The sequence below is a fragment of the Saccopteryx bilineata genome, chromosome 6, assembly GCF_036850765.1.
Source record: "Saccopteryx bilineata isolate mSacBil1 chromosome 6, mSacBil1_pri_phased_curated, whole genome shotgun sequence".
Classification (NCBI taxonomy): domain Eukaryota; kingdom Metazoa; phylum Chordata; class Mammalia; order Chiroptera; family Emballonuridae; genus Saccopteryx; species Saccopteryx bilineata.
In genome coordinates this window covers 138,117,365-138,244,704 of record NC_089495.1, presented here as the reverse complement: position 1 = coordinate 138,244,704, position 127,340 = coordinate 138,117,365, and the positions used below count along the sequence as shown (strand labels likewise).

Here is a 127,340-nt window from a genome sequence, read left to right as displayed (position 1 = left end):
CTCTTTGTCTCTGTCACCTGTCTGTGACTGCCACTCTGAACCATAGGGGCACTAATATAAAGCAGTGAGAATGGAAGTGAAAATAGTTCAGGTGAGACAGGAAAGACCCTTCTACACACAGAGAAAATGTGTGATGTCATCCCTGCCTGCCTTCATACGCTGTCTTGATCTCTGCCTTGGCGTGGCTGGACGTTGCCACCCAAACCGAGGGCCCAATGCCAGCGGCCCATAGTGACAGGACTTCTTTGCCTTTCCGGGGTGAGAATAGAACATGGTGTTTGTTCTCTACTTTTTGTTTCTGTGATTCCAGACTATTTTTTTAAAGAAGTGTTATTTTTCAACAGATTCATAAATAGTTGTTGTTTGGTAAATTGAATTGAAACGGCCACTGCGTCTGATCCACCATAGCGTGGTGATCCCACAGTCACTCGTTTCTGGTCTGTATCCTCGGTGCTCTACTAGTGGCTTGTTGCTGGGTTTCAATGATGTTTTTAATTTACATGTGAATGTGGTTTTTTTTTTTCTTCTCCTAATGTGTATGTTTTTAAAACCCATTAAACCAGCGGTTCTCAACCTGTGGGTCGCGACCCCAGCGGGGGTCCAACGACCAAAACACAGGGGTCGCCTAAAGCCATTGGAAACACATATTTTATTTAAAAATGTATTATATAATAAATATGTATTTTCCGATGGCCTTAGGTGACCCCTGTGTTTTGGTCATTCGACCCCGCTGGGGTCGCGACCCACAGGTTGAGAACCGCTGCATTCAATAGTTTAAAAATGTGTGTGCCTGTGTTTGCTGATTTCAGAGGATTTAAATTCCATGCGTAAACCCGAGTACCAGGCCTGGCATGAGAAGCAGTGATCTTTCTGCAGGATTCTTCAGTCTGATGATAGGATTCTAAGGATTCATTGACTCTTGTAACTGCTTAAAAATTATTTAAAAGAAACTTATAACAGTACTAGTACTTTAGAAGGCAATTAAAACAACCTTAAATTAGTAAATAGTACTTCCCTCCGCTAAAAAGGAAAAGAGCTGACTTCCCAAGCCTGTCGGCCCTTCTGCCGCACTGACCTGTGTGTCCGGTGTTTGGTTTTGAGAAGCAGAGCGCTGGAAGTCCTGCTAGGGTTCTGTACAATGGTCACAACCCTCGGGGAGCTTTGGCGTGTCCTTCTAGACAACGTTGTGAACGGTCGCAGGGAGAACATCTTGTATGAAGTTGTACAGGGATGCTAGGTGTAAAACAGGTGACTCCGGTCGTGACACTTTCTCTCTGGAAGGCCTTAGACTATGATAACAGATTTAAATGACCCCCACCTGGAGATTCAGGGCTGTGCCACAACTGGGCCATGACCTAGAGGGGTGTGGACACAGTCCCCAGAGCTGCCTGCCCGCGTGGCCCATGTGTGTGTCTGCCCTGAGGAGCGTGACAGCTCAGGTGAGCACGACTTCCTTCGCAGGAAGAGGAGCCCTGGGACACAGGGTGATAGGAAGCCTCCTATGTTATATAAATGAGTGTTGGACTGTATTCTGTTTTTTTTTCTTTCTTTTGACTATTCATTCCACAATTGCCTAATGAGTTCCTACCCATGTGCTCGGTAATTGAAGAATAGATCACGGCCCACGCCTTCAAGGAGCTAACACATGATCACCAGATTACCCAGTAAGTGCTTTATGGGAGGCAGGCACAAAGGACCTTTGGATTGGGGGGGGCAGGTAGCCGGGCAGGAGCTGGACTGTGCCACGAGGCACTGGCACTGGGCCTGGTCAGGAACTGTGTACTGGGCAGAGAAAGACGTGCGAGGGGTTCATTAGAGGAAGAAAGGAAAACCTGCTGAGGGCTTTATAGTGCTACACACAAACAATAAAAGTAACTGGAGGTATGCAAGCTGAGATCTATATGCCAACTTGTCTATTTAACAATAACGTCTTCCCCCCATTAGAAAAAGGAATAATAGGAAGAAATTGAGTTTAGCCAATTAAAAAGGACTGAAATATTTCAAGCAGACCGTTCAGTACATAGCAGTGTAACACGCTCATGCCCAGCGTTCAGACTGAGCAGATGTTTTTTCCTTTACACATTAAATGCAAATTTTGCCTTTTTTTTAAAATAAAAAGAACATTGCACATCGGCTGGCATACGTGTCCTAGCCTTTAGTTTCCCCCTCCCTTCTTGGAAGTAATAACTGCCAATCTGCCTGTTTTGGTAAGCTCTTCATAAGGTTGGTTTTTCTATCTTGTAAGCTTACCTCTGTGGTTGTAATAATAATTTTGTGTTTTATTTCCTATTGCTTTTTTTTTGTAGCAAGATGGGAGTTGTTGTTGACTCATTCTGCTTGTTGCTGGAGCCAGGTGTCAGCTCAAATTTAGTGTTCACTGAAATATTGCGTGTATCTTTCCTGGTAAGATCTTTCCTATATTGTCTTACTGTATCTCTGACTTCTCCAGGAGGCTTTGTTTCGTCTTTGAGTCCTTTATTTTGTCACATCTGATGGCGTTCATTAGCACAGCCAGCGGAGGGCAGAGCAGATTGCAGTCTACCCAGTGCGGGGCCGGGGTTGCTGGTAGCCATCCCTTTCTGCAGGGTGAGCATGAGAACAGCTATAAAAAACCAGGCCCATGGCCCAAGCTTAGATGCTAGCTGTTTCTAGCCGTCATGGGGAAGTCAGTTGCCCTGTACTTGGAGACCGAGGGCCTATGGGAAGGTGACCCCTCCTAGTGGCCAAGGGGGCCACTAGTCCTTCAGAAAGTTGATTTCCTGCTTATCGCTGCACATATTTTTCATGCATGAGTTATTAGCCTCAAGAAGAGTGTTAAGGCAAATTCTACCAAACATTCAAAGAAGAACTAACGCCTATCCTTCTCAAGCTATTTCAAAAAATTCAAGAAGAGGGAAAACTTACAAGCGCCTTTTATGAGGCGAGCATAATTCTGATTTCAAAACCAGGCAAAGATAACACAAAGAAAGAGAACTATAGGCCAATATCCCTGATGAATTTAGATGCTAAAATCCTCAACAAAATATTAGCAAACTGGATCCAACAATACATGAAAAAAATCATACATCATGATCAAGTGGGATTTACTCTGGGGAGGCAAGGCTGGTACAATATTTGCAAATCAATGTGATTCCTCACATAATAAAGGACAAAAACCACATGATAATATCAATAGATGCAGAAAAAGCATTCAATAAAATTCAACGCCCATTTATGATCAAAACTCAGCAAAGTAGGAATACAGGGAACATAGCTCAACATGATAAAGGCCATCTATAACAGGCCCACAGCCAACATCATACTCAATGGGCAAAAGTTAAAAGCAATCCCCTTAAGATCAGGAACAAGGCAGGGGTGCCCCCTTTCACCGCTCTTATTCAACATAGTCCTGGAAGTCCTAGCCACAGCAATCAGACAAGAAAAAGAAATAAAAGGCATCCAAATTGGAAAAGAAGAAGTAAAACTATCATTATTTGCTGATGATATGATACTGTACATAGAAAAGCCTAAAGTTTTAGTCAGAAAACTACTAGACCTGATAAATGAATTCAGCAAGGTGGTAGGATATAAAATTAATACTCAGAAATCAGAGGCATTTTTTACACCAACAATGATCTGTCTGAAAGAGAAATTAAGAAAACAACCCCCTTCACTATTGCAAGAAAAAAAAATAAAGTACCTAGGAGTAAATTTAACCAAGGAGGTTAAAGATTTGTACTTGGAAAACTATAAAACATTGATAAAAGAAATCAAGGAAGATACAAACAAGTGGAAGCATATACCGTGTTCATGGTTAGGAAGAATAAACATCATTAAAATGTCCATATTACCCAAAGCAATTATAAATTCAATGCAATTCCTATTAAAATACTATGACATACTTCAAAGATCTAGAACAAATATTCCAAAAACTCCTATGGAAACAAAAAAGAACACGAATAGCCTCAGCAATCTTGAAAAAGAAGAATAAAATGGGTAGTATCACACTTCTGGATGTCAAGTTATACTACAAGGCCATTATACTCAAAACAGCTTGGTAATGGCATAAGAACAGGCATATAGATCAATGGAACGGAACAGAGAACCCAGAAATAAACGCGCACCTTTATGGACAATTGATATTTGACAAGGGTGGTAATAGCAGACAATGGAGTAATGACAGTCTGTTTAACAAATAATGTTGGGAAAATTGGACAGCTACCTGCAAAAAAATAAAACTAAACCACCAACTTAAACCATTCACAAAAATAAACTCAAAATGAATAAAAGACGTAAATGTAAGTCGTGAAAACATAAGCATCCTAGAGGAAAACATAGGCAATAAGCTCTCCAACATCACTTGCAGCAATAAATTTGTTGATTTAACTCCACGCGCAAGGGAAATAAAGGAAAGAATAAACAATTGGGACTATATCAAACTGAAAAGCTTTTGCACAGCTAAAGACAATATGGACAAAATAAAAAGGCAAACCACACAATGGGAAAACATATTCAACAATATGTCTGATAAGTAGTTAATAACCAAAATTGATAAAGAACTTGTAAAACAACACCAGGAAGATAATGCAATAAAAAGTGAGCAAAAGAAATGAATAGACACCTCCAAAGAGGACATACAGATGGCCAATAGGCAGATGAAAAAATGTTCAACATCACTAATGATTAGAGAAATGCAAGTTAAAACCACAATGAGATACAATGGTACTTTGAGATACGAGTTTAATTTGTTCTGTAACCAAGCTTGTAAGTCAGTCAACTCATATATCAAACAAATTTCTTCCATTTAAAATAACTGAAATAGATTTAATCCATTCCAGCCGTGTGAAACATCCCCAAACCATCCTAGATTATGAAAAAAGACATGTTTTTAAGTAAGAAACAAACATGTATACTTTACCAATGCAAAAAATAATATATGCAAGGAAAGAAAAGAGTGTTATTTAGTACTGTATTCTTACCTTGGAGACAGATGAGTGCAGCTAACAGAGGTGAATGGTGGATGAGGAGGGAGGGAGGAAGGGATGCAGGCACTGTGGACACGTAAATTAAAACTGCACTTTCTTAACACTAAATGTACACTAAAACTGCATTTTTTTTACTTTAAACAAAACTAAAACTGCACTTTCTTTACTTAAAATAAAACCACAAAAACTTAATTGTAAAAAAAATGCATTTTTTTTTTTTTTTTTACAGAGACAGAGAGAGAGAGAGAGAGGTATAGATAGGAACAGACAGGAACGGAGAGAGATGAGAAGCATCAATCATCAGTTTTTCATTGGGACACCTTAGTTGTTCATTGATTGCTTTCTCATATGTGCCTTAACTGGGGGGCTACAGCAGACCGAGTAACCCCTTGCTCGAGCCAGCGACCTTGGGTCCAAGCTGGTGAGCTTTTGCTCAAACCAGATGAGCTCACGCTCAAGCTGGTGACCTCAGGGTCTCGAACCTGGGTCCTCGGCATCTCAGCCCAACGCTCTGTCCACTGCGCCACTGCCCAATCAGGCAAAAAAATGCACTTTCTTAACTTTAAACTTAACCTAAGCTTAACATTATGTATTTTTCATTTAATCATCACCTGTTTTTGCCTTTTTGGGTGCACTTTTGGCACTTTCACTTGCAGGACTTTTGAATAAAAATCTGTCCAAACAGGTTTGCTTTTGTCTGCCTTTTAAAATGTTATGAAAATCTGACAAAAAAAGTGTCATTAAAAAGTGCTGAATCATGACCAGTTGAAACTTTTCTCGTAACTCGGAATTTTGCTCGGATCTTGAACAAAAATATGGACCGAGTTGCAGCTCGTATCTTAAAAAAAATAAAAATAAAAATAAAAATTCGAGATCCGAGCAAAATTCCGAGATATGAGTTGTGATTCAGGAAGCTGAACCACAACGCTAGTAGGCACATTGGCGCACAGGTCCAGTATCGGCAGCACAACACCAGCATCTTGTTCTTACTCATGTGTTACCCGCAGAATCAAGTCGAATCTCGTGCGCTGTACTTGTTCTTGCATCATTTTTGCATTTTTCACTAACTTTTTTTGTGTGCTATCATGGGGCCGAAGAAAGTGAGTGTAAAGGACAGTGGTGAGAAGAAGAGGAGAATGATGTTGATAGAAGTAAAGCAAGAAATAACAGAAAAACGTAAGCGTGGTGTATGAGTGATTGAACTGGCAAGGCTATACGACTTTAATACATCTACAATTTGTACCATCCTTAAACAAAAGGATGTCATCAAAAGCGCAAATCCAGCCTGACCAGGTGGTGGCGCAGTGGATGGAGCGTCGGACTGGGATGCAGAAGGACCCAGGTTCGAGACCCCGAGGTCACCAGCTTGAGCGCAGACTCATCTGGTTTGAGCAAACAGCTCACCAGCTTGGACCCAAGGATGCTGGCTCCAGTTGCTGGCTCCAGCAGGGGGTTGCTCGGTCTGCTGAAGGCCCACGGTCAAGGCACATGTGAGAGAGCAATCAATGAACAACTAAGAAGTCGCAACGCACAACGAGAAACTGATGATTGATGCTTCTCATCTCTCTCCGTTCCTGTCTGTCTGTCCCTGTCTATCTCTGCCTCTGAAAAAATAAATAAATAAAAAGATTTCCTTCTTTAAAGAACACCTCATTTCCTCAACAACAAAATAAAAAATATAGTTTAAAAAGCGCAAATCCAGCAAAAGCAACTACAATTCTGTCCCAATTAAGGACAAATATCCATGAAGAAATGGAGAAGTGTCTGCTGGTGTGGGTGAGAGAAAGAGCTGGCAGGAGATACTGTAATGGAGACTGTAATATGTGAAAAGGCATGTGTTATTTACGATGACTTGAAGAAGAAAGAACCATCAACTTCAAAAGAGGCAACAGAAGATAACTTTTAAGACAAATCACGGTTGGTTTGAAAATTTCAAGAAGAGATCTGGCATCCACTCGGTGGTGAGGCATGGTGAAGCTGCAAGTGTTGACGTTAACGCAGCTGAGGAGTACATCACATGTTTTGCTGCGTTTATCACAAAGGAAGGCTACGTCCCCCAACAAGTGTTTAACTGTGACGAAACAGGATTGTTTTGGGAAAAAAATGCCCCAGAGGGCTTTCATCACCGCAGAGGAGAAGAATCTGCCAGGCCATAAACCCATGAAGGACCGTCTGACCCTTGAAGTGTATGCAAATGCTAGCCGTGACTGTAAAGTAAAGCCACTGCTAGTGTATCATTCCAAAAATCCTCGAGTCTTTAAGACTCACAAGATTCTTAAAGAAAAACTGCAGGTTATGTGGTGCACCAATGCTAGGGCATGGTTTATGTGGCAGTTTTTTATTGAATGGGTAAATCTTGTCTTTGGTCCTGCAGTGAAGAAATATCTTCAAGAAAATAAACTCCCAATGTAAGTATTACTAATCCTTGATAATGCTCCAGCCCACCCACCTGGTCTTGAAGATGACATACTCAATGAGTTCAAATTCATGAAAGTCCTCTATCTCCCTCCCAACACGACTTCAATCTTGCAACCTATGGATCAGCAGGTCATTTCCAATTTTTTTAAATGCAATATTCTTTTATTTTATTCATTTCAGAGAGGAGAGACAGAGAGAGAGAGAGAGAGAGAGAGAGAGAGAGAGAAGGTGGGGAGGAGCAGGAAGCATCAACTCCCATATGTGCCTTGACCAGGCAAGCCTGGGGTTTCAAACCAGCGACCTCAGCATTCCAGGTCTACTCTTTATCCCACTGTGCCATCACAGGTCAGGCAGGTCATTTCCAATTTTAAAAAGCTTTACACAAAGCACTTGTTCCACTGCTGCTTCGAGGTGACTGAGAATACAATTCTAACCCTTCGGGAGTTTTGGAAAGATCACTACAACATTGTGATATGTTTACGCATTATTGACTTGGCATGGCAAGAGGTTACGAGAACAACCTTGAACTCAGCATGGAAAAAGTTATGGCCTGATATTGTTGCAGACAGGAATTTCGAAGGATTCGAACCAGAGACCAAGACTGAAGTGGAAGTGTTGGAGGAGATTGTGTCCCTTGGAAAGTCGATGGGTCTGGAGATAGACGAGGGTGACATAAACGAGCTCGTTGAGGAACATGAGGAGGAACTCTCAACTGAGGAGTTGAAGGAGCTACAGATGATGCAACATTAGGGAGCTTCTGCAAGAGATTAGTAGTGAGGAGGAGGTAGAGTGGCAGGAAGTGTTTTCTACAAGTGAAATTAAAGACATGCTGGCAATGTGAGAGAAGCTTTCAAGTTTCATTGAAAAGAAATACTCAGAAAAAGTTTCAACTGGTCGTGCTTCAGCACTTTTTAATGACACTTGTTTGTCACATTTCCATAACATTTTAAAAGGTAGGCAAAAGCAAACCTGTTTGGATAGATTTTTATTCAAAGTCCTGCAAGTGAAAGTGTCGAAAGTGCAGCGAAAAAGGCAAAAACAGGTGATGATTAAATGAAAAATACATAATGTTAAGCTTAAGTTAAGTTTAAAGTTAAGAAAGTGCATTTTTTTACAATTAAGTTTTTGTGGTTTCATTTTAAGTAAAGAAAGTGCAGTTTTAGTTTTGTTTAAAGTAAAGAAAATGCAGTTTTAGTGTACATTTAGTGTTAAGAAAGTGCAGTTTTAGTTTACATGTCCACAGTGCCTGCATCCCTTCCTCCCTCCCTCCTCCTCCACCATTCACCTCCGTTAGCCGCACTCGTCTGTCTCCAAGGTAAGAATACAGTACTAAATAACACTCTTTTCTTTTATTTCATATATTTTGTTATGCATTGGTAAAGTATACATGTGTGTTTTTTTAAATAAAAACATGTCTTTTTTCATAATCTAGGATGGTTTGGGGATGTTTTACAGGGCTGGAATGGATTAAATCTATTTCAGTTATTTTAAATGGAAGAAATTTGTTTGATATACGAGTTGACTGACTTACAAGCTTGGTTACAGAACGAATTAAACTTGTATTTTAAGGTACCACTGTATTATGTTAAGTGAAATAAGCCAGGCAGAAAAAGAAAAATCATATGACCTCACTCATTTGAGGAATCCAATTAACAATGTGAAATGAGGAATGCAATAGAGACGGGAAGGATCAAAGGGACCAGAGGAAAAGAGGACAGAGGGAAAGGGGATGATAGGATGATAGGATGGAATGAGACCAGAAAAGCAAATCCTGGAGGGAAGGGGGAAGGGTGTTACGGAGAGGGGACAAGAGGGATATACTGGGGAACACGGGAGAGGGGACTATGTATTCGGGGGGGGGGGACACTAGGATCTATGTAAACACAATAAAATAAATTTCATGTTAAAACAAAAGAATAAACTTCATTTTGCATTCTCAAAAAAAAAAGTGTTAGATATACAGTGCCTTAGGATCGGATATTCTCCCATTAAAGAAAGAAAAAAAAAAAGAAAAGAAAGCAAGACTGACTAGTGGAAACCCATCCTAACCAACCCTCAGCATTTACCATTCAGCTTCTTAAATGTGTGGTCAATACAGTTTCTCTGCTTCCTTGTTTGTCCCTAGCTCTACGGAGCCACTTCTGCCTGGTCATTTTTGGCCTGTGTTGCAAATGTGATAGTTTCCAGTTTGTTTGTTTTTTAAGTGAGAGGAGAGGAGATAGACTTCTGCATGTGCCCCGACTGGGATCCATAGGCAGTCCCCTTCTGGAGCCGATGCTTGAATCAACTGAGCAATCCTCAGAGTCCAGGGCCGACGCTTGGACCAGCAGAGCCGTGGCTGCAAGAGGGGAAGAGAAGCAGTTTGCTGCAGACCAGCAGAGCTAGTAATTGTCCAGGTCCGGAGTGAGACCAGTGCAGAATGAAGAAATAATCTCAGAGAGAAAAAGGATGGGATCAGGAGGTCTGTGCACAGCCCATAGCTTGCAAGAGTGAGTTTCTACCCCCAAACAGCTTTATTTATAGGGCAGAGCAAAGTCATTTGCAAATCAAAGATATCTCTGATACATAGTCACATTTCCAAGGTAACCCAAGAATTCTCCCCAGTACAGAAAACCCTCCACCCTGCATAACATCTTAACTTCATAAAACAAAAGATAAAAAGAAAACTGCTTCCAGTCTCTCTGAGGGACAGGGAAGATAGGACAAGTATTGATAGAAGCAATCCAGCATCACAGCTAACATGGAGGTGTGGGGAAAAACTTAACCTTCAGCAACTTAACCAAGCCAAGTGAGGTGAGGGGTTGGGCAGACTGTCAGCTTGCTGCCAGTCCTCCACACTTCTATTCCCCCAAAATCTAAACCACAAGGACCCTGTCAGCTTGCATTCTCCAACAGCAGATGGTCGCTTCTCGTGTGCCCTGACCGGGGATAAAACCCAGGACGTTTGCACACCAGGCTGATGCTCTATCCATTGACCTAGCCAGCCAGGGCCCTCCCAGTTTTCTATCGCAAGATCTGTGCGACATTCGACAGTGTTGACCAGTTGAGGTTCTTGCCTCGGCTTCTGTGAAACTCCTCTCCTGCCTCTCCCTTTGTAGTGATGCACAGTATTTCCCCAAATATAATTTTCCTTCAGGGGGACAGGTAGGCCATAAAGAGATAAAATTAAAACTTTTCTTAACAGTCACCGAGAATAACAGAAAAGTAGACAACAGGATGATCAGAGATACAGTCAGTATAGAGACAGCCCAGATGACTAGCATCTGACTTTCTGAATCACGTTGCTCAGGGAGAAACTAAGAATGAAGAACTGGGGACTCTTATACCAATTATCATGTGCTCCTGATGCCCTACTCCGTGAGGAATGTTGGCCCGTAAACCACAATGTCAGTGGGTATTTTTAGTACACAGTGATGCTGCTCTTGGGTGGAAAGTCATGTGTGAATGGCTAAGCAATCCAGGCTTCCTGCTGCCCCAGCAATTGCTTGGGAGTCCCTTTCCAGTTTCAGTATATTTGTATCAATATATTGAGAATGGAAACCTGGCTGTCCCATGCAGCTCTGTGCAGCCCGCCTTCCCGCCCGGCTCCCCAAACCCGTGCGCTCTCCTGAGGATTCATGGTGCATTGTGGGAAAATGCCCCCTTGTTCCTTCAAAGGCTGTCCTTCACTTCAGGTCTCTCCTGAGGGCTAAGTTTTCTTGCGGACCTCTCACTTCACTGGCCCTGCAGAAGTAGTAGGTGCCCTCTTTCCTTCTCGTCACATGCAGACAGTTGACCCTGCCCCCTTCCCTAAAACGCCAGGTTTAGAAGCCCATGCCAGTCCTGCTTGTTCTTACCCTCTCCAGCACATGGTTGGTCCTTGATGATTTCAGTGTCCCTGTAGAAGCGGCTGACCACTCTGTGGCCTCCCAGTTCCCTGGCCTGCTGTCCTCCGTCTTCCTCAGGCCACCTGCGTAGATATGCATTAGACTTGTCATCACCCGTGGTCTCATGTCAACACTCCACTCAGTCTCTGCCCAGCTTGACTGGGCGATGGATCCCATCAAGTCTTTGACTCCATCCGGACTTTGGGGTGCTGGGGTCACCAAAGTTTTCTATTGGCTATACATTGCCTCAGGCTTTGTTTTCAGATCTCTTTATACACTGCTATTTGACTAGTATCATCTACTTTTCTGTCACACCCTTCTCCCATCCATTATTTTGGTTATACAATTGTATTTGTCATTTTTTTGAGGGGGGTGGGGACTATATGTCACTCAGATCTCTGCTTAAGTAAAACGCTGCCCACTGAAGTTCTAGAGAATCTGTAAGGAAGAACCGGCTCAAGTCCTATCATGACTGAGAAGTCTTCCCAGCTTTGTTCGAATGTCATTAATCTCTTCCTCTTCAAATCATGTCAGAATCTCCAGAGCAAAGCATGAAGAGAATGTAAAGGAGAGGGACTACGAAGAAGAGAGGGAGAGACACAGAGGACATGGTTAAAAGGTCTAGCATATGAGTGCCCCCCCCAGAGGGGGGAAGAGGGAATGGCAGAGAAATTTTGACCCTGAGGAAAGGCATCAGTTACTGTGAACTTCAAGAAGGACGAGCAGTAGAAATTTAAAGGGCCAAGAAGGATAGTCATGGAGAACTTATTCTAGAAAATATTACCACTGATGATGAGGTGATAGTCATTTAACATGTTGTATTGGTTCCAGGCTATCCAAATGCCTAAGTAAATTAGGTAGAAGTCAGTTTAACTCAAGGAAGAACCACTCAGTAGGCAATCTGGAAGTAGAGGAGGAAGGGTTTAATATTTCATAAGAAACAGATGGAAAAGCAGCTATCTTGAGGTTTAAATGCTGCTTTTAGAGAAAGGAAAAAATTACAGAGATAAAGTAGAATCATTAATAATAAAAGTAGTTGAATCTAATGCCACGTTAAATGATGTGCTAGCCTAAATTTTTAATACCTCTTCAGGGAGGAAAAACTGCTTGATAATTTAAAATGAATCAGTATGGTTACAGAGCAACTGCGCTTCCTCAAGACTGCTCCCGCCAAAGATCTGTCTCTTCCTGCTTCCCACCCCTGGATGAGATTTTGAGTCAGTCTCATAATTTTCATAATGCTTTTTATGACACTTTGATCAGAAAAATTACCGAGTCACATTAGGTCATTAAAAAGTCTCATTTTAGTAATTAAATGCCTGGCCCGGTATAATCATGAAAACCCTGGGCTTAAGGTCCCTTAAAAATGCATTTCCGCTCTGACACTTCTCCTTGCTCCCACCCTTGCAACCTGACCCTCCTCTTCTCCATGAAAATTGCGGACTATAAGGGAAGACCTGTTTTGGGTAGCTTCTTTCCAAGCTGTTATCCGGACTGCTATAAAAGTACTTCTAAATGGACAAGTGGTATATTGAGCATCTTCAGGGGTTTTTATTCAGGGAACAAGGCAGGGAGGAGGCTAAGCTGGTACAGGTCATTTCCTTTCCAGGTTCAGGGACTGAATGTGTTCCCCTTCCGGACCAGGGCTGGCTAGGCTCTTGCCTGAGAACCCTGCCCTGCTGTGCTGGGACCACCTGAGCTGGAGAACCACCGTTTCCTGTCTCCCTTTCCCCTTGCTTTCTCTTGTATTTCAGTGTTCACCAAGGAGAGGAGTTCTGCTTATGCTGGGTCATTGCACCTCAGTATGGCTCACACCTGGTGGGCAGGTTCAGCCTGGGCTTGCCTGAACGCAGCATCCTGGGCTTGTGTGGCAGGGCCGTTTCACTAACCAGGCAATTCTGCTGGGGTTACAGAAATGATGGGGTAAGAGGACTGGGCCAAGGCCGGTGGTAGTGAGGTGTGTTAGAAAGGTGGGGATTATCATGGGGTCAGCTCTCCACAAAATGTTGTTTACACAGGGAAGGCACTTGTGGATTTAAGAGCCTGTCTCCCTGAGTTATCATTTCGCTCACCAACACACTTCGGTGAGATCCTGCAGTCTTTTGACCCAACCTCTGATACATAACCCGCACTTTCCCTTTGTGTCTGCAGACTCACAAAGAAAACCTGTCAAATGCCTTGCAGACTATTCTGATATAGCAGTCCTCCCTTATCCACGGGAACACATTCCAAGACCTTCACTGGATGCCTGAAACCTCAGATAGAAACAAACCCTACTCATACACTTTTTTTTTTTCTGCACAGACCTATGATAAAGTTTAATTTATAAAATAGGCACAGTAAGATACTAATACTAATTAATAATAGAATAATTATAACAATACATGTTAATAAAAGTTATGTGAGTGGCTGTAGGGCTGTTATTAAGTAAAATAAGGGTCACTTGCACACAAGGGATGCCATATCATACAAGTCAATCAACCCAGAGAACTACTAAGTGACTGATGGGCAGGGAGTGCCTACAGTGTGGGCATGCTGGACAAAGGGAAGATTCACATCCTGGGTGGGGTGGAGGGGATGGTTCGAGGTTTCATCATGCTACTCAGAATGGTACACAATGTAATGTTTATGAATTGCTTATGGAATTTTCCATTTCATATTTTTGGGCCAAGGTTGATCACAGGTAACTGAAACCCAGAAAAGCAAAAGTATGGATAAGGTGGGATTGCTGCAGTTTGCTTTATTTAGAGCAAAAGTTCCCATTCTGGGCTGTAGATCGCTATGGAACTACAAATTCCAATTCCCTCGGTGCTCTCAGAATCAGCAGTTACTAAAAGGCCACCTGCTATCCTGTGTAGGTCCTTAAAAAAACAGTTTGACATTAAAAAGGGATGTTCCTATTTGAAATGACTGATTTGGACACAATGGGACCAAAACACAAGTCTGAGAACAACGTTTCACTGGAATCAGCAGGAGGCATATTTTAAGATCCCCACCATGTAAGTTTCAAGACTTGATTTTTACAGAGGTCCACAGGTCATCCTGAGGTGCCAAGGCTGGGAACTGTGGAAAAGCACCTACCAATGGATCAACTGGCACTCATGGAAGAAATCAGCCAAGAGTGTGGCTTCATCAGATATCCTTGTAACACACATAGGATAATGAGAGAGTACCACAAAGCTATGACAGAGTGGCAGATGGTGTACTCTCTTCCCTAAAGGCTCGCAAAGACCAGACACTGTCCTAAACAGGATGCGGGGAATTGGTGTGGAGTAAGGATGGACTGAGCCTTGTAGTGGGGGAAAAGTGAGTAGACAGGTTACGCTTTAAAACACACTCCTGGGGACCCACCGTGTCCTCAGCAACAAGGGGTAAATAACAGGTGAGCACAGAAGATAGAATGACAGATCTGCTTGAGGTCATCCGGAAAGCTACAGGACAGAGGGGACTGCTTAAACTTCATCTTCAAGGGCAAAGAACACATCTGTGGGTAGCAGGTGGACACAGGCAGGAAAGAATGTCCCGGTGAGGGAACAACACCTTGGAGAAGAACGTGGAGGAGGACGAAGAGCCTGGGCCAGTGGTCCAGGAACGGTAAATACCCCGGGCCTGTGGGTGGGGCAGGTCAGAGACCCCCCCCCCCACTCTACGGAGATGGGGTGGAAGCCAGACTGCGGGGGAGGGGGGCTTGCGGAGGGGGGAGTGAGGGAGCGGGGCAGCCGACTGGCCCTCAGGACTAAGAGTGGAGATTCCACCCGCGTTCAGAGAGGGCAGAGACCTCGCTTCTGGGTTCCCGGGAAAGGGATCTGAGTTGGCCCTTATTTGCAGCGTCTTCCTAAAGTTATAATTGCGGTTTAGGTCTGTGCATAGTAAGCTTTGATTACGACGGTGAAGAGGGATTATAAATGATCCGTAACAAGAAGAGTGACACCGACAAGGAAGAGACAGCCTGCGGCACTTGTCAAAATCGTACCTATCTGGAGGCTAGAGGGGAGGGCGAGCAGAGGTGGTAGGATCCGGGGACTCCGGACCGCTGCGCCTCGCTCGCGGCCCCGCCCACCGATCCCCGCCCTCTGGGGCGTGGCCACAGCAGAAAAACCCCGCCCTGAGCCTCGTGATCTGTCAGTTTCGGGAGACGGCGGAAAATGGCTGCCAGGCGTGGGGAGCGCGACTCGCTGGAAGCCGTGGACTCTCCGTTTCCCGTCTTGTAACAGCAGCCGCGGCCAGAGCCCGCGAGACGGTCAGTGTGGTGGTCGGCCTCGCGGGACGGGGTCCGGAGGGGTGTCCCGCGCGGACTCAGGTTCTGGCTCTCCGGGGCCCCCGCGCGATCGGAGCCCCGCTGGACCGGGGCGGTAGTGACTCGCAGGTTCCCCGCGCTGGGCGGCCGCGGGGACCCCGCCCCGTGCCCGAGTTCCCCGGGCTTCTGGAGCTCCACTCCCGGCGCGGCGCGCCGGGCTCCGTCGATCGGGGTCGGCCTTGCAGGAGCGCGTTCCACGGACACGCGTCCCGCACCCGCAAGCATCGCCGGGGGCTTTTCCGTGCGGGGCGCGCGGACACAGAGGCGCGGCTGTGCCCACGGAAGAGCCTTTCCAAAGGCGGTTTGGTTGTGGGGCGCTGCGGCCGGCCGCTGGGGGCGCTGCTCCGTGGCGCGGCTCGGGTTCCCGGGGGCTCGGGTGTGGCCCGGCACCCCCCCCCGCGGACCCCAGTGGGGGTTCGGGTGCATTGGGGCCGTGCCCACGCGCGTCCTCACGTAGGCTCAGACGCCTGCGGTTTTCCTTTTTGTTTTTTCAGCCCCGTAGGGCACCCGGGGCCGAGCCGAGGTTGAGCAAGGCCGCGGGCAGGTGTGTCCTTTGTTCTCCGGCGTTCCCAGCGTGGACACTCTCATCAGACGGGGGTCTTGGTATGAAACAAAAGGCACCATTCCTTTCTCGTATGAAATGCCTATCCCAGTGAGGGGAGACGATGATCAAACAGGCTGATGTGTACATTGCAAGTGTAGACAAGTGCTGAGAAAGGAGGACATTTATAAAAAGGACCCCACGATGGAAGCCATATCCTATGATAGCAGAGTGACCCAGGTTATGGGAGGCCACTGAGAAAGGGTAGTGAGGAAATGTTAAAATTCTGTTGTCTTGTGCAGTAACTACTCGTTCTTTAGTTTGTCTGTCTATATTAGGTGCTATTTTCATCCATTTTCACCTAGCTGTGCCATTGCTTAAAGGTGGTGAACCTTAGATACTGGGGGGTCAAGAAATCAGTCCAAGGTGATCCAATAAGTAAGTACACAAGTCAGGAGTCAGAGCAAGGCCATCTGCTTCTAGGCCCCCCACCCCCTTTTTAGCATTATACTAAGCTGCACTTTTAGAAGAGGGCGGTTTCAAAGAGAGAAAGAACATTGAAATGAAGGTTGGACAATGCTCATATTTTTGTCTGTGTTCAGGTATGATTACCAAGTGGTTTTGTTTTTGTCTTGATTCCACCACTGTCAGCGTGACCTTCTCTGATGTTGTGTTCTGTGAGGTTGTTTCTGTTCACCTGGGAAAAACCACTGTCTGACAGTGCATGCCACGCCCGGCTGCTTTGGACATCATGCTAAATGTCGGTTGGGCCCTGCCTCAGGAAGTTACAGTCGGGGAGATGTGGATGAGGGGAGTAGGGTGGAAAGCTGAGTGTAGTGGGAGCAATCCGAGTTAAGGTGTCCTCAGGGCGTGGAGGTGTCCCCGAGGAGGGGCACTGGTCCCGCTTGGAGCGAGCAGCCCTGGGTGCCAGCTTCCGGAGAAGATGGTGTTAGAGCTGCCCTTGGGATCAGTGCTGTGCAGGGGTACATGTGGAGGATGGCCTTCCTGACCTGAATGCACGGGGCAGTAGGGCAAAGGCCTGGAAACAGGGAACTGTGGCGCTGCCAGGAGACTAGTCTGGCTGCAGCTGGACTTGCGGATGGAGTGGGGAGGTGGGTGCCGGTGGGGGGCTGGGGCCGGGGAGGGGAGAAACAGATGAGGCTGGAGTGGGAAAACGGGCGGGGTTGTGGAGGATCTGCGTGCCCTCCCCATCAGAACCAAGAACTGGGTTCATTCACAAGTCCTCACTGCATTACCAAAGAGCAACGATTTTCTTAGGAATTAATGGAATTGAATCTTTACAATGGCTTTAACAGGCGTGTAAGGGTTCAGTTCCTTGAATAACTTGTGAGTAATAAAGCCATAGGCTTCTGTTCTTCCAGTATGAATTTATGGGGAAGTAACTGAAGGATTTGAAGAGAATTATGCTTCTGATTCCTCTTGCTTCATTGTGGCAACTGGACCAGAGGGGGCAAAGACAGGAGGGAGGAAACACAAGTTGGAAAACTGTCATTTTGATCCAGTTGAGAGATGTTGCCAGAGACATTTTTTTAGGACAGGTACCTAGGCCACAACAGTTTCCTCCTTTCTGGAAACAGTGCCAATACTATGTGACCTTGTAATGTGACTATAGTTTATTGGTTCCGGATTGACACCTGACACAACCTGGGTAGTCAAAGCCCTTTTCTGGGACTTTTGGATTTGGGAACAAATCCAAACTTTCTCTAGTTTTAGAAACAATTTGATTTGGGGCTGGATAGTGGTAGGCACCATATTTCCATTTGTGTAGAAGTTTGTCTATAATGAAAGTCGAGTGGGCCAATAGAGAGTGAGAATTCTGCTGGCATTTGAGGTCCAATGGCACCCACCTTTCCCACAGTGTGGTTATGGGAAATCAGTATCCTTACATTTTCTGTTTTGCTTGAGGTAGTATAAGTTTGTTGCTTGCACTCTTAGTCTTACTATATGGTATAGATGGTGAAGACCCAAAACTTAGGCACTGATAGTGGCGTTGGCTGATCTTGGGCATTGGGAAATGGATGGGACAGAGTGTGGTAACTATTGTACTCCGCGGAGAGAATAGACTCTTTGGTGGAGTGGATATGTACGGTGTTCAGGGTGGAGGGGTGAATTGAGCCAGGGTGGGTGTGTGGAGTGGCCGGCGGGCAGGGGCAGCTTTGAGTGCCTCAGCTAGGCGGGGGCGCTAGGATGAGCCCGGGCTGGTCCGGGGGAGTGGTATAGAGCCTACCTGGGTGCCTTACTGCAGTGTCAGACTCGGTCCTGTAAGAAAGGGCAATAAGGGAGAGTGTTGGATGTTGGTGATGACTGTTAATGCAAACTTCTTACTGGTTTTCAATGATAAAAGTACCACATTCTAGGAAATTAGAAAATAAAGGTTCCAAAGAAAACAAAAATGACATTTATGCCATTTCAGTATTTAAAAATGCGTTTATTTTAAATAGTTGAGAGACTGTATATATAGATTTTTTTAAGTTATTTTTTTCTCTCAGTTAATATATCACACTCATTTTTCAGTCAGTGCGTATTTTGGAAACATTTTGATAATTCTGTGTATATTTTCTATTTTCTACTGTGTGAATGTTACCATAATTTATGTAATCCCCTATAACTAAGGTTCTTGTATTTATTGTGTTGTATTTAAAATCTTTTTCCATGTTTTTTTGTTTTTAGAATTGATTCTTAGCATGAAGTTACTGAATCAAATAAAATATTTTGATGATTATTCTATATTGAGGTATAATTTACATATAAAATAAGCGACTCTTTTTAGTGTTCAGCTTTGAATTTTGACAAAGCCATATAATTGTATAATTACTGCCACAGTCAGGATATACAGCAATCTGTGGACTCCCCAAAGTCTCTCACCCTCACCTTTAACCCTGACAACTTCTGCTCTGTTATTGTCTGTCTAGTTTTCTTTTTGAGAATGTCATGTAAATGGATTTATGCAGTGCAGCTTTATGTCTCTGGCCCTCAAAGATAGACTTCTACCCCACATGCAAAGCAGGTTCACTCTGGCCCCCGAAGATAGACTTCCACCCCACATGCAAAGCATGTTCACTCTGGCCCCCGAAGGTAGACTTCTACCCTGCACACAAACCATGTTCACTTTTGGCCCCCAAAGATAGACTTCCACCCCACACGCAAACCATGTTCACCCCATTTCCAGGCCTTCCAAAGTCTCAGCTTATAATAGGATTGACTCAACATCCAAAAATTTATTTGAATTTTGTTCACTTAAAACTTCTAATTTGCCATAATCTAAATCAGCTATAAGTGACGCTTTGGGTACATAGTCCATCCTAAAGGAATAGGAATGATTCCTGTTCATCTGTGAACCTATGAACCTCAAGAAAAAAAGTTATGTACTATAAAGTACAGTGAGGGGACAGGCATGGGATGTGCCTTCTTGTTCCAGAGCTGGGAAATGGAAAGAAGAAAGGAGTCACCAGTCCCAAGCAACATTACTGTCTGAACAGAGCAAAAGTGTTTAATTTTGCTGAACTCTGGTTTATCTTTTTTTTGTAAAAACCGTGCTTCTAGTGTTTTATCAAAAAAATCTTTGCTTAATCCAAAGTAGTCTATGTTTACTTCTGGAGGTTTTGTGCTTTTTGATATGACATTTAGGTCCATTTTGTGTTAGTATGTGTATTTGGTGCACGATATGAGTTGAGGTTGGTTTGTTTGCATTTGGATGTCCAATAGAACAGAAGCCCCTACTCTTCAGGAGCTCATATCACGTTGTGGTCGATGGGCGGTAAGCACACACACACACACACGCTGTATTTCTGGTAGTGGGAAGTGCCATGGAGAACATAAAGTAGGGCGGGCTGGAGGGAGCATGGGGACCACTGTGGAGAACTTGTCGAGTTGGTACTATGCATAACATGGGCTGACTTTCCTGATAAACTAACCCAAAGGCGTGATGGAGGGGCTGTGTGCGTGTCTGCTGGAGGATGAGTTAGGCAGATGGGGCAGTGGGTGCAGAGAGCCCAGGTGGCACAGTGCTGGGTATGCTCAAGCAGAGAGATGGGTGAGGAGGGGTGAGGGAGAGGAGGAAAGAGGTTTAGCACCCTGACACCCAGACCGAGGTAAAACATTTGGTTTTACCCAGAGTGCTTTGAGAAGACACTGGAGCGCCTGAACGAGGAAGGATGTAGTCTGACTGTGCCAGTCCAGGGCCAGCTTGCCAGTCCTCGGCTGCCTGCCAGCGTGTCCGAAACGCAGGCCCAGAGGCCGCACCAAACCCGCTGTCAGACTGTCTGAGGCCAGGGCTGGGCGTCCGTGTTCTGCAGGGTCTCCAGGTGACCCTGATGCGTGTGACGGTTTTGGGCTAGCGTGTGTCTTCACCAGATGACCATGGTTACCTTGTGGTGGATAGGCTATGGTGAGCAGACAGTGGAAGTAAGCAGAGCAGTTGGGGTCTGGGGAAGGGCCTGGTGGCTTGGACCAGGGTGGTTGTGATGGAGGTGGTGAGTAGGAATCACATATGAGGTATATTTTATAGTAAAGCCAAAAGGGTTTGCTAAAAGATTGGATGTCGAGTGTAAGAGGACGAGGAAGGTCGGAGACTGGTTGGCCTGAGAGGAAGGCGGCTGGAGCTGCGGTTTACTGAGGCCGGGAGGACAGTAGGGGGAGCAGTGGAGCATTGCTTTCTTCAGGGAAGCCGTAGGTGCCAGATCTGGAGTTGTAGGTGGGACGAGTTAGATTGAGATGAGTCTGAGTCTCGGGAAGAGGAGTGGGCATTCTGACAGCGGAGCGAGGGCAGTTGATTTTCAGTCCTGCCAGGGGAGGGGTAGTAGTACAAGGTAAGGTTAGTTGTTTTTTTTCCTTCTGGTCACAAATGTGTGTATTTTATCTAATCTGCTTTTAACAGGTATTGGGGTAAAGGTAACCACAGCTTTCTGTGAAAATGTCAGTTCTGATATCACAGAGTGTAATAAATTACGTAGAAGAAGAAAACATCCCTGCCCTGAAGGCTCTTCTGGAGAAATGCAAGGATGTCGATGAGAGAAATGAGGTAAGACCAGGCTTCTAACATCCAGTTCTTTATGTAAATATTTGTTGACTACTGATTGTGTATAAGGCAGTGTGCTGAGGATAAAAGTGAGTTAGTAAGAAATACGTAGTCCCACTCTTGGTAATACTGACATAAAATGATGACATCATTTTTTTTTTTTTTTCTGAAGTGAGAAGCAGGGGGGAGGCAGGCAGACAGACAGACTCCGGCATGTGCCCAACTGGGATCCACCCAGCATGCCCACCAGGGGGTGATGCTCTGCCCATCTGGGGCGTTGCTCTGTTGCAACCAGAGCCATTCTAGTACCTGAGGTGGAGGCCATGGAGCCATCCTCAGTGCCTGGGCCAACTTTGCTCCAATGGAGCCTTGGCTGCGGGAGGGGAAGAGAGAGATAGAGAGAAAGGAGAGGGGGAGGGGTGGAGAAGCAGATGGGTGCTTCTCCTGTGTGCCCTGGCCAGAAATCGAACCCAGGACTTTCACATGCCAGGCCAACACTCTACCTGAGCCAACTGGCCAGGGCAACATAATTTCTTATAGTTAAAAATACTTCAAGTTCCATAGCTTTGGAATTCATTTGAATTTATATAAATGATTGCATATTAATTTTAGGCTTATGATTGACTTTTTTTACAGATGGAATGATCAATATTTAGGAAGTTTGACTGCTAAAATCTGAGTGATTCTAGGAAGCTTTAGAGAGCTTCTAAACCCAATTTTCCTATAAATAGATTAACCTGACAAAATTAGAACTTTTTGAAATATTTTCTTTAATGGACCCCCAATTCCCTTCCTGAGTTGTTTGTTCCATGCACCTTGAGATTTTAAAGATCCTATATCTGTAAGAGACAATTAAATAGGTCATGTGTTATGTTTAATAAGATTTGGAAGTATACATTTATCATTTTGTTAACTTCAATATTAGCTATTTCTATTCAACAATAGAAGTAAATTGATCTTATATCATCATGAACAGCCAAGCTTCAACATTTTATGAACTAATAGACTTTTTGTATGAAATTTTTAATGGCAAAGTATGTATTTCTCTTATAAAACTTAATAAAAATAATTGTTTCTTAAAACTGTATTTTAATGTAGTGTAATTTTTTTGCCAGTGGATGAGAAGTGATTTTAGTTTTCACATATATATGTATATATAAATGTGTTTTTTCTCCCTTTAATCCTGATGCTATATCATATATATTATTAATACCACATTTTATATCATATTCTAACTGTGTATCGTTAGAGAGAATTTGGTTACCATAGATATCCCTAAGATTTTTATATACATTATGGTAATTACTTCCCAGAGCCTGGTGTTACTCATATTTACAGATTTTGAATGAAATTATAGTGCCAAAACAGATTAATCATGCTGTGTTTTAAAAAAAAAAGTTTTATTTTCTCTTTGACTTTTATATTAGTAGTAAACTGAAAACTTAAGATGTCATAGGTGTTTCTAAACTAAAGAAATTCTGTAAACAGAGCTTGACATCCCATTCTGTGAATGTAAGCATGGTATATTTCTTGAGTTTCAGTTAAAGCATAGCTTCTTGACGAGTTTTTTGTGTCTCTTCGGTTCCCCAGTGTGGCCAGACCCCTCTGATGATCGCGGCGGAACAGGGCAGTCTGGAAATAGTGAAGGAATTAATTAAGAATGGAGCGAACTGCAACCTGGAGGACTTGGTATGCACGGACATAACTTACCGTTTTATCTTCTTTGTCTTTTCCTGAACCTTGCTGTTTGTTTGTTTGATCAAGTCATTCAAAACGATAGGTTACAAATGATACTATGTTAGATAGCAACTGTACCTAATAACATGCTAAGTCAGTTTTTTTAAAAGGGAGAGGAGTTTGTACTTTGAATGCAAGGGCTCAGCTCCTGGCGTCTTTCCATGTGGGTGGCCCTGGCTGGACAGGGAGCGCACATGGACGTACACGCGCACATGGACGTACACGCCCGCTTGGGAAATGGCCACACGTAAGTCGTGTTGGTGAATTGCGCCTCACGGTGGTGCCTTGCCATTAAATATCGTCACACAGTCATGGTCGGTCAGAAGGATGTGGTCCCTTCTGATGTCCCTTCTGAGGGGTAAACCACTGTGGAAGAGGCTCATGTTTCCTCCTACCTTCTCTCCTTCTGGGAATTCGTTCTTAGGGTCGGTCACACAGTTTCATCGGTTTTTTCCTTTTAACTATTTTAAATTGATGATCTTTATTGAATGGTCATTTGAATTAAATTGCACTCCATAAAATTTAGTATAGGTTACTTGTAGCCTTAATTAAAAAAATAAAGGCAAAACCTTTTTTCTTTATCACCTGGTTTCTAAATTCATCATGGGATCGGAAGGGTGCTCATAAAGGCAAAACCTTTTTTCTTTATCACCTGGTTTCTAAATTCATCATGGGATCGGAAGGGTGCTCTTTAGTCTCTTTACAGTCTTTAATTTCAATCTAGAGTGATGGTTGCTGGGCACAGCGTTAGCGTTGAGGTTTTCATAGTCAGCTTTTTTCCTTTTTAAAAAAACACGGTGTGTGATTAGAAGTCTGGTGGAAAGACTGGACAGGCAGTTGTGGAACCATTTCTGCGCCGTTGTAATGATACAAGCAGCAGAAATACTCTCACCAGAGCTCTTAGGCCGAAAAGCCCTTTTCGAGTGCAGTGGGTCAGGTCATGTCAGTGTACTGTGATCATTTGGTATGCATGTTCAAATTTCTGTTTTCTCATTTTGAAGTGTTATTTTTGGTGTGGAAATGGTAACATCTGTGTCTGTGTGTTGAAGGATAACTGGACAGCACTCATATCAGCATCAAAAGAAGGGCACGTGCACATTGTGGAAGAACTGCTTAAGTGTGGGGTGAACTTGGAGCACCGGGACATGGTATGTACATTGTCAGTCAGCTGCCGCTTTTTAGCAGTAACAGATATGTGAGAGAGCTTGTGCTGTTGTTGTGTGTGAGCTGACACCACATGGGTGTCATGGGCTTTCAGGACATGGGCGTGGGGCATTGAATGACCCTCAGCAATGTTTTAAAACCTGAGTGATGTAATATACTTCTTTTAGAATGTTCTTAGTCATTGTTTTCAGTTTTAGAGTTTAAAATTTTGAAATATTGTTAAAAATACTATCTTTTATATGTCCATGTTTTAGAAATTATGAGACAATTGTTTCCTTTAAGGGGAACTTTAAGAGGGATATAGTCTAGTTTTAAAAATATTTGTAGTTTAGTCAATTTTCAGAATAATATTTATAAATTAATTTTAAATTGTAATTGTGTTTGGATATGCCGTCGAACACATTATGAGCTTAACAAGATATGCTCCTTACTTGTCTTACCTCTTTTCAAGTTTGGCATCTGCTTATAGCACAAAGGTGAAGAAAGGGATTATTTTCTGGCTTATTTATTCTGCAAAAAGTTTAATCTTTTCAAAAGTTCATTTTAATTTTAACAGTGGAAGAAAGAAGAACTGATTTGTCTTGATAGATAGAACACGTGTCCCTTGGCTGCAGATTCTTCGGGAAGCCTCGGCAGTCTGCTGGCTCCCCTGCGCACCCTGTATATGGTGGTGAGCAGCGTTCCCAGGCAGCCCTGGGGGCCCGCGGTCTGTGCAGTGGTCCCCGCCACCCTCTGTGCGCTGCACGTAGCACAGCTCAAGGAAGGAGACTGGAGAAGTGCGCTGTGTGTCCCAAGTCCCTCAGCTGTGGAGCCATGGGGCTGAGTTGAACCCCTGTCTGCCTGACTCAGCAAGGGAGTTAGGAAGTGTCAACTGTACATTATGACTGTCAGAACTCAGTAGGATTCGTAAAAAGTGATTTCTTAAACTTTTTTAGTTCTCTGTATTTCTCATTTCCCTGGAGTAATTATCACACCTTTTAACATTTAGAGAGTCTTTGTGTTTGGCTTTGAAAGACTGAAAATTGGGGAAACTGAGGACTGTACCTCCCTAGCAGTTAGTGTTGAGGGAACGTACCCTCATAGGACCGGTGGGTGGTTGTGCCTGTCGAGCTATGGGGAAGGTGTGGTCCCTGGACCTGTGTGAGAGGAGGAGAGGTGTCCCTGGGTTATCTGGGATATAATATCCGGAGGTCTAGTGAGGCGTCTTTCTTTTTTTTTTCTTCTCTCTTTTTTTCTTTTACAGAGACAGAGAGAGAGTCAGAGAGAGGGTTAGACAGGGACAGACAGACGGAGAGATGGGAAGCATCAATCATTAGTTTTTTCATTGCAACACCTTAGTTGTTCATTGATTATTTTCTCATATGTGCCTTGACCACGGGCCTTCAGCAGACCGAGCAATCCCTTGCTTGAGCCAGCGACCTTGGGTCCAAATGATGAGATTTTGCTCAAACCAGACTAGCCCGCGCTCAAGCTGGTGACCTCAGGGTCTCGAACCTGGGTCCTTCCGCATCCCAGTCTGACGCTCCATCTATTGCGCCACCGCCTGGTCAGGCTGAGGCGTCTTTCTTGAGAGGACCTTTAATGGTTGCCAAACTACAGCTCTTGCTGCAGGCACTCAGTTCTAATCTTTTCACTTTGCACATTTGGACAGTTTTGCAAGGTAAAATTTTTATCTCCAACCCTGGCCAGTTGCTCAATGGACAGTGTCAGCCGGGTATATGGACATCCCAGGTTTGATGCCTGGTCAGGGCACACCGGAGAAGCAACTATCTGCTCTCTCCCCATCTCTTTTCCCTTCTCTCATGGGAGTTTGTCTCAGTATCTCCCCTCTTCTCACTTAAAAAAAAATGTATCTCCTAAATGCTTGTGTAGGGTGACAGTATATAATTAAAGTGGACATGATATTAAAGCAGTCCTGGGCAGGCATTTTACAAATGAAAATATTGGTGTATGTAAGATTTGACTTGACTAAATGCCCAGCTGTATAATTTGACCTAAATTACGTCAGCCGTTCCGTGTCTTTCATGATGTTGGCACTTTGGAAGCTACTTGCCTGTCATTTTTAGAAAGTCTCTCCATTTGGATTTGTCTGGTGTTTCCCGTGGCTCAGTTAGAGCTTGTGCTTTGCTGGGAAGGGTACCATGGAGGGGATGTGCTCTTCTCAGCGCACCACTCCTGGCCCCTGGTATCTGAGGGCACCACTGGCGATGTTGACCTTGATCTCTTGGTTAAGGGACTGTCTGTCAGATTTCTTCACTGTCAGATTACTGTTTTTCCTTTTGTAATTACTAAATACTTTGGGGAAGAAACTTTGATTTATAAAAAATATCCTGTTTTTTAATTTCTTTTATTAAGTGAGAGGCGGAGAGGCAGAGAGACAAACTCCAACATGCGCCCCAACTGGAATCTACCTGGCAAGCCCCCTACCCAGAGATGCTCTGCCCATCTGGAGCTGCTGCTCCATTGCTTGACAAGTGAGCTATTTTTTGCACCTGAGGCAGAGGCCATGGAGCCATCCTCCGCTCCCAGGGCCAACTCACTTCAATTGAGCCATAACTCTGAGAGGGTAAGAGAGAGAGAGAAAGAGAAGCAGAAAGAAAGGGTAAGGGGAGGGGTGGAGATGCAGTTGGGCGCTTCTCCTGTGTGCCCTGACTGGGAATTGAACCTGGGAAATCCACATGCCTGGTGGACACTCTACCTCTGAGCCAACTGGCCAGGGCTCCTGTTTTTGATTAAACTTTCATTGATTTATTTTAGTATTCATTGATGTATCTTGCATGGTGATTTTTCCTTTTTCCTCATTCCCTCTACATTTATTAATTGTCTCTGTCTCTGTTTCATATAAATACAGTGTGTCCGTAAAGTCATGGTGCACCTTTGACCGGTCACAGGAAAGCAACAAAAGACGATAGAAATGTGAAATCTGCACCAAATAAAAAGAAAACTCTCCCAGTTTCATACCTATTCAGTGCAGTTCGATGTGGGCTCACGCACAGATTTTTTTGGGTTCCTTAGGTAGCTATCCTGTATAGCCTCTACAGACTCGTCACTGACTGATGGCCTACCAGAACAGGGTTTCTCCACCAAACTACCGGTTTCCTTCAACTGCTTATCCCACCGAGTAACATTATTCCTATGTAGTGGCGCTTCATTATACCTGTAAATGCGCCGATATTCATGTTGCACTTTGGTCACGGATTTGAATTTAGCGAGCCACAGAACACACTGAACTTTCTTCTGTACCGTCCACATCTCAACTGGCATGGTTGTGGGCTGCTCCGTTGTATACACGGTGTTACGTCATCATCTGCGCATGCGCACATGCTGCCACATCATCCTACAGAAACTGGGAGGGTTTACCTTTTATTTGGTGCAGATTTCACATTTCTATCGCCTTTTGTTGCTTTCCTGTGACCAGTCAAAAGTGCACCATGACTTTACACACTGTATATCTGGACCCATGAATGTTGATTTTATTCTTTGGGTTAAATTCAGTTCTTTCCTATTTTGTTGCTCAAGTTGTTCCAGCTTTGGCCTTTGGGAGTTTCTGTGCCCTTGTAAGATGCCCTGTCTTTTTATGTTTTTAATTTGTTTTAAAGTGCTTTCTTACTTTTTGACACTGCAAGGTGCATCAGACTCAGGTTTATCTTGTATTTCCCCTTGCTTATTTTCCTGATTAGCGGTCCTTGCATATGCATGCATTTATTTTTGTATCTATCTATTTGTGTATGTGTGTATACTGTAATATATATATATATATATATATATATATATATATGAGACCAGATTGATACCACCAACTCAATCCATTGGAGCCTTCTCCCTTTTCTTAATTTGTGGCTCTTTCTCTGATGATGAGAAATCTGGTGCTCATTATGTACACAATATATTTGCTTCTTATGTTCAACACTGGTATACAAATAAAATAGTTCCAGAATTTCTGACCCACAGTGGAGATAAATAGATTTACCTACTAACTACAGTGTTTGTATGCAGTTCTTTTTGTTTTTACCATTATAATATCCAGTCAAAACATTGTTTTCCAAAGTTATCTACCATCAGCTTCTAAATAATTATGTGATTCATTTGTGATATCCTTTGTCCCCTTCTGTATTCTATCTTCTCATATTCTAGTTGACTTTAAAAAATATTACAGTAGACCTTAGCCAGTTGGCTCAGTGGTAGAGTGTTGGCCTGGTGTGTGGAAGTCCCGGGTTCAATTTCTGGCCAGGGCACACAGGAGAAGCACCCATCTGCTTCTCCACCTTCCCCCTCTCCTTTCTCTCTATCTCTTTCTTCCCCTCCCACAGCCAAGGCTCTGTGGGAGCAAAGTCGGCCCGGATGCTGAGGACGGCTCCACGGCCTCCACCTTAGGCACTAGAATGGCTCTGGTTGCAACACCCCATATAGGCAGAGCATTGTCCCCTGGTGGGCATGCCGGGTGGATCTTGATCAGGCATATGCAGGAGTCTGTGTGCCTGCTTCCCTGCTTCTAAGTTCGGGAAAAAAATGTATACAGTAAAATTCACTCTTTATGGCATATGTTCTTTGGTTTTTGATGAGTGCATCGTGTCATATACCCGCTGCCACAGGTCTGTGCAGAGCAGTCTCCTCACTGTCCCTCTCACTGCCACTTTATAATCAGCCCCTCTGACTCTCCCCAACACCTCGCCACCACTGATCTGTTTTCCCTTCCTACAGTTTTGGCTTTTTCAGATTAGGGAAAGTATTTTAAATCTCTTTTTAGTGATGATGAAACAAAATCAGAAAATTAAGTGGCTTATAGTCTCAGTACTACATGTGGATTGGTCCAAATACTAATTTTAAGAAAACAAAACTTTTGTTTCTTAGTGTAATTTGATTACATTGGTCTCTTGTATTGAATTGCGTTGTAGCTAAAGAGAAAATTCCTCAAAAAAGGAAAATTGCTTCTGTGGCATAGGATGGAGAAAGTTATCCTGCTATTCACACTGGATGACTTTGCCCGCGCCTAGAAACCCTGACCCATGGATCTTACCTTGGCAGGGTCCCTTCTTCAGTAGGAGGTCCCGTCTGCTTGGGGATGCGAAGGTTGTGCCAGCATTTAGGGGTTGACTGTGGTGGCTGGAACCCCTCTCAGGAAGAAGTTTAGACTCAGACAAGGAGACTATTTTGGGACATAGAAAGTTTTCTGAAGAAAAATTTTTACAACCAGGATAGATCTTGGAAAAAGTTCAGCATGAATGTTTCATATTTCAGTTTTCATGATATAGTACAAAGTTTGGAGTAATTATTTCTGGACTTAAGCAATTTGACTTGTTTTAGGTACTATTGTATATTTCTCTGGGGAGCTTGGGAATTTAAAACTATACAGTAGTGCCCTCATAAAGCAAGTTTTATAAGTAATACAGAAGGAACTTCCTTAATAACATTTTTGTGTGTGGAGACAATCCACAATTTTACCCCCTCTTCTTTTTTTAGGGAGGGTGGACAGCTCTTATGTGGGCATGTTATAAAGGCTGGGCAGAAGTGGTCGGGCTGCTGCTTTCTCATGGTGCCAACCCAAGCGTCACCGGTCTGGTAAGCATTAACCAAACCTTAGTGGTGATGGAGGCGGTGAGGTCTCTTAGGCAGTCCTCAGGACTGACTACTGACACTTGATAGTGCATGGAAGTGATCTGGATTGTAAAGATAACAGTGAGGAATGTGATTTCAAAATGCTGTGAGAATTTTTTTCCAAGCTCGTTTCTCCATTTTTATCATCAACCAGGCAACTCTTGGAGCTTAAAAGTTAATTATATCCATATAATTCCAAAGGAGTTCTGAAATCTTTCAGTCATCTTGCCTGTTTTCTGTGGGCATGTATTCTTAATCTACGCTGCTTTTAAGAAAAGAGACATTTTCTTGTGGATTCTCACAGATGGTGACACATGCATGACTACTCTGCATGAGACTTGCTCTCAGACTGCAAATTAAGATGGAGTCCTTTCATAATATAATATATGTACATCAACTCATGTACACTTTAAATATCTCACAGCTTTTTAGTTACACCTCAACAAAGCTGAAACAAATTTTATTCAAATTAATGGGAGGGTTATGTAAGAAAGGTCTCACATTTCTGTTGTTAGTCTTGCCTGTTGGCTAGTCACATGAAATGTGTTAAATCTGTAAAAATAAATGTGTTTATAATCTATATTTATATAAGGTTGAGTGCATCTTAGCTGTCAGTCATGTATTGTATTATGTGTGTTTTTAAAGTGGAGAATGGTCTGAAACTTGTTTTTTAAAATGTTACTTTGTATTATTCCATTTATTAGGTACTTTTCTTAGCAAATGCGTGCTGTAAATATCCACCTAAAAGACTGTTTCTTTCCCTCTCCTGTGCCCCTTCCCCCCTTTGCCCGCCTCCCCGCCCCTCCTGTCCCCAGCAGTACAGTGTCTACCCCATCATCTGGGCGGCGGGGCGGGGCCACGCGGACATAGTGCACCTCTTGCTGCAGAACGGTGCTAAGGTCAACTGCTCCGACAAGGTAGGTCGGCCGGACCTCTCAGCTTCTGGGGCCTCTCAGGTTGGGTCCATTCTGTGTCCACGCTACAAGTGTTTTCATGTCATCGCATGAGGCTGCTTGGGTATGTCCTTTGTATATATATTAATATATTTCATGTAGATAGTCACATCTAATAGAGGGGTCCCTTATGTGTATTATGTACTAAGTCTCCCTCCATTGTTTTCATGTGCCACCTTCCTTGTTCTCGGGTAGATCGACAGGGATGATTCCCTGTCTTCATTATTTGGATTTTTCTGTCATAATTTTTCTTCCTACTTTCAGTCCTGCCTGCTTTTCGTGTTGTTGCCAGAGTGTTCTTTCTAAAATAAAATTCCCTCTCACAGTTAAAATTCTAAAGGCATCAATCCTGGTATGATGTATGAGGAAGCTTCTGTTTCTACCCCTGCTGTTTATACCCCCCAAGACTACCTTGTGGACAGTATTATTATTACTATTATTATTATTATTAGCAAGAGAGAAACAGACAGGAAAGGAGATTGATGAGAAGCATCAGTTTGTAGTTGCAGCACTTTAGTTGTTTATTGATTGCTTTTTTTATGTGCCTTGACCAGTGGGCTACAGCAGACTAAGTGACCCCTTTGGCCTCAAGCTGTTGAACTGTGCTCAAACTAGATAAATCCGTGCTTAATCCGGTGACTTCAGGCGTTCAAACCTGGCTTCTCAGTGTCCCAGGTTGATGCTGTATGCACTACACCACCACCAGTCAGGCACTGTGTACAATATCTTAAGAGGACAGCTTGTCAGAAAAGCTTCTTAGAATAGGAGAGACCTAGACTGGTTTGTATGAAGAGAGAATGAAGAAGAAAACACTGAGGACGTGGGAGGAGATCACTGAGCATGTTTCTAGGTGAAACCAGGACAACAGCGGACCCATAGTGCGCGTGAGGGTTAGGTTTATAGGGGGCTGAGGCCAGGGTTTGAGAAAACAGGGAGAGAGACTTACTGAGGCAGTCTGAGTTCCGACTGCCAGTATGTTTATCAGGGGTCAAGGTGAGGAGGGTCTTGCCAGACGTCAGATCCTTTGTGATGGTGAAAGGGAGTGTCTGCTGCACAGGTTGGGGAGCAGGCTGAAGTGAAGGGGGCTGTCATTCACAGCATCTGGTCTGGTTCAGTCCAGTTCTAGAGGAAGAGGAAGAGGAAGAGGGATGAGCGCTCAGTTATGTCATCATGAAGGTGGCTCAGAGTTTTGATGTGTAGACTTAGGGAAGGCATTTCAGCCAGAGAAGATGTTAGCCACAAAGGAAGAGGCTAGAAAAGAATTGGGTCCTGGGCGAATGTAGACATGAGAGTGAAATGGGGAAATTTCTTCAGCAGTTCTTATTCTTTCTCTGAGCCTGCCCCAGGGCTGCGGCCTGGACACCTGCTGCCCTCTCCTGTGCCTGCCGCCCCCCCCCCCCCCCCGCCCTACTGTGAATCCTGCCCCTACAGCTGTGTTGTCAGCCTTGCAGTTCCGGCTGCCTGAGGTCTGTTCATCTGAGAAATGCCTAGGTGACGGCGTTTAGCAGTGTGGTTACTGGGAGGTGTGATGTCGTCAGTAGGGTGGCACTGCCCAGATAGTGGCCTCCAGCCCATTTGGCTATTTAGACTTAAATTAATTAAAATAAGATGGAATAAAATATTTCCATTACCCAAACTTCTCACATTTCAAGTGCTCTGTAGCCGTAGGTGTGTAGTGGCTGCCATAGTGGCTGGTGCAGAACATGGAGCATTTCCATCAGCCCAGAGTGCCCGATGGGCAGGGCCGCACAGAAGGCCAGCCCTTGTTGAAAGCTCACTCACTCTGCAGTACCCTCCTGTGTAGTTAGAGGTGGGAGCGGTGATCACAGGCTCTGGCTGCCAGACTCCTGGTGGGTAAAGCGTTGCTATTTTATGCATGATTTATACTCTGGTGCCTTTTGTAACACATCCCAGCAAAAGGTGCATTAGAGCGCAGTTCCTAGGCTGCAGTTTACTTTGCCCTCTGCAGCGCTGGTGTGGGGTGTGGGTGAGGGCACAGGCTGAGGCTGGTCGGGCTCCTGGGTCTAGCTCCATCTCCTCATACCTCTGTGACTTGCAGCCCGTAACTAACTTCTCAAGGCCTCCTTTGCTTACCTGAAAATGGGATATTGCCACTGGTACTGGTTCTCGTGATAGGATTACACGAGTTCACACATAGCTGGAACTTGCTTGTCACTCTGCCTGTAGTCAGACTGCTGAACTCTAAATTGTCTTTCAAGATACGGGAAGCAATGCAAGCTTGGTCAAAGTTAGAGTGTATGACTTTGTGAGGGAAGATTTGCTACTCACTGATGATGAAAGATAAAGTTGGTTAAAAGGTATTTCATGCAGTGGTTACTCATCTATTCTGGAGAAATAAAATGGGGAAAATATGATTTAGCTACGATTAAAATTATGATTGGTATAAGCAGTACTCCAAGAATACTCAAATATGATATTATCACAATTTGTGTTGACAGCTACTTTCTTTACAAACACCTTTAACACCAGTTTTGAATGTACTGTCTGTTTCAACAGTATGGGACCACCCCTTTGGTTTGGGCTGCACGCAAGGGCCACCTGGAATGTGTGAAACACTTACTGGCCACAGGGGCCGACGTTGACCAGGAAGGAGCTGTAAGTGTGTTTCCTGGGTTAGCCCCTGGGAATGGAGGCGTGTTTTTAGTCTTAAGAGAGAATACTTTTTCTGAGTATATGCCTAGAGAAATTTCCTACAGTTCTGGAGTGATACTTCGAACAACCAGCATTCTCTTATTACCCTGATGAACATATTCTAGATATATGTACTGGAAATTGTTGCTGTTAAGGATCTATTGCTAATGCATGTATATTTTTGGAGGCTAAAACTATAAAGAATATTGTTCAGTAATCGTAGTGTAAATCAAAATAGTCTCAAATCAAATAGTTTGAAATACATAAATTGTGGGAAAACGTTTTGTCCTAGGACCTATGCAAATTCCTTTTATTTAAAATTTAAAAATAATATATTTTTTTATATATTTTCTGAGGTGACTTATTTTCCTTCTTCAATAGATTTAAAAAATCAGAAATCACTTGTCACAACTGAGAAAGTTTAAAAATTGGTTCAAACCTCCTACCATGTAAGAAACAATATGGACTGCTATTTGTATAACTATCCTGTGAGATGGAGTATAAAGGGTTCTGAGAAGAGATACTACCAGATCTCTGACTACAAGGCAAAAAATGTGAATTCTAAGTCGTTCCTGACTTACTTGCATATCAGCCAGTTTCTCCTGTTGTCCATGTTAGCAGAAGCTAAGTGTCGACCTTCAAGGAATATGTCATGTTTAGTGCTGTGTGGAGGCAGCGTGGTCTCAGGCAGCATGGAGGCATACCTTTCTTTTTCCTCCTTTCTGGACAGTTGATCACGTGGATCACATGATGAGTGATTGTATAATTATTGACTGAGAAACCATTGAAAAGGCTGCTATTTTATTTTATTTATTTATTTTTAAATTTTTATTAATTTTAATGGGGTAACATCAATAAATCATGGTACATATGTTCAAAGAAAACATGTCCAGGTTATCTTGTCATTCAATTATGTTGCATACCCATCACCCAAAGTCAGATTGTCCTCCGTCACCTTCTATCTAGTTTTCTTTGTGCCTCTTCCTTTCCTCCTTTCCTTCTCCCTCTCCCCCCCCCCCCCCCCCCCCCCGTAACCACAACACTCTCGTCCATGTCTCTTAGTCTCATTTTTATGTCCCACCTGTTTATGGAATCATGCAGTTCTTAGTTTTTCCTGATTTACTTATTTCACTCTGTATAATGTTATCAAGATCCAACCATTTTGTTGTAAATGATCTGATGTCATCATTTCTTATGGCTGAGTAGTATTCCATAATATATATGTAGCACATCTTTTTTATCCAGTCGTCTATTGAAGGGCTTTTTGATTGTTTCCATGTCTTGGCCGCTGTGAACAATGCTGCAATGAACATAGGGCTACATGTATCTTTATGTATCAATGTTTCTGAGTTTGGGGGGTATATACCCAGTAGAGGGATTGCTGGGTCATAAGGTAGTTCTATTTTCAGTTTTTTGAGGAACCACCATACTTTCTTCCATAATGGTTGTACTACTTTACATTCCCACCAACAGTGAATAAGAGTTCCTTTTTCTCCACAGCCTCTCCAACATTTGCTATTACCTGTCTTGTTGTAATAGCTAATCTAACAGTTGTGAGGTGGTATCTCATTGCAGCTTTGATTTACATTTCTCTAATAACTAATGAGCATCTTTTCATATATCTGTTGGCCATTTGTATTTCTTCCTGGGAGAAGTATCTGTTCATGTCCTCTTCCCATTTTTTTTACTGGATTGTTTGTTTGTTTGTTGTTGAGTTTTATGAGTTCTTTGTATATTTTGGATATTAGGCCCTTATCTGAGCTGTTGTTTGAAAGTATCATCTCCCATTTAGTTGGCTGTCTGTTTATTTTGTTGTCAGTTTCTCTTGCTGAGCAAAACCTTCTTAGTCTGATGTAGTCCCATTCATTTATTTTTGCCTTCACTTCCCTTGCCTTTGGAGTTAAATTCATAAAATGCTCTTTAAAACCCAGGTCCATGAGTTTAGTACCTATGTCTTCTTCTATGTACTTTATTGTTTCAGGTCTTATATTTAGGTCTTTGATCCATTTTGAATTAATTTTAGTGCAAGGGGACAAACTGTAGTCGAGTTTCATTCTTTTGCATGTGGCTTTCCAGTTTTCCCAGCACCATTTATTGAAGAGGCTTTCTTTTCTCCATTGTGTGTTGTTGGCCCCTTTATCAAAAATTATTTGACCATATATATGTGGTTTTATTTCTGGACTTTCTGTTCTGTTCCATTGGTCTGAGTGTCTATTTTTCTCCAATACCATGCTGTTTTGATTGTCGTGGCTCTATAATATAGTTCGAAGTCAGGTATTGTAATGCCTCCAGCTTCATTCTTTTTCTTTAGGATTGCTTTGGCTATTCAGGATTTTTTATAGTTCCATATAAATCTGATGATTTTTTGTTCCATTTCTTTAAAAAATGTCATTGGAATTTTGATGGGAATTGCATTACATTTGTATATTGCTTTGGGTAATATGGCCATTTTGATTATATTTATTCTTTCTATCCAAGAACAAGGAATATTTTTCCATCTCATTGTGTCTTTTTCTATTTCTCTTAACAATGCTTTGTAGTTTTCGTTATATAGGTCCTTTACATTCTTTGTTATGTTTATTCCTAGGTATTTTGTTGTTGTTGTTGCAATCGTGAAGGGGATTATTTTTTTGAGTTCGTTTTCTAATGTTTCATTGTTGGCATATAGAAAGGCTATGGACTTTTGTATATTAATTTTGTATCCTGCGACCTTACTGTATTGGTTTATTGTTTCTAGTAATCTTTTTGTGGAGTCCTTGGGTTTTCGATGTATACGATCATATCATCTGCAAAAAGTGATACCTTTACTTCTTCTTTTCCGATATGGATGCCTTTTATTTCTTTATCTTGTCTGATTGCTCTGGCTAGAACTTCTAGCACCACGTTAAATAAGAGTATAGAGATTGGACAACCCTGTCTTGTTCCTGATTTAAGGGGGAAAGCCTTCAGTTTTATGCCATTTAATATGATGTTAGCTGATGGTTTATCATATATGGCCTTTATCATGTTGAGATATTTTCCTTCTGTACCCATTTTGTTGAGTGTCTTAAACATAAAGTTGTGTTGTATTTTATGGAATGCCTTTTCTGCATCTATTGATAAGATCATGTGGTTTTTGTTCTTTGTTTTGTTGATATGGTGTATTACGTTAACCGTTTTAAGTATGTTGTTGAACCATGCTTGAGATTCTGGCATGAATCCCACTTGATCATGGTGTATTATTTTTTAATATGTTGTTGTATTCGATCTGCTAGTATTTTGTTTAGTATTTTAGCATCTGTATTCATTAGAGATATTGGTCTGTAGTTTTCTTTTTTGTGCTGTCCTAGCCAGGTTTTGGTATGAGGGTTATGTTGGCCTCATAAAATGTGTTTGGAAGTATTGCTTCTTCTTCAATTTTTTGGAAGACTTTGAGTAGAATAGGAACCAAGTCTTTTTTGAATGTTTGATAGAACTCACTAGTATAACCGTCTGGGCCTGGACTTTTATTTTTGGGGAGGTTTTTAATAGTTTTTTCTATTTCTTCCCTGCTAATTGGTCTGTTTAGGCTTTCTGCTTCTTCATGACTCAGTCTAGGAAGGTTGTATTGTTCTAGGAATTTATCCATTTCTTCTAGATTGTTGAATTTAGTGGCATATAGTTTTTTGTAGTATTCTACAATAATTCTTTGTATATCTATGATATCTGTGGTGATTTCTCCTCTTTCATTTTGGATTTTGTCTATATGAATCCTTTCTCTTTTTTCCTTGGTGAAACTTGCCAAGAGTTTGTCAATTTTGTTGATCTTTTCAAAGAACCAGCTCCTTGTTTTATTAATTTTTTTCTATAGTTTTTCTGTTCTCTATTTCATTTATTTCTGCTCTGATTTTTATTATCTCCTTTCTTTGGCTGATTTTGGGTTGTCTTTGTTCTTCTTGTTCTAGGTCCTTAAAGTGTGAAGTTAAGTGGTTTACTTGGGCTCTCTCTTGTTTGTTCATATAGGCCTGAAGTGATATGAACTTCCCTCTTATTACTGCTTTTGTTGCATCCCAGAGATTCTGATATGTCGTATTGTCATTTTCATTTGTCTGTATATATCTTTTGATCTCTGCACTTATTTCTTCTTTGAACCATTCATTTTTTAAAAGTATGTTGTTTAGTTTCCACATTTTTGTGGGGTTTTTTACCTCTTTTTTTGCAGTTGAATTCTAGTTTCAAGGCTTTATGATCAGAAAATATGCTTGGTATAATTTCGATTTTTCTGAATTTGCTGATGTTATTTTTGTGGCCCAACATATGGTCAGTTCTTGAGAATGTTCCATGTACACTAGAGAAAAATGTATACTCTGTCACTTTGGGATGAAATGTCCTGTAGATGTCTATCATATCCACGTGCTCTAGTGTTTTGTTTAAGGCCAATATATCTTTTTTGATTTTCTGTTTGGATGAACGATCTAGAGCCGTCAGCTGTGTATTGAGGTCTCCAAGTATGATTGTATTTTTGTCAGTTTTTGTTTTAAGGTCAATAATTAGCTGTCTTATATATTTTGGTGCTCCTTGGTTTGGTGCATTTATATTAAGAATTGTTATGTCTTCTTGATTGAGCATCCCCTTAATCATTATGAAATGACCATTTTTGTCTCTGAGTACTTTTGCTGTCTTGTGGTCAGCATTATTAGATATGAGTATTGCTACCCCTGCTTTTTTGGGGATGTTATTTGCTTGGAGTATTGTTTTCTAGCCTTTCACTTTGAATTTGTTTTTATCCTTGTTGCTTAGATGTGTTTCTTGTAGGCAGCATACAGTTGGATTTTCTTTTTTAATCCATTCTGCTACTCTGTGTCTTTTTATTGTTGAGTTTAATCCATTTACATTTAGTGTAATTATTGACACTTGTGGGTTCCCTATTGCCATTTTATAAATTGCTTTCTTTTAGTTTTGTATCTTGTTTGATTCTTCTCTTTTGTTTTTCTGTCATTTGTTTTTGTTGGGTTGTATTCCATACTTCTTTCCTCTGTTGCTACCTTTTTTAAGTCATGCGCTTCTGTGGTGGTTTTTTCAAGAGTGGTTACCATTAAGTAATGAAAAAGGTACCTACCATGTTCACTGTAGTATACTATCTTATGAGTGCTTCTGCATTCCATCGTCCTTTGCTACTGTTAATCTCCATCCTCCCCCCCCCCTTTTTTTGTTTTTGTTGTCACAGTTTAAATTTGGTGTTCTTAGTGGAGTTTTTACTTCTGGTTTTGTTTTGTTTTGTTCTTTGTATCTGGTTGGAAAACCCCCTTTAGTAATTCCTGGAGTGGGGGTTTTCTGATGATAAATTCCCTCATCTTTTCTGTATTTGTGAATGTTTTTATTTCTCCTTCATATTTGAAGGATAGCTTTGATGGGTATAGTATTCTTGGCTGAAAGTTCCTCTCTTTCAGGATTTTAAATATTGGGGTCCACTGTCTTCTAGCTTGTAGAGTTTCTGCTGAGAAATCCGATGATAATCTAATAGGCCTTTCTTTATATGTTGTATTCTTCTTTTCCCTGGCTGCCTTGAGAATTTTTTCTTTGTTGTTGGTTTGTGCCAATTTCATTTTGATGTACCTTGGAGTAGGTTTGTTGGGGTTAAGAAAACTTGGTGTTCTGTTTGCTTCTTGAATTTGAGGCTTTAGTTCTTTCCACAGGCTAGGGAAGTTCTCGTCTATTATTTGTTTGAATATATTCTCCATTCCATTTTCTCTCTCTTCTTCCTTTGATATACCTATTATTCTTATGTTATTCTTTTTGATGGAGTCAGACAATTCCTGTAGGGCTTTCTCATTTTTTAAAATTTTTGAGTCTCTTTCTTCTCCTCTCTGTTGTGCCTCAAGTTGCTTGTCTTCTGTGTCACTAATCCTACCTTCTAACTGGCCTGTTCTATTAGCTAAGCTTGTTACCTCGTTTTTCAGTTCATGAATTGAGTTTTTCCTCTCTGTTTGATTTGTTTTTATAGTTTCAATTTCCTTGGTAATATATTCTTTGTGTTCGTTGAGTTGTTTTCTGAGCTCCCTAAATTGCCTTTCGGTGTTTCTTGTATGTCTCTGAGTATTTTTAGGATTTCTATTTTAAATTCTCTGTTATTTAGCTCCAAGGTTTCTAATATATTAAATTTTTTCTTCATAGATTTTTCCTCATCTATCTGTGCTACCTTTCTGTCTTTTGTATCCATGATATTCAATTTCCTTTTCCTTAATGGCATCTGAGGTCGTTTTGTTGATAGTACTAATGAGAATTAATAAAGAATAAAAAGTAAAAAGAAAAGAAAAAAATGGAAAAAAAAGAAATTTTATTATTCCCCCCCCTTTTTTTCTCCTCTCCTCTCCCTTCATCCTTGAGAAAAAATTGTGATGAACTGTGAATTATATTGTGTTAAATGGAACAAAAGCTACCTATAACGGAGGGCTTGAGTTGGGGAGAAGTGATAAAGGGGCAAAAAAGGGGTAGGGACCCACAAAATGCAAAAAAGGAAAAAATTTGTGTCAAGAATAAAATGATTTGCTTGTAAGTGATGGTCGACTAAGAGATATAATGAGAGGGATAAGAGGGAAACAGGAAAAAGGAAAAAAAATTAAAAAGTACTATTGTATTAAGTGGAGCAAAAACTAGATAGAATGGAGAGCCAGGGTTGGGAGGAATGCTAATGAGTTAATAAGCGAAGTAAAAAGCACCTAAAGTGCCACAAAGAAAAATTAAATAATTTTTCCAAATTATTATAATTGTCCAAATAAAATAATTTGTTCGTGATTGAGGATTGAATGAGAGGAAAAGTAAAGGAGAAAAGAAGAAACTAATATAGAGGGAGAAAAAAAGACAGGGGAAAAACAAAAAGAAGAAAAAAGAACAAAAAGAGAGAGAGAGAGAGAGAGTTAAGGGTTTTGGAGTGCAACCCTCATAGAGAGAAAGGAAGAAGAAAAGAAAGAAAATGGGAAATGTAACACTTATGGGTAGTGTAGTTCAAGAAGAGGAAAGAATAAGATGGGCAGAGAATAAAACAATCAGGGTGGAAGAAAAAGAAAATAATCAAGACAAGAAGATGGAAGAAACAACAACAACAAAAAAAAAATGGAAAAGGTTATAAAGTCTGTGGATTTTTCTTGATTTTGAGAGGCTAACGTCTTCCATTTTCTTTCCTCTCCTTCTTCCTGGTCAGTGACTCTGTACCCCAGGCTCTGCCCCTGTGGCACGCTTAGGTAGAGATTTGCAATTGATAAGTCTCTATGGCGATGTCATATATTAGGCTTCAGTCTTGTTGGCAGTCGAGGCTCATAAGCATTTGCAGGCTCCGACAATGAGACAGTCTGTTTTCCCGGAGCTTCTCTCCTAGTCTCTCCTTCCTGAATTAGCAAGGGCTGCTATTTTAATTTGTGAAAGAATTATGGCTCAGTTTTGGGGGCTGATATAATAACTGAAACATTTCTTTTTATTATTATTGATTTTAATTTATTGTGTTTACATAGATTCTAGTGTTGCCCCGAATGAATAACCGAAAAAAAATAGGTCACAGTCTGAAGAAGTATTTTGAATACTTTTGGTAATGAGTTAGGCTCTCCTATGAGGTTATTTATTGTAATTAGGTGTGTTTTTGAAAGAACCACTGAAATAAGAGTTTTTGAAAAATGGGGTTTCTAGATTTCTATAAAAGACAGAAGACCATATTATAAGGTCTACCGGAAAGTTCTGTCCGTTTTTGGAATAAAACAAAATACAAATTTTTCTTACTGTCAATAAACTTTTATTTATTTATTTTTTATAGATAATTTTTTTTAATGTTAATGGGATGACATCAATAAATCAGGGTACATATATTCAAAGAAAACATGTCCAGATTATCTTGTCATTCATATATGTTGCATACCCATCAACCAAAGTCAGATTGTCCTCCGTCACCTTCTATCTAGTTTACACTTTATTAAATAATTTAATTGCCATTATTATTAATGATTTCTTGCCAGCGTGAGGGCAATTTGTATATCCCATTTTTGAAAAATGTTTTATCTTTTTTTTTTTTTTTTTTCATTTTTTCATTTTTCTGAAGCTGGAAACGGGGAGAGACAGTCAGACAGACTCCCGCATGCGCCCGACCGGGATCCACCCGGCACGCCCACCAGGGGCGACGCTCTGCCCACCAGGGGGCGATGCTCTGCCCATCCTGGGCGTCGCCATATTGCGACCAGAGCCACTCTAGCGCCTGAGGCAGAGGCCACAGAGCCATCCCCAGCGCCCGGGCCATCTCTGCTCCAATGGAGCCTTGGCTACGGGAGGGGAAGAGAGAGACAGAGAGGAAAGCGCGGCGGAGGGTTGGAGAAGCAAATGGGCGCTTCTTCTGTGTGCCCTGGCCGGGAATCGAACCCGGGTCCTCCGCACGCTAGGCCGACGCTCTACCGCTGAGCCAACCGGCCAGGGCCGAAAAATGTTTTATCTTTTGATGTGAAAAATTGAACCAGTGCTTGTTTGATATCTTCTTTTTTTTTTTTTTCTTTTTTTTGCATTTTTCTGAAGCTGGAAACAGGGAGAGACAGTCAGACAGACTCCCGCATGCGCCTGACCGGGATCCACCCGGCACGCCCACCAGGGGCGACGCTCTGCCCACCAGGGGACGATGCTCTGCCCATCCTGGGCGTCGCCATGTTGCGACCAGAGCCACTCTAGCGCCTGAGGCAGAGGCCACAGAGCCATCCCCAGCGCCCGGGCCATCTTTGCTCCAATGGAGCCTTGGCTGTGGGAGGGGAAGAGAGAGACAGAGAGGAAGGCGCGGCAGAGGGGTGGAGAAGCAAATGGGCGCTTCTCCTGTGTGCCCTGGCCGGGAATCGAACCCGGGTCCTCCGCACGCTAGGCCGACGCTCTACCGCTGAGCCAGCCGGCCAGGGCTTGATATCTTCTTCATTTTTGAATTTTTTGCCCTTCAAAAAATTTTGTAAGGAAAAAACAAGTGATAGTCGGAGGGTGCTAAGTCCGGGGAATATGGTGGATGCGACAGACATGCTTCTGTTGCATTTCTTCCTTGTTGAAATTTGTAAAAATTACAGCGGCATAAATGAACTTTATCAGTAGCCATGGGTACACTATCGTTTCACACATAAGACTAACGTGAATCAACTTTGTTTTAGTTAATTTGCTACGTCAGTATGTATACATTAAGTGATAAAAATAGAGAGGCACACATGCGCCAAATAAACATGCTTATGTGTCAAAACTTGTTGTGATAGAAACGGACAGAAATTTCCAGTAGACCTTATATATTTTTATTGAAATATCCTGTAGCTATTAAGTCATTACTTTCAGTTTTTTTTCCCCCATAGATTTTTTTTGTTTGTTTGTTTTGTTTTTTTCATTTTTTTTCTGAAGCTGGAAACAGGGAGAGACAGTCAGACAGACTCCCGCATGCGCCCGACCGGGATCCACCTGGCACGCCCACCATGGGGCGATGCTCTGCCCATCCTGGGGGTCGCCATGTTGCGACCAGAGCCACTCTAGCGCCTGAGGCAGAGGCCACAGAGCCATCCCCAGCGCCCGGGCCATGTTTGCTCCAATGGAGCCTTGGCTGCGGGAGGGGAAGAGAGAGACAGAGAGGAAAGTGCGGCGGAGGGGTGGAGAAGCAAATGGGTGCTTCTTCTGTGTGCCCTGGCCGGGAATCGAACCCGGGTCCTCCGCACGCTAGGCCGACGCTCTACCGCTGAGCCAACCGGCCAGGGCCCCCATAGATTTTATTATAAACAATTCTCTGAAGTCTGAAAGACCTTATTTTGCATTATTTAGTTTAGGATGTGTTTAGTTTTAAGTCAGCCTGTCAACTGTTGTACAGTTCATTACACCTGTTAGAGGGTTTGTTTATTATATAAATGAGTCCAATTTCAGATGATCATTGAGTCAACAGCCCTGCTGACTCCAGAGAATTAATATATCTTCAAAAATAGAAAATATGCCTCCTGGCCAGTTTTGGTATGTTTCTGGTTATTTATTTGACATTTTATTATCAGAAATAACTGGAAATAGGCTACTTTTTTGACAATGTCAGTTTTATTACTATGGCTTAAATCATATGTCTTTTAAAATATACTAATTTCTTGGACTTGTTTCTGTGTTTAGAACTCAATGACTGCCCTGATTGTGGCTGTGAAGGGAGGCTACACACAGTCAGTTAAAGAGATTCTGAAGAGGAATCCCAATGTGAACTTAACAGATAAGGATGGAAACACAGCTTTAATGATCGCGTCAAAGGAGGGACACACCGAGATTGTCCAGGACCTCCTCGACGCTGGGACTTACGTGAACATTCCTGATAGGGTAGGTTACCTGTCTGTCTTCTAGTGGTGACAGTTATTGAAGATGACCTTAACTTCTCACCACCTTGCAAGATTCTTCATGCATGACATGCACTTGTTTTAAGATAAGTTTTATTTCTACCTTTAAAACTAATAAGTTAAAAACGACTCCAGTCATTGTGAAGATGTTCTTTTCAATGTTTGTCAAATATTACTTTTTACTGAAAATGTCACATGCTATTAGTCTGTAACGCCCTTGATGTGCATCTCTATCCGTGTTCTGTGGTCTCTGGGATTCAAGAACCGCCCTTATGTTTGGAATTTTCAAAGTTGTGTCTCTTGCTCCTACCTCTTCTCAGAATGCTGCCCTTGTATAGCCAACTTCCCTTGAGCTCCCTGCTTGACTGGCTATTTAAACTTACAGCAAAACAGATGTGTTGTTTGTTTCATTCCAAACCTGCTTTTCCTCCAGCCTTCCATCTCAGTAAATGACATTTCCTTCCACCTGCTGGTAAAGCCCCGAGTCCTGTGCATTAGCTTTGATTTCTCTTCCAGCACATCTGATTCTTCAGCAGGCTCCATTTGCTCTACATCCAAAGCATGACCTTTACCTGTCCACTCCCTTCAATTCCAGTCCACCACCCTGGTCCAAGCCACCATCTCATTGTCATGGCACAAGCATCTTACCTGGGTTCTCTCGTTGGCTGTAACTTATTCTGTACACTCTTCTTAGAGTTAATTTATTCTGCACACTGTTCTCAGAGTTAATTTATTCCCCACACTGTATGCAGAATGATTTTTAAAGCAGTGAATTTCATGTGTACTTTCTTATTTAAAACCGCGCAGGTTTTCTCTTGCATGTAGGATAGCGGTTACGCCATTAGCTTATAAACCCTGCATGACGTTCTTCAGCCCATCTGTCCTCGTGTCCCCTCTCTCTTCCTCCTGCTGCTGCGGCGTGCCGCGGCGGCGGCTTCCTTTCTTGTTCTTGAACACGCTGATGTTGGAGCCACTGTGGGGCCTCTGCCGCAGCTGCGCCCCACCTGAGATGCTGGTCTTGCCTTATTCCACTTCCGCCTAAACAGTCCGTCCTCGGAAAGGCCTCCGGCTCCCCATCCCAGAGCAGCTGCGAGCTGCTTTCTGTCACAGTGCCATAGTTTACTTTTTGTGTGACATTTGTCTGTTGTTTTCTTTGTGTTTATTGTGTGTTGTCTGTCTTCTCTAGAATGCCATTCTGCCAGAAGTGGGACCTTTTCTGTCTTGTTTCCTTATGCCTAGTGCATGACACACAGTAAGCAATGAGACATTCACAGCCTTTCATTAATCTATTAGTCTGGACCTGTATTAATGCTGGCATTATCAACTAAACAGTGTCTGTCTTGGGCTGTTTCTGCCTCTCATGTAGTAACGCAGATGCTCCCCCACCGTGCTGAGCTTAATACCCTCCAGGGCCTGCACCTGCGTTTGTAGCTCACGGGGCCCACTCAGGACTGAGATGGGCACAGCTTATGACTTAGCCAACCCCAGTTCCAACTGATTTATAATTTAGCAGTTAAAAAAATGATGCCCATTGTCAAAATAGCCATTTCCATGATTTGAAGGAGTTGGGAGGATATAATTAATAATAATTGTTGCTTGGTGAATATAATTTCAGGGCGAAGAGATTTCCTTATGAGGTAATAGACTTTATCTAAGCCTTGTTCTAGGGAATGAGTCAGTCTTATGCACTTTTGGCCTCTGATGCCAAGTGGTCAAGAACGTGTATGCTGGTCTGAGAACCAGCCTTCTCCCCTAGTTAGATGTGGTAGACCCATGCTGGCCCCAGCCTTGACACACCTTTTCTGAGCCCATGGCTTCTGTCACGTAGCCTTATTCCAAGGCACTGTAGCATGTGACTTCCAGATGTTCATCTGGTTTGTTGACAGCATGGTGTCATTTTATTTAAATTACATTAGTAATGGAAGGCTAGGTGCAGGGAGAATGGCTTGTTGTTCTGGGTGACTTGTTTTTCTAAACGTTTGTCCTGGATTTCACAGTTCTCATTTTGAGGTTCCTAGTCTTCTGTTTCTCACTCTGAAGGCATTAATATTAGGCATTAATGCTAGTTAATTAAAATTTGCCTCTTTATTTAGAGATGCCTATTTTCCAAGAAATTTTCCAGAAAAAAATCTGTTATATTAATACACGATTAACCTTAATTTCAAAATGGTATTTATTTGTTCTCATCATCAATTCTCCTTTTTTTTTTGGTCTTTTTAGAGTGGGGATACTGTGTTGATTGGTGCTGTCAGAGGTGGTCATGTGGAAATTGTTCGAGCACTTCTCCAAAAATATGCTGACATAGACATTCGAGGGCAGGTACGTGTGGTTACAGCACTGCCGATGTCTCCGAGTCTGACTGTACATGCTGACTGATCGTGATGTCGTTCTGCCAGCTTTGGTGTAGTGATGAACTGGCAAATCCTCCTGTAATTAATAAGTGCCTGTATTATTACATGTCACTGCCATCATTATGGAATGAATGTCAAGTTGAATGTAGCTAGAAGTAAGTTAAAATGAAACTCAATTTTTAAAAATACATCTCTGTTACTAATGTATAGATATGTTTACTCTGAGATGAGTCGTTAGGGACACTCACTGAAACTGGGTTGCACTTGAAGTGTATGTGACTTACTGATTTTCTTCTGTTTTGCCTTCTTCCATTCCCATTGTGGCACCTTCCTTCTCCCTCTCCCTCTCCCAGACTGCTTACCTCTCTGGGGCCACTTGGCAGTGCCAGTGGACTTTACTAAGGCAGGCAGAGCTCAGGGGGTTATTAATTTTAGGTACAACCATCCCTAAATTTGTGGATTTATTGAACATTTCAAGACTTTTAGATTTAAAATAATCCGTACTTAATAGCCTGTTTTGTTGTTGGGCTGTCTACGTTCAGCTTGTATCCACATTCATTTTGTAATCAAACTAGTAAGTGTCACGCCAGGTGCTGTGAGGGATGTAGCATGGGACCTTGCCCGTGGGAAACATACATTTTAGCTAGGAAGGTTTTTCTTTCTTTGTTTCTTTTATTTTTATTATTATTATTATTTTCTGTATTTTTCTGAAGCTGGAAACGGGGAGAGACAGACTCCCGCATGCGCCTGACTGGGATCCACCCGGCACGCCCACCAGGGGGCGATGCTCTGCCCCTCCGGGGCGTCGCTCTGTTGCGACCAGAGCCACTCTAACGCCTGGGGCAGAGGCGGAGGAGCCATCCCCAGCGCCCGGGCCATCTTTGCTCCAGTGGAGCCTCGGCTGCAGGAGGGGAAGAGAGAGACAGAGAGGAAGGAGAGGGGGAGGAGTGGAGAAGCAGATGGGCGCTTCTCCTGTGTGCCCTGGCCGGGAATCGAACCCGGGACTTCTGCACGCCAGGCCGACTCTCTACCACTGAGCCAACCGGCCGGGGCCTATTTTTATTTTTAACAAATAAACAAAAACCGATTCCACTCTTAGTGAACGGTGGTACATGCCTAGTGAGAGGTTCACGTGTGAGTGTTGAAGTGGGGAAAGGGGCATTAAGGAAAGTTCTTGGGAGAAGGTAGACTTTGCTACGTTTGACAGATGGGTTGGATTTAGGTGGGTGGAGAAAAGGAAGGCTGGGTGCTTCAGGCAAGGGTAGTGCAGTAATAGGGTGAGAAAATTTGGGAAAATGGGAAATTGACTGATTGTACTCCATAGCTGGTGAATAAGTTAGGCTGGCAGTGGGCTGGTGGGTGGTGGTGGAGACAGAGAGGGAAACAGAGGACGGCAGGGCCAGGGGTCCGAGTGCCGGGCTGGGAGCGCTGGGAGGCCGGTGTGTGTTTGTGAGGAGGGCGCTCCACTGGGAAACTCTGGCACAAGAACCTTAATGTGTCAGCAGCAGAAAGCCATTCCTGACCCTTTGGAGTGAAATCATATTTTCACTAACGGATGGTCACTGGCTCACCTGTTTAGACTATTACCGAACTCCTTTAGCCTGTCAGTCCTGCTTCCACCATTTCAGTCGGTTTATTTTTTCTCTAGCTCCACTTTGGAGGTCTGTGTTGATCTCTTTTCAGGTTTTGAACTAGACAGGGTTGGTATATGGTGTGGGTGGGGTGGGTGGATATTAATAAAGCTAAAAATGGTAAAAAACAATTCACCTTAGGTTTGTGTGGTACATTCTCATGCATCACCTTTTGAAAAGATTGGACAGATGAAAAGCCAAGGGTCTGAATATTAAGGTGACTTGTCTGAGGATACAGAGCTCAGGTACTGATGACCACCCCAGGTCCTGAAAACTGAGCGCATCACAGAAGCGTATGTGACCTTGTCGCCTGTGTGAGGTTGTTGCTTTCTAAGTCAGGTAGTAGTAAGTTTTCCTCGGCTTCTTCCATAGTTTCTCAAAAGTAATCCAACATAGAATAAGGATTAACATTATTTCTCACCATGCTGCTGCTTTCTGGCAGAAATCTTAATAATCTTTAATATTTACAAATAGCAGTTTTTTAATATTGTTTCTTACATGAAGCAATTGTGATTTTTTAAATTCTATAGGACAATAAGACTGCTTTATACTGGGCTGTCGAGAAGGGAAATGCGACCATGGTGAGAGACATCCTGCAGTGCAATCCTGACACGGAGATATGCACAAAGGTATACCCACCACTGCCGTTCTCTTAGCCACGCCAGGGGTTGGCCATTGGCCTGCTTCTTTGTTCATCGTCTCTGTTTAAAAAGAATTGCTGATTTTACCGGCAATATTCTATGTTAAATTGAGGAGTACCTTTGTATACTTTTAGGAGTTGTGTATTCATAGGAAAATATAGTATTAATTTATTACTTTAGTTAAATACATTCAGAAAATACAGTATCAGCAGTTCATCACCTGTAGACAGATCATTTCCCCGGAATTCTTTTATGCTCCCATTGTTTGGAATGCAGAACACATTCTTGTACCAAGACCACAGCCAGTGGCTGTTGCTTCCCAAACCCACTACTGTAGACCGTTTTACTCAAATCACATGAAAAATATAACACTAGTAAAACATTAGTGATTATGCTTGGCCTTATGTACAATAGTTTTCCATGGAGAAGATGTATTGGAATTTTAGAGTGGGAAGGCAGGAATTCTTAATGAGTAATGCAGACTGATGGAGTCACCGTAAGACAAGCCTATTTCCTCTGCTGGAGATGGGACCAGCATCTTTCTAAAGCCTCAGCCATAGGGCAGCGAGGCTCCTGGGATGCCTTCTGGCTTGCAGCTGGTTCTTTGACCGTCTTTTTCTTACCTTTGGACGTGTCAGTCACCATCGCCTGCAGCTTCTGACCAGGCTTCTCCTCATTCAGTGCTGGGCTGTGGTCGCTTCTTATTTCCCTCGATTTTGAAAGCAATCATGAGCTCTTGAGGTTTTACAAAGGCATACTGCTGCTATGAAATGTTCTTCCCGTTGTACACAGGTCCTTAGGGGCACAGGAAATGGGGGTGATGCTGGTATAGGCACTGGCCTGCCTGGGTGTTGACTGGCTGGGCTGTGTTGGCTGGTGGGGGAGCCGGGGAGGCGGGGAGTGTGTGGGGAAAGCAGGGGGAGCAGGGGAGGCGGGGGGGGGGGGGCGGGGAGGTGGTCCCTGGAGACACAGGCCCAGATGTCGGGAGGTGGTGAGCAAGGAGGTGGTCCCCGGGGGCGCTGTCCCGATGTCAGCGGTGAAGCAGGGGATGATGGCGGCGGCAGTGAGTGGCAGGGAACTGTGCCCAGAAGTGACTGATAAAGTAGAGCAGGCACATCCCATACCCAGCTGAGTGATAACAGGTTATTTTGATACAAAATATTGGTTGGGAAAGGAATAGCACTGTTCTCGGTAGTTTTTACAACTATATTTTCTTGTGAACATTTTTAACATAGACTAGTACCAGAGTTAGATAACTGAATTCTTACACCTGCATTTATGTGACTTTAAATGGAGTAGTGAGGCTCTCAATCTGGCCAACTTTCCCACGTGTGCCCCCAGGATGGTGAAACCCCGCTCATCAAGGCCACCAAGATGAGGAACATCGAAGTGGTGGAGCTGCTGCTGGATAAGGGGGCTCGAGTGTCCGCTGTGGATAAGGTAGGCCCTGGGGGGGGGGGCGCACCGGGCTGTTGGACACTGACCTGTGCATCTGGTGGGCTTCAGAGGGGTCTGGATGTGTTGTTCAGGGACACCTGCGTGGGATCTTGACGCTGTGGGATCTGACTCCCATGGCCTCCGAGCAGTGGACAGCTCCGTGGCCAGTGGGGGGCTGCTTCCGAGTGCACTTGCGTTGGCTCGTGGCAGTTGGGCTGCGCCAGTGTGTGTGAGCAGAACGGCATGGAGCGTGCTGCAGACACCCAGCAGGGAGGGCTCCAGGGCTCTGGAGGAGACCCAGCAGACGGGCATTGAGCCACGAGGACAGAGCCTGTCTCTCAGTGACTTTAGGGGAAGGGAGAAGAATATTTAGTTCAGAGGTCTGGGGAGAAGTAATTCCTGAGGAAGGTCAGGTAAAGAACGAGAGAAGGAAATTGCAGGGAAAATATGAGATAAAAATTCACATTATTCATGTACTCTATTTGAAAAATATGGAGTTCAGATTCTCAGTTATTTTACAGAAACATGAAAATTGTTACTCTGTGTGTAATATGTCAGAAATGTATACGTTGACTTTCCTGCCACTTGTACAGAAAGGAGACACGCCCTTGCACATTGCTATTCGGGGCAGGAGTCGGAAACTGGCCGAACTTCTTCTACGAAACCCGAAAGACGGAAGGTTGCTGTACAGGCCCAACAAAGCAGGCGAGACTCCCTACAACATTGACTGCAGCCATCAGAAAAGCATTTTAACTCAAATATTTGGAGCCAGTAAGTACTGGGTTTTGTTCTGGACCGACCTTTTATAAAAATGAATGTTCTGTGAAAAAATTAAGAGGCCAACAGCAGTTTTGCATCAGTCACTTACCTGGAGAGAAGGAGGTTGAGAAAGTTGTTATTATCTCACTGCAGACAGGTGCTCCTCCCTGCCTGAGGCTCGTTTGCATTGCCTTGTAGCTTTCTAAATGAAGTACATTCAGACTGATCAGTCAGCTGGTAAGACCTAAAAATCCAACCTGCATTTCTAAAAACTTTTTCCGCCATTACGGGTATTTTTCCAGGTACTTTGTGCTTTTAATCATATCATGCTCTTTTTTCTGGGTGTGGCTCGGGCACCTGCCATTCTGTGCCTCTGCTTGCGCAGTGCCCGCCACAGGCCTCGCTTACTCCATCCCATGAATGTCCTTGTTAGAGTCACCTCTCTCCGGGCTCATGTCACTTGTCACCTTCTCAGGGATGCTTTACCTGCTCCGCCTAACCAAATGCAATTTTTCCTCATTTGAATACTTGGGCATTTGTGTTTATATTGCCTTTTTATAAAATACATATTATATATGGCTTGTTATTCTCTTTCTTTTAGAATTTTCTCCCTCCCAGATTCCTGCTTCTTCAGGGCCCTGTCTCTTGTCTTTGCGCCCTCTGTGACATGTAGCACAATGTGTTAGATATGGCATTAACATAATTTTTGGTTGAAAAGCACGATCATGAGAATGTGAGCGTTCACATGTGGCCTTTTGAAATATGGAGCAGTTCTTGTTGAATGATTTCTGTTAAAACTAACAGACGCATGACCAGCATGTACAACAAAGAAGTCCGCAGACCTTCCATGTTAGCATCTCACTGCATCTTGTCTTTAAATATGGTCCTTGCATTTTAAAATATTTTTAAATTAAAATCACAAATTAAATTTCAAAAAAGCACATTAAAAGCACAAAGTACCTGGGAATTTTCACACATAAATTTCCCAGTCCTCTGTTTCCTAATTTATAATTGTTTGAATGACCCCCACTTCAGATTTTTTTGCATTTCTAAAAAAATGTTAGACCATATATACAGCTTTAAAAAACTCTAGTTATATATTTTATAAAAGTTTTTAATAACAATATTATATTTTAATTGTTACATAGTCTTTCATCATAGGCTACAAACAGTACATTCAGTTCTCTGTTGATGAATATTTGGTTTGTTTTGCTGGTAAAAGCCTGTGCCACAGTGAACGTCTTTGTATGTTCATTAACTCCTATTTTAGGGTCCCTTTCCTGGAATAAAGTCCCCGAAGTAGAACTGGGAGGTGGGTGCCTGTCCCCGGCTGACAGACTTTACGGCACAGCTGGGACAGGGTTCCCCCTTGGCCGTTCTGGGGTGCAGCTCTCCACAGCCCTGCGCAGCAGATCAATAAGAAGTCTCCTTTTAGGCTGCATTGTAAAATTGTGAGACTGCCATCTTTTAACGTGTTCTGACTATTTGTATTTTTGCCATTTTCTTTTTTGTGTTCTTCAATCTTTCCTTGGGTTTTAAATATATTTAACATGGATTTTAAGTGTCTTTGTATGCTCTGGACATTGGCCCTGATCCAGCTGGTCTGTTGCTTCCCTGCCCCAGCTTACCCATTGGTGGCGATGAGTTTTTATCCCCCCCAAAGTCACACATGTGGGTAGTTTGTCAGTCTTTCCCTACGGTTCTGGCGTTAGTATTCTGCCAAGAAAGGCTTTTTGCAAGGAAAGATTTTTAAAAGTCTTTTCTTCTGGTATTTTTATGGTGTTACTTTTTACATTTAATATTTTAATGTTTCTGAGATTTGTTTTTGTTAGACAAGTTGAGATATATGGCGCTATAATTTTATTTTTTAAAAAACAGATGTCTAACTTCTAACTCTGCTTACTGATTCATAATTTTTCTGCTGATTTGAACCGCACTTATGGTAATATCCTGTGTGAGCTCAGTGACTTTTTAATTATTGTAGCTTTATGGACAACTACTTTTTGGTAGTCTTTAACTTAGCAACTCTTACTTGTTCTTGTTTTTCAGTAAGAAAGCATTGTTCACAATTTGGAAGTGGATTTTTTCTTAGTTATATATAATTATCATGCATCCTACAGTCAGTAGGTATCTTAAGTTCTATAAAACGTGGTATTAATTTACGAATATTTGAACCTATTTTTACACAGATCTGACCATTTAAACTAAGTTTTTCTCAATTAAATAAACAATAGATGAGAATTAGAGTTTCTTTCTAATAGCAGTGTCTCTTTTTAATGTGAGGAAATGGTGTTTTTCATCATAGGACACTTGTCGCCCACGGAGACAGATGGCGACATGCTGGGCTACGACCTGTACAGCAGCGCGCTGGCAGACATCCTCAGCGAGCCCACCATGCAGCCGCCCATCTGCGTGGGGCTGTATGCGCAGTGGGGCAGTGGCAAGTCCTTCCTCCTCAAGAAGCTGGAAGGTGAGGGCGCGTGTGCCGGTCTGAGTGCGTCACAGGGTTTCCCGTGCAGTTGTGTTTTCTGCGCTGTAAAGGAAACTACAGTGTCATGTGTGGGCCATGCGCTACACAGATAACTACACCAGGAGCCTGTGTGCTATGCAGTCACTGCACTAGGAGCCCGTGTGTTATACTGGGAGCTCGTGCACTACACAGTCACCGTACTGGGAGCCTGTGCGCTACACAATCACTGCACTGGGAGCATTAGAGTTTGCTCCCCTCGAGGTGGTCCTCCACGCACTCACTGGAGCTCTCTTTCTAAACAAAGACTAACTGTGTTGACACACTTGGTGGCTGAACTTCCATGAGTGCTAGTGCAGCCCTCTCCTGTGCCCTGCACAAGCGTACCTGCATGGCACGCCTGGCAGTGCTACCCATGCGTTGTGTGCCATGGCTCTGGGGGACAGACCACATGCTTCTCCCAAGTCGCCCCTGGGTCAGAGCTCTTGTGACTCTCCCCTCCCTGCCACCCCAACCCACTCCTTCTGCTTGTCCCGAGACCCCTCACCTCCCTACCACTCAGTACCCACTCCTTCTCCTTGTCCTGAGACCCCTCCCCTCCCTACCACTCAGTACCCACTCCTTCTGCTTGTCCCGAGACCCTTCCCCTCCCTACCACTCAGTACGCACTCCTTCTGCTTGTCCCGAGATCCCTCCCCTCCCTACCACTCAGTACCCACTCTTTCTGCTTGTCCCGAGATCCCTCCCCTCCCCTCCCTACCACTCAGCACCCACTCCTTCTGCTTGTCCCGAGATCCCTCCCCTCCCCTCCCTACCACTCAGTACCCACTCCTTCTGCTTGTCCCGAGACCCATCCCCTCCTTTCCTACCACTCAGCACCCACTCCTTCTGCTTGTCTCGAGATCCCTCCTCTCCCCTCCCTACCACTCAGCATCCACTCCTTCTGCTTGTCTCGAGATCCCTCCCCTCCCCTCCCTACCACTCAGCACCCACTCCATCTGCTTGTCCCGAGACCCCTCCCATCCCTACCACTCAGTACCCACTCCTTCTGCTTGTCCCGAGACCCCTCCCCTCCCTTTCCTACCACTCAGCACCCACTCCTTCTGCTTGTCCCGAGACCCCTCCCCTCCCTTTCCTACCACTCAGCACCCACTCCTTCTGCTTGTCTCGAGATCCCTCCCCTCCTCTCCCTACCACTCAGCACCCACTCCTTCTGCTTGTCTCGAGATCCCTCCCCTCCCCTCCCTACCACTCAGCACCCACTCCTTCTGCTTCTCCCGAGACCCCTCCCCTCCCTTTCCTACCACTCAGCACCCACTCCTTCGGCTTGTCTCGAGATCCCTCCCCTCCCCTCCCTACCACTCAGCACCCACTCCTTCTCCTTGTCCCGAGACCCCTCCCTCCCTACCACTCAGCACCCACTCCTTCTGCTTGTCCCGGGACCCCTCCCTCCCCTCCTTACCACTCAGCACCCACTCCTTCTGCTTGTCCCGAGACCCCTCCCTCCCTAACACTCAGCACCCACTCCTTCTGCTTGTCCTGAGACCCCTCCCCTCCCTACCACTCAGCACCCACTCCTTCTGCTTGTCCTGAGACGCCACCCCTCCCTACCACTCAGCACCAACTCCTTCTGCTTGTCCCGAGACCCCTCCCCTCCCTACCACTCAGCACCCACTCCTTCTGCTTGTCCCGAGACCCCTCCCCTCCCTACCACTCAGTACCCACTCCTTCTGCTTGTCCTGAGACCCCTCCCCTCCCTACCACTCAGTACCCACTCCTTCTGCTTGTCCCGAGACCCCTCCCCTCCCTACCACTCAGCACCCACTCCTTCTGCTTGTCCTGAGACGCCTCCCCTCCCTACCACTCAGCACCCACTCCTTCTGCTTGTCCCGAGACGCCTCCCCTCCCTACCACTCAGCACCCACTCCTTCTGCTTGTCCCGAGACCCCTCCCCTCCCTGCCACCCCAACCCACTCCTTCTGCTTGTCCCGAGACCCCTCCCCTCCCTGCCACCCCAACACACTACTTCTGCTTGTCCCGAGACCCCTCCCTCCCCTCCCTACCACCCAGCACCCACTCCTTCTGCTTGTCCAAAGACCCCTCCCCTCCCTGCCACCCCAACCCACTCCTTCTGTTGTCCTGAGACCCCTCCCCTCCCTGCCACCCCAACCCACTCCTGCTTGTCCCAGACCCCTCCCTCACCTGCCTACCACCCAGCACCCACTCCTTCTGCTTGTCCAGAGACCCCTCCTCTCCCTACCACTCAGCACCCACTCCTTCTGCTTGTCCAGAGACCCCTCCCCTCCCTGCCACCCCAACCCACTCCTTCTGCTTGTCCCGAGACCCCTCCCTCCCCTCCCTACCACCCAGCACCCACTCCTTCTGCTTGTCCAGAGACCCCTCCCCTCCCTACCACTCAGCACCCACTCCTTCTGCTTGTCCCGAGACCCCTCCCCTCCTTGCCACCCCAACCCACTCCTTCTGCTTGTGCCGAGACCCCTCCCCTCCCTGCCACCCCAACCCACTCCTTCTGCTTGTCCCGAGACCCCTCCCTCCCCTCCCTACCACCCAGCACGCACTCCTTCTGCTTGTCCAGAGACCCCTCCTCTCCCTACCAATCAGCACCCACTCCTTCTGCTTGTCCCGAGACCCCTCCCCTCCCTGCCACCCCAACCCACTCCTTCTGCTTGTCCCGAGACCCCTCCCTCCCCTCCCTACCACCCAGCACCAACTCCTTCTGCTTGTCCCGAGACCCCTCCCCTCCCCTCCCTACCACTCAGCACCCACTCCTTCTGCTTGTCCCGAGACCCCTCCCCTCCCTGCCACCCCAACCCACTCCTTCTGCTTGTCCCGAGACCCCTCCCTCCCCTCCCTACCACCCAGCACCCACTCCTTCTGCTTGTCCCGAGACCCCTCCCCTCCCTTTCCTACCACTCAGCACCCACTCCTTCTGCTTGTCTCGAGATCCCTCCCCTCCCCTCCCTACCACTCAGCACCCACTCCTTCTGCTTGTCTCGAGACCCCTCCCGTCCCTACCACTCAGCACCCACTCCTTCTGCTTGTCTCGAGATCCCTCCCCTCCCCTCCCTACCACTCAGCACCCACTCCTTCTGCTTGTCCCGAGACCCCTCCCCTCCATACCACTCAGCACCCACTCCTTCTGCTTGTCTCGAGATCCCTCCCCTCCCCTCCCTACCACTCAGCACCCACTCCTTCTGCTTGTCTCGAGATCCCTCCCCTCCCTACCACTCAGCACCCACTCCTTCTGCTTGTCCCGAGATCCCTCCCCTCCCCTCCCTACCACTCAGCACCCACTCCTTCTGCTTGTCCCGAGACCCCTCCCTCCCTACCACTCAGCACCCACTCCTTCTGCTTGTCCCGAGACCCCTCCCCTTCCTACCATTCAGTACCCACTCCTTCTGCTTGTCCCGAGACCCCTCCCCTCCCTGCCACCCCAACCCACTCCTTCTGCTTGTCCTGAGACCCCTCCCCTCCCTGCCACCCCAACCCACTCCTTCTGCTTGTCCCGAGACCCCTCCCCTCCCCTCCCTACCACTCAGCACCCACTCCTTCTGCTTGTCCCGAGACCCCTCCCCTCCCTGCCACCCCAACCCACTCCTTCTGCTTGTCCCGAGACTCCTCCCCTCCCCTCCCTACCACTCAGCACCCACTCCTTCTGCTTGTCCAGAGACCCCTCCCCTCCCTGCCACCCCAACCCACTCCTTCTGCTTGTCCCGAGACCCCTCCCTCCCCTCCCTGCCACCCCAACCCACTCCTTCTGCTTGTCCCGAGACCCCTCCCTCCCCTCCCTACCACCCAGCACCCACTCCTTCTGCTTGTCCAGAGACCCCTCCTCTCCCTACCACTCAGCACCCACTCCTTCTGCTTGTCCTGAGACCCCTCCCCTCCCTGCCACCCCAACCCACTCCTTCTGCTTGTCCCGAGACCCCTCCCCTCCCTGCCACCCCAACCCACTCCTTCTGCTTGTCCCGAGACCCCTCCCCTCCCTACCACTCAGCACCCACTCCTTCTGCTTGTCCCGAGACCCCTCCCCTCCCTACCACTCAGCACCCACTCCTTCTGCTTGTCCCGAGACCCCTCCCCTCCCTGCCACACCAACCCACTCCTTCTGCTTGTCCTGAGACCCCTCCCCTCCCTGCCACCCCAACCCACTCCTTCTGCTTGTCCTGAGACCCCTCCCCTCCCTACCACTCAGCACCCACTCCTTCTGCTTGTCCCGAGACCCCTCCCCTCCCTACCACTCAGCACCCACTCCTTCTGCTTGTCCTGAGACGCCTCCCCTCCCTACCACTCAGCACCCACTCCTTCTGCTTGTCCCGAGACGCCTCCCCTCCCTACCACTCAGCACCCACTCCTTCTGCTTGTCCCGAGACCCCTCCCCTCCCTGCCACCCCAACCCACTCCTTCTGCTTGTCCCGAGACCCCTCCCCTCCCTGCCACCCCAACACACTACTTCTGCTTGTCCCGAGACCCCTCCCTCCCCTCCCTACCACCCAGCACCCACTCCTTCTGCTTGTCCAAAGACCCCTCCCCTCCCTGCCACCCCAACCCACTCCTTCTGTTGTCCTGAGACCCCTCCCCTCCCTGCCACCCCAACCCACTCCTGCTTGTCCCAAGACCCCTCCCTCACCTGCCTACCACCCAGCACCCACTCCTTCTGCTTGTCCAGAGACCCCTCCTCTCCCTACCACTCAGCACCCACTCCTTCTGCTTGTCCAGAGACCCCTCCCCTCCCTGCCACCCCAACCCACTCCTTCTGCTTGTCCCGAGACCCCTCCCTCCCCTCCCTACCACCCAGCACCCACTCCTTCTGCTTGTCCAGAGACCCCTCCCCTCCCTACCACTCAGCACCCACTCCTTCTGCTTGTCCCGAGACCCCTCCCCTCCTTGCCACCCCAACCCACTCCTTCTGCTTGTGCCGAGACCCCTCCCCTCCCTGCCACCCCAACCCACTCCTTCTGCTTGTCCCGAGACCCCTCCCTCCCCTCCCTACCACCCAGCACGCACTCCTTCTGCTTGTCCAGAGACCCCTCCTCTCCCTACCACTCAGCACCCACTCCTTCTGCTTGTCCCGAGACCCCTCCCCTCCCTGCCACCCCAACCCACTCCTTCTGCTTGTCCCGAGACCCCTCCCTCCCCTCCCTACCACCCAGCACCAACTCCTTCTGCTTGTCCCGAGACCCCTCCCCTCCCCTCCCTACCACTCAGCACCCACTCCTTCTGCTTGTCCCGAGACCCCTCCCCTCCCTGCCACCCCAACCCACTCCTTCTGCTTGTCCCGAGACCCCTCCCTCCCCTCCCTACCACCCAGCACCCACTCCTTCTGCTTGTCCCGAGACCCCTCCCCTCCCTTTCCTACCACTCAGCACCCACTCCTTCTGCTTGTCTCGAGATCCCTCCCCTCCCCTCCCTACCACTCAGCACCCACTCCTTCTGCTTGTCTCGAGACCCCTCCCGTCCCTACCACTCAGCACCCACTCCTTCTGCTTGTCTCGAGATCCCTCCCCTCCCCTCCCTACCACTCAGCACCCACTCCTTCTGCTTGTCCCGAGACCCCTCCCCTCCATACCACTCAGCACCCACTCCTTCTGCTTGTCTCGAGATCCCTCCCCTCCCCTCCCTACCACTCAGCACCCACTCCTTCTGCTTGTCTCGAGATCCCTCCCCTCCCTACCACTCAGCACCCACTCCTTCTGCTTGTCCCGAGATCCCTCCCCTCCCCTCCCTACCACTCAGCACCCACTCCTTCTGCTTGTCCCGAGACCCCTCCCTCCCTACCACTCAGCACCCACTCCTTCTGCTTGTCCCGAGACCCCTCCCCTTCCTACCATTCAGTACCCACTCCTTCTGCTTGTCCCGAGACCCCTCCCCTCCCTGCCACCCCAACCCACTCCTTCTGCTTGTCCTGAGACCCCTCCCCTCCCTGCCACCCCAACCCACTCCTTCTGCTTGTCCCGAGACCCCTCCCCTCCCCTCCCTACCACTCAGCACCCACTCCTTCTGCTTGTCCCGAGACCCCTCCCCTCCCTGCCACCCCAACCCACTCCTTCTGCTTGTCCCGAGACTCCTCCCCTCCCCTCCCTACCACTCAGCACCCACTCCTTCTGCTTGTCCAGAGACCCCTCCCCTCCCTGCCACCCCAACCCACTCCTTCTGCTTGTCCCGAGACCCCTCCCTCCCCTCCCTTGCCACCCCAACCCACTCCTTCTGCTTGTCCCGAGACCCCTCCCTCCCCTCCCTACCACCCAGCACCCACTCCTTCTGCTTGTCCAGAGACCCCTCCTCTCCCTACCACTCAGCACCCACTCCTTCTGCTTGTCCTGAGACCCCTCCCCTCCCTGCCACCCCAACCCACTCCTTCTGCTTGTCCCGAGACCCCTCCCCTCCCTGCCACCCCAACCCACTCCTTCTGCTTGTCCCGAGACCCCTCCCCTCCCTACCACTCAGCACCCACTCCTTCTGCTTGTCCCGAGACCCCTCCCCTCCCTACCACTCAGCACCCACTCCTTCTGCTTGTCCCGAGACCCCTCCCCTCCCTGCCACACCAACCCACTCCTTCTGCTTGTCCTGAGACCCCTCCCCTCCCTGCCACCCCAACCCACTCCTTCTGCTTGTCCTGAGACCCCTCCCCTCCCTACCACTCAGCACCCACTCCTTCTGCTTGTCCCGAGACCCCTCCCCTCCCTGCCACCCCAACCCACTCCTTCTGCTTGTCCCGAGACCCCTCCCCTCCCTACCACTCAGCACCCACTCCTTTTGCTTGTCCCGAGACCCCTCCCCACCCTACCACTCAGCACCCACTCCTTCTGCTTGTCCCGAGACCCCTCCCCTCCCCTCCCTACCACTCAGCACCCACTCCTTCTGCTTGTTCCGAGACCCCTCCCCTCCCCTCCCTACCACTCAGCACCCACTCCTTCTGCTTGTCCCGAGACCCCTCCCCTCCTGGCCACCCTAACCCACTCCTTCTGCTTGTCCCGAGACCCCTCCCCTCCCCTCCCTACCACTCAGCACCCACTCCTTCTGCTTGTCCCGAGACCCCTCCCCTCCCTGCCACCCCAACCCACTCCTTCTGCTTGTCCCGAGACCCCTCCCTCCCCTCCCTACCACCCAGCACCCACTCCTACTGCTTGTCCAGAGACCCCTCCTCTCCCTACCACTCAGCACCCACTCCTTCTGCTTGTCCTGAGACCCCTCCCCTCCCTGCCACCCCAACCCACTCCTTCTGCTTGTCCCGAGACCCCTCCCTCCCCTCCCTACCACCCAGCACCAACTCCTTCTGCTTGTCCCGAGACCCCTCCCCTCCCCTCCCTACCACTCAGCACCCACTCCTTCTGCTTGTCCCGAGACCCCTCCCTTCCCTGCCACCCCAACCCACTCCTTCTGCTTGAACCGAGACCCCTCCCTCCCCTCCCTACCACCCAGCACCCACTCCTTCTGCTTGTCCCGAGACCCCTCCCCTCCCTTTCCTACCACTCAGCACCCACTCCTTCTGCTTGTCTCGAGATCCCTCCCCTCCCCTCCCTACCACTCAGCACCCACTCCTTCTGCTTGTCTCGAGACCCCTCCCCTCCCTACCACTCAGCACCCACTCCTTCTGCTTGTCTCGAGATCCCTCCCCTCCCCTCCCTACCACTCAGCACCCACTCCTTCTGCTTGTCCCGAGACCCCTCTCCTCCCTACCACTCAGCACCCACTCCTTCTGCTTGTCTCGAGATCCCTCTCCTCCCCTCCCTACCACTCAGCACCCACTCCTTCTGCTTGTCTCGAGACCCCTCCCCTCCCTACCACTCAGCACCCACTCCTTCTGCTTGTCCCGAGATCCCTCCCCTCCCTACCACTCAGCACCCACTCCTTCTGCTTGTCCCGAGATCCCTCCCCTCCCCTCCCTACCACTCAGCACCCACTCCTTCTGCTTGTCCCGAGACCCCTCCCTCCCTACCACTCAGCACCCACTCCTTCTGCTTGTCCCGAGACCCCTCCCCTTCCTACCATTCAGTACCCACTCCTTCTGCTTGTCCCGAGACCCCTCCCCTCCCTGCCAACCCAACCCACTCCTTCTGCTTGTCCTGAGACCCCTCCCCTCCCTGCTACACCAACCCACTCCTTCTGCTTGTCCCGAGACCCCTCCCCTCCTGCCACCCCAACCCACTCCTTCTGCTTGTCCTGAGACTCCTCCCCTCCCCTCCCTACCTCTCAGCACCCACTCCTTCTGCTTGTCCAGAGACCCCTCCCCTCCCTGCCACCCCAACCCACTCCTTCTGCTTGTCCCGAGACCCCTCCCTCCCCTCCCTACCACCCAGCACCAACTCCTTCTGCTTGTCCCGAGACCCCTCCCCTCCCCTCCCTACCACTCAGCACCCACTCCTTCTGCTTGTCCCGAGACCCCTCCCTTCCCTGCCACCCCAACCCACTCCTTCTGCTTGAACCGAGACCCCTCCCTCCCCTCCCTACCACTCAGCACCCACTCCTTCTGCTTGTCCCGAGACCCCTCCCCTCCCTTTCCTACCACTCAGCACCCACTCCTTCTGCTTGTCTCGAGATCCCTCCCCTCCCCTCCCTACCACTCAGCACCCACTCCTTCTGCTTGTCTCGAGACCCCTCCCCTCCCTACCACTCAGCACCCACTCCTTCTGCTTGTCTCGAGATCCCTCCCCTCCCCTCCCTACCACTCAGCACCCACTCCTTCTGCTTGTCCCGAGACCCCTCTCCTCCCTACCACTCAGCACCCACTCCTTCTGCTTGTCTCGAGATCCCTCTCCTCCCCTCCCTACCACTCAGCACCCACTCCTTCTGCTTGTCCCGAGACCCCTCCCCTCCCTACCACTCAGCACCCACTCCTTCTGCTTGTCTCGAGATCCCTCCCCTCCCTACCACTCAGCACCCACTCCTTCTGCTTGTCCCGAGATCCCTCCCCTCCCCTCCCTACCACTCAGCACCCACTCCTTCTGCTTGTCCCGAGACCCCTCCCTCCCTACCACTCAGCACCCACTCCTTCTGCTTGTCCCGAGACCCCTCCCCTTCCTACCATTCAGTACCCACTCCTTCTGCTTGTCCCGAGACCCCTCCCCTCCCTGCCAACCCAACCCACTCCTTCTGCTTGTCCTGAGACCCCTCCCCTCCCTGCTACACCAACCCACTCCTTCTGCTTGTCCCGAGACCCCTCCCCTCCTGCCACCCCAACCCACTCCTTCTGCTTGTCCCGAGACTCCTCCCCTCCCCTCCCTACCACTCAGCACCCACTCCTTCTGCTTGTCCTGAGACCCCTCCCCTCCCTGCCACCCCAACCCACTCCTTCTGCTTGTCCCGAGACCCCTCCCTCCCCTCCCTACCACCCAGCACCAACTCCTTCTGCTTGTCCCGAGACCCCTCCCCTCCCCTCCCTACCACTCAGCACCCACTCCTTCTGCTTGTCCCGAGACCCCTCCCTTCCCTGCCACCCCAACCCACTCCTTCTGCTTGTCCCGAGACCCCTCTCCTCCCTACCACTCAGCACCCACTCCTTCTGCTTGTCTCGAGATCCCTCTCCTCCCCTCCCTACCACTCAGCACCCACTCCTTCTGCTTGTCTCGAGACCCCTCCCCTCCCTACCACTCAGCACCCACTCCTTCTGCTTGTCTCGAGATCCCTCCCCTCCCTACCACTCAGCACCCACTCCTTCTGCTTGTCCCGAGATCCCTCCCCTCCCCTCCCTACCACTCAGCACCCACTCCTTCTGCTTGTCCCGAGACCCCTCCCTCCCTACCACTCAGCACCCACTCCTTCTGCTTGTCCCGAGACCCCTCCCCTTCCTACCATTCAGTACCCACTCCTTCTGCTTGTCCCGAGACCCCTCCCCTCCCTGCCAACCCAACCCACTCCTTCTGCTTGTCCTGAGACCCCTCCCCTCCCTGCTACACCAACCCACTCCTTCTGCTTGTCCCGAGACCCCTCCCCTCCTGCCACCCCAACCCACTCCTTCTGCTTGTCCCGAGACTCCTCCCCTCCCCTCCCTACCTCTCAGCACCCACTCCTTCTGCTTGTCCAGAGACCCCTCCCCTCCCTGCCACCCGAACCCACTCCTTCTGCTTGTCCCGAGACCCCTCCCTCCCCTCCCTACCACCCAGCACCAACTCCTTCTGCTTGTCCCGAGACCCCTCCCCTCCCCTCCCTACCACTCAGCACCCACTCCTTCTGCTTGTCCCGAGACCCCTCCCCTCCCTGCCACCCCAACCCACTCCTTCTGCTTGAACCGAGACCCCTCCCTCCCCTCCCTACCACCCAGCACCCACTCCTTCTGCTTGTCCCGAGACCCCTCCCCTCCCTTTCCTACCACTCAGCACCCACTCCTTCTGCTTGTCTCGAGATCCCTCCCCTCCCCTCCCTACCACTCAGCACCCACTCCTTCTGCTTGTCTCGAGACCCCTCCCCTCCCTACCACTCAGCACCCACTCCTTCTGCTTGTCTCGAGATCCCTCCCCTCCCCTCCCTACCACTCAGCACCCACTCCTTCTGCTTGTCCCGAGACCCCTCTCCTCCCTACCACTCAGCACCCACTCCTTCTGCTTGTCTCGAGATCCCTCTCCTCCCCTCCCTACCACTCAGCACCCACTCCTTCTGCTTGTCTCGAGACCCCTCCCCTCCCTACCACTCAGCACCCACTCCTTCTGCTTGTCTCGAGATCCCTCCCCTCCCTACCACTCAGCACCCACTCCTTCTGCTTGTCCCGAGATCCCTCCCCTCCCCTCCCTACCACTCAGCACCCACTCCTTCTGCTTGTCCCGAGACCCCTCCCTCCCTACCACTCAGCACCCACTCCTTCTGCTTGTCCCGAGACCCCTCCCCTTCCTACCATTCAGTACCCACTCCTTCTGCTTGTCCCGAGACCCCTCCCCTCCCTGCCAACCCAACCCACTCCTTCTGCTTGTCCTGAGACCCCTCCCCTCCCTGCTACACCAACCCACTCCTTCTGCTTGTCCCGAGACCCCTCCCCTCCTGCCACCCCAACCCACTCCTTCTGCTTGTCCCGAGACTCCTCCCCTCCCCTCCCTACCACTCAGCACCCACTCCTTCTGCTTGTCCTGAGACCCCTCCCCTCCCTGCCACCCCAACCCACTCCTTCTGCTTGTCCCGAGACCCCTCCCTCCCCTCCCTACCACCCAGCACCCACTCCTTCTGCTTGTCCCGAGACCCCTCCCCTCCCCTCCCTACCACTCAGCACCCACTCCTTCTGCTTGTCCCGAGACCCCTCCCTTCCCTGCCACCCCAACCCACTCCTTCTGCTTGAACCGAGACCCCTCCCTCCCCTCCCTACCACCCAGCACCCACTCCTTCTGCTTGTCCCGAGACCCCTCCCCTCCCTTTCCTACCACTCAGCACCCACTCCTTCTGCTTGTCCCGAGACCCCTCCCCTCCCCTCCCTACCACTCAGCACCCACTCCTTCTGCTTGTCCCGAGACCCCTCCCCTCCCTACCACTCAGCACCCACTCCTTCTGCTTGTCTCGAGATCCCTCCCCTCCCCTCCCTACCACTCAGCACCCACTCCTTCTGCTTGTCCCGAGACCCCTCTCCTCCCTACCACTCAGCACCCACTCCTTCTGCTTGTCTCGAGATCCCTCTCCTCCCCTCCCTACCACTCAGCACCCACTCCTTCTGCTTGTCTCGAGACCCCTCCCCTCCCTACCACTCAGCACCCACTCCTTCTGCTTGTCTCGAGATCCCTCCCCTCCCTACCACTCAGCACCCACTCCTTCTGCTTGTCCCGAGATCCCTCCCCTCCCCTCCCTACCACTCAGCACCCACTCCTTCTGCTTGTCCCGAGACCCCTCCCTCCCTACCACTCAGCACCCACTCCTTCTGCTTGTCCCGAGACCCCTCCCCTTCCTACCATTCAGTACCCACTCCTTCTGCTTGTCCCGAGACCCCTCCCCTCCCTGCCAACCCAACCCACTCCTTCTGCTTGTCCTGAGACCCCTCCCCTCCCTGCTACACCAACCCACTCCTTCTGCTTGTCCCGAGACCCCTCCCCTCCTGCCACCCCAACCCACTCCTTCTGCTTGTCCCGAGACTCCTCCCGTCCCCTCCCTACCTCTCAGCACCCACTCCTTCTGCTTGTCCAGAGACCCCTCCCCTCCCTGCCACCCCAACCCACTCCTTCTGCTTGTCCCGAGACCCCTCCCTCCCCTCCCTACCACCCAGCACCCACTCCTTCTGCTTGTCCAGAGACCCCTCCTCTCCCTACCACTCAGCACCCACTCCTTCTGCTTGTCCTGAGACCCCTCCCCTCCCTGCCACCCCAACCCACTCCTTCTGCTTGCCCGAGACCCCTCCCTCCCCTCCCTACCACCCAGCACCCACTCCTTCTGCTTGTCCCGAGACCCCTCCCCTCCCCTCCCTGCCACTCAGCACCCACTCCTTCTGCTTGTCCTGAGACGCCTCCCTTCCCTGCCACCCCAACCCACTCCTTCTGCTTGTCCCGAGACCCCTCCCCTCCCTGCCACCCCAACCCACTCGTTCTGCTTGTCCCGAGACCCCTCCCCTCCCTGCCACCCTGCACCCACTCCTTCTGCTTGTCCCGAGACCCCTCCCCACCCTGCCACCCAGCACCCATTTCTTCTGCTTGTCCTGAGACGCCTCCCCTCCCTGCCACCCCAAGCCACTCCTGCTTGTCCTGAGACCCCTTCCCTCCCTGCCACCCTAACCCACTCCTTCTGCTTGTCCCGAGACTCCTCCCCTCCCTGCCACCCTGCACCCACTCCTTCTGCTTTTCCTGAGACCCCTCCCCTCCCTGCCACTCAGCACCCTCATCTGCTTGGCAAAATCTTACTTCTTCAAGGACAGGTTTCAGTATTGCCTGTAAAACTTTTACCAAGTTTTGTAGAATGAATGAGTGGCTCATTTGAACTCAACACACACCTTTAAGAGCTGCGATTCTCAAATGTGATTAGAGGGAGAGAGGTGAGGAGTGTCCTAGAGGGATGCTGCTAATATGTAGTGAGGGCATGTGGCCCAATAACACCTGTCAGTTTTACACACGAAACAATACTGTGTTGCTTGTCTAATACTATGGAAAATAAATATCAGCAAAACCTTGACAGATGGAAATACCTGGAAAGGATTTTGTGCATGTTGACATGAAGATGAGAATGATGACAGGATAGGTGCCGCTAGGGATGTGAATTTTATGATGATCAAAAGAGAGCATTTGTTAAAATGGCTAAGTAGCAACATTTAATCTAGGGACTCATAAAATGTTAATAGTAAGTGCCCAATAACTGTTTATATCCAAATGTGAAGTTTTCAGGTTGCATTAGGAGCTGTGTTTCTTAGTGCAGGAGTCATGTTTTACATGGACTTCTCTTTCAGATGAAATGAAGACTTTTGCGGGCCAGCAGATCGAGCCTCTCTTCCAGTTCTCATGGCTGGTCGTATTTCTGACCCTGCTGCTGTGTGGGGCGCTCGGGCTGCTCTTGGCCTTTGCAGTCGACCCCAATCTCGGCATAGCCGTGTCGCTGAGCTGCCTGGCCCTCTTATACATATTTTTTAGTAAGTCTTCGCTTTTTATGTTTTTCAAAAATGTGGTAAATGTCAAGACTTACTTTACTTACACATTATTGATAGCTATCTCTTAAAACCTGCGATTTTCATAGTTAGGTTAGAAAATTGTTCTTTCTGATGTTTTACAAGTTGGCCTAGGAACGTTGCCTGCAGCCTGGCTGGAGTAGCTCTAAACCGAGTGTTCTAGTTGTTAATGTTGAAGAGAACTCTAACAATTGTACTTAGCCCTTTGTATGCTAGTTAATGATTTATATTGGACTCTATTTTGATAAAAGTCTTCATAGCTTTCACTGGCATGCTCTTGAGCAGTTTAATCATGACTGTAATTTTTATTTTATATAAAAACAAAGTAAAAATAATAAAATACAGTCCGTGTCCCTGGGGTGTCCTCAGTTGTAAGAAAGGAAATGGATTTGCTGTCGGAGGAGCTGGTCACTTCAGCAGTTATGAATAGTGGCAAATCCAAAGTCACTTGCATTGGGATCTGAACTGAGTGATGCTTCTGTTTAGCATTGGTCTTTCTTGTGTCATGTTTTAGTCTGTTTGCTTTCCATTTTCCATATGCTGTCTGCATGTTGGTGGAGGTTGATTAATAGAGAATTCTTTGCAGTGTAGTTAGGAAATAGCATCGGTCCCAAAAAAGTTGTGTAAACCTATCTGCCATTCTTGATATTTGACTGTTTGGAGGAAAGAGATGCTTGACTAACGGTTTTGGATAATTCTCTTCCACTGTGCATTTCAGCTGTCATTTACTTTGGTGGCCGGAGGGAAGGGGAGACCTGGAACTGGGCATGGGTGCTCAGCACCAGACTGGCAAGACACAGTGGGTACCTGGAGCTTCTCCTCAAACTGATGTTCGTGAATCCGCCTGAGCTGCCTGAGCAAACCACGAAGGCGCTCCCTGTGAGGTGAGTCCGTCCCTTTGACAGAAGGAACGTCTAATAAGATGAAGCAAAATCAAGTTTATGATGCATCGTTTCTCACTGTACATTTCAAGAAACATTGGTCCCTTAAACACTTTATATTAGAAATAAACAGAGATGCCCTGATCAGACATGTTTGGGAATCATTTCATATTATGTCTCCTCTTATACATTAGAGCAGTGATTTTCAACCTTTGTTTCTCACGCACTCATCAACTAATTACTAAAGAAAAAGGGGCCCTGACCTCTTCTCCCTTAGTAACTAATTTATTTGTGCCATGAGATGAAAATGGTTGTATTTAGTCAGAGGCACTGACCTTAGTAATTAGTGTGTGTTTGTGCCATGGAAAAAAAAGGTTGAAAATCACTGCAACTAGAGGATTAGAGACACTTTCTATAAAGAAATCTGCTCAACTTTGATTTACCAAATTCTATTTATGTGTGAGCCTCTTCTGCCCCACATGACACCTGGATCTGAGGAGTGGACTGGGGCCTCCTGGGGTCAGCATGTGACCTCGGCGACCCCGCTGGTGCCCAGAGCTGCTCTGTCCTGGTGTGGAGTGTGCTTACCTGCCTGCCAGCAGTGATTACTGATACTGCAGGGGAAATGTGTGAGGAAACAGTCCAGAAGAGGGAACCGTGTCACCAGGAGAGGGGAACGGTGTTGGCTCCGGAGGGAAGGAGTGGAAGCCGGGGTCAGGGAGCCGAAGGCAGGTGGAGTGCCGGAGAACTGAGCGAGGTCGATGGGTCCTGGAGTCAGTTTAAGATTGTCACCAGATAGAATACGTGTAATTTAAAATAAAAATGAAGAGGCCAAGCCAGGTAATCCATCGCAGCTGTGACATGAGATAGGTAAAGAAATCAGCTGATAGGTGATCGAGTACTGCGTAAAGGAGTTAAAGATAAAATGATCAAGTGGAAAAAGTTAAAAAAGAAACGTGCAGAGTAGAATAAAATAATGGAAAATATTTTTACAGAAAATGAAAACCTTAAGTTAACGAGATGGTATTATTTTGAAAGTTAGAGCAGTTGGAATAGCCTGGGTCAAGACTGCAGTGGAGTGCAGTGTGACACAGCCTGTGTCTCGAGAGCCCCGGCCCCTGCTGGGCTGAGGTGAGCTTATCTGAGGAGGGAGGGGCGAGGGCACTTGTGCCAAAACTCTCCCCTCGGAGAAGTCACATGTGAGTAACACAGCCATTCCAAAGAAGAAACGTGGAAAGAGTATTTTATACCTTATTTTTAGATCCCTGGTGGCTATTTAAGCTTTAAATAAGACATTCTAAAACTTGAGGTTTTAAAGGGCATTACATTCTTAATGACTATCATATTTTCTCAGGCTTCTAATCTTTTTGATTAGTGCTTAGAAACCGCTCTTTGAAGTGCAGCTCTTTCTGGCGATGTTGTGATGAGGGATGCCACCTTGTAACCGTATCATGGGAGCTGCTGAAATGTCTGCTTCCTTTCCTGAACTCTGTCATGACCTTTTTCTCTTCTGCCTTTCGTCAGAATTACTTCATGTAGCTTTGCTACACTTCTCATTTTTATTGTCTTTCCAGAGAAAAGTATATAAGATGTTAGAAATGGAAGATACCTAATGAAGACACCTAATTTCAAGTTCTTTCCCCTCCTTAGAATTTTAAAAACAACATTCTGAATGAGACAGAAAATATAGGGTACGTGATACAGAGATGCTGTCTGTTGGCGTGGTTTCTTTGGCGAGCTGAGAACTGTGTTCTTTGCCTCCCCCAGGTTCCTGTTCACAGATTACAACCGGCTGTCCAGCGTTGGCGGGGAGACGTCCATGGCCGAGATGATCGCCACCCTCTCAGATGCTTGTGAGAGAGAGTTTGGCTTTCTAGCCACCAGGCTTTTTCGAGTGTTCAAGACTGAAGACACACAGGGTAGGACTTTCTTCCTTCTTCCTCTTCCTCTACTCTCCTCCCCCGTTCTCTCCTCCCCTCTCACCTCCTCTCCGCTCCTTCCCCCTCTTGCTCCATGCTTTCTTCCTCCTTCCTCTTTCTTTGTTGTGTGTAGGGGTTTGGGATGTGATGAAAATATGAAGTGAGCCCTTGGCTAGATAGCTCAGTAGGTTAGAGCATCATTCCGATGCACAGAGGTTGCTGGTTCGGTCCCTGGTCGGCACATCCAGGAACAGATTGACGCTCCTGTCTCTAAAATCAATCAATTAGGAAAGGAAAAGTTCATTCCTTTAAAAAAAATAAGAAGTGGACATCAGATTTGTCATATGCCATCACTGTCGTGATGAGGGTTTTTCTATATACTTTTATATCAGGGATCCCCAGACTTTTTACACAGGGGGCCAGTTCACTGTCCCTCAGACTGTTGGAGGGCCGGACTATAAAAAAAAAAACTATGAACAAATCCCTATGCACACTGCACATATCTTATTTTAAAGTAAAAAAACAAAATGGGGACAAATACAATATTTAAAATAAAGAACAAGTAAATTTAAATCAACAAACTGACCAGCATTTCAATGGGAACTATGCTCCTCTCACTGACCACCAATGAAAGAGGTGCCCCTTCCGGAATTGCGGTGGGGGCCGGATAAATGGCCTCAGGGGACTGCATGTGTAGTTTGGGGACCCCTGCTTTATATGTAAATAGTTAAGACCATGTGTTGTATTACAGGTAAAAAGAAATGGAAAAAGACATGCTGCCTCCCGTCGTTTGTCATCTTCCTGTTTGTCTTGGGCTGTGTCATTGCCGGCATCACTCTCCTGGCTATATTCAGAGTTGACCCCAAACATCTGACAGTGAACGCTGTCCTCATATCGATCACATCTATTGTCGGCTTGGCGTTTGTGCTGAACTGTCGTACATGGTGGCAGGTGCTGGACTCACTCCTGAATTCTCAAAGAAAACGCCTCCACAGCGCTGCCTCCAAGCTGCACAAATTGAAAAGCGAAGGATTCATGAAGGTCAGCTCTCATTGGTTATTACAAGTAACCAGGCCCTGGCTGGTAGATCAAGTGGTTAGAGCATCTGTCAAGGTTGAGGGTTCGATCCCTGCTCAGGGCACATAACAAGACTCAACCAGTGAATGCATAAATAAGTGGAATAACAAATCGGTGTTTCTTCCCCCCCCCCCCCAAATAAATAAATGGATAAATAGCTAAAGTAACCATTGTGTCAGTGTGCACCCACGACCATGACCATTGGGCTTTAGGGCATGTAATCTCTAAATGTGACAGTGTTGCATCTATGTTTAGTTTTAGTCTAGATTTTTCCTGTGGAAATGCATATTTGAAGTGGAAAAGTTAAAATGTTTTTATAAAATAAACTTTTATAAGATACTCAAAGGACTTTGCAGATTGATAACTTCACAGGAGGTAATTTCTACCTAATAATATAGGTTCCTCTAGAGCAGGGGTCTCAAACTCGCAGCCCGCTGAACAATTTTGTGCGGCCCGCAGACTAATCCACGAAGTTCAAAATATTTTGGATAAAATTAAGTAAGCCTAGGGGCCTACTTGTATTTTTCATTTCTCTAGCATCCTAGCTAGATGTTAGCTTAGTTAACAGCAGTTGTGATGCGAACTACAGTTTCTGGTTGTTTTGTGACACTGAGTAAACTGCATGTACGATTGTGCTTGTTGTACTGATTTTTTTTTTTCAACTGCAGTGAGAAAAGTGTTGTGTAACAGTTGCCTTTTGTAGACCTAGTGCGGCCCGCCAAACGGCTGTGATCTTGCTCTGCGGCCCACATGCTGAGTTGAGTTTGAGACCCCTGCTCTAGAGCCTGGTAGAGTAAGCAAATTGAACCACTGAAACACAGAAAATAGGATCATACCTTTAGAACCAATACAACATCTGCAGCCCCTTCCTTTGATCAAAGTCATGTGTCATCAGGTAGCCAGTTGGATCATTTAGATTTGGGTTCAGATCTCAGACTTTTGACATTCAGAGCATATGATCTTGGAAAGAAGTCACTCACCCCGTATAGTTAGGAAAATGGGTATGCAGTTCCACCTCGTTGTAAGGGTGGGATGCTCAGATTCGTGTGAAGTCACTTGGTAACGTGTGAAGCACTCACACACTTCTAAAGGGAGCCGTGACCAGCACTGAGGACTCTGGGTCTCTTCTTGCGGGTAGCCAACTCCTGCCAGGCTTTTAAGAAACGTGCTGCACTTCCTCCTGTCCTGAGTGCCTTCTGTCCTTTCCTCTCCCAGGTTCTGAAGTGTGAAGTGGAGCTGATGGCCAGGATGGCGAAAACCATTGACAGCTTCACTCAGAATCAGACAAGGTTGGTGGTCATCATCGACGGGCTGGACGCCTGCGAGCAGGACAAGGTCCTCCAGATGTTGGACACGGTATGTCCTCCCGTTGAGGGCTTGCCAGCGCGGCTGGGCCAGCTGCGAGGTGACTTCATGAATAGCTTTGATGGAATTTGAATAGCGGTTTTCTTCTGTAACAATAATGCAGGAACAGGACAAGAATAACTGTTTCACCACGAACAGATTTAAATAATTTTCACTGAAGGGCAGAGTGAAGAAACAAAGAGCAGAGGAGCTCTGTTGGTGAGCACAAGTCTCCAGCCTTTCCCTGCAGAGTGTCCGGTTGGAGGAGAAAGAAGTAGGACGCCCGCAGGGCGGGGCGTGTGGTCCAGCCAGCACGGCTGTGGTCTCCGATGTGTGCTCCCGGCAGCGGTGTGACCAGGCTGGGACAGTGTGCCTAATACCTCATGCAGAGCCATGAGTATCTCATGTGTGTTGACCTTACCTCTTACATGGACCGTAGTGTCTCAAATTAGAACAGGATATTTTGTTTGGAGGTTTTATCACTGTCAAATGGTGAAAAATTGTCATAGTGAGAAACCATGTTGTGACGTCAGTAAAATTTGTTTTCATAGAATATAATATTTTGATGGAAAATAGTTTTTAAAAAATATAATCATCAAAGGATAACACAGATTTTGAGGAGACTTTTTATCACATTGGATAATTTAAAATTTAAATCATGAATATACATTTCTTTTCCCACAGGTCCGAGTTCTGTTTTCCAAAGGCCCGTTCATTGCCATTTTTGCAAGTGACCCACACATTATCATAAAAGCGATTAACCAGAACCTCAACAGCGTGCTCCGGGACTCGAACATCAACGGGCACGACTACATGCGGAACATCGTGCACCTGCCCGTCTTCCTGAACAGCCGCGGGCTAAGCAACGCGAGGAAGTTTCTCGTAACTTCAACCACAAACGGAGATATTTTGTGCTCAGACGCTTCAGGTAAAGGTCAGGTTCCTTTGGGGAAAGGTCAGGCACTTTGGGGTTGAAGTAGTTCTGTCGTCTTTTATGTCGACTCGCCTTTTATCTGGAGGAAGATTGTTGTCAGTTTGTGTCTCTTTATACTGCATGTGGCAGAATGCTGGTACAAACGGTGCTCTTGGTGAATTCTTTAAGGGATACAGGACGATGCCGACAGAAGAGTTTCACAGATCAGCCTTGCAGAGACGGCGAAGCTCGGTAGCAAAACAGCCCTCAACCGACGGGTAAGAGGCGCTTGTTCTGAGCTGTGTGTCTGCTCACGTCGCTCTTACTCAGATAAAGTTGATGTCGTGTAATAACCTTGTAGACATTGCACTGAGCTCATCAAATCAGTGTTATCATTGAAGTTCAGTGCCAGTGCTCTTCAGAGTGCTGTAAACCTTGGGGGCCTGTCCTTTCTTTACGGGCTCAGCCTGCACATGCCCTGGACGCCAGACTCTGGGATCAGACTCTCTGGGGGAGGTGATAGAGTCTCCAGGCGGGGATCAGACTCTGGGGAGATGATAGAGCCCCCGGGCGTTTCCGACCTCAGAGCCTGTATTCACTCCAGTGCTTGTTGCCACCGCAGCTGTAAGGGATGAGGAGGCTTGTGTGAGGAAACCTTGCTTTCCCTTCCTGTTGACCTTCCTCTTTCCCTGATGTCTTTGAGCTGTGCCTCTGTCCACTCACCTTCCCAGCCTCTGGGTTTCTGTCCTGCCCACTCCTAGACCTCGCTTGTACAGAGCAAGGGCATGTGACAGAAAGTCAGTCACGGTCATTGTACCACTTAGAGATGGCTAGGTTGGACCAGCATTGATTTACACAGGTTTTTTTTTTTTTTTTTTTTTAAGTTTGTTACTAGTAAATTTGGATATTTTTGCATTTAAAAGTATCTTTAGTGACCTTATGACATTCTGATTTTATGCCTCTACTCTATGCAAATATGGGTGCAAAGTTAGTATTAGGAATAACAGTCAGTGGCACCGAGTCCAAAGGAGGGCTTGATTTATTCCTCTGAATGTCCTGGGGCCGGGACTGCGGGGCTCCCTGGGTTGGCAGCCACCTTTCCCTGGGTTCACGACCCCTGACAGGAAGGCACCTCTGTTGTGCCTGCTCTTCCTCTCAGGCGGTAGAGGCCCCACCCTGCCCGTTGGTGCCTTTGATTTATTTAGTTATGTTAATTCAGTGCACTTAATGTAGAGGTGAGGATAGTTAGAACAGCTATGCCTCTTAGATAGTTGTCACACATTGAAAAATAACCTAAAAATCAAAATGCTAAATCCTTAAAACTAAGCGAGAGGTTACTTGCTTTACTTCAGGGTTTCCTAGAAACTGAGCTGCTACAAGAGTTTGAACTGCATTCTCTTTATATAATGTGCTTACTTCCAGCCCTGCAGGCCCTGGGCTTGCTCATAGTACACTTTATTGGTTCTAATCTTCCTCCTTGCCTGCAGATTTAGGTGTCTTGTTGTTGTCACAAACACGTTAACTTCCCAGAAAGACTTGCGTTCCCATTCTCACTGCTGGTTCGCTCTCCAGGACACTTACCGGAGGAGACAGATGCAGCGGACCGTCACCCGCCAGATGTCCTTTGACCTGACAAAGCTGCTGGTGACGGAGGACTGGTTCAGTGACATCAGCCCTCAGACCATGAGAAGATTGCTCAATATTGTTTCCGTGACAGGTGACTTGTCTTACTGTCTCATGGTGGATGACGAGCTCTCCTCATATTAACAAAGCAGGACAGAGACTGAGATGTGCTGTGCTTTCTGTCATATTCTGAAGACCGGCGTGGTTTACACAAAATGGAGTTAGGAAAGCCAATGTTAGTTCTGACAGCAAAAATCAACCGTCCACGGTGCACTGTTACTTTAACACTTGATTTAAAGAATCTTGCCTCTCATGTCAGGTTGGCTGGGAAGGGGTGAGGACCCTGTCCCTGTGTGGCAGACTGGGTCCCTCTCCAGGGTGGGAGAGGCCGGCAAGGCCGGTGTAGTGAGCTGGATAAGCGGTTGGTCTGGGGGGAGGGTGTGACGGGCCAAGGACCTGGGAGACTCGGGTGGGGTCCCTTGTATCAGCGGTGGGGGAAGCAGTAATTCATCATTGAGCCTGAACAACTAGATCTCAATACAGATATAAACTGAACTGAAATGATCAAATAAAAACTGACAACGTTTAAAATTAAAAAGCTACAATCCGGGCCCTGGCTGGTTGGCTCAGTGTTAGAGCATCGGCCTGGTGTGCAGGAGTCCTGGGTTCGATTCCCGGCCAGGGCACACAGGAGAGGCGCTCATCTGCTTCTCCACCCCTCCCCCTCTCCTTCCTCTCTGTCTCTCTCTTCCCCTCCTGCAGCTAAGGCTCCATTGGAGCAAAGTTGGCCCGGGCGCTGAGGATGGCTCCATGGCCTCTGCCTCAAGCGCTAGAATGGCTCTGGTTGCAACAGAGCGACACCCCAGATGGGCAGAGCATCGCCCCCTGGTGGGCATGCCGGGTGGACCCCGGTTGGGTGCATGTGGGAGTCTGTCTGACTGCCTCCCCGTTTCCAACTTCAGAAAAATACAAAAAAAAAAAGCTACAATCCACAATTCAGGATCCCAACAAAATCAAGGATAAAATGAGGAGGCAGCGAGACGAGATGTTAGGTCTAAAGGTGGAGGATGGCCACTGTCCCCGTGGGAGTGTGTCCTGGGTCAGGACGCTGAGCTGGGGCCACACACAACCCCAGGGAGAGAAACAGTGTGTGGACAAGTTTTAGAAACACATTGTAACTCACCTGGTAGGTTATTATAGAGGCCACCCTTCATCCCTAAGAGTAAGTGTGCGGGATGGCACACCCCTCCCCCTGACGTGATGGCGGTGGCCAGCAGGTTTGGTCTTGTTCAGAGCCCCTCGGGCGGCTCTCAGGCACAACCTCAGAGGACAGGGCCCGTCACAGGCACACCCATGTTCTGCTGCGTGGTGTGGACAGTGTCGTCTGTCTGACTTGCAGTTCTGAAAGATTTTTGCCTGCATGTATGTGGTCACAGCAGTGTGGTCAGCGCAGCATGAGAGGGAAGACACACAAACAGTTATGTTACAATTAAACAGGATTGGGCTTAAGCCCTACAAGCTTCCAGTAGAGTTCTTTGGATTGTAGAAGCTATGCATATAGTTGGTATGGATTTGTGGATTTGTTGTGTAAATTAAATGGCAAATTTTGAAGATTTAAAGTTATTTATGAATATGCTCATTGTTTTACTTATCATAGCATTATACATCTCTTAATTTAAAAATGTTCTTGTGTTGCATAAAGGGCGATTACTGAGAGCCAATCAGATTAGCTTCAATTGGGACAGACTCGCTAGCTGGATCAACCTCACCGAGCAGTGGCCGTACCGCACTTCCTGGCTCATACTGTATTTGGAGGAGACTGAAGGTATTCCAGATCAGATGACACTAAAAACCATCTATGAAAGGTACTTTGATCTTTTTGTATTTAACTTTATCTTAGATCGAGTTCACTTTTCAGAAAAATGTTAACACATATAAAGCCAAATGAATATAAAATGTTATATATAAAATGGACACTTCCAAATTCAACTAATGATTCTCACTAATTCTGCTATACTTTTGGAGTTGTATTAACACAAGTATATATCCCATCATATAAAGTGTACATCGTTACTTGGCTATATTCTTCCTTTTTCAGTGTAAACTGTGATAAAATGTTTAATTACTAGTCCTATTGGCTTTATGGATTTATATATATACTGCTCACAGAAATAAGGGGATATTTTATTGCTTCACATTCATTTTGAAATATCCCCTAATTTCTGTGAGCAGAGTAGGTGAAAATGCAGAGCCTAAAACATTATTATTTGTTTTCATTTTATATTTTGTTCTCAGTGTCTTCAAAGAATATTAAGGGGGTTATATTTTCCAAAGCATTGGTGCTAGTATTTTCTCAGATTTATATCTGAAAGTTTTTAGGAACATGAAGACTGATTGGAAAACATTCTTTGCATTAGATAATAATGGAATTTATTGTTCTTTTGTGTTCAGACATTTAAGATACTTCTAAAATTTCTACTTTTGATAAAGAAGTGAATAACATTTTTCTTGAAAGACATGCAGTGAAGTGTCAAGTATGTCAAGTTTTAATCGACAGTTACCAATTAATTGTCAAATTCAGAACTAAAATTATACTCCTTTTTGTTTCCCAGAGCACTTAATACTTTCAAAGTTTTCAATTGCTACTCTAAATAAGCTATCTCTTAGAAAAAATATAATAACAAGGAACTATACAAATAATTTTATAAAACTCAGTAAACTTGAAACTGCTGTTCTGAACTCATTTGCACCGAGGGTAGACAGTCCAGTAGGTGGCAGTGGCACGTCAAGGTTACAGGCCTCTAGTGAGTGGTGCTTAGTGGTGTCCGCCCTTTGACGTCTGAGAAATCTTATGAGATGGGTACGTGATTGGTGTGTAGTAAAGTGCTGTTTTATTTCATGAATAAATGTTTGCATCATAACACAGGTACCGGGTAATTGTGAATGTTTGCTAGATGAACACAGGTAATATTAAATGATTGAAATACCCTTCTAAAAGTTTTGACTCAATAATAATTCACACCAATATAATGGGATTTACTTTTCACATGGTTATTTTTACATAAAGCCCTCATTAGTGTGGGCAGATAGTCCTTTGACACCTGATTTTATCCCTGAGAAGTTGTTATTTCTGTGTAAATAAAAATAGATCTGAGAAAAGGGTAAGCCTTCATTTAGGAACTAGGAACTGGATTCTTAGATTTTATTCTGTTGGAATTGGTATTGTCCTAGAGTAATATATTTGGTTTCAAGAAATTTGGAAACATGGGAGGAGGGCTGGTTGTCTCACAGGGTCCTGTCTAGGGTGGAGGGGCAGGCCGCATGGCATTAGGGCTCCACCTGTTGGCAGGTGTACAGGTGTATCCCAGCCTCCCTCCTCCACACCAGCTTTGCTCCTCAGTGCCCCGCCCCGATGTACAGCTCGGGGAGGAGGTAGAGTGGCTCCTTGTGATCCGCAAGGGAGGCATGGCTCAGGAAGGTTGAGGCGCGTCCTGGAGTCAGACCCATGCACCCTGGCCACCGCACTCCGTTTGCCCCACAGTCTGTGGGGGAGACTGTCAGCAGGCACTGTTTCTATTCACACGTGAGGAAACTGGAGAGCCTGTCACTTGCTAAGAGTCTCCCAGCCAGTAGGTGGGAGAAATGGGGCCCAACAGGGGACACGTGGCTGTAGGCCCATGCACTGGGGGCGCTGCCCTCATAGCATGCATGTCACTGACATTTCCTGAAGCCGTGTGCTGCTGAAATACTTAAACGCCTGAACCTTTATGATGAAGTATTTGAGGTTTTCGCATTTTTGTTTCCTCCAGTTTTCCCTAGAATGTTGTAAGATAGTCATATTTTATTTAGTATTTAATATCAATTGTCTTATATTTCAGTAACAACTAACTTATTCAAGACATTGCTGTCATATATTTTTCTATAATTTTTTGCCTTCATAAAGACAACAGTTTTTCCTATTTAAAATAAACTTGACCACCTTGTTCAATTTTCCTTTTTCTCATCTGTCTGTGTCTATCTTAATCTGTCTGTTTATTTCTATCCGTCTGTGTTTTATAGCAGAGTGAGTATTTGTCAGCCTCTGGTTTTGGTATATGATAGAACTCAAATCAGTCTCTTTACTTCCCTTTACCTGACGAGAATGCTTAGACAGACGTGTACTGTGTCTCAGGATTACGGAAACATTGGTCAGTTGTCACATGTGAGGGCTGTGTGCTTGCAGTCCCAGGCACCAGGTCCTGCACGTTCCGTAAAGAGGGTGTCAGTGGTGACAGCCTGGGTCCTTGGGAGATAAAAGCAGGAGAGATGTAAAAATGAACAAAATATTTCTAAAGTTCTCTAAAAAAATTAATATTTTAGTTCAATCCAACACAAACTTATTAAGTGCCTACTGTTCGGGGGCCCTGCAGCTAGATTGCTGGAGATAAAATGGTGAACAAGCTCATATATATTTATTTTCTGGTCCAACAATAGCACTCATGGAAATTTACTCAAAACTTACCCCTCCAGGACCCCTTGAGTAGAAGTCAGTGCTTGTACGGGTTGTTTACTGTGATGTTGCACTTAATATAAACAGCTCCAATGCACACTTATAGGAACATTGGTTGAATAATTATGGCACATCTGCCATAATCAAGTATTTATAACCGTAGAAAAGACTGAGGAAAAACTATGATTTGAGATGGAGAAATTTCCAGGATACATTAAGTGAAAAATGCCAAGTGCAGAGGAATATATAACGTGCTATAGAAAGAAGGTGGAATCATAGTATCCATATATAAATGTCTGTTTATGTAAAAGCATGTAAGAAACCCATAGGGAGGTGAACCACAGACTAATGAAAATATTTACTTATAGAGGGTTCCTTGGTAGAGGAGATGTCTCTGAATGTACTTTTTTAGTGTGACTTTCAAATCATACTCACAATATAAACTCAGGGTAGGAAAAGGCAAGCCCTGATATTGACTACAAACAAATAAATGATCCTATGTATACATGAAAATGATAACATAACTATACAGAGAAAATGTATAATAAATTCAAGCATTTTTGAACTTAGTACTCTGACTATATTCTTAGTAGAATATATTCTGAAGGTATGATTAGAATCTGCAACTCTTGGGTTAGTTAATTACTCAGGTGAAATCACATATCTATATATAGTGCACACTAATTTCTTTACAGGAAGTTTATCTTTTTCCTACATGTTGTTAAACTATGTACAAAATGTAGAGGTTGCTTGTATGAAACAGTTTTATCATTGGACAGTACTTTGAATTAAAAATTAATAGTTTTAGAGTTTTCTTTAATTTTTTGCTGGGATGGTGGCCAGAAGACAATAGATACAAAGAGGATGAGAACTAATTTTATCTTGCTTTAGAAATTAGCATTTGAATCTAACCTGTCTTCCTGAAATCTCACCTCTTTTTAAAGAGGCCAAAATAAATAGGTGTTAGAGACCTAATGGCTTCCCTTACCATTTTGTGTATCTGTTCTGGTTAGTTTTCTTCACTTACTGTGTATTTAGTGTGAGTTTTTGCTGTGGCTCATGGCTTATGTTGTTGTCCATTACGCTTTTATGTGTTCCAGGGGTTGGCAGAGGAGATGTAATGCGCAGGGCCGTGGGAGGGCAGATATAAACAGCGTTTTGTGCTCTAGAGGAGCTATGTTACATATCTTTTTCTAAACCACTAGAGGGTAAATTACACACAACGTAGCTTTTGTTCTTTTATTTTTATTTTTGAAAGAGACAGAGAGAGGGACAGACAGACAGGAAGGGAGACAGACGAGAAGCATCAATTCTTCATTGCAATGTTCAATTCTTCATTGATTGTGTTCTCATATGTGCCTTGACCAGGGTGAGGGGGGCTACAGCAGAGTGAGTGACCCCTTGCTCAACCCAGCGACCTTTGGGCTCAAGCTGGTGAGCTTGTGCTCAAGCCAGCAACCTTGGGGTTTCCAACCTGGGTCCTCTGTGTCCCAGTCTGATGCTCTATCTCAGGGGTCAGGAACCTTTTTGGCTGAGAGAGCCATGAACGCCACATATTTTAAAATGTAATTCCGTGAGAGCCATACAATATGTTTAACACTAAATATAAGTAAATGCGTGCATTTTATGTAAGACCAACACTTTTAAAGTACAATAAGTCTCTGAATTCTTTTTAATAATGTTATGCTGTTGCTAACCAATGATGAATAAACTACTTCTTACCATTAATGCAACTTCTGGTGCTGCATGGTTTTGCTGATGGCTTTGTAGTCTGGTTGATATGTAGTGAGGTTAAGCTTCATGCAGGCGTTGAGACTTCCATCCGTTAAACGTGATCGTAGGTTGGTCTTAACGTTCTTTAGATGTGAGAAAGACTGCTCACGTGCATATGTAGAGCCAAACATTGTCAGTACAGCAATTCTCACACGCTACAGTGTGTGATATGTGACAGGAAGCATGTTCCAAGTTTTGACCATCAGCTGGTTCGTGGTTGAAGTTTTTTCATTTCTCCCCGCTTGTTTGCTCACCAACTCTGCTTACTGTAGTGCAAGTCTTTCCAAATCTTCATTCAGTGACTTGAACTTATTCACTCACATGTCTGAGGCCTTCAGGTCATCAGCTTGTAGCTCAAAATCTCTGACAGAGACACCAGGGATGTAACTCAGGTTGGCGCTGTCCACTGTACACTCGTGTGGATGGGTGATGAACGAGTGCACTCACGAAATTCTCCAAAGTGCGCTTTGAATGACTGCAGAAGATTAGATGTGAATCCTGCTAGCTGCTGGAGATCAAGATGTTGAGCAGGGTCACTTGCTGTGCATGCATCTTTAAACTTTCCCAGTTTTTCAAAGTGTGGTAAACGACCTGTTTCAATGTTTGCGATGAAGAGTTCCAGCTTGTTTCAGTGCACTCACGAAATTCTCCAAAGTGCGCTTTGAATGACTGCAGAAGATTAGATGTGAAGCCTGCTAGCTGCTGGAGATCAAGATGTTGAGCAGGGTCACTTGCTGTGCATGCATCTTTAAACTCTCCCAGTTTTTCAAAGTGTGGTAAATGACCTGTTTCAATGTCTGCGATGAAGAGTTCCAGCTTGTTTTCAAATGCAAACACTGCTTGTTGAAGGGATAAGACTGTATTTCCAACGCCTTGCATTTTCACATTGAGCTGGTTCAGGTGTTCAGTCATGTCCAAGAGATAGTAGAACTTCAGGAGGCACTCAGTGTTAGCTAACTCAGGATGCTCAATGTTTTTCATTTCAAGAAAAGTCGGATTTCGCTCAGACAAGCCTCGAAATGGCCAAGCACCTTCCCTCTTGACAACCAACGCACATTGCTGTTCAGAAGCAGACCAGGATAATTATTCCCAACCTCATCCAGCAGTGTTTTAAACTGGTGATCATTTAAAGCTCGGGCAACAATAAAGTTGACCACCTGAATGACCAGCGACATCACCTCACCAAGCTGCTCGCCACACATCTGAACACAAAGCGCATCCTGATGTAGGACACAGTGAAAACTTAAGATGGGTCTCTTTTCATGTTCACAAAGAAGTGCTACAAATCCTCTATTTTTCCCCACCATGCACGGAGCACCATCATCAGTACACACCGAAATAAGTTTATCCATCGGTAGATTTTTTTCTTTAGCGAACTTAGTGAAAGACTTGAATAAATCCTCCCCTCTTGTTGTCTCTCTCATAGGCAAAACAGCAAGACTTTCCTCATGTAGTGTGTCACCGACAGCATACCTGGCAATCATGCTGAACTGGGATAAGTGGCTTACGTCTGTTGACTCATCCAAAGTGAGAGAAAAGAATGGTGCTGAATTTATGTCCTTCACTTGTATTGCCTCAATTTGATTTGCCATCATGATGGTATGATTGTGAACAATTCTTGCTGACAGACGCATGTCTTTTATTCATTTGATTATCTTGTCTTTATCTGAAAAGTCATCAAAAAGTTCATTGGCAACATCAAACATGAATGTTTTGGCATACTCCTCATCTGTGAACAGCTTTCCGTTTCTCACAATTGCTAAAGTACCAGCAAAGCTAGCCAAATTCCAGTCAACTCCAAACACGGAGCTGCTGCTGACTAGCTTGCACTCTGCACAGTAGCTCTTGACATACTTTCTTCCTGCTGTCCCCCGCTGGATATTTCGATGCAAGTGTAGTATGGTGTGTGTCGAAGTGCCGCTTTATATTTGACCATTTCATTGATGCAATTTTATCATTGCATATTAGACACACTGCAGAACCTGCTCTCTCCACAAAGGCGAATTCCTCTGTCCATTCCTGCTGAAAAGTACAGTACTCCTCATCTTTTTTTCTTTTAGCCATCTTCTTCGTCAAAAGGGTTTCTGCCATTAGCTAGCTGACTACTTGATTAAAAGGAGGGAAGTTTACTTCCTGACCTTACAATGGCCTCATTATCCAATAAAAATTTGGTGTTGTCCCGGAGGACAGCTGTGATTGGCTCCAGCCACCCGCAACCATGAACATGAGCAGTAGGAAATGAATGGATTGTAATACATGAGAATGTTTTATATTTTTAACATTATTATTATTTTTATTAAAGATTTGTCTGCAAGCCAGATGCAGCCATCAAAAGAGCCACATCTGGCTCACAAGCCATAGGTTCCCAACCCCTGCTTTATCTACTGCACCACCAGCTGGTCAAGCGTATCTTTTGGTCTTAAGCACTTGAGTGTGGAGGAACTTATGTTCTGACTGAAGGTAAAGCATCTGAGTACTGGGGGAAGGGGCGGTGTGGATGGGTCAGCCAGGCAGCCAGCTTTACTGGTGTCTGGCTAAAACGTCTTCCCAGTGACAGAAAACGTTTCAGGCCAAACTGCTGCTTTTTGCAGGTAGAAAAGTCCTGACCTCTTAGCTTTCACCTTAATTTACAGCATTGGAGCCTCAAGCTAGATGACTTTCTAATGTTCCAGGAAATTTTCCAACAATTAGATTTTTAATTAATTAAAATATGTCTTAGGGACAAAATGAGAATATATCACCTATAGTTTAAAGATCATCATACTTTTTCTACCCTGTTTATGAAATAGAACACTTGTCAAACAAATGCTTTTTTAGGAGTGTATTTTTTTAAATCATGTAATTAAAATAGCTTAGAGTGAATTTTTGTAGGGGAAATATTTTGTTCAAGTAAATATAGAGCCTGACCAGGTGGTGGCGCAGTGGATAGAGCATCGGACTGGGATGCAGAGGACCCAGGTTCAAGACCCTGAGGTCGCTAGCTTGAGCGCGGGCTCATCTGATTTGAGCAAAGCTCACCAGGTTGGATCCAAAGTCACTCGGTTTGCTGAAGGCCCACAGTCAAGGCACATATGAGAAATCAATCAATGAACAACTAAGGTGTCGCAACTAAAAACTGATGATTGATGCTTCTCATCTCTCTCCATTCCTGTCTGTTCCTATCTATCCCTCTCTCTGACTCTCTTTCTGTCTCTGAAAAAAAAAAAAGTGAATATAGAATATTATATATTGGAAGTATAATGAGATGATGAGACTTGACTTTGTCATTTAACTAACCTGTCATTTTAGACGTCAGCCATGGTGGGCATGTCATCTATGAGTGGGTTAGATTCAGGCTGATTGTTGAGGTGCCTTTTTTTTTTTTTTGTATTTTTCTGAGGTGCCCCCCCCTTTTTTTAAGAAATAGGTATGTCTCATATGCCTACAAATACTTACAAAGAATGTTTTGTAAGTCCTTTAAGGAAGAGAAAAAGACAATATAGTAAGGATCTTTGAGAATTTAGGAAGAAGTTGACTCAAAATAATTAAATTTAGGATGATTTGAATGACAAACTATGAGAAGACAATTTGATTAGCATATTGAAAAATCATATTAAAATATGTTGGAAAAATACTGAGTTTTGTCATTTAAATAAAAAGTTTTATTTATAGCAGTGTACAGTTGATACTCATTTATCTTGTTAAAGAGATTTGATTTGGTAAAAACATCCAGAAGTTACTATTTTTAATGCTAGTAGTAAATTTTTTAAAATCCATGAAAAGCCTCATTTATTTTTAGAGCAATTTGATGACACATCTGCTTGCTTTTTCAGCTAAAAAATAAAATGTTGGTTCTTGGTGTTTGGTAAAATTACTTTGTTAAATTATTTTCAAAATTGTTCAACTTTGAATGAATGACATTTGGTACTAACACGGGAAAGCAATTTCAGCTAATTAAGTAGATCCCTCTCTAAACCATTCGAACATTAAGATGACATACTCTTCACTCAAGATTATTTTAATTGGTACAATTATTGTAATTTTCTTGCAATTATGTGTTGAGCTAAAAGCTTTTGTCTAGATCATTTGAGGGTATTTTTGTTGTTAACATACATGTAGTTAGAAGAAAGGGAGTAAAACACAAAGTGCAGATAAAGATTTTCTGTCTACCTCTTACTATAGCCTTTTAGGCAACCACTGAGATACTTTAGTTGTAAAACTATTTCTCGTATTTTTCAGGAAGCATTTTAAGTAATGATAGAAGTTTTGAAAAGATCAATTTTAAGAGTTTTCATGAAAATACTGTTAAAATGTTTTGCTTTGACCCCGCTCAAGACGTCTTTCCCTGGGATGATTGGTCAGCACAGTTCTGTGACAGGGGCAGTGCAGCCTTTACATGCTACATTTTGATTTTTAAAAACAGCTGAATAGGTTTTGAGAGAGGCTGAGAATAGGGCCATCTTTCATTTCACCGAAATAGCTATTTGCTGAGTAGACATTGTAGATACCTAATTCATAACATTTATATTAACTTCAGTATCTTTAAGTTATTCAAGTCGTGGTATTTCTGGACTTAATACATTTTTCCAATAAAACATCGTATCATGATATTTCTTCGTGATACTCAGAGTTTTTATAAATGAGCTTAATTTTATCACTTCACGTATCTCATGCCTCTCCTAGCTTTTGCTAACCACCTTCCCACTTCCTTTGTGTTCTGGGGGATTACTAGTCGGCCCCCAGCCCCAATAATGTGCCTGGATTATGCATGAGTTTGTGTCCTTGCAAGTGGACTTAAATGATGAATTTGAATAGCATGAAAAATTGGACATTAGATTTGTGAAGAAGAACCTCCTTTGTATAGTACAAAGTATCCTTCATTCTGATGCGTTTTCTCTTGATTCGGGTTTTGAGATGCTATAAATATGTGTTCCAAACACTGTATCATGCATGCTGTTTTGTGTCTTTTATATGTAGTTTATAATCTTAATGTGATGTGACTTCCCTGTGGTGTTCCATGTTGTCATCATGCAACATTTATTGAATTGCTGTCTTGTGTATAATTATTGGCTCAATTTTTATTTCCAGAACACACTTGCCCTTAATGTATATGTAATGTAAATACTTTATTCAGGGGTTCACTATTTTATCAGTATCTTTATTTTTTATGAAGATGGCCTGCTTGTTGCAAAATCATGAGCTAATTCTCCATATAGGAGAGGAAACTAAGTGGGTTTGTGCAAAAAAGAAGATACAATCTAAAATAGAAATCACATTTTATCTGGATAGACATACATAACATTGGTATATTTGTTAGATTTAGTGTGAAGATTAAGCCTTCAAACCGTGAGCAAAGACACCTGTAATCAGATGTAATATCGACAAGTAAAAACATGCGTTTCTGGTTGTGCGTCATTTCTTTTTACTTACTGTCTTGGTGGAAATTAATTGGAAAACCCCAGTTCCTGAGGATAAATATAGGTGAAGGGCAGCATTTTTTAGTTTAATTTGGAGTATCTACAAATCATGTATGTATACTTTGGTTTTTTTGGAGGAAAAACATGGAACATGTTAAATGTGACATAGTTTACTGTTTTATTGAGTTTATCTGTTTATATATCTTGCTACTTTGTTTTATCATTACTACAGACTTGTAGCAACACCCAGAAGTGTGAGAGAAATTAATGGGGGGAAGCTTAAAGTTCATTCATTTATTCAGAACGTAGTTACTGAGCAACTGTTGTGGTTATGGGCCAGGCACCCTTGCAGGAGCTTGGGCGTATCAGTGAGCAGAACAGATGCAGGTCCCTGCCCTTTGGAGCTGAGCTTGCTTTAGCTAGCCAGTGGTAGATAGTAATCAGTACCTGTAATGCATCCCTATACAGCATGTCAGAAGGTGACAGGTGCTCTGGAGAAGGAAAGGTCGGACAGAGATGGGGACACGGGACGAGGAGTGCAGGCTCTGTGTTACCCGAGAGGCTGCGGAGGGTCCTCCTTGAGGGGGCAGTGCTGAGCAGGGACTGGGAGGGACAGAGACTCCGCTGAACAGGTGCTGGGGGAGCATTTCTAGGCAGAAGGAGCAGTCTGCACAAGGCTCCTGAGGCCAGAGTGCATGAGATATTGGAGGAACAGCATCAGTAGGGACATGATGTGGCTTGCGGGGACTCAGTGAGGGGCCGGGGCAGGAGGTGAGGTCATGGAGGTCAGGAGTGCAGGTTATGGACACCTTTGGAGGACCATGGTCAAGACTTTGGCTTTTACCCTGAGTAAAATGGGTCTTGGAAAAATTGCATCTATGCTCTGTGTGCTCTAACCTGTTACTGGATCACATCGATGAAACTCGGTCTGAGTTAGGGGACCCTACTGACCGGACCCGAGGAGCATATTTTGAGAACCCTGTGCTGGGACGGAATAGGAATGAATCTGGTGGAAACATTAGGGTAAGCGAAAGTTGTGCAGAAAGTAGGTGGCAATCCCACAGTAAAGATTAAGTGTGGTAGACAATGGCCCGGTGTACGGAAGTCCCGGCTTTGATCCCTGGTCAGGGCACGTGAGAAGTAACCATCTTCTTCTCTCCCTCCCTCTCCCCCTTCTCTCTCTGCCAGTGGCTCAGTTAGTTGGAGCATCAACCCCCGGGCACTGAGGATAGCTCGGTTGATTCAAGCATTGGCCCCAGACAGGGGTTGCTGAGCGGACCCTGGTTGGGGTGCTTGTGGGAGTCTATCTCCCTCTTCTCACTTAAAAAAATGAAAAAGAAGTAACGAGAGAGTGGCACATAGTGGTGATGCTCCGTGCATATGGGAAAGCTAAAATGGATGTCACCCGTTGTCCCGTCGCAGGGCACTGAGAGAAAACTAGTCACTCTGCACAGTTTCAAGAATTTCTGACTCATTTCCCTGCATCTCTCCTTTTGTATGAATTTCTTGTTTCTTAAGATCACGTCATTTTCTAATAAAATGATGGATTTAAATGCCTACTTTTGGGATCATTTTTTAAATTGCCTTCTTTTTCTTGGGCTTGCCAATGCATGGCCTGTCCCCCACCCCCCTTATTTAAGCCCCTGGCTGAGAGGAAGTGAGAGGTGGTTTCCGTAGCTCTAGGACTGCTAGGTGTAGAGAGCAACAAATGAGCTGTCTGCAGTGACCCTGAGTAGATTTATGAGTGTATAAGATGGAAATGGTGGCATCGCATATCAAATTGGGCTCTAAGGATAAACAGTTGGTCCTGTATATAAATATACAGGATTCAGGTTTATCTGGAGTTCCAGTCTCAGCATGGCCCCAGCCTCTTCAGGCCTTCTCCATCGATATGAGCCTTCTGCCCCTGCACTTGGATCTGCCCTTCCCCCATTTCCTGGTGCCTCAGGAAGCCTTTGTACCCGGCACATTCTCTTCTCCAAGACGGTATTGGATGTGTTCATTACACACAGGTTTGTTCCTTCATAGCACTCACCGTAGTTGCCCTGTTATAAATATGTGCATTGCTATTTCTTTAGTATTTGTTTTCCTGAACCAGACTCTTACCTTCGTGAACTGTAACTTCATTGACCTTGCTGAATTCCTTGCTTCTAGACATCCTTGGCCTACAGTATTCAGTAGTGGCTATTTCTGAAAGAACAAAGAAATATGATGATATTTGAAGGGAGGACTGCATGGATTGAGGGAGGCTGATAAATGAGAAGCCACATTTTATTTTGAAAAGAATACTGTTTGTATAGACACTTGTTCTTTGGTTCCTATTGTGGGTAAACTGTCTCCTTTGTTATTCTACCAGTACACCTAGGCCGGGAACCTGTGTCAGGCATAGTATACGAGGACACACTATGTCAGGCACACAGTCATTTTTTCGTACACGAGGATTGAATGGAGATAACATTTCAGCTGGCACCTAATAGTTTCTGCCTTGTGTCCAGTGATACTAAAATCAGTGTTTTATGGGCATTTCCCAGTAGCTTCCAGCTCAGCTACATTTTGAAGGTTTCTTGCATTTATCTTCCTTTATGAATCCATTGTTTGGAGTGGCTTCATATCAGCACACTTTTAGACAGGTCCTCTCACTTCAGTTTCTACTTATAGGTTGTCAGTGTTGTTTAAAAAGGCTGTGTTTTAGCTGGACTCTGCTTTTATGTTAAACGTTTTGATTATCTTTATTAAACAAATATTTTTGAAGTTTATTATGTGCTGGATACATGCTAATCAGAGTGCTAGCTTATGTCACTGGAGTTCTCAGTACATGCTGTACGCTGGACCCCACTGTGCCGAGGTTATCTCACGCCTCTTGGAAGCAGAGAGCGGAAGTGGGCCCAGGGCACACGGCCGGACTCTGCGCGCCTCCCCGGGCCTGTCTCTGGGGCAGGAAACAGTCTGCAGGCACACAGCTAGCAGACTACAAATGCAGACAAGCTCCCTTTATTTTCATTTCCAGATAGAATTAGTTCATTTTCAAGTGACTATTTGGAATCACTATATTATGTATCGGTGGGAATGTTACAGCAGAGAGAAAACTTTCCCAGAGAATTGAATTTATCTTTTTTAATTAAAAAGAAAATGCAAAGCTCTTACAAACATATGAGAACCCCAGATAAATGACCAGCTGCTTCTGTGCTAAATGTCACAGCTGAGGCTTCACGCTTTCTGTTACACAACCAGACACAACCAGAGCTAAGTGACTGTAATTCTTTCTAGGTAGCTTTTCAATAGCTTTTCTTTTGCTTTTAATAGGAGTTATCCTATTGATTTTAAAAATATATTCTCATTTAAACTTGTCATGATGCCATTTTAATATTTTATGCTAATGTAGAACAAAGGAAGAATTTTATATGTTCCAAAGTTGTGAGTTTCTAACTTCAGCTTGAGAAACTTGAGAGTATAAACTGAGGCTATTTGAAAACATATAGCAAAACCAATTTCTCTAATGCATATATCTTAATATGTAAAAATATTGCGCTTGCTGATTTATAGTTTATTTTCTAATACAGTGAGAGTATTATGCATGTTAACATTTTAAAAAATAAATCTGATTATTGAAGGATTTGAATTTACCAAAACAAATACACCTTTAGATATATCAGGTAGAGATGGATTTTTTTTTCTGAATAAATTTTTTCAACAGTGATCTCAGAATTTCAAGTCAAAATATTTTTAGATTCTTTACAATATGAGAATAAATAAAAGTAGTGTACAACAAAAAAGCCAGCTAATTGAACCGCTAAGGTGAGGTGCTGATGTCAGGTGTCACCGTGAGTGGTTCTGCTAGCAATACCCAAGAAACCCACAAGATGGGGGTGTTTCACTAGAAACATTATGAGCTCAGTCAGCCAGGAAATAAGACCTAATGCATTTTGCTTTCCCCTTTTTGTAGCAGGAAAACAAAGAAAACACTGAGTTTAAAGATCATTTTAAACTCTATAAAGTTCAAATTCCACTTCTATTTTTTAAATGGCTTCACAGGACATTCCTAAGCACCAAGAATCAAGGTTATTGGCAAATGAATAGTATAATCTGGTTTGATGACATAGTTTTTATTAAGTTTAACAGTACCCTTTTCTCCTAAAATTCTTTTAAGTTAATTTTTGGGGAAATGGTGAATATGAAAAAAGAGTTTTTAAAATTCATCTTATGAATTTGCATTTCCCTTTAAAAATATTAAATCTTTTTTTTGTTGTTTTTGTTTGTTTGTTTGTTTGTTTGTTTTTTTCTGAAGCTGGAAACGGGGAGAGACAGACAGACTCCCGCATGCGCCCGACTGGGATCCACCCGGCACGCCCACCACGGGTGACGCTCTGCCCCTCCGGGGCGTCGCTTTGCCGTGACCAGAGCCACTCTAGCGCCTGGGGCAGAGGCCAAGGAGCCATCCCCAGCGCCCGGGCCATCTTTGCTCCAATGGAGTCTTGGCTGCGGGAGAGGAAGAGAGAAACAGAGAGGAAGGAGGGGGTGGGGGTGGAGAAGCAAATGGGCGCTTCTCTTATGTGCCCTGGCCGGGAATCGAACCCGGGTCCCCCGCATGCCAGGCCAACGCTCTACCGCTGAGCCAACCGTCCAGGGCCTAAAAATATTAAATCTTAATTTAATACTGTAGAATTACTGTTTGCCATCTGACTTGCCAGTAGTGTCCAAGCACCTGCATGGGTAGTCATTGCTGTAGCTCAGTGCTGTTCGGGTTTCTCTCCCTGCTGGGAACCATTTCCAAATGACCTCTTCTGCAGAAAACTAATACATAAAGCAGAATGAATATAAGTTAACTCAAATGATAACATTTCCTAATAAACTCAGTTAGAAAAGTGAGCTGTTTTGAAGATTATCAAAATTGAAGTGTGCGTACATTTGGCAGCCCTGCATTGGTTTAAATGTCTCTTGATATCTCTACTTAGGTTTGGTGATATAATATCAAGAAAATTCTGAATCATATCTAGATGCAAATGTTCCCAGTTTTTAAACTTACTTTGCAGTGATAGGATGTTTTTAATTACTCTGATCCAGGAACTTGAAAGATTAAGTGGGGATTTTGCTTCACAGGTGAATCACCAATATAATCTTAGATATGCTGCCAATTCTTATGATTAGTTGAAGTATTGGGTCTGTTTCTTGACTTGGTCAGGTCACCGGGGTCACTAATTATCAGGTGGTTCTCTAAATGGTCATTACACTCAGTGCTCTGGCATATAGGGTAGGGTGGTGGACTTGCTTGCATAATTTTGTGAACAGAAAAATGTTGATCTGGATTAAGAGAAAAACAAGAAAATTTACATACGCACATGAAGGTAGAGGAGAAACTTTATTTCTAAGTCTGCCAAAAACTGATGCGAACAACCAGGTGACCTGGAAACACAGGCCTTATTATCTGGTTGGTCTTCCATGTCTTAAAATTTAGTTTGTAACAAATTCTGTTTTATTATATATATATTTGTAATTTTTAAATTATAGTTGACATTCAGTATTATATTAGTTTAAGGTGCACAGCATAGACATTTGTATAATTTACAGAATGATCCTCTCCAGTAAGTCTGGTAGCCACCTGACACCATCCGTAGTTACTATTATGTTGTTGACTCTGTTCCCTCTGCTGTACTTCATGTTCCTGGGACTATCTTGTAACAGGTTAGTTCTGCCAGGGATTTCTGCGGCAACTTGAACAGATACTTCAAAGTTTGCATTATTTAACCCTAACGAGCCCATCTTTAAAGTCATTAAGTCAACATATTAAATACTTGAAATCAGAAACAAAGCCGAAGGTTTGGCGCGATTATATACTCAGAGCGCACAGTGCTTTGTTCTCTGTGTCGCCACATGAAATGTTAACTTCTGCGGGCTTGGAGCACAGGGCTTTGTGAGACACCTGGTGCCGGGTGTCCCGCTGCCTGGGAGTCAGCCCTGGCAGCCTGTGCAGAAGCCTGTTTTCTCTTCTGACAAGCCCTTTGCCCTCTGAGTGCCCCTCTGCACCCCCCACAGCATTGGCCTCCAGAGCTTCATTAGTTTTGTACCTTCACCTACAGCAAGGAGAGTGTCTGCTTTTCTGACCCCCGGGCTTGTGTCTGTCCAACATAACGTGAAAGGAGTCGTTGTCTAGGGCCTTTTGTGAGAATCTTGGGAGTGATTGGAACACATGGGATGCAGCAAAGGCAGTGCTCAAAGGGAAGTTTATGACTGTAAACACCTGCATTAAACAGGAAGAAATAAGTTAATAGCCTGACCTTACACTTTTGAGGAACTAGAAAAAGAAGAGAAAATTAAATTAAAAAAAATTCAGAGCTAGTGGAAAGACATTCTTTGCGGAAAAGCAACTTTTGGTTTCGTTGATTCTCACTATTCTTTTTTTTTTTACAGGGCTCTCAGACCCTGACCATGTAGGCACCCTGATTTTGACTGTCCAGACTCTAAAAACTTTGAGAAATTAATGTTATTTAAGCCACCCAGTCTGTGGTATTTTGTTGTAGCAGCCTGAGCTGACTAGGACACCCACTTTCACACGGCTTTTTCAGTATTATACTGGATTTCTAAGCTGGCACAATTAGGCAAGAAGCAGAAATAGAAGTATCCATATTGGGAAGGACAAAGTAAAACTATCTCTAATAGCAAATTACATGATCCTGTGTATAGGAAATCCCAAAGAATCCACAAGAGAAAGTTTAACCAACAACGTTTAATATTTGTACACTGTAAGCTACAACAGTCGATAAGTTAAAGATGTAAGCGGAGAGATGGCCTCTAGTCATGGGTAGGACGGCTAAGTATTAAGATATCACTATTACCCAAAGTGATCTACAGAGTCAGTACAATCCCTGCCAAAATTCCATTAGCCTTCTTTTTTTGACAGACACAGAAACCTGATCTTCAGATTTATATAAATAGTTAATCAAAAAGGAGGATTAGTCTGACCTGTGGTGGCGCAGTGGATAAAGCGTCGGTCGACCTGGAAATGCTGAGGTCGCTGGTTCGAAACCCTGGGCTTGCCTGGTCAAGGCACATATGGGAGTTGATGCTTCTAGCTCCTCCCTCTGTCTCTCCTCTCTCTCTCTCTGTCTCTCTCTCTCTCTGTCTCTCGCCCTCTCTCTCTCCTCTCTAAAAATGAATAAATAAATTAGAACATTAAAAAAAAAGGAAGATTAAATTGGAGAAATGTCCACTTCAATACTTAATACAAAGCAGTAGTAATCAAAGCGCTGTGGCACTGGCATAAGGAGGTAGACCAATGGGTGGACTTGAGAGTCCAGAGTAAACCCATGTGGCTGTGGCCACCCAAGCTTTGATGGGTGCCGCGTCCATGCAGTGGGGGGGAAGAACAGTTTCTTTAGCAGATGCTACTGGGACAGCTAGACTTCTCCGTGCACAAGAATGAAGTTGGACCCCTATTTCACAGCATGTACAAGAATTAACTAAATGGGTCATCCTACACGTTTTTTTCTCCATCAGAAAGGATAATTGATGTAAAAATTATCATAAAAGGACAGAGTTCATCAGAAACAATATTTTTCTTGTGTAGTTTATTTCCTCTACAAATATTAATTAGGCAAAAGTCATAAGGTCGTAGTCTGCACTTGGCACTGGAGATACAACGGTGAAAAAAACTACACTTGTTCCCAACTTCAGTGGAATTAGTGGAATTTACACTGGTAAAGTAATTCCCCTAGAGCAGGGGTCCCCAAACTACGGCCTATGGGCCGCATGTGGCCCCCTGAGGCCATTTATCCGGCCCCCACCGCACTTCCGGAAGGGGCACCTCTTTCATTGGTGGTCAGTGAGAGGAGCATAGTTCCCATTGAAATTCTGGTCAGTTTGTTGATTTAAATTTACTTGTTCTTTATTTTAAATATTGTATTTCTTCCCGTTTTGTTTTTTTACTTTAAAATAAGATGTGCGCAGTGTGCATAGGGATTTGTTCATAGTTTTTTTTTTAGTCTGGCCCTCCAACAGTCTGAGGGACAGTGAACTGGCCCCTTGTGTAAAAAGTTTGGGGACCCCTGATCTAGAGAATATAACATTGCGGTTGTTATGTGTGCTATGCCAGACAGCATGTGCCGTGAGGGTTTGTGGAGGAGGAGGACACCTGGCCGCAGGAGGATGTCCCTGCAGGGGTGGAGCTGAGTGACAAGGGGTAGTAGTCCATGCCACTTGGCCTTGGACAGCGGGGAGCACAGTTAGCTCCTGTCTGGAGTTTCCTTTGTCTTTCCACAGATAGTAAGTAGTGGGGTTGACAAGGATGTCACTTTATCTTCTGTATGCACAGAATCCCCAGAGGGCTCTGTACACAACGGGCATTCACTGACAGAGTATGTGAGCTTCCACCACCAGTTAAGATGGTTTCAGGGTAATAGCATTCTAAGGGGACCATTAAGAGTCTTTTCTGTTTAAAAATTTAAAGAAATGTATGTTAACTTTTAACCTCTTATGATTAAATAATGACATTATTAGGCAGCTACTTTTAGATGAAGCATGATCAATAATGCCATCTCCATAAATTATGCACTTAGAACCTGTTTATATTTTGATTTAAAATAGCATTTTTCCCATGTAACTTAAAACCTCATTTTGAATGGAAGTAATATGAATGGCGTATGTAATTTCTGCCAAGGACTCAATATGCACTTTCTGTAAACCACTGTCATTCATAATCAATGCTTTAACTTATGCTGATGTTGGTATTACCAGCACTGCTGGGTCAGGAGCATGAGAAGGGATCGCTTTTAAACCTACCAGGAGCCCGTTGACACCTGAGTTTTCACACAGCTTTACACAGCTTTCTGTGGCCAGGGCACTGCCCGTAGCTCCATGTCATGTGATTCATAATCCTGGAAATTTACTCTTAATTGAAAATTGAAGTTACTTAAATTATTTAAATACTAAAAAAACCTTTGGAAAAACATTTGAAAAAAAATAAAAGCACGTATGATTTTGGTGGCCCACTGCCAAAAGATGATCATTTACATCAGTACCTCTTTCAGGAGAAGAGTTGAATGTGGTGGAGCTCAGAAAGTTAGAATGGAGGCTTCAGTCTGGGACGCAGCTGCAGATGGCCAGTTCATGAACAGCAGCATTGTTCACCGTTGAGAGTCCTGTTCACATCCAAGCTTAGGCAGGGCTGGCATCGACACTCAGCTAATGTGTTTCATGTGACTTGTCAGCTGTGTGCTTCTATCTGAATCTTTCTAGCCTCTCTCTCTTCTTAGTCTCTTCTACTGAACTCCTGAAATAGACGAATTCCCTTCTTAACTGTGGAAGCTCTGACTTTTGGCCACTTCTGCAAATGAGCCTGTGTTGCAACCATCTTGCAAGTCTTCCATTTTATTTTATTTTAGATATGTTTAATAATCAGTTTGCATGCTATTTTATTAAGAAGAAATCTCATCTCAGAGGGCTTTTCTACTTCATGCATGTGTGCCTGAGTCCATAAAAAGGGACCGTAAAAGCAGTAGAGCATTGGCCTGGCATGTGGAGGTCCCTGGTTTGATTCCTGGCAAGGGCACATAGAAGAAGCACCCATCTGTTTCTTCACCGTTCCCCCTCTCCTTCCTCTCTGTCTTTCTCTTCCCTGCCCGCAGCCAAGGCAAAGTTGGCCTGGGCACTAAGGATGGCTCCATGGCCTCCGCCTCAGGTGCTAGAATGGCTCTGGCCCCAACGGAGCAACGGCCCAGATGGGCAGAGCTTTGCCCCCTGGTGGACATGCTGGGTGGATCCTGGTCGGGTGCATGTGGGAGTCTGTCTGACTGCTTCCCCACTTCTCACTTCAAAAAAATACAAAAAAAAAGGACTTTTTGAGATTTATTAAGACAAAATTGCTCTCCTTAGTTTCTCATTAGTACCCCACGTCTTTTCTCGTTTGCTAATGTTGTCCTGGATTTTTCCTTGTAGCTGTTAATATTTGGATACTGGCCAAATATTGGATGTTGGCAGTAAAGTGCTAGTCCCAAGGAAATAATGTGACTGTGACTAATATTAGAGAAAGACCCCATTTCACCTCTTGGAGGGCTTGACAAATCTTACTGCTCCTCTGAGACTGTATTCAGTAAAACCTAACAGTTCAGGCCCTGGCCGGTTGGCTCAGCGGTAGAGCGTCGGCCTAGCGTGCGGAGGACCCGGGTTCGATTCCCGGCCAGGGCACACAGGAGAAGCGCCCATTTGCTTCTCCACCCCTCCGCCGCGCCTTCCTCTCTGTCTCTCTCTTCCCCTCCTGCAGCCAAGGCTCCATTGGAGCAAAGATGGCCCGGGCGCTGGGGATGGCTCTGTGGCCTCTGCCTCAGGCGCTAGAGTGGCTCTGGTTGCAACATGGCGACGCCCAGGATGGGCAGAGCATCGCCCCCTGGTGGGCAGAGCGTCGCCCCTGGTGGGCGTGCCGGGTGGATCCCAGTCGGGCGCATGCGGGAGTCTGTCTGACTGTCTCTCCCTGTTTCCAGCTTCAGAAAAATGCAAAAAAAACAAAAACAAAAAAAACAAAAAACCTAACAGTTCATATTCTTGACGGATTGGGAGTTTAGTATTTTGAATATACCTCCACATGTACAGGGATTTTTAAACAGCTGTATGGAGTATAGCCGACATTCAGTTAACTGCCATATTAAAATTGGACAGTTCCACAAGTTTTGATCTGTTTACCTGCAAAACCATCATCACCATTATCAGGAGAGTGGACGTGTCTGCGCTGACAGAAGTTCCCTTCTCCTCTGAAGTCCTGTCCAGTCTCCTTTTGCTCTGCACCCTGACTTCACAGTACCCCTTCTTTGCTTTCTGTGGTTGTGGGTTGGTTCACGTGTTCTGGTTTTATCAATGAAGACACATAGCAGTGCACTCCTTACTGGGGGCATCCTCTCTGTCATTTATTATGAAACTGATTCAGATCAATGCGCACATGAGTAAGGTTGTCCCCCCTTTTCTGCTGAGTGGTATTCTATTATAAGGATATACCACACGGTATTTATCTCTTCATCTGTTGTAGACATTTGGGTTATTTCTGGTTTTCTCATCTACCCACTTGTATGCTAAGCTGTCTTTCATAGTTTCTGTCTCTTTGTCTATGATGCATTTTTGTTTACTGCCTCAGCTTGGCACATAACCTTGCATGTGGGAGGTTGAACCATATGGAGTTGTCAATATTTGACCATTTTGACCTATAAAAATGGCAGTTTTATATAATTTGACAAAAAAGTATTTACTAAGTATTTTTAATGAATATTACCTTTTATGTTTAAGGGTTTTACATATTAAATTCAACTATGTAAAAAATTCTGTGTAATAATATTTGAATACTAAGTGACATACTATATTAGTAGTTATTAGGTCTGTTTGGTAAATTCTATATTTTCCTCTCTTTTTCTGTATTTCTCTGCCTCATAAATATGCTATGTAATAAGCATGTATTACTTTTACAATAGAAAATAGAAATCCTTTTCATAAAAGGAAAAACCTGTACTAACTTTTTTCTAGTTTGTATCATTTATTTAAAAATTATTATTTTCTTTGCAAAGGGAAGACCCACGGACTGTGGTAGTAAACATGGTTCTGGAGCCGGTCAGATTCTCCTGCCCAGTCCCGTGACCTGTGGCAGCTGTCTAGCTGTCTGAGCCCCCTCGGCCCTACGTGGGGGGGGTGGCTCCCTTCTGCACTGAGAGCTCCTCGTTCCGGGCAGAGTCTGCCGTGTGCCTTGCCTTCCTGTTTTCCAGCCCCAGTCCCGCCTTTGCTTAAAGGCAACATAAGTCTGACCTCACTTGTCCCTTGAGTGATTTTGTAACTATACCACTTATTTTGTGTTTTTTCTTAAAAAAATTTTTAATGACAGCAAAATATGTAAAGTAGCATTTATTTTTATAAATAACAGTTTAAAGTTGTATACAGAATTTGCCTTTCTAATTGTGATATTAATGACCTTTTTCATTTGCTTTCTTGTCTGAAGAATATCAAAGAATATTCCAACAACTAAAGATGTGGAGCCACTGCTCGAAATCGATGGAGATATAAGAAATTTTGAAGTGTTTTTATCTTCAAGGACTCCAGTTCTTGTGGCTCGAGATGTAAAAACATTTTTACCGTGCACTGTAAACCTGGACCCCAAACTGCGGGAAATTATTGCAGGTGGGTATTAGTAGGAAATCTAATATTTTTTCTCTAGTTCTCAAAACTTTTAAACTTAGCTATATAAGTTTCTCCAGCTCCATGAAAAATGAAGGAATAGTGAACCAAGCACCACCTGGCAGGGTGACAGGGCACCTCACGGCAGGGTGACAGGGCACCACCTGGCAAGGTGATAGAGCATCTCACAGGAGGGTGACAGGGCACTGCACAGCAGGGTTACCCAGCACCACACAACTGGGTTACCGGGCACTGCACGGGGGGTTACAGGGCACCACAGGGCAGGGTTACCGGGCACCGCACGGCAGGGTTAGCGGGCACTACACTCAAGGGTTAATGATGAGGTTCTTGACATCCTTTTGGGAATGTTAAGAAAATGTTACTTGTTAAACTCACTTTATTATGTTTCCCAAATCACACATCTGAATTCTTGCTTTGGAATTAGATTCCCTTTAACATGTCTCCACTGTAAGGTATCAGCCCATTGTAATTTTTCTGTCACCAGTCTTCTGTTCTTCATAGGGATCTTTACCCAGAGAAGTAAGGAGATCTTTATATCACTTTCTAAATTTTAACTTCAGTTTGTGGGCTGGAACTTGTGGGCAGTGGCCTGCAGTGTGGGGGATACTGAAGTCGTTCTGAGGCACGACCGTGTCTGTTTGCACACCCTCCCCCCCCCCCCACTGAAGCCCACTGTCCTGTGTGGTGCTGGCACTGTGACCGCCTTTGGGTATGCGGGGATCCTGATGAGAGGGCCTGGAACGCCGGCCCCTTGTCAGCTGCCTAGCAGGCTGACGTTGGGCTGTTCAGAGGGGATGAATCACGTGCGTGCCAGCACACTGGCTCAGCTACGTGCTCATCAGCAGTAGACACGTGTGAGTTACTGGTAGTTGCTAACGCTATGAAGTGTAAGACTTGTTGGAGTAGCACAGATATTCTTGAAAAGTGAGAGGAAAATGTACAGTTCTGGGAACAAGAGAAGAACCGGATGTTGGTGGCCTTTGGAAAGGTGGAAGAAGTTTTCACACAGAGTAGTCGGACCCTCCCACTGGACAATGGGTGGGCAGGAGCCCCGTCTCCTTCCTTAATCCAGCTGCAGTCCCGGCAGGAAGGTCACTCCTGTTTCTGTCTGGGGACTGAAGGAGGAGGTGGTGATTGGGCTCATCACTAACGTCCTGTTTTCTTCCACCCTCTGGGGGAATCATTTCATCTCCAGACGTTCGTGCGGCCAGGGACCAGATCAGTATCGGAGGGCTGGCCTACCCCCCACTCCCTCTGCACGAGGCGCCCCCGCGCCCGCCATCGGGGTACAGCCAGGCCCCATCTGTCTGCTCCTCCTCCGCCTCCTTCAACGGGCCGTTCGCGGGCAGCGTGGTGTCCCCACAGCCACACAGCAGCTACTACAGCGGCCTGACAGGGCCCCAGCACCCATTCTACAACCGGGTAAGGGCGGGGTGCATCCGGGGCAGCGCAGTGCCCTGCTTATGGGCTCTGTTAATGTTTCCAAACTGTGATCTAGCTTTAACATAAGGAAAAAGTGAAGTTTGAATTTAATATGTACGGATTGTAAAGATAAAAGAATTTTGAATTCTAGTGGGTTCTAGAGTCAGACAAGTGTGACGGTTAGCGCTGCTTCTGCACATTATTGCCATGAGACAGCCCCGCAGAGCTGGTAGCGGCTGCTTTAGAGGAGCTGTGTGACTAGCTTTTGATTTTTAAAAGTTTTGTTAATTTTGTATAATAATTTGTATTGGCATTTAAAACAGAAACAAACATAAATTTCTGCAGTTGAAATTTACATAAACCTATATTTAGTATGGATTATAGATTTTAAATGTAAGATAATAATGGAAAATACTGCCTGTAGGACTCAGGTGTTGTTGCCGAATACTAGCCCATTTCTGGAGTCTTATTTTGTTATCTTCAGTCATGTGTCATTGTGGACTTAGGATCAGTATGATAGTTTTCTACTTGACAAGATGATAGCATAGCTAATTATCATGGTGTCTGGACCCTGGCAAGTTTAGTGGGCCCAGGCTATCCTCACAGTAACGATTTTAACACTAGTGTTTCCATAGGAAAATGGAGCGTGGACCCTAGTATTAGATTTTCTGGAACTAACTCTGTTCCAGTGCAATTTCTTATGTTTGTTGCCTCTCCCTTTAGTCTAATTCGAGAAAACAGAGGGGCTAGTATTCTAGAAGCCAAGTGCATGCCTACATCAAGTTCCCGTCAGCTAGGAAGAAGGAAGAAAGAGAAGTGTAGAACAAATATGGCAAAGAAGGACTTCCGGAATTTAAATTGTATTTTTGGTTTCTGAAAAGTATTGGCCATATGAGGAACTCCCTAGGTCCTGTTCCCAGAGGCCCTGGGGATGTCAGGCCTTCCTTGTCCCCGGTCAGAGAGCCCGAGAGCAGTAGCACCTCCTACTGTAGTCTGTCCCCGGGTGCTGAGATGGCGAGGGGGGCAGTGTGAGGGGCAGGTGTTGTTTTCCAGCCTTAAATTTGGCTGTAATTTTATTTAAGGTGGCTCCATTGCTCATGAGATGACAGTTGAACCTTTGAGACCATATAGTTTGTTTTCTAAAATGATCAGACATCTAGGCTGAGACCTTGTGTTCACTAATTTTACATGAATAACAGTCATGTGATATTCTAATAACATTTTGTTATTTTTAGAACATTTGACATTTTCTCATGTTTTGGGCCTAGTTATTTTTTGATCTAGTTATTTGAGGTTTTAGTCTGAAAGTAGAAGCAGAATAGTTTTCCTAAAACGGCAGGAGCAGAAGAGGTGTGGGTTCAGTGTGATGAAGCTTGGGGAATTTTAATCTTTGTGTTTAGCCCATATGATCTGCCAGCTCCTCTTAACAGGAAGCTTGTTAAAAATTAATGCTATAGTTACAAATCTCACCCTCACTATGCCTTCCCCATTTTGAAATATGCTTGCTTATTTAGGAGATAGGGTAACTCTAGGCACTCAGGGTAACAAATACTCCTGGAGTCCATACCAGGTGGGGTATTTTCATATAACAGAGATTTTTAAAATTTTATTTAAGGCTGATCTTTTTTTGGTAAACAATAGTTTTCTATTAAAATTTCATTCTGCTTTTTTTAAAAAAAGATTGTTAGTTAATTTTTATAAATCACTTAGAACCTGACCCATGGTAATAATTCATAAAATTGTTAAATATAAAGAAAAACTCTTGTGTCAAATTATAATGAGTAAAACTCTGGTTGCTTTATTTAAAAAAAATGCTCTTAGTAAATCAACAATATAAACGTTTAAATGATACATCAGGTTTGGGTTTGCTATCTTACAGAACACAAGGAAGGCTTTTCTCTTTTGTTTTGTCACTTGCATTAAAATCTGGAGTTGTATTAATTGGTTAGTTTCATTTGATAAATCTCATTACACTTTGATTTCTGTAATTGTTTATCCCGTTCTTCTGTTACGTGTTTTTCCATAGCCATTCTTTGCCCCATACCTTTACACGCCAAGGTGTTACCCTGGCGGTTCCCAACATCTCATCTCACGCCCATCAGTAAAACCGAATTTGCCCAGAGATCAAAGCAATGGCCTAGTAAGTATAAAAAAGGGTAACTAAAGTATTAACCTAATAAGAAACATCTTAGAACATTAGAGTTTGGTTATATCCTTATTTGTGATAAAACAGTACAACTTATTTTATAAATAGTTTTAAGAAACATAAGCTATTATTAACATAAAATGTATTTTGTTTTCTTTCTGTTAAATTTCTATGGAAGGAAATGACTAGCAGCCATCGCTGATAGATGTTAGGTTGTTTACAACCAGTGTTTCTGGCTCCTAATGTAGTGCTTGCTACCAGACTTCTAACACTAAACCTTTATATCTGCTCAGCTCTAATATCTTTTTAAAGGACATGCATATATGGTACCTGTGTATATGTTAGCCCTAGTAGATAAAAATTAGTTGCTATATGGAAAGAAAACTTTAAACTAATGGCAGAAATTAAATAGGATAAGGAAATTATTCAAATATACTATTGAATCTAATCCAAAACAAAATGCTTTTGTGCCTAACATGTTAGTTTTACCTGATGATAAAGTTAAGTAATTTTTAAAAAAGAAGTCCCTGTTAATAGATCTTTATAAATTAAGAGGCAAAAGATATAGGACTTAACCTTCTATGTAAATTTTAAAATGTTGTCATGAAGGGAAACTAACCCTCCAGGTTTCCATGTCTTATGTCATCTTGTTAACGTCATGTTCATCCGCCATCCCGGTTCGGCCGCCCTCACCTTTCTCCCACACTCTCGTTTTGTGTTGTTAGGAGGTTATCGAGGAGGACGCTGCTGAGGGGCTCCCTTCACCCACAGCCTCCTCACGGGTAACGGTAGTCGTGTGTGGAACGCCAGCGTGTTGTGCTTCGTGGCAGTGACAACTGTCTGCTTGCGGTGCCCCCGTGCCTAACCCCGCCGCTGTGGTGTGACGGCAGCTAGTGCAGAGTAGCTGACTACTAATCACATGTCTGTGGATTAGTCCAGATGCCAGGGTTGACCCTTTACTTCTTCCTGCTCTTCCCCTTTTTCAATGACAGGGGCTGGGTTTTAAATTGTCCCGTGAGGAAGGAATTTGCAGCAGCTACAAGGAACATTGGACTGGCGGTTAGCCTGGAGCTGTCTTCACTGCTGCCTGGTTTTCTCAGGCCTGCATTTAGTACTCCATGTGCAGAATATCTGATTATCTCCCAGTCACCCTGGACTACAGAGACATTATGAACCAGATAGCCAGATGATGTAGACCAGAATGGGATCTTGAGTGACTCATTCTTAGTCTAGGTGTCCAGTTAGTGTAACTGTAGTAAATGCAGTACTACTTTTCTTAACTGTGTATTTATTAAAATAGAATTTTCAGATAAACACAGCAAGTTCAACATGTGAAGGGAATTATTGAAATCCCCCGTTCCCCCCAACACCTTAAAGTGGGTTTAAAAGACAAGCGGACAAACTTGTATAGGAAGATACTTTGTGTATTTATTATTAAAGCCAGACTTTATACTTAATAAGAAATACATTTAATGTGATGACCCTTAAGATTGTCATTTATACAATGTGGAATTGAAGAGCCCAGTTGTATTTTGGTTCTGATTTGTTTACAGAATGTTATTATGTGCATGTCAGCATGGTCACTTTTATCCAAAGCTGTGCTGAGCTGTGGTGTACAGTTGGAATTAATATGATAAAATACCATATCCTGAGTTTACCCATAATGTTTTAATTTAACACATGCATCTGGATAGACAATAATTTTTTAACTTTAGTTTTGAGTTAATGTTAGAGAGAGAAAGAACCATTTTGGTATTTTTTTTGAAGGGTTGATGATTCTTTTGAAATCATTAACATTTTTAGCTGACGCCTTTGAGCATCTTCAATTATCCACAAATGATAGACACAATAAACCACAATAATTCCATTTGGGTGTTAGAGGAATCTTTAATCCATGGATCCTTACCTCTATATGCAAGGTACAGAGAGCCTTTAATACCTAGGTTCATGCATGCGATGCAGTTCTCTGAGCTAAACTCCTCAGCAGACTTTGGATGAAAATCAGACACTGAAGAATTTGGTATCCCAGTGACACAGACATGCTGAAGCTATTCCTGTGCTTAAGAATATGAACAGACACTTGTAGTTACAAGGTGTTTTGCAGTGTCTTTTCAGGGCCCAGTGGGGAGCATTTGGCCAATTTTGAAATGAGTTTTGGGAAAGGGGAAGTAATGCAGTTCTTGAGATGTGTTTAAAAGTCCAATAACAAAAAGTGAAGATGTTCCAAATAGTTAGTGCCTTTGTTTAGTAAAATAACCAGCTATTTTCTGTTATGTTTATATGAAAAGATAATTTTGTGATCTGCTTAGTGAATAATAGATACTTACTGAGCTTAATTAACAATGATAGTAGCCTGTAAAATTTGTTTTGTAGAAGACTAGAAAAAGTAGACCCCTACTTCAAAGCCAACTCAAAGCAGTGGTGGAAATGTGGAGAAGTGTCTGTATATGGGGACACTGTCTGGGGTCTTGGTAGCTGGACCGACACAATGTAGTCACTATAGATGTTACAGAGTCTTTGGCCCGTGTGGCTCTCCAGTCCTGCAGTAGAAAACTACAAGACTACAGACCAGGTCCATCTCTGCTCATTCATCTGTCCCTTAATGGAACACTTGTCATGATGACAAGAGCTGCTTATGGATGAGTCAGGAGCTACATAAACATTTTTGATAAATTGTTACTGCACAGAATAATGAGTTAAAAAAAAACCACCAACAAAGCCACGCCATAGTTAACCAACTATAGCCTTTTCAATATAGGTGGTTTCATCTTTTTTTACCCTGAGGAATTTCTGATAAACCTTTATAAAGTAGGTCCTTATGAAAATAATTGGGTTTTCTCATATTAAGGAACTTGTAATGATGGTGTCTTGTGAAGGCCCGCCAAGGACTTATAGGTAAATTATAGGTATGTCCAAGTGCTTCACAAAGACAAAGATATAAAATACTAGTCTATGCTAACTTTTCTCCTGTAATTTTATAATAAAGAAAATATATGCCAAATCTTATAAAAACTGGAAAAAAATATTATGGGACCCAAGATACACTCCCCAGAATATTAGAGCTGGAAAGGACCTGAGTTCAAACCTTTAAAGCAGAGAAGCCTTTTTGAGAAATGAAATTTTAATCGGAACCTCAGTGTGTAAAACCAGTGAAGAAAGCACGCTGGTCCCTACTGTGGACTTGCCTTTGCTCTGGAGGATGCTCTGAGAACCCGGTGCCCAGGGTCTGGTCCTGCTCCCCAGTGACCTTCCCAGACTCAGAGCAGTACGAGGAGCGCGCCAGGTGGGGAAGGAGAACCCGCGTGGCCCATGCCGCGGGGCCTGCCGCCTTCTTTGCTGCTGCCACACTGGATGTGACTTAGTCGCGGGTGTGGTCTTTCACACTAACTGGACCCTACTGGTTAGCTCTTTTTTGGATGGCCACTTGACTTCTCTGATGCTCAGCTGCCTCATCGGGAAAAGCAGACCTGCCCCAGGTCTGCTTTCAGGGTTTCTCAGCACCAGCTTGCTTGTAGAACCCAATAATTATGATTACCGCCCCAAAGGCCACACTTTTTACATGAAGCTTTCAAGACCCAGAAACTAAAACTATTTATCGTGTTTAAAAACCTTTGTCTCGGTAAAAGTAGTCCAGGCAGTTTAGGTGAACCCAGCCTTTTATCTGCTGATGCTTTTCTGGCCTAAAAGGTGTCAGTCGGCTTGTTTTCTTAGAATTTAGGACTTCTTGGTTATTTCTATGCTCCAAATACTTGAAGACGTGGCATTCTTTCCAGGGGAGTTGTGCTCGGTGTTTTCTTTCAGTCAGTTCTGACAGGGAAGTAGTGGCATGCAGGTCATTCTGTGACCGCGACCGGGAGGACCCACGTGGCAGCCTGTCCCAGCCTCAGGGCTGCGGTATTTCAGAGAGCTGCTTTTATGAATACTGTAGTCTGTTTTTACTTAAGGGGACGCCTCTTGTGGTGGTGACCATTTCAGTGAGAAGCACCTTTTCAGTGGAAGCCAGGAGAGGGTGGTTCTTGGCTCTTTCATCAGCTTCCCTGGCTTGGCAGCGCAGACCGCGGAGGCCTGTCCATGGCTTGCAGGCTCTGTGGACGCGGTGACTGTCCACCGGGCATTGTTCTGGCAGGTGCGGCAGAGAACAGAACTGAGGAAATCCTGCCATAGCCGAGCTTACAGATGGGAAGGCTGCCAGGGACAGTGACCAGCACCACTAGATCCGTCTTTCTCTGCCTCCCCTGCTGGGTTGATGCAATACCTTTAGACAGCCTCCTTTAGCTCACTTTGATAGCCATTGAAAAAGGCATGAGGGGTAGCTGTAAAGACCTTCAGGATAGCAGAGGCAGTGTGACAACAGTGTCCCGACCTACAGGGTGCCATTACTGTTACTATTAGAGACTGATGAATGCTACTGGGTCAATAAAGGTATTAAAAATGAAGGTCCAGGCCCTGGCCGGTTGGCTCAGCGGTAGAGCGTCGGCCTAGCGTGCGGAGGACCCGGGTTCGATTCCCGGCCAGGGCACACAGGAGAAGCGCCCATTTGCTTCTCCACCCCTCCGCCGCGCTTTCCTCTCTGTCTCTCTCTTCCCCTCCCGCAGCCGAGGCTCCATTGGAGCAAAGATGGCCCGGGCGCTGGGGATGGCTCTGTGGCCTCTGCCCCAGGCGCTAGAGTGACTCTGGTCGCAACATGGCGACGCCCAGGATGGGCAGAGCATCGCCCCCTGGTGGGCAGAGCGTCGCCCCTGGTGGGCGTGCCGGGTGGATCCCAGTCGGGCGCATGCGGGAGTCTGTCTGACTGTCTCTCCCTGTTTCCAGCTTCAGAAAAAAAAAAAAAAAAAAATGAAGGTCCACCTGACCAGGCGGTGGTTCAGTGGATAGAGCGTCAGACTGGGATGCAGAGGACCCAGGTTCGAGGCCCCGAGGTTGCCAGCTTGAGCATGGGCTCATCTGGTTTGAGCAAAATCACCAGCTTGGACCCAAGGTCGCTGGCTCAAGCAAGGGGTTACTCGGTCTGCTGTAGCCCTACAGTCAAGGCACATATGAGAAAGCAATCAGTGAACAACTAAGGTGTCACAATGAAAAACTAAAGATTGATGCTTCTCATCTCTCTCTGTTCCTGTCTGTCTGTCCCTATCTATCCCTCTCTCTGACTTGCTCTCTGTCTCTGTAAAAAAAAAAAATGAAGGTCCTGATTTTCATTAAATGATCCAATCAGTGCAGCGACCAAGTAAACAGTAAAGAAAGATGGGGCTCACCTATAGGAAGTTTTTATTTCCACCATTGGCTTAGAACTTGTAACCCCTTTTCCAGCGACTTTATGTCCCAATCACATTGTTTCTCATTGTTCAGGAGCAGACATGGGCAAGAAGGGTGTGACCGCTGTGGGTAAGGCCTGGGCCGGGCGGCTCCGTTCTGCTGGGGCCGACAGCCTCCCTGCGAGCTCTCTGTGAGACCTCTCAGGAGGCGCACTCTAAAGTGTCCTAAAAGTGTGCTTTTATTTCTCTGTTCCAGCTGGCGAAAGAATTGACTTAGTTTTTCCTTAGTAATACAGCAAACAGTTGTATTCACTTCCAACTGGAAAGTCCTTTTGCCAGACTTCAGTTGATGAAAACTTGTTTCTAAATAACTAATAAACCACAACTAAACTGAGATCTTTTCACACAGATATGATATTGTTGAAATCCTAGATTATAGTTAAAGGGTAAAAAAATAACAAAATCACATTCATTTCAGTTGTTTTAATACTTTTGTTTTTTAAAACATTGCCCTTATAATGTGGTGTTAAGCCTCACCTGTCAACTTGGACCTAATTATTATTTCTTATATATTCAAACAGTAAGTTAAATTTTCCATAACAATAGCTTTCTTTTGTGTTTTGGATCATTTGTGGTAAATTTTATTTTCCTTAATGCTCCTTTTTTGATATGTTATTTTTCAGTCTCCGTAGGTGTGCCTCCTTATAGTGAGGTTGATCCCTAGACTGGAAGGAGTGGCTTCTGGGCGGGGCTGGGGTAAGGAATACAAGAAGTAAGCCGCTGACCCAGCGCAGCATGGCCTGCACAGCCGTGACTCGATTCTGAGTTAGTGCTTGGCTGTCTCTAGATTATTTAAACTATTTTAAGACTATTTACCATCATCAACCTAATAGGTACAAAAAAACAATTAATGGCAATGTGTCTGCTTTGAGAATTTTTAAAAGTCTCCGTCACTAGAACAGTTTAGGTTATCATGGTAGGCAGGTACTTTTCCTCATTACAGTTATGATTTCTTTAGCTGCAAAGCTCTTAAGGTCTTTCTTTTCAAATGGTATTTTTAGTGCCTATATATGTGCCTCAATCTAATGAAACAAACCTAAATTTGAAAAGTATGTTTTTGAACATTAACTATAGTGTAGCTAGAGAATATTTCATTTTATAAGGTGATCATGTGAGTTCCAGGTATTTAGACCTTATCAAATTAGTCTGCAATGAAGCGTGGAACTTTTTAGTCAGAATATTTAACGATTAACCTTATTTAAACTTGTATGAGGTAGGATTGACTTTTTCATAACAAATTTGATTTACCTGGTTTTCTGAATGTATGACCGATGATGTATTCTTCCAGTAAAATAGAAAGTTTGAGGGTGCAGTTTTAAAGTGACCGAGCACGTGTAGTGAACTTAACCCGCTGTGAGCGTGTGGCAGCTCCTTGCTCTGCATTGCTGTGGGGGTGGCTTTGCTCAAAGCCGCAGAAAAGACCAATGCTGCCTGTGTTTATTATGTGTGTCTGTGCTTGGCGTTTACTTTACGCTTGTAGCCTTCATTCTGTTTTGTTTCTTCCGTAAAGCTGTGTGACTTTGGGTTTAACAACCAGAGACAGGTACAGAAACTCTCCGTGGAAACTCCCCTCCCTTCCTCCACAGTTAAAGGCAGCCATTGACTCCTTCCTGCTGGGCTGCATGTGCACATGCTCACTCCCGTGCCTGGGGTGGGCTGTGTCCGAGGTTTCTGCCTGGGCTGTGTGTGCACATGCTCACTCCAGCACCTTAGGTACACTGTCCGAGGCTTCCGCCTCTGCATGGCGCTCACTGCCGGCCAATCAGCTGAGCTTACTTCATAAATTTACCAAAGGTGCTGTTTCTGGTTCTAATCTATTTACAATATAGTATTACACTGTTACCTCAAGGTAACTTTCATCTGTTTTGTTAGTTTTACTTTGGCCTGGAGAAATTTGGATTTTGTATGCATTTTGAAGTTTGTTTTAACAATTCAAACAAACTGACATCTTCTGCATTCAATTTTTGTTAGAAATTTTTTTTTAAATGTAAAGTGTTATCAGTTCTTGACTAGTAGCAGATAATTATCAAGGAAGAATGCATGATAAACTTGAAGGTATTACCACTCTATGCAAAGTAGTATTAGTTTTCTATTATGTATTTATCTCTTGAATTGTTGCATATGCTTTTTCCTGACCACTTTCGTACTCTTTCTCCTTTCTTTTATGAGATATCTATCCAAAAATCATTTTCATTAGTAAGAGTCATTTAGTACCAAAATAATTTTATTATATATAATTTTTTTTAAACTGGCAGGAGATAACCTTTTCTCCTTTATTCAATGAAGCATATTGTAACATTTTAACTTATCGGCAAGTTACAAATAATTGAGTCAGACTATAGCTTTGATGATTACAGACTCATGTCTGTGTATGTATCTTTTCTTATAAAGCTTCTGAAAGTCATTTGGGGATAATACATGTTTTTTACATTATCCCTGATGAGAGAGGAAATATATTTTAAAATGCTTGATAAAATGGAAGTTTTAAAGGAGATCACGAAAGTTAAATTATGTGGTGTTTTGCTTTAAAGGAAAAGACTCTATTGCCGAGTCTCAGGTTCTCCATGGAACGGAGACACTAACATTTTATTTCCTGGCTGAAAGAGCTCCCCTGCTCCATGGCTGTATACCTGTCCTGAGCACCATCAGAAATGGAGTATTTTGTGACTAAAAAAATTACTTTAAAATAATTTCAGACATAAAGAAAAGGTACAAAAATAGTATTCTCTTAATATTAATATCTTTCATAACTATAGTATATTTTTTAAGAGCAGAAGTTAAAATTGGTGTAACACTGTAACTAAACTACAGATTTTATTTGAATTTCACCGGTTTTTCCCTAATGCTCTTTCTGTGGTCCAGGACCCAATTCAGTTGTATTTTGTTATTTATCTGTAGACGTCTGTAATCTGTGACAATTCCTCAGTCTTTCCTAGTCTTTCATGACCTTCATTAATTAATTAACACTTTTTAAGGGTACTGGTCAGTTATTTTGTGGACTGTTCTTCTATATGGCTTTAGCAGCATTTCCTCATGAATAGATGGCGTTTATACATCTTTGGCAAGAGAACCAGAGGAGTGACGCTGTTCCCTTCCTGGTTTATCATGTTAGAGGGTCCATGACAGCCCCAAGTCTTCCCAGTGCTGATGCTAGACTTGATCATTTGGTTAGGGTGGCATCTGCTAGCTCTCAACATAGGAGAGTTCTATTTTTTTGTCGTAATGAATAAATACCTTGGGGGAGGTAATTTGAAACTCTGCAGACATCCTGTTTCTACTTGTACTTTTGCCATTTATTTTAGTCTGTGTTGACGCAGCTTGTGTACAGCCGCTGTTACCGTGGAGTGTTCCTCATGCTGACTTTGTTTCCCTTTTCTACATTATTAATTGAAATTCTGTAAGGAAAAGCTGTCTCTTCTTTCTTATTCATTTATTTATTCAATTATTTATTTCAGTATGGACTCCTGGATATTTGTTTTATTCTGTGAGTTATAATTCAGTTCAGTCACTTTTTATTTTGGTGATAAAACTGTTCATTTGTGATTTTTGAACCAAGAAAATGTAAACAAGTATAACTATAGATAGGAGACAGATTGAGAAATAAAAATGCTTCAAAGATTATTTACGGCCCTGGCCTGGCTGCTCAGTGGGTAAAGGATCATCCCAGCACACCGAGGTCACAGGTTCGATCCCCGGTCAGGGCACGTACAAGAGCTGATCAATGAGCTCATAGCTAAATGGAGCAACTAGGTGGAGTGGCGAGTTGATGCTTCTCTCTTTCTCTCTCCCTCTCTTTCTCCCTTCACCCCCATTTCAAATCAATGGAAAGAAGTTTTTTAAAGACATAATTTAAAAGAAATACTATTAGGCAATAAAAAGAGTGAAGTGTTGACACATGTTAGAACACAGACAACCCTTGAAGACACTACAGTAGGTGAAGAAGCTAGTTATGGAAGGTCACGTGTTATGTGGTTCTGTGTGTATGAAGTCCCAGAACAGGCCAATCTGTAGGGACAGAAAGAAGGCTGGTGGCTGCCGGGCTGGCAGTGGGTTCTGGGAGAGGTGGAGGATGCCTGTGACTGCTAACGCAGCAGGCTTTCTCTTCAGGGATATGAGAATGTTCTAAAATTTATTGTGGGAATGGTTTCACAATTATGTAAACACACCAAAAATGATTGAATTGTATGGTGTGTTAATTAGATCTCCATAAAGCTGTTCAAAAAGAAAGAAAAGATAAAAATAATTATGATAATTAAAAATTCATAGAAGGAGGTAACATCAACATCACAGTAAAGTGAGAAGACCTCTTTGCCTCACTTCTTAAAGTGACAAGTCAGACAACTGTAATCCAGCAAAGGACCCTCTGCTCAGCACACCGACAGCCTAAAGAGAACCGCTGTGGGTGCGCTGCCGGTGGCTGTGTCGGGGGAGCTGTGGGGAGGACAGGGTTGTGCAGGTGCTATCTGATGTCCACTGCCCTGTCTGCCTTGGTAGTGGAGGGGGAGCTGGGCTGCAGTCCCCACCGGGCAGCCAGGGTGGGAGGGGCAGAAGCAGAACTCCTGCCTGGACAGCCGGTCCCCATTGCAGCTAAGCCCTGTGATGGGCAGGACTCCACAGCAGTGCGGGACTATGTGCCAGTGACCAGACTAGCAAGGAGGCAGAGCCCAACGCTCGCCCACAGCCTCCCCTTGCTCACTCCGTGCCACCGTCCTGGTGGAGCCCAGTACAGACAGAACCTGGCAGAGGCAGCAGAGGCCCTTGGGCAGCCCAGCATGGCAGGTAGCCACTGGGTACAAAGAGGCAGCACTGGGAACTCTCAGGCTTGGCACCCCACAACCTGCCACACTCCACCCGGCAGGTGGTGTCCTGAGACCAAGGCAGCCTGGATACAGAGGGGACGCCTGCCACCTCGGGAGGATATGGACACTGTACATGACTCCACTGAGATTCCAGAGGTTCCAGTTGTGCAGGTAAGCGGAAGCAGAAACTTGTGCTATGGCACCATCTACTGGGAAACGAAAGATAACTTCTCACCAATCAGCCGAATTGTTAAAAGCGGAACCTACAAGATGAGTGTTCACTACTTGAAATGCTCAGGCGGAGAGACAATTCACCAAGGTCCACAAAGATGACAGGCAGCTCAGAAAGAAGATGAAAAGTCTCCAGAACCAATCACAAAGACACTGAAGACTGTGATTTAAATGACAGAGAATTTAAGCTTGCAGTTATGAAAAGACTCAGTGAGATACAAGAAAACTCAGGCAGTGCTTTGCAGAGGAGATTAAAACTACAGAAAGGAGTCAGAGTGGCCCTGGAGCTGAAGAACTCAGTAGCCAAGATGAAGAATGCACTAGAAAGCGCTGGAACCAGAGCAGGCCAGAGGGAGGGGTGAATTAGCAAGCTGGAGGGTAGAATCCAGATGTGGTGCAGGTGGAAGAGGAGAGAACTACTAGTTTAAGTGGAGAGCTCTACACTGTCTGACTGACTCCACTGGAAAGAGCAACATGGGGGAAATGGGCACACCAGAAGGAGATGGGAACAGAGTCTACTCACAGAAATAACCGAGGAAAACTTTTCAAACCGATGGGAAGAGCTGGACACTCCAATTCAAGGAGCTAACAGAATGCCTGATTATCTCAGTGCAAGACGACCTTGTCCATGATACATTGTATTAAAACTATACTTAAAAAGGTGAAGGGATTAAGCAATATATATATGAGATACATATACAAGGACAAGAGTAGGGTGATATCCAGAGAGAAAGAGGGTGGGAGGAGGTGGAAGAGAGAAAGGGGTGGGGTGAGGGGAGGTGGAAGAGAGTAAGGGGGTGGGGGGTGGGGGTGGAAGAGAGAAAGGGGGTGGGGGGTAGAAGTGGGCAAAGGGGATAAATGGGGTTGGAAAGAGACTGGACTTTGGGTGGTGGGTGGGTGCACAAGGCACTGTGCAGATGATGTCTTAATGAGTTGTACACTTGAAACCTGTATGGTTTTATTAACCAATGTCACCCCAATAAGTTCAATAAAAAAGTCAATGACAAAGACAGAGTTCCCAAGGCAATCAGGGCTGGCGGTGGGGAAGGGGAGATTGAACCCTACAGAGGAAACCCTATTATATTATCAGATTTCTCAGCAGAAACCTTACAAGCCAGGAGAGAATGGAATGAAATATTCATAATATTGAAAGAGGAGCCACCGGCCAAAAAGAATACATTATCATACATTATGATCAAGTGATGTTCATTCCAAGGCACAAGGATGGTTCACATGCAAATCAATCTGTGATACACCCCATTAATGAAAATAAAAGCTAAAAATCATGGTTTTATCAATATAGATGCAACATCCACATATGATTAAAACAGTCAATAAAATGAGTTAGAAGAAAAATACTGCCACATAATAAAGGCCATATATGACAAACTCTCAGCTAATACCATAGTCAATGGTGAAAAACTGGAAGATTTTCCTCTAATACTAGGAACTAGACAAGAATGCTCACTCTAGGCACTCTTATTCAACACAGTACTGGAGTCCTGGCCAGAGCAGAGATTAGGTAATTCACACTGAATATTGGCTATATGCATCCAGGCTGAAAATGGAACTCTGTATGGAGATATGAAGACTAAATTACTGAAATCCTAGTGTTTTTCTGTTAGTATTTTTGAAGCAGTTTAACCCCAAACTATATAATATATGGCATACTTTAAATTTATATTAATTAAAAAGAAACTGAATAAACGTGTTTGATACAATGTAATTCTTCAAGTCATTGATACCCAAACTTTTATGGACCTGTTTCATACTTGTCAACTTGGCTAAGACTCCCTGACTCTTAGGAAATAGCTACCTCAACTGTCCTATTCCCTAGCTGTACTTGTATTTGTATATAATATAGAGATATGCTGTGTATATATTTATCAGTTCATAGAATAATATGTTATGCTTTTATGTGACAAATGTTTAACAACTGACTGAATAATGTTTAATGTTAGGTACTTTTGGCTGTGTTATAGTCTGCTTTTGTTCTGGTAATGATGAGAGGCAGTAGAAAATATAAATTTACATATCCTTGAGGATAGGATAAATTTTATTATTTTAAGATTAGATTGGATGGTAAACAGGAGAGATCTTACCTTCTGTACTGGTTGGGTTGTCATCTTTTTATTGCGGTTATTTCTATAAACTTGAAAAATAGAGCAGAGAAAATAAGTTGTAAGGCCTGATATGTTAGGGTTCTGGTCCACATTTGCCACTAACTAGCTATTTATTCTGGAACCTTGAAGTCAAAACCTAGCCCCTTTAGATCTCAGTGTCCATCTCTGTAATCGAGGAGATTCTTATGTAATTGACCACAGGCAAATATTTCTCAGGGTGTCACCATCGTCACAAAAGGTTAGAATTATTTATTATTGCCACTTTTCTGTTAAAGGAGACCAAATTCTAATGGCTTTTATTTACTTTCACATGTGTTAAGTAATCCTGTTGTTTTATATTAACATGGTTATTGTATGAACTCTTAAGGGGCAGTTTTAGATCCCTCTGAAACTCAGCTGTTGGAGATTATTGAGCTAGTTAGTCTGTAGAGCTTGTTAAGGCTATTTCGGTACTTTTTCAGTTACTTCATGGGTTTACCTCATGTATTTTTATATCTAGGCAATAGTTATTTTCCCTACGTTGCTCTTCTTTTAAAAAAGCCTGGCCTTTGCACCCTTCTCTCTGGAGGTTAGGTGGTGAACATTTAGGCAGTTAGCTTCGGCTTTGCTCATGGAATGTTCTATTTTCTTAAAAAGTGTTTTCAATCAGGCTGTATCTATCATAAATCCTCTTTTTAAGGTGTAACTGTAGCTAAACCTATTATTCCCTGATGATATCTCCCCTTTCTACACACATTTGTTGTTTGTCCTGTAGTTGAAACTTTATTGTTAATCAGGGCACTTCATTGTGTAACTTCAGGAGTTTTTTGGTCACATGACCGCATCTGTCTGACATTGTGTGCTGTTCATACGTGCGTTTTTCTTCGGCTGTCCTAGGGGCCCTGCCCAGCCTCAGGAACAGTACCGCTGAACTCCATGAACGTGGACGCAGTGTGTGAGAAACTGAAGCAGATCGAAGGGCTGGAGCAGAGCATGCTGCCGCAGTACTGTGCCACCATCAAGAAGGTGGGTGCGCCGCTGACCTGGTGGGCCGGGCGGTGAGCACACCTGCTGACCTGGTGGGCGGGTGGTGAGTGCACCTGCTGACTGGATGGACTGGGCGGTGGGTGGGTGAGCACACCTATTGACTTCGTGGATGGGGCGGTGAGTGCACCTGCTGACCTGGTGGGCGGGGCTGGCTGCACCTATTGACTCCGTGGGCGGGGCAGTGGGCCGGGCGGTGAGTGCACCTGCTGACTCCGTGGGCAGGGCAGGGCAGGGGCAGCGGGTAGGGCGGGGTCTGGGGCTCAGCTCCTCCCAGGGTTTTCTGCTGAAAAGGCAGCTCTCTGGGAGGGGGGAAACATGCTTTTTACTGTTGTGTATCCGGAATTGCCCTGCTAGTCCTGAGTTTATAAGCAGAGAAGAAAGTAGCTGTATTGCAATGTTACTTTAAAAATGACCTGGTGCCTGACCAGGCGGTGGCGCAGTGGATAGAGAGTTGGACTGGGATGCGGAGGACCCAAGGTCGCTGGTTTGAGCAAGGGGTTACTTGGTCTGCTGAAGGCCTTCGGTCAAGGCACATATGAGAAAGCAATCAATGAACAACTAAGGTGTCACAATGCACAACGACAAACTGATGGTTAATGCTTCTCATCTCTCCGTTCCTGTCTGTCTGTCCCTGTCTATCCCTCTCTCTGACTCTTTCTCTGTCTCTGTAAAAAAAAAAACCACAAAACAAAACAAACAAACTAACAAAAAAATGACCTGGTATGAGTAGAAATGCCTTCATTCAAAGTACAAAGGTCTGAGGGGTTTCACATTTAGATAAACAATTGCTCCTGTATCTAATATGCAGGATTACACACTTGAAGGCCTTTCACATTACATTTTCTTTAATTGTAATAGTTGTGGCTTAACAATTATCAAAGTAAACCACAATTGCTTCATTTCTCCCAAATTCTCTTTTCTGTCTTATGAACTTAACGGTCATGTCCCATTTGAGGGAGCTTCATGCGTTTGGGTTGGAAGGCTAACACGTGGGAGGAGGTTTATTTTTCCCTAGACCTTATTCTTCAATCCCAGTAGCTACTGAGCTCCATGAGCTCAGAGCGATGCTGGGGTTCCCAGGAAGGCTCCTCATGTTCAAGGCTGACTGAGTGCCTATTAGAAGAGTTATTTCCACTCACTCACACGTGTCTATCAGAGCACAGTGACATGGAACATTGATAATAAGCCCCAAATGTTTGCACACTTGAAAGAATGCCTCCTAAAAGAACTGTGAGCATATGCGAGTACCATTCTAGTCATCTCGACCTCTGCTGAGTCATAAAGGGCCGGGCATGTTTGTTTCCTTGCATATCTGGTCAGGCTAACCCGTGTCTGCAGAAGCGCAGGCCTTCCTGGGCTGCCAGCCTGACTCTGGGCAGCTGGTTCATGTCAGGACAGAGGGAGGTCCCGGCGGGAATCTTGGAGGGAGTTTTGTTTCCCTCTGACGTGGTGTCCTGCCCACTCTGCTCTTAGCCCCAGACCCTGACTCTGAAGCACATCCCGTGGCACCTGGCTCCTCATGGCTGTGGATGCCAAGTCCTTCTGCAGCTGGGCTCGGGCAGGGCCTGTTCCACATACACTTCCCTTCCAAATGAACTTGGAAACTGACGTCTGTCAGTTCTAAACACAGGCATTCCATAATTTACCACAACTCATAAAGTCAGGTTTTGTATTTTGAAAATCAGTAAGCTATCTATTATTAATAAGGAAGATTTCATGATTTCTTATTTGGGGAAACTAGAATTACAGAGACCTAATAATGATGTGGTTATTATTTGTGAACTTAATGGACTGGGAAATTAGTGGATGGACATCGTTTATGGCTGAGGTTATCCACTATAACCAGTACATACAACCAAATCCAGCTTCCTGCATTTGGAACTTGGTCAGGGCCCTACACGCTGACAGACATCTCTGTCCCCTCCCAGCAGCTGGTGTCCATGTTTATACTGTACAAGATTAGAGTGGAAAACTAACAGTCTGCTATTGTCCGTGGCAGGGCAGTTGTTTTGGGAATAGTTGGGGAAGTGGCTGTTGGGCTGGTCCCCATAGAGTGATTTGTTTTACTTGAGTACTGAAGACATTTGGGAAACAAGGAATGAGTTATGGTGTTCAGATTCAGCATGTCTGTTATATTGTTAAATAGGATAACCTTTTAGGTCAATATTTTCTAGTCTCGAATGAATTTCTTAATACTACATATATAAATGTACCTTTAAGTCACTAGTAAGTCAGAATATGTCACGTTTTCTCTGCCTTTTATTTGTTTTTATTTTTATCCAGGCAAACATAAACGGCCGTGTGTTAGCTCAGTGTAACATTGATGAACTGAAGAAAGAAATGAATATGAATTTTGGAGACTGGCATCTTTTTAGAAGCACAGTAAGATGTTCTATATTTGCAACATTGTATATAACAAATGCCAGTAAATCTTGGTCTTAACAGTTATATTTCTTTATTCTTAGAAAGTGTGTAAAAACTGCATTTTACACTTCTGCCCAACCCTTGTGTGTTCTGTTTGACAATACCCACAGCAGTACGTAACTACCTTGGCCTTCTGGGCATTTCACTGGGAAATTTGAGAAAGAGGCTCCTGCTTATTCCTCATGCTGTCCTCTACAGACTTTCCTCACCTGCCTCTGGCCAGGCTCCTCTAAGCCTCTGGGCCTTGACCTTGGAGTCTGTCCTTGTCAGGCCTGCGTCGCCCAGTTACAGCAAGGACCATGTCGAGTCAGTTTAGAAACCCCCACGCAACGTCTTGGCACCTTTGGTATCAGGTCACACTCCTCATTGCCTACCACCCTCAGGTGACGTCTGGGCACCCTGGTCTGCCTTCAGCAAGAATCTCCCCCAACCCCTGATGTTTCCTCTTGGCTCTGCCCACCCACGCCCCACCCTGCTCCTGCTGTCAGCGCCCACCTGTCCCTGTCGCTTTGGGAGCTGAGCGGTTCCACCCCGAGTCTCTGTCCCCCCTGCAGTTGTTCCTGATTAAGATCTGCTCTCCCTGAGTTTGCTCCTGCCCGGCTCTGGCTTTCAGGACACACCCCAGTGGTGTTTTTGTTCTTAAATTTTACACTGAAATAATAGCATCATGGTAAATTAGAGTATAATAGACACATGATTATTGCCACTCCTTCTTTTAGTATTAAAATGCAAGATAAGCAGGTACAATACAGATCCACCTATAGGAAGGATGCTTTCTTATTCCCATTAGAACCTTGTAATGTTTTATTTGAAAAATAATTCTAAAGCTTATAACATGTGACTTGTGAATGTGGGTAGAAATGATACTTTTTCTCTGTGAAGGTGCTAGAGATGAGAACCGCGGAGAGCCAGGCGGTCCCTGAAGACCCGCGTCTGCTCGCAGAGAGTGGCCTGGGCCCCGTGGCGCCGGCCGAGCCAGCCCGGCGGCCCTCGCACTCAGAGCTGCCGCATACTGAGCTCTCTGGGCAGGCCCCCTACACGCTCAACTTCAGCTTTGAGGAGCTCAACACGCTTGGCCTCGATGAAGGTGCCCCGCGCCACAGCAATCTCAGCTGGCAGGTATTTATTAAAGTCGCTTTTCATGTTGCTAGAGAACGCGGGCAGTGTGGAATGTGCCATGGCCATGCTGGTGCGCTGGACTCGTCGTTATGAGCTACGTCCCGAGCACGAGTGACCTAGTGGATCGCTCTCGGTTCCTCAGAGCCGCAGAGAGAGGACAGGGCTCCTCTAGAGTGGGTCAGAGCGGCGGGGACAGTGATGCCGGGGCCAGGCGGAGACAGCAGTCAGGGCTGGGCCGCCCTAGTGTGGGGCAGGGAAGTCGAGTTGTCCTGCTGTTTCCTGTAAATTCAGTAGTCTTTGGTTAACACACATCTTTTCTAGAAAACTTGCCGCGTAGCATCCCTGGAGCCCCACCGTGTGGCTTTTCAGTGCACATGTCTACACTCTGAGTCCCCGCCTCCTTTTCTTATCTGATGTAGATGTGCGAGTGCTTTCTCTGCCTGTTCTTAGAGGAGGGGGTGGGGGGGTCAGGAGCAAAATCAAAGTGAGAGACTGTGAAAAAGTGTAAGGGGAGAAGGGGAAGAAGGACAGACTAGGGAGGACAGTGGGACAGGCGAGGGAGAGAGAGGAGGAGGTAGCTACAGAGAAACACATAATAACAGAAGCCCCAGGGGACAAGCCGTGCTGGGTGGGTGGTCAGTTTGGTAGTAAGAGTGTTTTTTCTGCTATTACCTTTTTCTACATACTACCTACCTTACTTCCTTAAGTTGGAAAAGCATTATATTGTTGGGTGCGCCCTAAGATGAAAACAAACTTCCTTTGTCTCACAACGCCCACTCTGCCCTCTCCCTGCTTTACAGCAGGGTTCCTTCCTTCCCTGGTTCTGGTGGATGTGTCCCTGCTCTTCCGCGCTTGCTGTTTCCGCTACGACCTGGAAACCCACAGCCTTTCCACTAACGTCGCAGTTCTCAAACTTGTTCTAAAAAAGAAATCTTAGAATCCTTTTACACTCTTAAAAATTATTGAAGGCCCTAAAGAACTTTTGTTCATGTAAGTTTTGTCTGTCAGTGTTTACTGTATTAGAAATAAAAATGGAGAAACTTAAAAATATTTATTTCAAAATAAATCCATTATAGGTTAACATTTTTAGTAAAAATGACAGTATTTTGCAAAACAAAATGTAGTGAAAGTGATGTTGTGTTGCCAGTCTCTTTAATGGCTGACCTCACAGTACACAGCTGGATGCCCCCATCTGCTTCGCAATGAGCTCTTGTGATGGAGAGTGCATGACATCCTCACATAGCCTGGAAAGGGACACTGCGTCGGAAAGCGGAGGAGATGCTGTTGGCAGTCCAGCGGTCATGGGGCCTTTGCGAGGGGCTGGCCTGGTCTCCCGTAGGGGGGGACTCTGCTGCCTGTCATTGTCTCAGCCTCTGTCTTGTCCCTGCAGCATCCTCACCTTGTTTCCTTGTCCTACCGCTGTGTCCTGGTCTGGACTTTCTCATTTATTAGCTTTTTGGGGATCAGAAGCAATTCTAATCCTAAAACTTCTTGCTGGGAATCAGTCCTTCAAGAATATTTCATTTCTCTGTTGACTGAGACCTCTCAGCCTTGTGGCTTCTGTCTCTGTCGTCCGACCCTGCAGTCTCTCTTCTGTAGCCTCCATTCACCGCTCCTTTTCAGTTCTCTCTCTCTCTCTCTCTCTCTCCTTGAGTACATTTAGTTACTCTGAATTGAAATCTGACTGTAATGTTATGTCCTACAACCTGAGAAAGGTTCTTTTTAACATACATTGAAGATGTATTTTGTTTTTGAGATACAGCTTAACTCGAATCATTTTTCTTTTTTCTAAGGGGAATGTTTACATTCTTATTAATGAAAGTGACTTTTTCCTTAAATAAAAGTTAAAAGTTTGAAGTTATAAAAACAAGTGCTGAGATGGCTTGTTAGAACAACCTTTAATTATACTTTTAAATATTAAACTAATTTTATTAAAATGTTAATATAAATAGTAAAAGTAGTCCCTAGTTCACAGCTTTTGTTAAACTGTTACACAAAGAATTTGGCATGTTGAGGACTAAAAATTCTCAGTGTACGTCTGCGTACAGGGTGGGCAAAAGTGGGTTTGCAGCTGTATGTGAAACACAGAGTTTGTTCTTGTATTATTTATTTATTATTGTATTATTTTCTATACAAACAACTGCAAACCTCCTTTTCCCTGCCCTGTATTTCCTGAGCCGACGTGTATTATGCCTTTTATTTTTGCTTACCTAGTTCTTAAATTATTTTTCTTCCTGTCTTCACAGTCACAGACTCGCAGAACCCCAAGTCTTTCGAGTCTCAATTCCCAGGATTCCAGTATTGAAATCTCAAAGCTCACTGACAAGGTGCAGGCTGAGTACCGAGACGCCTATAGGGAGTACATTGCCCAGATGTCACAGTTAGAGGGGGGCCCGGGCTGCACCACCATCAGTGGCCGGTCCTCCCCGCACAGCACATATTACACAGGTCAGAGTTCTTCCGGGGGCTCCATTCACTCTGGTCTGGAGCCAGAAAGAGGGAAGGAGAGCGAGCCAAAGCCTGACGATGGAAGGAAGTCATTCTTAATGAAGAGGGGGGATGTCCTGGATTACTCGTCCTCAGGGGTTTCCACCAATGAGGCGTCGCCCCTAGACCCCATCACGGAGGAGGATGAGAAGTCCGACCAGTCTGGCAGTAAGCTCCTGCTGGGCAGGAGGTCCTCGGAGAGGCCGAGCCTCTTCCAGACAGACCTGAAACTCAAGGGCGGCGGGCTGCGCTATCAGAAGCTCCCCAGCGACGAGGACGAGTCCGGGACAGAGGAGTCGGACAACACGCCGCTGCTCAGAGATGACAAGGACAGGAGAGCCGAAGGCAAGGCGGAGCGGGCAGCCCGGTCCCCCGAGCATAGCGCTGAGCCCCTCAGGACCTTCATCAAAGCCAAGGAGTACCTGTCTGACGCCCTCCTGGACAAGAAGGACTCATCGGACTCAGGCGTGCGCTCCAGCGAGAGCTCCCCCAGCCACTCCCTGCACAATGATGCAGCGGCCGACGCCCGGCTGGGGCTGGAGCGGGCCAACCTCATCGAGCTGGAGGAGGGTGTGCCGCACAGCCTGAGTGGCCTGCCGGACCCAGGCCTGGCGCGCATGTCCATCTGCTCTGAGGACAAGAAGAGCCCGTCCGAGTGCAGCCTGGTGGCCAGCAGCCCTGAGGAGAGCTGGCCTGGCTGCCAGAGGGCCTACAACCTAAACCGGACCCCCAGCACTGTGACCCTGAACAACAACAGTGCTCCTGCCAACAGAGCCAACCAGCACCTTGACGACAGGGAGAGCACCCAGGAGCCAGCCCCGGTCACCCTGAGGCCTGCCTCCAGTTCCAACCCGGCCGCTGTGCACAACGAAAACCTGAAGAGCGGGGCACACAAGCGGGGCCCACGCCCCAGTTACACGCGGCTCTCCAAGGACTCCTCGGAGCTGCTGGCGGTCACCTCGGACAGCACCGGCTTTGGGGAGGAAAGAGAAAGCATCCTGTAAGGGCCGGCGGCATGGAGCAGGGTGCTATGTCCTTGGGACAGAGCTGCCCGGGTTCTGTGTGGTTCCACCCATGCAGGCGGTCTTCCTGCATTTCGTGCACAGCTGAGTGGGGACAGCAGGCCTTTGGTGAGAGAGACGTATGCTGGAGCATCCGACAGGCTGGTTGGTTCACCACCTCTGTGGTCTTTGTAAACTCACCATTATACCTTTCATTGGCACGTATCCCATATACATTTTTGAGACAAGATCTGAGTATAAAAGTAGGTTAGATATTTGATTAAATGTAAAGGCTTTAATTTGCCAAAGAAAATTAATAGCTTGAGATCCCTCTGGAGACCATTCACTCAGCAAGTACTTGAGGCGCACTGTGGTTGGGCCAGGGCCGGTGTTGCTCTTAGCGGGTAACAGGTAGGAACTGGCAGATTATGGGGTAGCCCAGAGACTCAGAGGAAATTTAGAGCCAGCGTTCTATATTATAGTCAAATGGCTCATCAAGGGTTTTAAAATTTTAAGTAGGAAATACAGGATAAAAGAGGGCTTTAAAAATTGATAAGAAAGTGAGTCAGAAGTTTCTAAAGGAGAGCCCCAGTAGCTGGGCCATTACAAGCTGCAGGTAGAGGGGGTGGGGCCCACCACCTCCCCATGACCTGGATGCTTTCTTCTCTCTAGTCCCAGAGCGGGCTTCGGACGCCACCTACTGGCCTGAGGACCCCCTGCACCCCCTTCTGCTCCATGATTCCTGTAAATCATGTTTGTGAGCCTTGTAGGGAGAGGGAAAAACGATTTCTTTCTTTCTCTGGAGAGTCAGGGAAGGCATGGGTAATAATAGGCACTAATATTTATGAGGCACTAATAAATATTTATGGAACGAGAAAATGAGGAAATAATTACATCGAGAAAGTCAGTGACAAATTAGTTAAAACTAAATCTTTGCCTTCCACACCTGGGCTGAGTCTATCAACTTCATGTATTCATCTACGTCAGCATGTTAATTCCAGGGGAGGATCATGCAAAGAGAACCACTTTTTAGAAAAGTTTAGAAGCATAAAGCAAGAGTGAAAAGAGGGCATAGCTGGTGTGACTTCATTTACTGCTGGCAGAGTTAAGAGTAGTCTGTGGGTTAGGAATGTGCCGTCATCATGTGTTAAGATTTCTAATTTATGTAGAATTCTGGCAGTATATCATCAGATAAGATTGTAGATGGTGAGATTGTAGATGTGTGATTACCTAAGTTAGTGTTACGTTCGTGACGATTTTCACGTAATGGATTTTTATTAACATGCTGAGTAAATTATTACTTGATCAGTCACTGCACTGCATAGTTGCTGTCTTGGGCTTCATTGGCTTGACGTTTGAGTGTGATCTCACATTTTCATAAAGTGTTTATTTTGCATGATCTTAACAAATGTTTTAACCAATTTTAAAAAGACAAGATGTTACTGATATTATATAGTGAAATGTTAACATTTTAGTATTTATAGTGTTTATCAGTTTGTAATGTTGTATAATTAGTAATTATTTCAGAGGCAGTATTTTGTTCCTTTTCAGGTGAGTAGATGCAGCCTAATGTCACTGTAGTGTATTCATGCTGTTTGTGAAGTTAAATACAATCGTATTAAGTATACAAATAGATTTAGAAAAAAATAAAAAAATTGCATGCTATTTTGACTCATGAATATTTATTTACAACAGTGGTAATGATTCACATTTTGATTAAAAATAAAAAAGTAATTTGTTTTTTCATATGGCTAAAGCTTGTTAACGGTGGTCAGGGTCACACTCAGCCCACGTCGCCGTTCCATGGCTGGCGGAGGTGGTCTGAGTGCCTCTGGCCACTGAGCGTGCTGGGCGCTTGGTCCCAGGGACCAAGCGGCTGGGGGGAGCGCGGGTGCCCTGTGGCGCTACCACCATTGAGTGTCCGGATCCTGGGAGGGTGTCAATTACTATGTGAACATTCTGGAAAATTTTGCTTTCTCATACCATTACAGAAATTGACAGACCAGATGGGCTATTGAGTCACACCGTCATCCTTCTGAGTGTGTGTGTGTATGTGCGTGTGTGCATGTGTGTGTGAATCTGCTCACACCGCGCAGCACAGGCTGGTTCTCCCCGATGCAGAGCTCTTATAAGCGGGGTGGGAGATGGCAGGAAGGGAGACCAGCGCCCCCTCTTGCCAGGCCTTGAGATCTGCTTCGCTCCGAGTTCTGCCACGTTCTGTGAGCCCTCCCTGCACCTGCCGCCGGCTGGCTCTGCTCACAGAGCGCAGTATTGAGCCAGGCCCTCATCCCAGACGTGTGGGGTGCCTTTCCACAGGAGGGACCAAGGGGCACGGAAGCAGGTGGTGTCTTGCGGTGCTTGTGCTATGCTGAGTGTGTGAGCATCGGCGCTCAGATTTGGGGAAATGTCAGCATTTGCATCTGGGCTAATCCTTCTGTTATTAATGGGAGGACGGTTTCGTGTTACATTTCATAGAGCAGTCGGAATCACTTTAATTGCCTAGCCAAATAACTTTAGAATCTTATTTGCTACACTTCTCACCGTACACCGAGAACTCTTCGGACCACCTGCTTCACGGTGCTGCAGTAAAATAGATGTGTGACCATGATCTTGTTTTTTCTTGCCAGTACTAACTGTCAGAAAATATTCTTCTAAATGAAATGAAGTCCTTTATTATTCTGGCTAAATGAACTAAATTTAATAAGTTTTAAGATGATATAATTTTTGGTGACATCGGGAATTCTCAGCCTTTTAGAAGTATCCCAGAATTGGAAAATGCCTGAATTCCTGGCTAACTTTGAGTAAATCAAAGTGACTGCCGGGAAAAGAGAGTTAGAGGGCACTGTCCTTCATGTGACGGGTCAGGGGCATGACGCAGTACACAGGGAGCAGGGTGGGGTGGGGTGCAATGGAAGTAACTGCTTTGGCCGTCGGGCTCCTAGACTCCCACCTGCCCTGGACTGAGGCTGGCCCTCGGCGGGGAAGGGAAGACACAGGCTGAGAGATGTTTTTGGCGTGGGAGTGGGCTAAATGAAATGAATCCATTTTTAATGTCCAGGTTGTGGTGCCCCTTACCTACTCTTTTCTACCTCAGAGCTTTAAGCAATAATAGTAGTCCGGAACTATGCAAAGGAATTGGAAAATAGGAAGAAATTTGTATGTAAACAGTGAGCCCACACTGGGTGAGGTTTTTTTAATAGCTGGTCACTTCTGAAAGGTTGAGAGCCCTTGGCTGAGACTGATAAACTGGAGAGAGAACTGGAAACCCTGTGTAACTTTGAGCCCTTTCGTGCCTAGGGAAAAAGTACTGCCGTTGAGGTAGATAGATCGGCAGAGGATCCAGCTTAAACGGAGGTACGTAAACAAATCAGTTTCCAAAGTCAAGTGTTAAAGGCAGCTGTTGACAACGGCTCTCACCAATGAGAATTTGTATTCTCACCATTTTATTTTATTTTATTTTATTTTATTTTATTTTATTTTATTTTATTTTATTTTTACAGAGACAGAGAGTGAGTCAGAGAGAGGGATAGACAGGGACAGACAGGAACAGAGAGACGAGAAGCATCAATCATTAGTTTTTTGTTGCACATTGCGACACCTTAATTGTTCATTGATTGCTTTCTCATATGTGCCTTGACCGCGGGCCTTCAGCAGACCGAGTAACCCCTTGCTCAAGCCAGCGACTTTGGGTCCAAGCTGGTGAGCTTTTGCTCAAACCAGATGAACCCACGCTCAAGCTGGCAATTCAGGGTCTGGAACCTGGGTCCTCAGCATCCCAATCTGACGCTCTATCCACTGCGCCACCGCCTGGTCAGGTTAATTCTCACCATTTTAAAAGAGAGAGGTAAAGGAGAAACATCTCGAGTCATGGCTGGAAACCCACCATTGTCTCCTACATACATGGTTGAAGCTTTCAGGTAAAATGGCTAGGAAGGGCCAGCCTCAGGTAGCACGAGTCTGCTGTACCCAGGGCTGGGCGGCGGAAGGCCTGGTGGCTGGGACTTCCTGCACCCGAGCACAGAACTTTTCGATAGGGGCCTGGAGGGCCGTAGGCAGAGGCCATGCTGAACCCCGGTCACAGTGGGGCATTAAGAAAGTCAAGAATTTGTAAGACTCGTTAGTCGAGAAGAAAGAGCAATTATTTCCAGACTTATTAGTAGCATACCTCTTTAAAAAGTGAGTAAATAAAAATGTTAGTGATTTGGCCTAAATGGAGTGGAGACCAACCCAAGTCGGAAAAAACGTGAATTGCATAATATTATAAAATCAAGACAGTGTGACTTTTAGAGCACACAGGATATTTCGAGTCTGTCATTTGTTTATAAATAAGGCTAATGACACTTTTTTAAAGTTATATATTCTACCGCTTACATATGAGGAGCCTTTTATTAGCTTTTCCATGGTTTTAACAAAATACATAATAATATATCAAATTGATTTATTAGAACTTGAATAAATGAAATTTTACCTTTCAAGAGAATAGAGAACTACATCCTCCAGTTCCTTTAAATTAAGAAGCTGTTTGAAATAATTAAGACAACATTGCTTCCTCACTGTCGTGTCCTAATGGTAACATCTAGTCTTTGCTTATTGACCTCATTTTCCTTCAAGGTGACGAGGGTGGTAGGTGTTAGTGCCCCGCCCATAGGCCGGTCCTCCTGTCCACTCGCTAACTCCTGGGCTTCCCTGTCACACGTCAGGGGCGGGGCGAAGAGGATGCCGCCCGTTGCCCAGCACTCCTGCCACCTGGCCGGCGGGGGAAGAGACTTGTTCACCTCTCCCCCTTATCTTCATTCTTAGTAGCTGTTAAATCTGAATTGGTTTTAATGAAATGTTCCTTATATAACATTATTTAGGTAGAAGCCCAGATGTTGAGCCAAAAGCATATAAATAAACTCACATAACCTGGCGTGTCCTATCTTATAGTGTCTTCTTGGTCAAATGTTTAATAAAACCTTGATTATTTTCAGAATTATATAGTTCCTGACCCTTGCACTTTTAAGGCTGTGTTTCTGAGAATTTATAAATTGCATATTGTTAATACTGAATGCAAATTAAACTTTTTCTTTTTAAAGAAGTTCTTTTCTTTTGGAGTTTGTTTGTCTTCCTTTTACCTGGATTCCTTTCACTCTTTTTGTGTCTTCGTTTTTTTTTATTATTATTATTAATTTTAATGCAGTGACATTGATAAATCGGGGTACATATGTTCCGAGAAAACATCTCCAGATTATTTTGACCTTTGATTATGCTGTATACCCCTCACTCAAAGTCAAATT

General features: G+C 45.0%; 1 protein-coding gene across 7 annotated transcripts; it reads left to right on the top strand.

Annotated features, from left to right (window-relative positions):
- Window positions 1–15,362: 15,362 nt before the first annotated feature.
- On the top strand, window positions 15,363–123,729 carry KIDINS220 (kinase D interacting substrate 220). 7 transcript variants are annotated; one of them, XM_066237241.1, is made up of 30 exons: window positions 15,363–15,488; window positions 20,984–21,127; window positions 22,715–22,813; window positions 23,911–24,009; window positions 29,486–29,584; window positions 30,439–30,537; window positions 33,091–33,189; window positions 43,321–43,518; window positions 45,756–45,854; window positions 48,048–48,146; window positions 49,500–49,598; window positions 50,189–50,366; window positions 52,660–52,824; window positions 66,185–66,364; window positions 67,119–67,284; window positions 69,049–69,200; window positions 69,952–70,241; window positions 71,493–71,633; window positions 72,306–72,549; window positions 72,724–72,812; window positions 74,107–74,251; window positions 75,860–76,022; window positions 97,778–97,956; window positions 99,170–99,396; window positions 101,423–101,536; window positions 102,268–102,324; window positions 114,884–115,012; window positions 117,317–117,415; window positions 118,340–118,576; window positions 120,823–123,729. In XM_066237241.1, the coding sequence occupies exons 2-30, from the start codon at window positions 21,020–21,022 to the stop codon at window positions 122,065–122,067; spliced, it is 5,298 nt and encodes a 1,765-aa protein (XP_066093338.1). In that variant the 5' UTR covers window positions 15,363–15,488; window positions 20,984–21,019; the 3' UTR covers window positions 122,068–123,729. The 7 variants fall into 7 exon arrangements, with proteins under 7 accessions (XP_066093338.1, XP_066093337.1, XP_066093340.1 ...); XM_066237240.1 differs by having other exon boundaries at window positions 30,436–30,537; XM_066237243.1 differs by lacking the exon at window positions 102,268–102,324.
- Window positions 123,730–127,340: the final 3,611 nt, after the last annotated feature.

What these genes read in the sequence shown, in the direction of transcription:
- KIDINS220 (XM_066237240.1), top strand. Translation starts at nt 21,020, where the DNA reads ATGTCAGTTCTGATATCACAGAGTGTAATAAATTACGTAGAAGAAGAA. An exon ending in ACGTTGACCAGGAAGGAGCT is followed by an intron (nt 33,190 to 43,320) that starts GTAAGTGTGTTT and finishes TTCTGTGTTTAG; the next exon opens with AACTCAATGACTGCCCTGAT. An exon ending in ACTGCGGGAAATTATTGCAG is followed by an intron (nt 97,957 to 99,169) that starts GTGGGTATTAGT and finishes TTTCATCTCCAG; the next exon opens with ACGTTCGTGCGGCCAGGGAC.